The sequence below is a fragment of the Peromyscus maniculatus genome, chromosome 8 (genome assembly GCF_049852395.1).
Source record: "Peromyscus maniculatus bairdii isolate BWxNUB_F1_BW_parent chromosome 8, HU_Pman_BW_mat_3.1, whole genome shotgun sequence".
In the NCBI taxonomy this organism is placed as follows: Eukaryota; Metazoa; Chordata; class Mammalia; order Rodentia; family Cricetidae; genus Peromyscus; species Peromyscus maniculatus.
In genome coordinates this window covers 38,006,150-38,150,328 of record NC_134859.1, presented here as the reverse complement: position 1 = coordinate 38,150,328, position 144,179 = coordinate 38,006,150, and the positions used below count along the sequence as shown (strand labels likewise).

The 144,179-nt window shown below is 45.5% G+C and overlaps 2 protein-coding genes, 1 non-coding gene and 1 pseudogene across 11 annotated transcripts; all 4 read left to right on the top strand.

The window, feature by feature from the left end:
- The first annotated feature begins 27,496 nt into the window (after positions 1-27,496).
- On the top strand, positions 27,497-82,361 carry Slc22a4 (solute carrier family 22 member 4). Of its 7 annotated transcripts, none has more exons than XM_006995902.4 (10): positions 27,497-28,890; positions 51,820-51,923; positions 54,222-54,376; positions 61,681-61,852; positions 66,491-66,617; positions 73,336-73,436; positions 74,621-74,835; positions 76,705-76,887; positions 79,293-79,428; positions 81,807-82,361. In XM_006995902.4, exons 1-10 carry the CDS (start codon positions 28,498-28,500, stop codon positions 81,880-81,882), a joined length of 1,662 nt encoding a protein of 553 aa, XP_006995964.1. In that variant the 5' UTR covers positions 27,497-28,497; the 3' UTR covers positions 81,883-82,361. The 7 variants fall into 7 exon arrangements, with proteins under 7 accessions (XP_006995964.1, XP_015844784.1, XP_076434491.1 ...); XM_015989298.3 differs by having other exon boundaries at positions 27,550-28,890; positions 66,491-66,629; positions 81,807-82,358; XM_076578376.1 differs by having other exon boundaries at positions 27,615-28,890; positions 51,881-51,923; positions 81,807-82,358.
- LOC121831866 (U6 spliceosomal RNA) lies at positions 38,810-38,921 on the top strand. Its single transcript, XR_006075468.1, has one exon. It is a non-coding gene; the product is annotated as a U6 spliceosomal RNA (small nuclear RNA).
- Positions 82,362-85,602: 3,241 nt separating the features above from the next.
- Positions 85,603-112,019, top strand: LOC102917726 (solute carrier family 22 member 21). 3 transcript variants are annotated; one of them, XM_006995901.4, is made up of 10 exons: positions 85,603-86,402; positions 87,529-87,632; positions 101,901-102,055; positions 102,908-103,079; positions 104,177-104,303; positions 106,599-106,699; positions 107,175-107,389; positions 109,256-109,438; positions 110,978-111,113; positions 111,467-112,019. In XM_006995901.4, the coding sequence occupies exons 1-10, from the start codon at positions 86,010-86,012 to the stop codon at positions 111,552-111,554; spliced, it is 1,674 nt and encodes a 557-aa protein (XP_006995963.3). In that variant the 5' UTR covers positions 85,603-86,009; the 3' UTR covers positions 111,555-112,019. The 3 variants fall into 3 exon arrangements, with proteins under 3 accessions (XP_006995963.3, XP_042139932.2, XP_076434489.1); XM_042283998.2 differs by lacking the exons at positions 101,901-102,055; positions 102,908-103,079 and having other exon boundaries at positions 85,907-86,402; XM_076578374.1 differs by lacking the exons at positions 85,603-86,402; positions 87,529-87,632; positions 102,908-103,079.
- On the top strand, positions 88,705-89,866 carry LOC102917408 (eukaryotic translation initiation factor 2 subunit 3 pseudogene; annotated as a pseudogene).
- Positions 112,020-144,179: the final 32,160 nt, after the last annotated feature.

The following is a 144,179-nucleotide window of genomic DNA, read 5'->3' as shown; positions in this document are numbered from 1 at the left end:
GAGCTTCCCTAGTATTGGGATTACAGGTGTGTGCCACCACACAGAGCATCTTACATGGGTGCTGGGGTTCAGGTCCCCTTCACCAAATGAATCATCTCTCCAAGCCCCTACCGTCCTCTCATAAGAAGCCTTGCAGCTAGATTTTATTCCTCTGATCTATTTGCTGTTCCTGTGACATCATGTGGCTTTAATTATGACTGTGTAAGAGTTTAACAGTTAATCTTTCCACCTCATTCCTCCTGTACAAACATGTCAGAGGTATTCTTGTTCATGTCCAGTAGTCAATGACCAGGTGCATTGTGCCCTGGGAAAAACCAAACATCTCTGAACCATGACTGGGGAGCTCCCTGGATCTAGAGAGAGAGCTGGCATAGAGGCATTTCCTCCAGAGACTCCCCCCCCCCCTGCACCCAGATAGTCAGTAGTTTATCCCCATGGCCCACACCACATTCCTTTTATTCTTGTGCCTCTGGCACTACTGATTTTCTCCTTGAGCCCAGCCTAGAGCTACCTCTGTCCTGCCCAGACCCCGGAGGGTGTGGGAGCTCTGGGGTCAGCATCTACTCCTGCACTTACATGTGTGCTTTTACATTCATACGCACAGGTGCACGCACACACATACACATACACCCACGTCCACAACCCCACCACACACCTTTCCTCTCTGCTTCCTTCGTCCTCACTCCCACTCTCACAAGCTTTCAGTGGGAAGCAGGTCCTGGAGAACAGCTGCCCAACCCCTGCATCCCCAACCTCAGGTCACGCATTCAATCAAATAGTGACCGAGAACCTCCTGTGTGCCAGGCGTATTAGAAAAACATTTTGAACCAACAGAACACAGACAGAAACTGAGACTGGACATGCAGCTCCATTGGTAGGGTTGCTTGCCTAGCATGTACCAAGTCCCAGGTTCGGTTACCAGCATTGCATACAATGGGGCGGGGGTGCACACCTGTAATCCCAGGACTGGGGAGGCAGTGGCAAAAGACTCAGAAGCTCAAGGCCACCCTTGACTATGTCGCAAGTTCTAGGCCAACCTGGGCTATGTGAGATCCTTTTCACACACACAAGAGCACACACTGTAAACAGCAGTGTGGAGGAAATGAGGATGTCGAATGAAAATGTATATAATTAGCTTTATATGAGGGGTCTGGGAAGCCCTCACAGAGCAGGGACCTGAGGGGGTGATGAGCACCTGCTGGCTAGCCCAGGACAGGCAGAAGGGGCCGTTCTAAGAACAGTGGGAGGTGTCTGGAGAGGTGTGAGGGCGGGGGGGGGGGGGGGGGGGGGGGCGGACTAGCAGGTGAGTCAGGCCGATGTGGGGGTGGATAGGATACGGACTAGCAGGTGAGTCAGGCCGATGTGGGGGTGGATAGGATACCTGTGTCGATCTCGTAGACCTTGGCAAGGATTTTGGCGTGGACCCTGAGACAGGGAGCCAAGAGCTGGCATAATCTGGACTTGGGTTTAACCAGGATGGCTCTGGCTGCAGTGGGGAGACTCTTCTGTAAGGGGTAAAGGTAGAAGCAGGAAGCATGACCGCCTCCATGCCTACTAATTCCTAACTAGGCCGCCTCCCTCCACCTCTGAAGCTGCGCTTGTCCAAGTCCTCTCCATGTCCTGCCCAGGCTTTGTGACAGCCTGGCCTCCCTGTCTGCAGGCCCGTCCCCAGTCATTTCCCCATGTAAGAGGAAAGGGACATTTGAAAGTGACCGTGCTGTGTTACTTCTCTGTTCAATCTTTCTCGGCTCCCCACCGCTCACAGACAAAGCCTAAAACCCCAACCCCTGCTCACAAAGCCGGGTGAGGTCAGCCCTCCTACCCCCTGCTCACACCCTTAGAACTCCAGTGATGCCAATCTGTGCTCAGCATCAAGCCCCACTACAGACTCGCCCATGCTTCCTTGATCTTGGGAATTTGAAACACAACCTTGCCTTCTGCTTCTCCGAATGACAAAAGCTTTCTTACCCCTCCCCTGACTCCCTGAGAACCAAAGGGCCAGCGCAGGAAGGGCCCAGATTCTTCTGTGTGCTAGCATCCTGCAACAAGGACCCTGCCAGGCTGGCCTTCACAAGACCTGCTGTGTAGTCAAGGCTGACCTTGAACTTCTGATCCTCCCGAGTCCAGTGCTGGGGTCACAGTCATGTACCACCACACCCAGCTCCCTCCAACTTACTTCATGGAAGCAGAGCCTGTAAACATGTTGGAGGGTAGTCAAGAGGCCTCTGTATTAAGGGAGGGTTGTCCTAGGTCCTATTGCCACTGTGGAGAGCTGTGTCTGGATCTCCAACAAAATTAGACTCCATCCGCACTGGTGTCTGACCTGGACCCATTTGGGGCTGTAAGGCTGAGGCCTCTCTGGTTCCTACAGGGACCAGGATTGTCCTCAGCCACATACACTCAAAAACCCCACTCACTAGCCAGGTCTGCGTATGTCTGTCGCCCCAGGCACTCAGAGACGGAGGCTCAGAGGGACTCAGTCCAAGCACCAGCTTCTTTAGGACAGAAGCAGCAGTATATGGGCAGACACTCTGCTGCTTTCTGGGGTGTGCCTCACCTGTAGGCACATGGGAAGCCAGCACCCAGCCACAGACCCAGAGGAAGGAATTACACTGAATGATAACTATAATGAGGCTGATGTGTGCCAGGTCTTCCTGCCAGCTAGCTCTGTTTAAATGTTCTTATCTGTCTTTATTCCCTGCATCAACCTGAAAGGAAGTGCAATGATCCCTGCCTTGTGGATGAGCTCAGAAGGGCTGATGGACTTGCCAGGTCCCACACTCCCTAGCTAATCTCAGCAGCAAGGAAAACCAGGGTGGCTGCACGGTTCCTCCCTGAAGAGTGCTGCTTGTTCCACCAACAGCCGAGTGGCTGACCAGGCTGCTTCAAGATCTGTCTCTGATTGGCAAGATCCCCAGAACAGCCCAGAGTACAGCCTCGCTTGCTCACTCAACACAGACCTGTACCCCCAACCAACCTGGAATATACAACAGTGGAAGCTAGGCCTGAGTCAAAGTGAACGTTTGTAGCAGTCAGCATTCACTTGCCATGACAAAACACTGGAGATAGGAACATAAAAGTAGGAAAGGTTTCTTTTGGTTCATCGTTTCCATCCATGGTTGGTTGGCTCTACAGTGCTGGGCCTGTGGCAGCATCACAGATCACGGAAATGATGCAGGATGTCTGTTCACCTTATGATGTCCAGGACAAAAAAGAAAACAGAGAGACAGGACCAGCGGCAGAGACAAGCAGACGCAGGTAGGCCCATGGCGGCAGCCTGCAGAGGTAGACGGGCCCGGCAGCGGCGGCGGCCAACAGGGACATTCAGGCCCAGCAGTAGCCGGCAGAGTCATACAGGCCCAGCGGGCGGCCCACAGAGGTAGACAGGCCCGGCGGCAGTGACAAGAAGAGGTAGGTAGGCCCGCAGCGGCAGCCGGCAGAGACATACAGGCCCGGCGGCGGCCCGCAGAGGCCCGCAGAGGCAGACAGGCCTGGCCACAGAGACAAGCAGACACAGCTTGGAACAGGGATGCCTCTAAGCCCAACACCCGGGGAAGAAGCTATCTCCGTGGGACGGAACCAAAACGAATCTGAACACTCCGTATGAGGACAACCCAGGGCCCAGCTGCTGATCCTGCGAAACCCAACAACTTGGAGGTGAACTCAGCTGAAACCCATCTGGGAGAGGATTCAGATGCCTACAGTTTGAAGTCTGAAGAAACAAGATCAGCTGAGGAGTCGACGAATGAACAAAACGTGACCTGGGAACACAGAGGAAGGCGCTGCCCAGCCACCAAACCAGATCACCAGAATCATAAGTATATATACTTCACCGACTGAGATCAGCTGCCCCTGAAGAAATAGCCCAATAGCACCAATTTAACCAAGAATTCCTACTAAACCAAGACTAAAAATTAGAACAAGAGAGGCACTCTCAGACACAGACACCACCTGCACCGCACAGAGGAAGAGATGAGTAGACGCCAGTGCAAAAATACAGGCAACAACATAAAGACCTATATGGCAACATCAGAACCTAGTGATTCTACACCTGCAAGACCTGAACATACCAAGAAAGAAGAAACAGAAGAAATCAACCCTAAAAATGACTTTAAGAAGATGATAGAGGCCCTTAAAGAAGAAATAAAACATTCCCTCAAAGAGGAAATAAAAACTTTCCTTAAAGAGGAAATGAAAAACTCCCTTAAAGAGGAAATAAAAACTTCCCTTAAAGAGGAAATAAAAAACTCCATTAAAGAGGAAATAAAAACTTCCCTTAAAGAGGAAATGAAAAACTCCATTAAAGAGGAAATAAAAAACTCCCTTAAAGAAATGGAAGGAAAAACGAACAAAAAATGGGAAGAAATCAAAGAAAGCCAAGAAAAAGCAATTAAACAGATGAAAGAAACATTCCAAAATCTGAAAAATGAATTTGAGACAATAAAGAAAACACATGCTGAGGGAATGCTGGAAATAGAAATCCTGACTAAACGAACAGGAACTACAGAAACAAGCATAACCAACCGATTGCAAGAGATGGAACAGAGAATCTCTGACACTGAAGACACAATACAGAAAATAGATTCGTCAGTCAAAGAAAACACTAAAGACAAAATAGTTGTAACACAAAACATCCAGGAAATTTGGGACACCATGAAAAGGCCAAACCTAAGAATAATAGGGATAGAAGAAGGAGAAGAATACCAACTCAAAGGCATAGAAAATATATTCAACAAAATCATAGAAGAAAACTTTCCTAACCTAAAGAAAGAAATACCTATGAAGACACAAGAAGCTTACAGAACACCAAATAGGCTGGATCCAAAAAAAAAGTCACCTCGCCACATAATAATCAAAACACTAAACACACAGAACAAAGAAAAAATATTAAGAACCGCAAAGGAAAAAGACCAAGTAACATATAAAGGCAAACCCATCAGAATAACACCAGACTACTCAATAGAGACTATGAAAGCCAGAAGATCATGGACAAATCTCATGCAGACACTAAGAGACCACAGATGCCAACCCAGACTATTATACCCAGCAAAATTCTCAATCACTATAGGCGGAGTAAACAAAATATTCCAGGATAAAATCAGATTTAATCAATACCTGTCCACAAACCCAGCCCTACAGAAAGCACTAGAAGGGAAAATCCAACCCAAAGAAGCTAAACACATCCATGAAAAAATCAAGCAATAGATAATCCCACACCAACATACACCAAAGAAGGACAACACAACACAACCACAAAAAAATAACAGGAATTAACAATCACTGGTCATTAATATCCATCAATATCAATGGTCTCAACTCACCTATAAAAAGACACAGGCTAACAGAATGGATAAGAAAACAAGACCCATCCATCTGCTGCATACAAGAAACACACCTTAACTTCAAAGACAGAAACTACCTCAGAGTAAAGGACTGGGAAAAGGCTTTCCAAGCAAATGGACCTAAGAAACAAGCTGGTGTAGCTATCCTAATATCTAATAAAATAGACTTCAAACTAAAATCAATCAAAAGAGATCAGGATGGACATTACATATTTATCACAGGAAAAATCCACCAAGATGAAGTCTCGATTCTAAACATTTATGCTCCAAATACAAAAGTACCCACATTCATAAAAGAAACACTACTAAAGTTTAAAATGCACATCAAACCCCACACATTAGTAGTAGGAAATTTTAACACACCACTCTCACCAAAAGACAGATCTACCAGACTGAAACTTGACAAAGAAATAAAGGACCTAACAGATGTTATGACTCAAATGGACCTAATAGATATCTACAGAATATTCCATCCTAACACAAAAGAATATACCTTCTTCTCAGCACCCCAGGGAACCTTCTCAAAAATTAACCACATGCTTGGCCACAAAACAAATCTCAACAAATACAAAAAAATTAAAATAACCTCCTGTATCTTATCAGACCACCATGCCTTAAAGTTAGACCTCAACAACAACAAAAATTATAGAAAACCCACAAACTCATGGAAACTGAATAATGCCCACCTGAAACATCAATGAGTCAAGGAAGAAATGAAGAAAGAAATGAAAGATTTCCTAGAATTCAATGAAAATGAAAGTACAACATACCCAAACTTATGGGACACTATGAAAGCAGTGCTAAGAGGAAAATTCATAGCTCTAAATGCACACATAAAGAAGATGGAGCAATCCAATACCAATGAGTTAACAGCACAACTGAAAGCTCTAGAACAAAAAGAAACAAACTCACCCAGGAGAAATAGACGCCAGGAAATAATCAAATTGAGGGCTGAAATCAACAAAATAGAAAACAAGAGAACAATACAAAAAATCAATGAAACAAAGAGTTGGTTCTTTGAAAAAATCAACAAGACAGACAAACCCCTAGGCAAATTAATCAAAAGGCAAAGAGAGAGCACCCAAATTCACAAAATCAGAAATGAAAAGGGAGACATAACATCAGACAACGAGGAAATCCAGAGAATCATCAGATCATACTTCAAAAACCTGTACTACACAAAAATGGAAAACCAGGAAGGAATGGACAATTTTCTGGATAAATACCACATACCAAAATTAAATCAAGACCAGATAAACCATTTAAATAGACCAATAACCCCTAAAGAAATAGAAACAGTCATCAAAAGTCTCCCAACCAAAAAAAGCCCAGGACCAGATGGTTTCAGTGCAGAATTCTAACAGACTTTCAAAGAAGAACTAATACCAATACTCTTCAAAGTGTTCCACACAATAGAAACAGAAGGAACACTACCAAACTCTTTTATGAGGCTACAATTACCCTGATACCCAAACCACACAAAGATGCAACAAAGAAAGAGAACTACAGACCAATCTCCCTCATGAACATTGATGCAAAAATACTCAACAAAATATTGGCAAACCGAATCCAAGAATACATCAAAACAATCATCCATCATGACCAAGTAGGATTCATCCCAGGGATGCAAGGATGGTTCAACATACGAAAATCAGTCAATGTAATACACCATATAAACAAACTGAAAGAAAAAAACCACATGATCATCTCCTTAGATGCTGAAAAAGCCTTTGACAAAATCCAACACCCCTTCATGATAAAGGTCTTAGAAAGATCAGGAATACAAGGAACATTTCTAAACATAATAAAAGCAATTTATAGCAAGCCAACAGCAAACATCAATTAAATTGAGAGAAACTCAAAGCGATACCACTAAATTCAGGAACAAGACAAGGCTGTCCACTCTCCCCATATTTATTCAGTATAGTACTAGAAGTTCTAGCTAGAGCAATAAGACAACAAAAGGAGATCAAAGGGATACAAATTGGCAAGGAAGAAGTCAAACTTTCACTATTTGCAGATGATATGATAGTATACATAAATGACCCCAAAAACTCTACCAGGGAACTCCTACAGCTTCAGTAAAGTGGCAGGATACAAGATCAACTCAAAAAAATCAGTAGCCCTCCTAGACACAAATGATAAAAGGGCTGAGAAAGAAGTCAGAGAAACATCACCCTTTACAATAGCCACAAATAATATAAAATACCATGGGATAACACTAACTAAACAAGTGAAGGACCTTTTTGATAAGAACTTTAAATCTCTAAAGAAAGAAATTGAAGAAGATATCAGAAAATGGAAGGATCTCCCATGCTCATGGATAGGTAGGATTAGCATAGTAAAAATGGCAATCTTACCAAAAGCAATCTACAGATTCAATGCAATCCCCATCAAAATCCCAATGCAATTCTTCACAGACTTGGAAAGAAAAATACTCAACTTCATATGGAAAAACAAAAGACCCAGGATAACTAAAAGAATCCTATATGATAAAGCAACCTTTGGAGGCATCACCATCCCTGACCTCAAACTCTACTATAGAGCTATAGTAATAAAAACAGTTTGGTACTGGTATAAAAACCGACATACAGACCAATGGAATCGAATTGAAGACCCTGACATTAATCCATGCACATATGAACACCTGGTTTTTGACAAAGGAGCCAAAACTATACAATGGAAAAAAGAAAGTATCTTCAACAAATGGTGCTGGCATAACTGGATGTCAATATGTAAAAGATTACAAATAGATCCATATCTGTCACCATGCACAAAACTCAAGTCCAAGTGGATCAAAGACCTGAACATAAATCCAGTTACAATAAACTTAATAGAAAAGAAAGTAGGAAGCACTCTTGAACGCATTGGCACCGGAGACCATTTCCTAAATAAAACACCAAGAGCACAGACCCTGAGCACAACAATTAATAAATGGGATCTCTCGAAACTGAGAAGCTTTTGCAGGGCAAAAGACACAGTCAATAAGACAAAAAGACAGCCAACAGAATGGGAAAAGATCTTCACCAACCCCACATCTGACAGAAGATTGATCTCCATAGTATATAAAGAACTCAAGGAACTAGACATCAAAATACTGAACAGTCCAATTAAAAAATGGGCTAAAGAGCTAAACAGAGAATTCACAAAACAAGAATCACAAATGGCTGAAAGACATTTAAAGAAATGCTCAACATCCTTAATCATCAGAGAAATGCAAATCAAAACGACTCTGAGATACCACCTTACACCTGTCAGAATGGCTACGATCAAAAACACCAATGACAGCCAATATTGGAGAGGATGTGGAGCAAAGGGAACACTCCTCCACTGTTGGTGGGAATGTAAACTTGTACAACCACTGTGGAAATCAGTATGGCGGTTTCTCAGAAAATTAGGAATCGAACTACCTCAAGACCCAGCCATCCCACTCTTGGGCATATACCCAAGGAATGCTGATTCATACCATAAAGATACATGCTCAGCTATGTTCATAGCAGCTCTATTTGTAATAGCCAGAACCTGGAAACAACCTAGATGCCCATCAACGGAAGAATGGATGGAGAAAATGTGGTACATATACACAATGGAGTACTACTCAGCAGAGAAAAACAATGAAAGCATGAAATTTGCAGGCAAATGGATGGAACTAGAAAAAAATCATTCTGAGTGAGGTAACCCAAACCCAAAAAGACAGTCATGGTACATACTCACTCATAAGTTGATTCTAGATATAAAATAAAGAACAATCAGACCACAACCCATAGAACCATGGAGGCTATATATATAGCATGGAGGTCCCTAGGACAACTGTGGCTTATAATAAATTTCGGTTTTACTCAATTATTGAAAAAAAATAGCCAAATGAATGGAAACACATGAACTATGAACCAAAACCTGAGGGGCCCCCAGCTGGATCAGGCCCTCTGAATAGGTGAGATTGATTGGCTTGATCGGTTTGGGAGGCAACTAGGCAGTGGGACCAAGCCCTGTGCTCATTGCATGAGTTGGCTGTTTGAAACCTGGAGCTTATGCAGGGACACTTGGCTCAGTCTGGGAGGAAGGGACTGGACCTGCCTGGACTGAGTCTACCAGGTTGATCATAGTCCTCGGGGGAGGATTTGCCCTGGAGGAGGTGGGAATGGGGGGTGGCCTGGGGGTAAGGGGAGGGTGTGGGAGGGGGGAGAATGGGGAACCCGTGGCTGATATGTAGAACTGAATGGTATTGTAAAATAAAATTTAAAAAAAGAAAGAAAACAGAGAAATGGGGTCCCCTTCAAATGTATGTGCCCAGTGACCTAACTTCCTTCTGCTAGGCCCACCTCCTAAAGGTTTCACAATCTCCTAATAGAGCCGGGACTGGAGACCAAGACTTTAAGATGTAAATCTTCAGGGGATAGTTAAGATCCAAGCTATAGCACCCCATTAGTGAGGACAAGGCTGGTGCCCACAGCATCTGATCAGCATCTCTGAAATGAATGGGCCCATTTGATGAGCTGGGCTCTCAGGGCCGGGTCATGATACCCACTAAAATGGCCTCTCCTAGCTCCCCAGTGGTCCCTGGAGCTGCTGAGAGACAACTTGGCATTGCCTACTCCCAGGCTCACAGGTTCTGATTGCCAGAACCTGTTACATCTCCCATGGAGAGATTTCTGTTCAGGGACGATCTTAGCCTTGGCTCTCATACAATATCTGAGGCTGGACGGGCACAATTAATCTACAGGCGGAGTGCCAGTGGCTAAATGAGGCAGGTATACACACACACACACACACACACACACACACACACACACACGCACGCACGCACGCACGCACGCACGCACGCACGCACACACACACACACACACTGCCAATGCTCTTTTAAAACATTCTTTTCTTCAGCTACAGCTAAAATCTTTTTTGGAAAGAAGTCTCTGAGGATATGTTTTGTGTTTCACTGATGGCCTCCTCTAGGTAGGGGAGTTGTTACACAAACAGTATTGAGATGATGCTAGGAGAGATGACTGAGGCCAGGCAGCGGTGGCACACAACTTTAGTCCCAACACTCGGGAGGCAGGGGCAGGTGGATCTCTGTGAGTTCGAGGCCAGCCTGGGCTATAGAGTGAGATCCAGGACAAGCACCAAAACTACACAGAGGAACGGTGTCTCGAAGAGAGAGAGAGAGAGAGAGAGAGAGAGAGAGAGAGAGAGAGAGAGAGAGAGAGAGAGAGAGAGAGAGAGAGAACTGCCGAGGTGTCTCACAAGAGCACACTCACCACTGGCTATTGACATCATGTCCTGTGTGAGTTTTACCTGTCCACCATTTTTGTTGCAAACTAAGTACTTTTTTTTTATTATTTTTATTTTATATAATTGATGTTTTGACTGCATGTATGTCTGTATAAGGGTATTGGATCCCCTGGAACTGAAGTTATAGACAGTTGTGAGCTACCATGTGGGTGCCAGGAATTGAACCCAGGTCCTCTAGAAGAGCAGCCAGTGCTCTTAACCTATGAGCCATCTCTCCAGACCCAGTTTTTTTTTAAAAGATTTATTTATTATTTTTATGTAACTGCATGTATGTGTGTGCCTGGTGCCCATGGAGATCAGAGGAGGGTGTCAGATCCCCTGGAACTGAAGTTCTGGATGGCCATGAACCAGGCTGGAAACCAAACCTGGGTCCTCTGCAGAAGCAACAAGTGCTCTTAACTACTTAGCTATTGTAGCTGAAAGTTTTCCTGTGTCCTGCCTGGCCCACGGTCAGGACAAATCTCTCTCACCCGCCAGTCCAACAAGTCAACACACAGAGGCTTATATCAATTAAAACTGCTTGGCCATTAGCTCAGGCTAACTACTGACTAGCTCTTACATTTAAATTCAGCCTGTTTTCTGTCTATATGTCTATATGTCACCACATTTTCCATGGCTTTACCTGTGTGTTCTGACATGCTGCTCCCTGGATGGCGGGCTGGCATCTCCTGACTCAGCCTTCCTCTTCCCAGAATTCTCCTTGTCTGTTTATCCCGCCTATACTTCCTGCCTGGCAACTGGCCAATCAGTGTTTTATTAAACCAGTGTGCAAGGGCATTATCCCACAGCAGGCTATCTCACTAGCCTTGCTTTTTTTTTTTTTTTTAAGACAGAATCTTGGGCTGGAAAGATGGCTCAGTTTAGTGGTTAAGAGCACTGGCTGCTCTTCCAAAGAACCCAGGTTTGATTCTCAGCACCCACACAGCTGTTCACAATTGTCTGTAGTTCCAGGGGATTCAGTGCTTTCTTCTGGCCTTTGTGAGCACTCACATGGTAGCAGAAATATATATGCAGGTAGAACACACATACACATAAAATGATAATTTTTTATTTTTATTTTATTTTTTTAAAAAGGATCTTGGGGTTGGAGATTTAGCTCAGTGGTAGAGTGCTTGCCTAGCAAGTGCAAGGTCCTGGGTTCAGTCCTCATCTCTGGGGAAAAAAAAAGGATCTCATTACTTAGCCCAGGCTGGCCTGGAATTCACTATATATATAGCCTGGGATTATAGGAATGTGTCACCATGCCAGGCTCCTCCATCTTCCCTTCTTTGAGCATGCTTGGAAATGTCCCTGTCCCCCAGTGCTTCCCTACATGAATATGTGCAGGCTCCCTGAATAAAATGCTGGCACTCTCTTCTTCTCTCCTCTCCTCTTCTCCACGCACTGTCTCTCCCACAGGCCTGCGCACTCTCTATCCCTGTATTTCTAATAAACTCTTATAAGCGGATTCTGTCGTGTTTCATGATGTTTCCTTGCAGGGTAAGAACACAACACAGCTAAATAACTAACATTTTGGTGCCGAAACCGAGCGGGCGTTTCCGGGCACCCTGCGCTTGGCAGCCCGAGAACCAGGGAATCTGCTCCGTACGCGACAGACCGCTCTCCATTCGCCTGAATCGCATCCAAATTGCATCCAACACCGCTTTCTTGGATTGGTGAGTCCCCCCATTTTTCGGCCAGCATAAACGGTTTCCTGAATCTGTGAGAACGACCGTTGATCATCCGGCGCCTCACACGTATTCTTGAGACCGGGGGTACCCCCGACCACGGTCTTCATTGGCTACGGTCGGCCCCTATAGCAGGCCTAACTTTTCTAGCCGTCTCCCACGTCTGCAGCCTGAGATATTTCTCAAGTTAGGGCCACCACCGTTGGTGCGTCCTGGGAGCCACATGAGGCCGGCACGTCCATCTCCTTGACGAAGGGGCAAACGTTGTCTGGATTCCCGGGGAATCCTTTCCTCGCCGTGGAGGGGGCCCCTGCTTCTGTGGCTGACGAGTCAAGGAGCAGCCTGCGCCCGGTATCCACCCTTGGCCTTGGGGATGCCTGGGGCCTTGGCTCCGGATCACGTTTATTTTTCTGCCACCGCTGCAGACATGGGAAACAAGGCTTCCAACCCTATTAGTCCTTCCTCTCCGTTAGGCTGTCTTGTTGAAGCTTTAAAACCTCTCAGTTTAATGCCTTACATAAAGATTTCTAAGCTAACTTGTTTATGTTCAAAAAGTGGCCAAAGTATGCTTTAAAGAATAATAAAAAGGGCTACCAAGCGGCTCCTTGGATCCCGATATTTCACGGGAGTTATCCAATCACTGTCAGCGTTCAGGCAAATGGAAAGAGTTGTTTTCTTCTTTCTCAATGCTAAACTATCTCTTCTCGTTTCCTTCTCTCCTGCTTATATGCTCCTAGCTATACATAAACCAAAGAATTCTCTGACTCCGGAATCTCTGACTCTAGATCTTGCTAAGGAACCAATAATTAAAATTCATGTTCCATCCACTCTCTCAGATACAAAGTAAGCTGGGTTCTTATACGTCTAATTCTGCTTCCTTTATTAAACAGTTTCAATATATAACTCAATCTTATAGTCTCACCTTTCATGACTTCCTGAGGAGCTCAGGTGTGTATGGGAGCAGGCTAGGACTCATACAGACGAAATTCATCAAACTAACCTTTCACATCCCCCAGGAGCTGAAGCGGTTCCTGACCGAGAGCCACACTGGGACTACAACACCCAGAGTGGCTGTCTAGCCAGAGATAGGTTTATTACCTGTCTCCTGACAGGCCTCCGTAAGGCTGCCCTAAAACCAGTAAATAGTTCAGGATAAATACGAAAATCTGTCTCTTGTTCCCCAGACCTACCTGACTAAAACTTAAGCATCTGGAGAGCAAGTCTCCTGAGCCCACAGGCAAAAGAGTCACCTGTGGCATTTAAGGTATGCCAGGGAAGAGATAAAAGCCCGAAAACAAAATTGCCAAGTGCTGGCACTCGCTGACTTCCAAAAGCTGTTGGGTCCCTGTTTTAAATGAGGAAAAGGCCACGGGCTACCGAATGCCCTGCCAGGCCATCAACAGCCTTGTTAAAAGTGCCGCCTAGAAAGACAGAGTCAGCTGACTGCCTCCAGGCACCAAGATGCATGGGTACATCAAGCTAAGACCTCCAACAGACCTGGGCTTGGCTACAGACATGACAGGGAACCCAGAACGCAGCAGGGAAGCGATCGTTTCTTTCCTTCTGGACACCAGAGCCATTGACTCAGTCCTGGGAGTTTTGGGATGCCACCTCTCCTTTATTGTTGGGTACAGGGGACAGCCTTATCTACCTCAGCAGACACCACCACTTAATTGTATTTTCAGAGGCATCCCTCTCACACATACATTCTTAGTGGTGCCAAGTTGCCCTGTACCTTTAATGGGGAGGGATCTCCTAGCTAAGGCAGGAGCGTCCATTTCTTTTAGCTCCACACATTTGCCTCCTCCCAGACACGCCAGCAGCTCTCCGACTTCTCCTCCTAGCCACTAACTCTACAGACTCCAAATATGCTTTTCATATCCTCCTGTCCCACGCTGCTATTTGGAGGGAGCGTGGCCTTCTCACAGCAAAAGGAGAATCCATATCTAACTCAGGCCATATAATGGCCATGCTGGAGGCTTCCCACCTCCCCAGGGCTACAGCTCGATTTTACCCATATGCTCACCGTCAGGAAAAGTTAAATATCTCCTCAGACCAGTTCTAACACCAGGTCTTTTTTCCAAGCCTCCAACTGTTCCAGATAACCTGTTAACTCCTCTTTTATGTCACCTAAGGTCTATTCTATGGAGCTATGTGGACTGCTCACTGCCTCAGCCGTGTGACAATCCTTGCCCATCTCCAATACACATTGGGGATCAGGTTCTTCTCTTTCCTCCAGGCCAGCGCCCTTTACCCCTTTCCCCTAAGTGGCAGGGACCCTTCAAGGTAATTCTTGTAACCCCCACAGCTGCTAAACTCGAGGGCTTTCCTCACTGGGTCCACCTGTCTCACCTAAAACCTTTTATCTCACCTCCATCCCAGAAAAATCTCTCTTCATATACAGTGAAACAAACAGGGCCTCTCACTCTCAAGCTCCAGAGGACATCAGGATCCACTGCCTTGTCACCAATTCCAGAGGAATAAGGTATCACCCCTCCCTTTCCCAACCAGGGCCACACAGAGCCAGAGGCAAAAAGGGCCATCAAAAATATCCAGGTGGTAAGGAATAATGTAATACAACAATTTATCATTGTTCAATACTCAGCAACTGATCACCTGTGTTTCCTAAGTGCTAGCCTAATAAGGGAAACAGGTGCCTTAAATAAACTACTTCCAGCAAGGCTTGCCTAAGGAAAACAGGTGCCTTAAATGAACCACCTCTAATGAGGCTTGTCTCAGATAGAAATTAAGCAGAGTACTAAGACCAGATCTATCTGGGCAGGTCAAATCTACCTCAGACAAATGCCAACTCCAAAATAAAATAATAATGATTCTTTCTCTCTAAGCTCTCTCTATGTCAACAGTATCTTGTTAAACGGGAGGTCTCCAGCTACAGCATGGATGGACAGCCGCAGAACCAGGAGACGGCAGAACGTCATTCCAGGACCTCCACCATCATTCCCGGACTTTACAAGATACCCCTCACCCCCCCCCAAGAGCCAATCAACGCCCACTATTCAGCTGGAAGCAGTCTTTGAGAGAAACGTCACCCCCGTACCCAGTCAACCACAATTTTTTCTTTTTTAAAAAAATAAAAGAGTCAGGAATGAAAAAAAAAAATGCTGGCAACCCCCAGAGCTCAGCAGGGCATCCCTGAGGAATTAACTTCTGCCTGCTGCAGGTGATAAACCCTTCCATGGTTGACTCCTAACCATGCTTACTCTACTTCAGAGTCAACAGAGTGTGAACAAATTGGCCAGATGTGACATTACCTCTTCAAGGCTCATAGACTCGTTTTTCCTGCTCCCAACTAAAGATGTCATGAGCAAAGGGGGCTTCTCCGAGAAGAGCCCTTCTACACTGCTGGAAATGAGTCCCAAGCCAGGGAGGACAACATGAGGCCCTGACTCAGTGCTCCTGCATGGCCATGGTGTTTCTCCATGAATTTGGTGGCTTCTCAGAGCATTCACTCAGGTGTCCTTGAGCCAGAAAGTGACACCTGAGTCACATAGCAGCATCTTGATGGAGGGATAGAGAAGAGGCAGAGTGGTCAGAACAGCACTCTGAGCCTGCCTCTCCACCGGGGCACTGGACTGCCTGCAGGCTCATGCCTATGGTTCAGGAGAGTAAAAAGTGTCCTAGTCCTGATTAGAGGCCGATCAGGGAACCCTGAATAAAGAAAGCCTCGGGAGAGGTCAAAAACAATGAAGAAAGATTTTTCTTTGTTCTAGCAAACCTTCTGAGCCAAGGTTGGACTATTCAGGAAGTATTTTTATCTGTTAAAGGAGGATCCACGGGAAGTGTGAGGTTTGTGGATTCTATTTTTTGGTTTTATGGGTTATATTTTTCAAGAAAAATACACACAGCTGTATTGTATTAGTTGCTTTTCTATTGCTATGAAAAAAAAATACCATGACCAAAGCAACTTAGAAGGTAGTGTTTAATTGGGCTTATGGTTTCAGAGGGCCAGAGTCCATGTCGGTGGAGCAAAGGCGTGGTGGCAGGAACAGCTGAGAGCTCCCATCTCAAAATTCAGGCAGGAGGCAGAGGGTGTGCTAGGGATGGTGGGTGACTTTTGAAGCCTCAGAGACCCACTCCATGATACAGATCTTCCAACAAGGCCACACCTCCTAATCCTTCCCAAAAAGTTCCACCAACTGAGGACCAAGTGTTCAAGCATATGAGCCTTTTGGGACCATTCTCATTCAAACCACTATACATATTTTTTTTAAAGAAAAGCCCAATTATGAGTATATGATTTCATAGTTCTAAAATATTAATGAAAATGTTGTAGCTATGCAAAGAACTGTGGCATTTGTTCTCTCTCTCTCTCTCTCTCTCTCTCTCTCTCTCTCTCTCTCTCTCTCTCTCTGTGTGTGTGTGTGTGTGTGTGTGTGTGTGTGTGTGTGATTTTTTTCTATCAGTTTCTCTTTTTTTCCATTAAGTAGCTGAGATGGCAGCAGGTATCCACCCAGAGGGGAGTCCACTTTGGTGGGTTCCATTGTTGGTTAGGCTACTAAAAATAGATGTTCAGGACTGAAGGTTTGAAAATAGGTTTTCAAATAATAGTACTATCTTGCAAATAAAATTAATGTTCAAGAAAAATGGGGTGAAATTTCCTATGTGTATTTATGGTCTCATATCAAAATAAATATCTTCAACAGAGATGAAAATTAAGCAAAATGAAGGACAAACCTTTGATTAAAAAGGGAAACACCCTCCCAGTGTTTGAAGGCCCTCTTGAGTATGACTCACTCTACCTCCATGGGTCAGGAGAGATGTGACCTCCACTGTTCCTTGGGTGTCTGCTGAGTAAAGGATCAGCCTCTGCCTCTGCCACCCCAAGCTCTTTTCTCTCTTTTACCAAAGGCATCTCCCAGAGAAGCTGTACTAAGATTCTCCCCTAAACCTATGGAACCCCTGTCCCTGACAACATCACTAACTACAGGACCAATTCCAAGGCAAGAAAGGGAATATTTACCCATTGCCAAGTTCCATCCAGATCACAGCCCATCATTTAGGGAAGCCAAGGCAATAACTGAAGCAGGGCAGGAACTAAATAAAGCAGGACCATGGAGGAACGCTGCTTACTGGCTTGCCCTCCATGGTGTGCTCAGTCTGCTTTCTTATATGACCCAGGACCACCTGCCCAGGGGTGGCACTGATCACAGCAATCTGGACCTTCACACATCAATCATTAATGCACAACACACACACACACACACACACACACACACACACACACGCACGCACGCACACACGCACGCACGCACGCATGCGTCTGCAAACCAATCTGATGGAGGCATTTTCTCAACTGAAGCTCCCTCTTCCCTGATGATTCTAGCTTGTGTCAAGTCAACATAAATAAATAAATAAATAAATAAATAAATAAATAAATAAATAAATAAAATAAACAAACAACACAAGAGGGGTATGAACCAAAACCAGGGCAACTCACCATCTTCCCCTGGAGTTGTGCCACGGAGCTCGTGGTGTTGCTCCATGAAACACCACCAGACCCTGAAGCTTACCTCTGAAAATGTCTTAACTCAATTACATGATGCCTGAGAACAAGGGTGAGCGAGACAAACGATCAGCATAGAAGTTATGCTGTGGGATGTTCTGTATGTCCTGTGGGAGCCCATTCTTGGGTTCTTTGTGGCGTTACCCAGCAGGTCCGTATAGAGGATGATTAGGACCATGGGCCTGAGTGCAGGTGTTTGAGATGGTCTGCACTTGGCTGTGCTGGGGGATGGTCTGTATGTCAAGTTGCTCTGATTGGTTAATAAATAAAACCTGATCGGCCGTGGCTAGGCAGGAAAGATTAGCGGGACTAACAGAGAGGAGATATAAAAGGACAGAAAGGCAGAAGGAGACGCTGCAGCCGCCGCCATGACCAGAGAGGCTGCAGCCGCCGCAATGACCAGAGACGCTGCAGCCGCCGCCATGACCAGAGAGGCTGCAGCCGCCGCAATGACCAGAGACACTGCAGTCGCTGCCATGACCAGCAGCATGTGAAGACGCTAGTAAGCCACCAGCCACATGGCAAGGTATAGATGTATGGAAATGGATCAATTTAAGATAAAAGCACAGTTAGCAAGATAAGGACAGTTAGCAGGAAGCCTGCCACGGCCATGCGGTTTGAAAGCAATATAAGTGTCTGTGTTTACTTGGTTGGGTCTGAGCGGCTGTGGGACTGGTGGGTGACAGAGGTTTGTCCTGACTGTGGGCGAGGCGGAAAAATCAAGCTACAAAGTTACCTTGGAACAAGCTAACAGCTAAACGCTTCTTAAAACGTTAAACCACACCTGACAGTGGTTGTGCACGACTTTAATTCCAGCACTCAGGAGGCAGAAGTAGGCGGATCTCTGTGAGTTTGAGGCCAGCCTGGTCTACAAAGTGAGTTCCAGGACAGCCAGGGGTGTTACACAGGGAAACCCTGTCTCAACAAAAAGCAAAGCAAAACAAACAAACAAAACAAACAAACAAAAATCTGGCTGCTCTTGCAGAGGACCAGGTTCTGTTCCCAGCACCCACATGGCAGCTCAGAACATCTGTAACTCCAGTTCTAGAGAGTCTGATGCCTTCTTCTGGTCACCATGGGCACCAGACATGCACATGGTGCGCAGGCATGCACGCAAGCAAAACATTCACACACAAAAAAAATACAAGTAAATAAACCTTTAAAGTAAGGCTCAACATGCTTCATCAGGTTTTCCAATACTAGTTCCATCTTACTGGTTAAGAAACCAGGGATGGGAAGATATAGGGTCTGTGGTTGATAAATGAAATTATATAAAATATTCATCCTATTTTTTCTAATCTCTGTGCTTTATTGGCAAATCTTCCTGGGGTTAAGTACAGCACTGTCCTGGATTTAAAGGGCTCCTGTGTCCCACAGGACTCTGAGTTATTTGCCTTCAAGTGGGAGGATCTGAGCCACTGCAGGACTGCATTCCCGAAGGATTCAAATTCTCCCCATAAAGAACACATCACACTCTCTCCGATCGAGCTCAGGGGACACGGAGGAGAAGAGGGCAGAAAGGTTGTAAGAACCAGATGTTGAAGGAGGACAGTTGCCAAACAGTGTCTTCTGGAAATGAAAAGGTCGCTGCACTCACACACTGTGGGTGCCTCCATACTAGATCAAGCCAGTTGACAGTCCAGCACAGATGGAGGCGAGGCCACAAAGCCCTCCCCCTAGGTGGGGAGCTACTGGCATTGGATGGCTCCTGGGGGCGGGGGGGGGGGGTGAGTTTTCTTCGGGGATGTGACTGCTGGTAGGTTACCTAGGCTTCCAATGGATGGCTCTATGTCCAGGAGCATAGGGAGAGCACTACCTGGACTCAGTGAATTGTTAAAAAGATAAAAGGAAGACATAAGGTTGGGGGGAATATGGTGAGGGGTCTGGGAGGAATTGGAAGAGGGTAGGGGAGTGGATATGGTTAAAATACATTGTATAAATGTATGAAATTCTCAAAAAATAAATTAAAAATACATTTCAAAAAGAATTCTCCCTACACATTTCAGAGAAATCTTGAGCAAGAACTGAAGACAATTCAGTCTGAAAGATGGACCTGTTATCTATCATATGTAGACAAAATACAGAATGAAAGCCAGTCTAAGGAGACCTCGGACAGAGACATAGACACAGTTTTAAACTTGTTGCTGACAAGGGCTCAAAGACCTCCAAGGAGAAGGCAGAAGCATCTCAATAAACGGTGAAATACCCGTTCCAGTCTGGCTTCTGTTACTGCGATAAGCACCAATACCCAAAAAACAACTTGGGGAGGAAAGTGTTTATTTCAGCTTACAGACTGATGGAAGCCAAGGGCAGGAGCTTACACATTGATGGGAGCCATGTAATCAAGCCGTTAATAAACTCAAGAGGTCACCACTGAGTGACCCTGCATTCAGTCGGCCAGACAAAAATAAGCCACTTGATGGATATGTTCACGAACAAGAGACGGCAGGCAACTGGTGTGTTGGTGCAGTTGCTGGACCCCTGAAAAGGATAATGGCTTATTTCTCCAAAGCGTTAGTTCCTGTGTGGTGGGGTTGGCCACCTTGTTTGAGGACAATTGCTATGACTTGCCTTTTCATTAAAGAGGCAGAAAACTGCGGAGCACTGAGATGCGGTGTCAGGTCTCTGTTCTGGAAGAACTAGTCATCGAAGCCAAGAGTGTACACAACAGTGATTTTTCCAAGTCACTTCCCATAAGGGATCTGTGGCTTTTCACCACAGCAACTTTGGTGGGGGTGGGTACGGGGGTTGGGGTAGGGAGTGGGAGAGAACTAGCCCTCTTGAGTAATGTGGTTGAGGAGTAGGGGCCGGTGTCCACGATAGAGCAGGAAACATGTCATGTTCTCTGTTATTATTTGCATGAGAACTGTCCCCTCACATGCTTGAACATATGGAGTCCTGGTGGTGCTGCCTGGGAAGGTTTTGAAAACCTTGAGGCAAGAGTCATAGTGGAGGTGGGTCCCTGGGAGAGTTCCTCTGAGGTCTCTAGCCTAATCTCATATCCATCTGGCTTTCTGCTTCCCACTGCTCACACTCCTCCTATCGTGGCTCCCCAGTGCTCACACTCCTGCCAGCATGGCTTCCCAGTGCTCACACTCCTGCCAGCATGGCTCCCCACTGCTCACATTCCTGACAGCATGGCTCTCCACTGCTCACACTCCTGCCAGCATGGCTTCCCACTGCTCACACTCCTGCCAGCATGACTTCCCACAGCTCACACTCCTGTCAGCATGGCTTCCCACTGCTCACACTCCTGACAGCATGGCTCCCCACTGCTCACACTCCTGACAGCATGGCATCCTGCCACAATAGATTGTTTGTGGCATTTTCCTGTGCCCACAGCCACTCTCAAATAACCACTCAGAGTCTTAATATTACTTATAAATGCTCTGGCAATAGCTCAGGCTTGTTACTAGCTAACTCTTAGATTTAAATTAACCCATATTTCTTTTTTTTATGGCTATGTGACCTCTGATCTCCAGGCAAACTTTATTTATTAACATACAAATCACATTTCAGCACAATTAAAATATCACCACAGAATACCTTTTCTAATTGTAATTATGCTTAACAAAAATGTGCTCAGCACTTCGCTGATTAAGAGTAGGATATATAACACATTCATATTTCCAAACAACAAAGGCAAATAATTGCAAGGTATATACTGTAAGAGTTCTTGTGCAGGACTGGGGTGTAGCTCAGTGGCAGAGTGGCCCTGGATTCAATTCTCAGAACTACAAGGCAAGCAACAGCCAAAACAAACACAAAAGCTGTAAAGTATTACAGCTCCATTTTTATTATATTTTTTATTAAAAACTAAATATTAGCTGGGAGGTGGTGGAGGTGGCGGTGGTGGCAGCGGCGGCACATACCTTTCATCCCAGCACTCAGGAGGCAGAGCCAGGTGGATCTCTGTGAATTTGAGGCCAGCCTGGTCTACAGAGTGAGTTCCAGGACAGGCGCCAAAGCTACACAGAGAAACCCCGTCTCAAAAAATCTAAATAAATAAATAAATCTTGCCAGGCAGTAGTGGTGCACACTTTTTGTTTGTTTGTTTTTGTTTCTGTTTTTTTTTTTAAATTACACTCATGATATTCATTACTTACACTCATGATAGTAATCACATTTGTGGTATTCATAGATTACATTTGAAGTATTCATTCAATTTTACATATATATATATATATAAAATTTTAAATGTCAAATGTCATTTCTTGAAGGGGTTAGAAGGTCTTAAATACAGTTAAATACAGGCTTACAGCACAATGGGAGGACCCTGGAGGGCAGAAGTTCCCTACTGATGTTTTACAATCTTGCATCTAAGCTGTTAACGTCCATTATTCAGGATACACAGACAAGGAACTTCCCTTAAGCATTCAGGAGGGTGGAATCTGGCAGGGAACTAGCATAGGGAGGATATCAAGGTCAAGGTCCACAAGCAAGTTACCCAAAATGGGGGCCAGGGCCCTGCAGGTCCCCCTTTTATTAAAAAATGAGCTTCTGACTTGGGTTGTGTGGGACGTCAGCAGGTCACCTTACCCATCATGGAGACGCCTGCCCAGGCCACACAGGTGCTCTGTCTTAGGTTGGTGAGTGCCCCCCAAGGTATTACCCGTCTCTGAATATCCATTACCATACTGGCTCAATCGTGTGTGAGCTGCATAGTTAATTGCTGCCAAAGATCTCAAAGTGGCACTGGGCTTGCAATCTGTGTAACACAGAAAAGACCAACAGAGGTCCTATCTCGCCCATAGCCAGTAGGCTAAGGGTAACTGAGCCATTTCCTTCCTTAACAAGCCATACTGTACATTGGAGTCCTTGTAAGATAGTATCCCAAAAGCAACTGGAACTTGAGTTTATAAATTTATAATTTTCAAAGCCAATCAAGATGTATATAACTACTGAATTAAATTTATCATGCCCAATAGAATGAAAGATTAACTAACTGTAGTAGCTACTGTTGTTGCCAGGGTCTCCACTGTGCTAGCTGTAGTAAGCAATTATGAAATGGTAATCCCAGAAACAGTAGCAGCGGTGTGCGCCATTGCTATAACAGCAACAACGGCAGCAGCAATGTCAAATTCTCTTCTGGAGTGTGTGGACATTCACTAGCATGGATACAACTCCAGTAACACAAATCGCCAAGGCCCGTTTTTCTTCATCCTAGCACGACTTTAGCTGGCAACTCTTCTGGAGAATCCAATCTCATGGCTACAGTTCCTAGGCTTATATTAATGCTTGCCAAAGCTGGCCATATTGGGCTCTCAATCTCCATTGGCATCTGAAGGGTAGATTTTTTTTCATGAAGACCCATTAGTTCTCTGTCATGTTTGGCTTCAGGGTTAATTTAAATTAACCCATATTTCTTATCTATGCTCTGCCACATGGCTTGGTACCTTTTCTCAGTACAGCATGCTCATCTTGCTTCTCCCTGTGTCTGCTTGAGGCTCCTCTAACTCTGTTCTCCTTCTTCCCAGCCTCCTCTGTGTCTAGCTGTCCTGCCTATACTTTCTGCTGTCTAGCTACTGGCCAGTCATCTTTTTATTAATCCAATCTGAGTGACAAATCTTCATAGTATACAAAATGATCATTCCACAGCAACTGTATGCCCTGACTCCTGAACTCCTGAATGAAAATCTCTCTCTCTCTCTCTCTCTCTCTCTCTCTCTCTCTCTCTCTCTCTCTCTCTCTCTCTGTGTGTGTGTGTGTGTGTGTGTGTGTGTGTGTGTGTGTGTGTGTGTGTTTCTAAAGACAAGGTATCTCTATTTAGCCTTGGCTGTCCTGGAACTTACTCTGCAAATCAGGGTGCCCTTGAACTCAGAGATCTGCCTGCCTCTTAAAGGCATGCACCACCACTGCTCAGAAAAAATAAACCTCTCTTAAGCTACTTCAGAGAGGCATTTGGTCACGGTGGCATAAAGTAACTAATAAGCTCCAATTAAACAGGAGAACTAGGTGATAAATGAAGTTCTTAGACAAACAGTTGCAATGACTCCCAATAAAAAAGTTTCTAAGGTATTCTAAATGTGATTGCAAAGTCTAGGGAATAGAGAGATGTGACAGACAGCTTTCCATCACTGTAGCAAAACATCTGAGATGATTTGCTCATAGTTTGCAGGATCCAGTCCATATTGATTGGCCTACTGTTTTGGGCCTGTAGCAAAGAAGTACCTCATTGCGTGGGTGTGTGGCAGAACAAGCACATTACACAGCCAGCGGTGTAATGATCCACGGGAGGCAAGGAGGTAGCCCAGTTCAACATGACTAAGTAGCTGGTGCTGATGTATTTAAGCACGGCACAATTTGATGAAAATTTTCCTGGTGGTAATTAATTCAATCTATGTGCACAATAAAGCCTAAGACACAGCTATATCAAAACTCTTTGAAAAGTTCATGTGACATCTTCCATAAAGATAGGTTTTATAGATTGACAAGCTCATGATAAGGGTCTGGGGAAGATCTGGTGCAAAGGTCACCGGGCTATTAACTATGTCCACTCCAAGCCTTCTTTTGACTTTATTACTTTATCTCCATCCTGTCCATTCTGCTTGCTCTGCATTTCTGCCCTTCTTCCCAGTGTCCTCTCTGCCCCCAAATCCTGCCTAGCTATCAGCTGTTCAGCTTTTTATTAAACCAATCAGAGTGACACACCTTCACAGTACACAAACAGAAGAGTGGGAAAATTGAGCTGAGCCCAAGTGAGTATGCATGCATTCATTTCTCTCTGGTCTTGACTGTGGCTATGATTAGTTGTTTGAAGTTTCTGCCTTGACTTCTCCACAATGAGAGACTTTAACCTGAAGCTGTGAGCTGAAATAAATGCCTTTCTCTCCTACGTTGATTTTTGTTGGAGTATTGTAGCACAGCAACAGATATGAAAGCAGAAAAGGTCTATGATATATTGCTCTGGAAACCTTTTCTATGACAGATCCCTTGGTCTCAAGAATATTAGTTTGAGGACCAAATGAAACCCCAAAACTTATTCCAACATTTCTGGCCAATTTATTAAATCAGAAGTGAAGCCATGTTAGGTAGAATTAATACCAACATGAAAGCCATTCTTCTCAGTGTCCTTTATTAACTATGGCTATGGTTGAATACCTGATCTCCAAAAGAACAATCATGCTGGAATTCAATTGCATCAGGACGATCATGGGAGGCAGAGCTTTAAGGGGACAACAGGTCACTGAGTTTTGTTTTAGCATTCCCATCACTCTAACAGAACGCCTGATATAATAAAGAGGGAAGGGTTTATTTTTGACTCACTCCTTCAGAAGGGTCAGTCCATCCTGGTGAGAAGATATCATGTGGTTTTCCTGAGAAAATATCAAAAATTATCTATTCACCAGAGAGGGCACTGCCAACAGACCAGAGAAATGATTCCATCCAAGTCCACCTTGATGCACCAATGAGTACTGGGAACCAGGCAATGTGCTCCCGAAGGTGTGTGTAGTTCAGACAGGAGCTGGACATTGTCAGATTCTAAGTTGTATTAGCAGGCTGATCAGCCGTCCATCATAGATCAGAAGTGGTAGGTTCCAGGTCACGTCTCAGCAGGTCAGACGGGCATGTGCATGTATGCCAGCCATGGCATACACCACCTCAGCCATGCCAGCATTTCTCCCTCAGCTCACACCTGTAGCCCCATGAGGTAGCTCTCTGCAACCAGCTGATGGGGGCAAAATACTCAGCCCTGACTCCCACGTGTAAGCGTCCTGTGTTGATACTAGCCAAAAGTCACTGCCACACATCTTAGGGGTGACCCTGAAAAATGGTGAAGGGAATCCTTCTAACACGCTAAACTATACTCAGTTTTGATCATTTTGATTAGAGGGAAAACAGGCTGATTTACAGACCCTGTCAACAACTGGCAAAAAGCTGAGTTGATTGACACCTGTTCGGGCTCTCGCATCCAGCCTGGAAGTGTGGAGGAGTGGCCTGATGGAGGCGGAACTACAATAGAATGCCTGCTTCTTCCCTCAGAGGGACCAAACTCCATTCTCCATTAGCAAGGAGGGTGATATGAAACCGAGACGACTAAAAAGGGCGAGGCACTTGCTGCCTGCTGGTGAAATACATAAGGGACACTAAGAAATGCAGTAAGCAACGAGTTGACTCAGTGCAAGGCTGGAGCGCGAAGATCCCTCAGGCCCAGAGGAGTTTAAGAACTGCCTGGACATCTTAGCAAGATCTGTGTCTGCTCAGTTGGTGGAGTGCTTGCCCAGCACCCACAAAACCCTAGCCAACGTCTGATGCCTAGCATTGCATCAGTCAGGCATGGGGGTACATGTTAATAATGTTTTATAGTATTACTATTTTAATGTCAACCAACTAATATTTAATATGTAGCTGGTTAATATTAGTATTAATTTTTAATGATATATTTCATGTTATAAAATAAAAATAATATCAAAATGTCTTTTTGACACGGCGTCTTACCACAGCTCAGGTTGGCCTGGAACTCACAATCTTCCCGCTCTAGTCTACCCAGTGCTAGGACTGTAGGTCTATACTACCATGCTTGACCATCGTATCAAAACTTTGAGATGGACGGGCCTGCTAATTCATCAACCTCAGGCTTCAAGAGGGCTCCTCTCCACAGCTGGCCACTGACCCTGCACACTGTCAAGGATCAGCTCAACTTCATGGTCTTGTGGGGACTTCATTTTCTTCATTGCTTATTTTCCTCAGTCCTTTGCTTTTATTCTTAGGGATCATTACTCAAAAATAATGCTTCATGTAAGTGCTTGTCTCTGCTTGTGTTTTTTAGTAGTTTGAGGTAAAAGAATAAACCTAAGTAAGATTCTAACAATAACATTCCACTCAAAAGATATTTCAAAAGTACAGAAAACCTATGAGTAATTTCGCTGGGTTAAAAAGCACAAACCAGGGCTGGAGAGATGGCTCAGAGGTTAAGAGCACTGCTTGCTCTTCCAAAGGTCCTGAGTTCAATTCCCAGCAACCACATGGTGGCTCACAACCATCTGTAATGAGATCTGGTGCCCTCTTTTGGCCTGTGGGGATATGTACAGACAGAACAATGTATACATAATAAATAAATAAATCTTTAAAAAAAAAAAAAAAAAAAAAAGCACAAACCAAGCCAGGCATAGAGTCACACACCTGTAATCCTAGCACTTGGGAGGCAGAGGCAGGCAGATCTCTGTGAGTTGAGGCCAGCCTGGTTCTACATAGGGAGTTCTAGGACAGCCATGGCTACATACAGAGATCCTGTCTCAAACAAACAAATAAATAAAAATAAAAGGCATAAACCAGAGTTGTCCTGGCACATTAGGCACATGGTCTTAAAGGACAGGAAAGGAAACTGAGGTTGTAAGGGGTGGGAAGCCAGCCTAATCGTAGGGCTCAGACTGGGGGAGGCTACCAAAACCAAACAAGAGGAACAAACAGAAATCCCCCGGAGTTTCTCGCAGAGGGTCTGGAGAAACAAGCCGGTTTGTGCGAAGAGATGGGTTCCTCAGCCTGTCAGTATCACCAGCCCCATGGATCCCAGGACACAGGCTCCAGCGTAGGCTAGGACATGGTGTTCCCAGGGCCTTAGCTGCGGATACTGAGCAGAGGGAAAAAGGCAGTCTCGGCCCTCCTTTGCCAGATCTGAGAGCCAAATCTCACTAGTTTGTCCTCTCTCTGTTCCTCCCTCCCTCGGTTCCTGGACAGGGAATGGGCCTTTCTGCAAATAGAAGGCCTTTCTGTCCAAGAAGGCTTTGGCGCCTTGCCGCAATAAAGAGCCCTGGGCGCCTGAAGGGTGCAAAAGGACAAACACCAGAGCCCAGACGTGGTGAGAATGTGACTCCATTGCTATGCTCCCGCAGTGGGCCAGCGGCGTCTCTCTGGTGTCTCCTGTAGAGGCCCCAGGGAATCTTCAAGAGGACACAGGGACAACTCAGAGGCCCGTGACCCAGCCTTTTTAGTTCAGGGCGCGTCTCTGACTCAGCATGACCTCGCACATCCCTCGCAGGCTCCCGAGCCACTGTTGCCGCTTTTCAAGGTGAGGATCCTGCTGTTCCAATGACGCTTCTCTGCCCCCCGCTGTCTGGTGACGGACTAGAGCCATGCTAAGGCACATAAGTGAGCTCCCACGCTGTCGTGTGTCACCCACAGAGGTCTCTTGCGAACGCTGACTTGAATTAACTGTCGGGTCCGCCCGCCTGAGCTCAGACTCCAGACTGGGAGAGTGGAACAACGGACTCCTGCCCCGGGCTAGGCCTGGCAGGACGCGGACATTGAAGCCAGGGTCAACCCCCTAGAGACCTTGCTCTCCGGACGCAGCTCCTCCCTGTCGCTCACCCTCCCACGTGTGGCTGAGAAATCTGGAGCTCCGGGCTCGCTGCACGCGCGTTACACAGCAGCGGATCCCAAGCGGGAGGCCCAGCTTGGAAGGCCGCTGGGCGCCGGGAACCGAGCAGGAGGCGGAGCCGACCCGGGAGCACCGCCCCGATCGCTGGAGCGCACTAGCCTCCAGGTGCCTCTCTCGCACGGGGGGTGTGGTTCCGAGGACTGGGCTTCCCCGAGCTCGGCACCAGCCCCTGGGAGCTTTGCGGCACCCGAAGCGCATTTGCACGCAGCCATCCCGGGAAGGCCCCCCGCCGGGCTCCTCAATCGCCAGATTTTCCTATTACCCCCTCGTGCAAGTTGTGAAGGAGAGGCAGGAAGCATGCGGGACTACGACGAGGTGACCGCCTTCCTGGGCGAGTGGGGACCCTTCCAGCGCCTCATCTTCTTCCTACTCAGCGCCAGCATCATCCCCAATGGCTTCAATGGTATGTCAGTCGTGTTCCTGGCGGGGACCCCGGAGCACCGTTGCCTTGTGCCTGACACCGTGAACCTGAGCAGCGCGTGGCGCAACCACAGTATCCCGTTGGAGACGAAGGACGGGCGACAGGTGCCCCAGAAATGCCGCCGCTACCGACTGGCCGCCATCGCCAACTTCTCTGCGCTGGGGCTGGAGCCTGGAGTGGACGTGGACCTGGAGCAGCTGGAGCAGGAAAACTGCCTGGATGGCTGGGAGTACAGCAAGGATGTCTTCCTGTCCACCATCGTGACCGAGGTAGGTGACAGCGCCGTGCTAAAGATAGTCACTGGGAATGGAGACTCCACCGCATCGGTGCCCCCAACAATTGTGCCTGGGTCAATGTCACACTCCATCTCAAATGTGCCAGGCACAGAATGGGGTTCTGAGTGCATTCTCGGCACAGGCTCAGAGCTGATGAATTTCTGTGTGCCGTGGAGGGGATGGAAAAGAGTGTTGTCATCAACTGCCTTTTCCTTTCCGTGTTTCACAACACTTAGAGTTTCCCAAGAGCCTCAGTGCTTCCCTGGGCAGGCCAAGCCCGGTACTGTCTTGGTATGCAGTCAGATGTTTCCTTGCCACCGAGGAGAAAAGGGATGTGGTGGTCTGTTGAGTTCAAGTATGACACACGAAGGATCTTGAGACAGAGAAGGGCCTCTGTGTGGAGGCCCCAATTTCTCCAAAAGGGGGCGGCTGTCCCTTGGCATCGGTTGGATGCAAGTAGCCAAAAGTAGAACTGGCATTTGGGTACTGGTGGAGGAGCAGTTCTCCTGTGGGAAGTGTCAGCTGGTGGGCAGGAGCTCCAGCGGGGACCTCTAAGTAGTCTGGGAAGGGATTCCCTAAGTCACAGAATCTGGATGTGGACCTATCCCCTCTCTGTGTTTCCTGCTGCACATTTGCTAAGGGCCAGGCGAAGTTATTAGGTCAAGACACACAGTCTTTCTGAAAAGAGCATCCCTAAGAACCGATTTCCTGCTATTGATCAGACTGGTAGGATGTCCTGTTTTCCCACCTTCCAATGCTGCCTCTGTTCCCTCTTTCTCCCAGGGGGGTTAAAAACAACAACAAGAAGAAAACTATGTTCCTCCCAAGGGGATGGGGGGTGGACAACTGACAGGAGCCTCGCTCGCTTCTTTATCTCTTTCCCTCAGCACCACGTAGCAGTCATCAAAAAATGTGTCTGGGTGTGGGTCCCACCTGCAGAGCTCAGATGCCTGTGGGCCATACCAGCTGTGTTGTTGGGAAAGTTCACTTCAATCCTACTTAGCGTTGGACTTCAGACGCCAAAATTCAAATCATGGCTTGTTTTATGTGTGACGTTGGGTAAATAAACTCCCTTCTCTTCGTGGAATAGATCTGGAGATACTGCGGGAAGGAGATGGAAACGGGAGGCAAATCTGGAGATAAGGGATGGTCCTGTTCAGCAAAGACGTGGCCAGTTCTGGGAATGGGAGCCCTGTAGATTGGGTAAATGGAGCTCCGAGGAGGATAAGAGGCTAGAGCTGCCTCTAGGGCCAGCTTGTGAGTATTCTGAAGAGCTGACTATATTTTGAGGACCATAAAAATAGCAAGCCTAAGATTTGTGCTTTCATTTTCTTCTTTTGAGACAATGTCACAGGATATGGGCTTCTCTAGTCTGTAACTCACTGCATAACCCCAGCTGGCTTTGAACTCACAGTGATCCTCTTGCCTCTGCCTCCTAGATACAGAGACTTATAGATATATACCAACTCTCCCAACACTGTCTGTGTTCTTAGAGTCTAATCTAGCTGCTATGGAAAGCAAGATTGGGAGAAAACTGTGGAAGTCACTTCTGCAAGAGAATACTCAGTCAAGAGTGGCGGCTGTGGAGGATGCAGGGCTCATGGGGAGTGGATGAGCCTGCGGCCCCCCTCTGGGTCCCTCACATTAACACCCTGCCTATCTTTGATCCTTGTGTGGCCTGCCATGCCTCTCCAGCTGTGCCTGGCCCTGGGGTATCTAAGACTGAGAGCCAGCTCATCCTTCAGTTCTGGGATTATTCCCTGCATCTAAGTTAGAGGTTGGAGCCACTAGCTGCAACCTTCACAGACAACTGGTCTACCCCGGCTCCTGTCCTCCTCCTGGATGGTTTTGTTTGCCTAAGGATATGGGGGGGCGGGGGGGGGGCGGGGCTGGAGAACTACCAGCTCCTGAGTCCATAGGTGCCCCACCACGCTGTCCCCAGGGGCCTCTGGGCACAAGTCGCGCACACTTGCTTTGCTTCGCAGCCTCTCTCTCTTGCTTGCTTTTTTTTTTTTTGGATGGTGAGAGTCGAAAGGCAAAGGGCACTGGTGGCTGGAAAGAGAAGGAAAGGAGGCAAGAAGCAGGGTGAGTAGTGTGGGGTGGGTCTGTCTCTCCAGAGGGCGCAGGAGCTCAGAGTCTGGGTGACAGCTAACCACAACAGAAACAAAGTATTGCAGAGAATGTGGATGGAATGCCCATGTGTTACTGGGGAGAATGTCACTCAGTTACAGTTTCTGCAACAAATGCCCGACACAAGCAGTTTGCAAAGAGACAAGGTTCAAGCCCAGGATCAATTGGCCCTGTTACTTTTGGAGCCTGTAGAGAGGCAGCACATCCCGGTGGAGAGCGTGTGCCAGAGGGAAGCAACTTTCCTCGTGGAGAAGACACCAGGGTCCCCAAGTCCCCTTCCAAAGACCTAGCTTCCTCCCAGTGGGCCTCACCCCTTCAAGAGCCCACCAACCCACAGCAGCTTCAGGCTGGGAGCCAAGCCTTCAACAAATATCTTTAGAGAAGCATTTAAGATCCAGCCTCTATCCCAGCACCCAAGCAGTCGAGGCAGAAGGATTGCTATGAGTTCCAAGCCGATGTGGGACACAGCACGAAACCTTGTCCCCAAACAAAACCAAACCTGAACCGTGGCAGAAGGTACAATGACACAGTTGTTGTGAGAAGAGTGTTAGTGTCCTTCAAAAAAAAAAAAAAAACAAAAAAACAAAAATAGAATAAACTGGGTGTGGTGCATGCCTGTAATCCCAGCACGTAGGAAATGGAAACGAAACCCAAAGTCCTCCTTGGTTACATAATGAGTCCCAGAGCAGACTGTGATACCTGAGACCCTGTGCCAAATAATAAGAATAAGAATAAGAATAAGAATAAGAATAAGAATAAGAATAAGAATAAGAATAAGAATAAGAATAAGAATAAGAATAATAGAATTCCCATACAATCAACCCTTTGCACTTCCAGGTAAATGATAAGTTTTTGCACCCCAATAGGCCTCTCCGCCGACTGAGCAATCCAAATCAGACTGAATCAGACTGAAAAAGCCTGATTTAGAAAAATCAGATTTAGAAAAAGCCCAGGTTAAATGGGTAAAGTATTCCTGGGTGATTCTCTGGCCCTTCAGAGAGGAGACAGGGACAAGAGACTGGAAAACCACATGTCTGTTTTCTGGAATACAGCTTAAATACCCTGTGGAAGTGGTCTTGAACCTCTTTGGGGGAAGGAGCTGTGTTTGGCAGGTTTGGGAAAAGAGATGGGGGAGGGGAGTTGAGGTGGACATTCCACCAGAACATTCCAGACTCTTTGGGTATATGGATGCCAGGGTACCAGGGGTTGAGGTGGAGCTCCCACCCAAACAGTAAACACCAACAGAATTGAAACAGGGCCTCAAAGAGTTACTTGTTAGGCTGGGAGATGGCTCAGTGTAAGAACACATACTGCTCTTGCAGAGGACCACCGTTCAGATGCCAGCATCCAAGTCAGGGGGCTTACAACTGCATGTAACTCCAGCTCAGACACCTGCGCTCTCCCGTGTGCACATTCACAATGAATAGATATTACAAATTACCTACACATCCATGTTCATAGCAACATTGTTCTCAAGAAGCCAAAAGATGAATGCACCCTGATTTCCATCAACGGCTTGAATGGATACATAAAATGTTGTATATATGAACATCAGAGTTTGATCTCACTCGAAGAGAAAGCAAGTTGTGGGCACAGGCTCTATGAATGACTGGGGACAACACCATGCTTAATGGAACGGGCTGGTCACACAAACGCATCACTTCACTTACAAGACTTAGGTAAAGCACAGGCGGACGTGATCACACAGGCCTGGAATAGCACTGGGGGGGAGGGGGAGGCAGGAGGATCGAGGTCAGCCTGGAATGCAAAGACTCTGTCTCAAAACCTGAGAGAGACAGAGATGGGAGGAGGCAGAAAGAAAGAGGGGAGTGGGATATGAGATGATTGTGGGTTATTGTTGCTTAATGGGTTTCCGGGCACACACAGCCATTCCCAGCATTTTTTAAAACATGGGTGCTGGGGTCTTCAATCAGATCCTCATGCTTACACAGCCAGTGTTCTTTCACACTAAGCTATCTCTCCGGCCCTCTTTATACAATTTCTTAAAGAGTAGATGAACGGTGTCCACCTACAGAGAGGTGGCCCCCTGTGGATGGACTCTATACTTGTGGTACCAGCAAAATGGCATCACAGGTGAGCAGTGAATAGCACTAAGACAGACCTCGGCCCCCCTCTTGCCTGCACCTCTGGCTGGGCATTGTGGGCATTTGGGGAGCTTTCTCCAAGGCTTGGGTTGTGGCAGATAGAAAAGGTGACAGCTGTACCCTGGTCGCCAAAGATGCAGGGCCAGGCCTCTGAGAACAAGCCTGTGCCAGAGCCCATGCAGACTTAGTGACAGGGGAACAAAATGACCTCATCCTTACAGGCTGAGCCAGGACCTCTGACAGGTCCCTACATCCTGGCTGGCAAGTTTAGAAGGACTGTCCTCGGAATGTGCCTCAGCCTTGTACTCCAGCACCCTGATGTCCTCCACAAGAGAAAGGGCCATCCAAACTGTCCCTGGACCCCTCCACAGAAGGACAGGGTCAGCCAAGAGTCCAGAGAAATGCCTTCCACAGATGCCAGGAGATAGGACTCTCATGTCTGGACTGTGACTCCCATGTATACGACTATCTCGGGGTGCATCCACAGATAAGGTGATTTCCTCCCTTAGGGGCTGTGTGTGAGGTACCAGCCATTCAGCCTGTGGAGTTACTAAGAATCAAATTTCTTACCCTCATTTTGAAATAACTTCTGATTCAAAGAAAAGTTATTAAAATAGTATAGAACATTTACATAGACCCTTCAGCTAGCTTCCTCTGGCCTTAGCAATGTATTTATTGTTTTTCTCAGACAAGGTATTACTCTATAGCTCAGCCTGGCCTGGAACTCACTGTATCATCCAGGTTGGGCTCTTCTTGACTCTGGTCCCCCATGCTGGGATTGCAGACATATGCCACCACACCCAGACCTTCTGTTATCCATTTAAATTACCCATAATGCATTTATCAAAATCAGGAAATTAACACTGGTCAAAGTACCACTAGTGTACTGTGTTCTGATCCAGTCCACCATTCCATTACATTTAGCTGCCATGTCTCAGTCTCCAGTGTGAGACAATTTTTCTACTTTTCCTGATCTTTTGTGACCATGATGTGTTTTAGGTGTTGTTTTAATGAATGCCCCTCAACTTGGGTTTGTGTAATTTTTCTCACGATCAGATTGCACTATGCAGTTTGGGGTAAGAATACAACAGAAGTGATATATTTTCCCAGCCTCAAACTAGGTATATGACCAGGCACATGCTGACGCTGTCTGAATTACCAGTGATATGAACATCAATCATTTGGTTAAGTTGGTGTCTGCTGGATTTTTCCACTATTATTTTAGTATTTTTCTCTTTCAGAGTTAATATACATTTGAAGGGAGATGCTTGAAGATAATACAAATTTTTACCCACTGAGTTTAGCACAGATCTCCAGACCTTGACTGAGATGACTAATACTGTAGTCTTTGCCTAGTGGTGATTTGAGATGATTCTAGAAATAAAGGTTCCCCTCCATAGCCATTTATTTCTGTGTGTGTTTATTCATGTATGCATGGGCTCATACTTATTTATTTCATTCAATCAGTTATGTCTAATACTGTCCTTAATATTCTGTAGCTCCAGCTTTTCACCTTAATTATTTAAATATTTTTCACTTTAAGGAAAAGACTGTAAAAATACAAAGTGAGAGTTTTCTGTCTCTGGACTCTGGACTAGAAGGGTATCTGATCACCCTGGGAAAGGGGTATCTATCCTATCTAGTAGATAAGTTACCCACAGGGTGGTATTAGTGCAAGAACAGAGAGGCACAGGGATGTGTGGGACTTGGGATAAGGGGCTTCTGTTGGGGAAGGAGAGGCCCTGAGCACCCTAAACAATCGTGTGATGATGGGTGATTTTCACTGAGACCTACCATGGTGGTCATACCTTTATCTCTAGGGTCATGACTTAGTCCTTCAGTGCCTATGCCTGAGTAAACTCAGATGCCTCCTGCCCTGAGGCTGAAGGAGCAGGGAGGGCAGGCAAGAGCAGGGTCTGGGCATGAGCTGGCTCTTGCATGGCTTCTTTCTTCACAGAACACCATTAGGTATCCTTGACCTTAGTCCACAAACCGGAAACACCTGGAAAGCTTCATGTGAACCAGACCCAGATCTTCCTAGGCTTTGTGCTTCAGAGGCCTCGAAGGAGGCCTGGGTCCTGAGGGCCAGCCTGCTCAAAAGGCCCTTCAGTAGACCAAGAAGGGGCTGCTGTCCCACCCTAACCTCATCTGTCCTCTTCTGCAGCTGGCTATATCCCTGGGAGTCTGGGGATGAGGTAGCTGAGGGTGTGACCATTCCCTCAAAACCTGCTGCAAACGGCCTGTGCCCCGAGAGGCACCAGCTTTGTGTCACCCTTCCTGGGATCCAGACACTGGTTTCACTCATAGCCCCAAGGTGGGCCAAGTTCTCAGAGGAACGTGGGGCCCCATTCCAAACTCACAGGGAGGTTCTGAGGGTGGGAAGGGAATAGGGACACTGACTAAGGGCCACTCCAACAGCAGAACTAAACACAGACTATTTCCGCTGGGGTCTATGTGGGCCTGGCCAAGGGACAGACCTGGAGGAACGGGCAGTTTGCTTCACTCCACCCTGGTTACTGGAGTTGTACAGGTCGGCCTGGGCCCTGGCAGTCCTAACAAGCTGTGCTCAGCCGCTCATCCCAATAAGCAAGTATACAAACCAGTACTGATGAAAAGCAGGAAAAGGGGATTATTCAGTGCAGCCACATTAGAAAGAGGAACCAGAAGTCCTGTGACAGCTCAAAAGTCCACCACCGGGGTCCTGACATGAGGCTCAGGTTTAAATGGAGGGCAAGAGTTCTGCTCAGCTAAGGAGTCCTGGTCGAGGTGTGGTCCTGCCCATCTTCACTGTCTGGACTCCAGTCCCTCCTGCAAAGTGAAATGTATTTATTTCCAGAAGACAAATAGGCCCTCTGGCTGGCACCAGCATCCCAGCCTTTTCCTTCTCCCAGGAACTCCTAGGAAAATTACAATTTCTTCAAGTCCACTGTTTCAGTAGTCTGCTGGACAAAGAGGAGGGGACAGGTGTCCCTTTAGATTATTTTCATTCCTGCCAGGATGGCTCACCCTGGGATACTGCTTGTGTCCAGGGTGAGACACTGTGCCCTCTCTTGAGTAATTAGACTAAAAAAGTGGGCCCCATGGCATCGGGTTGGCAGCTTGGCTGTCAAGATGGCTTGAATATTAACTAAACCCCTCGGCACTCAGATGTGCCCTCACGGTTCCAAAGACAGCGTGCCAGCCAGCACCACCAACCCCCCCCCCCCCCCCCGCCCCCAGGCAAACTTGATTTTCAGTCCGCCTTCAGAAAGCATGCCGGGAAACAAACGGAGGAAGACTGGGGACTGCCCCTGGCTCTGGCTTGTGTGCGCTTCCCTGTTTATCAGCTACTTGGTCGCCTTGTGGCTGTGTTCCTCTGACAACTGGCTCTGGGATGTCAGAATGCACCTTTGTTCTCAGGCTGTTTCACCTGCCCCTGCTGCCAAGCCTCCGGATACACAGACTTTGTTCACCCCTCCCCGTGGGTAGCAGAACCCATAGACAGAGTCCAAGGTGGCATGGCGACAGAAATCAGGCAAGCTGGGCGAGAGGCCCTGGCAAGTGCCATGGGTCTCGGGCAGCACTGTCCTTCCCTGTTGCTGGCTGTTTTCCTACATGTAAGGCCTGTGTTGGTACCTGATGCATGTCTTCAGAGCTCCAAAAAAGACAAGAATCTGTCTCTATTTGTGACCTAGTCAGTGTAGAGGGAATTGGGGGACGAGGAGGCATGTGAAGAAAGGATGGGTTTACTCCTATTATACCACAGGTTCCCAACCCACTTCACTCTTATAGGAAGTATGGGTAGCCCAGGCTGGCGATTCCTGCTCAATGCTTGCAAGATAAGAGGGCAGGCAAGATGTAGCAGCCCATGCCCACAATCCCAGAACTCAGGAAGCAGAAGCAAGAGGGTCCCAAATTTGAGGCCAGCCTGGGCTACACAAAGAGATCTTTTCTCAGAAATAAATAACTAAATAAATCACTGTGTCTGGGGCCAGCCTCATACTGACACCTTTGAGGGTTTTTTCCTCTGAGCAGCTGCAGGTACAGATCCAGTCTATTTGTTCATAGCCCCAGAGTAGGGCCTGGATGGGCCATGGTAGACCCTGTCCCCAAATACAGGGACAGAGTCAGGTCCCCTAGAGCCTCTTCTCCTCTCCACAGCTCCCTCTCCCAACCCCACCTTGCTCCTCAGACTTTCAGCTCACAGCTGTTACCCGGGCCCCATCCCCCGTGCCCATTGCTCTAACCCCAAATGGAAGACCTGAATCAGGAAAAGAATGGTTTTTCTTTACATTTTTGGACCCAACAGGGGAAAAGTCTCAGCTTATGCCCACCTTGTCTGTAGCAATATTGTAATTTACAGAAAGGATTAAGCAAAAGCCTGCCCAGGAGGCTGGGGCGTAGCTGGCACGTTAGAGAGCTTACTCTGGCTTTGATCCCCGACATTGCCTGAACTGGGTCTGTCGGCCACACCTGTAACCCCAGTATTTGGCGGGTAGAGGCAGGACGGTGAGGAGTTCAAGGAGTTCTGTGGCATTGACTAGTTGGAGGCGAGCCTGGGATACATGAGCGCTTGCCTCAGAGGAGAAAACAAAAGCTTGCGTATGAGTTATTCGTCTGCACAGGCAGATGTGATGGTGAGATAAGTTAACCAGAACTGTGAAATTAATCTTTTCCTCTAAGACAGCTCCTCTCCAGGCCAGGGCTTTCCAGTCTGCTCTTCACTGTGGCATAGAAGAGCCTGGATACAAGTTAATCTCATAGATTGCGTTACACTGTTACACGGGCAGTTTTGGGTGGTGGTGGTGGTGGAGGTGGTGGAGGTGGTGGAGGTGGTGGAGGTGGTGGTGGTGGTGGTGGTGGTGGTGGTGGTGGTGGTGGAACCCCAGGCCTCTTGTGTACTAGGTGAGTGCTCTCACACTGAGTTACAGCTCCAGCCCCAAACATGATTTTAGTTGTGACCCAGCCTCGGGGAACCGCATAACTCCCCGCTGGCTCCTCTCCACCTATGGCAGCTTTTCCTGTAACCCAATTTAAGGAAGGAAGACTCTGAGAACATTATTCGTTCCAGCAGTCTCTTGTCTCAGTTGTTTATAAAGAAACATAGGAACAGGGTGGCGGCGCACGCCTTCAATCCCAGCTCTTGGGAGGCAGAGGCAGGCGATCTCTGAGTTCAAGACTAGTCTGGTCTATGAAGTGAGTTCCAGGATGGCCAGAACTACACAGAGAAGCCCTGTCCCTAAAAACCAGGGAAGAGGAGGAGGAGGAGGGAGAGGAGGAGGAGGAGAAAGAGGAGGAGGAGGAGGAAAGAAAAAATATGAGTAGAATAAGTAAATAGCCAAGAAGGCAAAAAACAAAAAACAAAAAAACCTGAAGCAAAGTGTTTGCAAATCAAGTATGAGACAAAGGGGGATGGGGACAGGGCTGATTCATTAAAACTAAATACTGCTCTTACAGAGGACCTGAGTTTGCTTCCCAGAATCCATGTCAGGCAGTCACAACCATCTGTAACTCCAGCTCCTGGAGATCTGATGCCCTCTTCCAGGCACACACACACACACACACACACACACACACACACACACACACACACCTCACTCTCACTCTCTTTAAAATAAACATTTATGTAAAAACATATGTGACAAAGGACTTGTATTCAGAATGTGAAAAGAACTCTTACAATTTAAGAAGACGAAGACACGCTCACTTTGGCAGCACACTTACTAAATTTGGAATGATACGGAGAAGATTAGTGTGGCCCCTGAACAGAACAAGGATGACATGCAAATTCATGAAGTGTTCCATATTTTAAAACAGAAAAAAAGACAAACCAACTTTCATAAAGGAAAAAAATCATTTGGTCATTTTGGAAAAGAGGTATTTCTCCGTTCCAAAGAAAATTTACAAATCAGTAAGCAAATGAAAAGATTCTCAGACTTTCCAACAGCAGTGTGATATATACCACAGGTCTGCTTCCTGATGAAACTGTTGCTAACTAACTAACTAACTAACCAACTAACTAACTAACTCTCTCTCTCTCAAAACAAAAAAGAAAAGCTAAGTCACAGCCATCTTCTCCCCCACACCCTGACACAGAGATGATACAGCCAAGAAAACAGGGTTCTTACTCCCTGTGACTCATAGTGTTCTGTCAGGAAAGGCCACCAATGCCTGCCCCACCTCATCCCTGCATCCCCTGAGCTCTGGGTCGCAGAGGCTAAAATCCCGGTGAATGCATCCAGGAAGTCAGAGGCTGCCATCCTTTCTCCACCCAGCCCCTCTGCAAACAGGGCCAGCTCTGTCCACCAGCCATTAGGTCCAGAATCCCAGGGCCTTGATTGCTGTTTGCCCTGCTTATTTCTGGGCCACAGGTTCTATGCAAGAAGAGGAAGTCAAGCCGGAAAGCAAGCCAAGCAAGGAGAGAGAGACAGAGATACAGAAAGAGAGGGAGGGAGAGACAGAGAGAGACAAAAATACAGAGACAGAGAGGGAGGGAGATACAGAGAGAGACAGAGACAGAGACAGAGACACACAGAAACAGAGACACAGAGAGAGAGGGAGGGAGAGACAGAGACACAGAGACACACACACAGATAGAGAGGGAGAGACAGAGACAGACAGAGAAAGAGAGGCCAAAACCACACAAAGGCCTGCCCACACTCGACAAGTTCCTCATGAAGAGGTGCCACCCTGAGAGAAACGGGCCGCTTTCCCTGCCCGCCAGTCTTAGGGTTTCACCCGGGATAAAGTGTCCCAAAGAATGCAGCATTGAAACATCTCCACATGGTGGAAGAGAAAAGGGTGGAGATTTTGTGGGAACTCAGGGGTATCTGGAATAGAGCAAGCAGCTAACCACAGGTCACCTCATCACCAGAAAAGAAAAAGAAAATGAAAGGAGTCAAAGCAAACCTCAAAATGACTCCACCCAGTGTCTCACCAGAGGTGACCCGGCTTGGTGGTAAACATGGGCAAAACCCAATTCTATTCCATCGGGAAGTGACGCAACCTTGTAAACGTGAAGGAGAGAAACCGCCCAGACTTCTGCTTCTTCGATTTTTAACTTTTATTTACAATTCTCGATTTATTTAGTACATGTGTGTATGTGCACATATGCATGTGTGTGGCTTGAATGTGTAGACGTCAGAAGACAACTTGTGGGAGTCAGTCCTCCCTTCCACTATGTGGGTAACATGGATCAGTCTCGGGTTGCCCAGAATTGACAAGTGTCTTTACCCACTGAGCCACCTTGCCAGCCCCTGCTTCTTCAATTTTAAATGAATGACTTGAATGCTAAAATATTTATCTATTTTACATTATTGCATTTTTAAATTTTGTTGTTTTATGCTCATTGGTGTTTTGCCTGTGTGTATGTCTGTGTGAAGGTGTCAGATGCCCTAGAACTGGAGTTACAGACAGTTGTGAGCTGTTATGTGGGTGCTGGGAATTGAACCCAGATCCTCTGGATGAGCAGCCGGTGCTCTTAACCACTGAGCCATCTGTCCAGCCCCCATTATTTCATTTTTTAATAATGTCTTAAATGCTACTTTATACTTCTTCTGCATTTTTGTCTGTGTGTAAACACCTGATGCCTATGCATGAGATGCAAAGCCAAGGTTACCCACCCAGTGGGGAGTGGGGAAGGGGGGAGAGGAGCTGTGCAGAAGGCCTGCTTGTCAGACTTAACAAAGACTGCTCTTGCAGTATGTTCAAAGAACTAAAGGAGGCATGGAGACCCTCCTCATCAAATACAGAACACTGATAAAGGGACAGACGTGTGTGTGTGTGTGTGTGTGTGTGTGTGTGTGTGTGTGTGTGTGTGTGTGTGTGTGTTTACAAAGGAAATAGAAACTCTGGGGCGAATAAAAAAATCCCAAGAAGGTGTTGGTGAAGATTTGGACTGGCAGAAGAAAGAACCAACAAACTTCCAGATAGAAGACTGGAAATTCTGTACTTCAAAGAACAAAAGGGGGAAAGGGATAACAAATGCACAGAGCCTCAGGGAAATGGGGGATGCCACTAACATCAATATGCGCACTGGAATACTAGAGGAAGACGAGAAAAGACCGGGAAAAAATGCTCCAAGAAGAAATGACTAAAAATCTTACAAATTAGACGAAAAACATTAAGCTCCACATCTCAGAAGCTCAACAAACTCTTAAGTAGAATAGGACAAAGAGATCTGCATTCTGATATGTTATAATAAAAATACTGAAAGATAAACACAAAGGGAGAAATTTGAAAGCAGCAAAAATATGACTTGTCACATACAAAAGAACTCAATTAGCTCCCAATACAATTAGCTTTTCATGCCCATAAATAATAGGAGACAGAAGGTGGTGCTGGTGATGGGGTAACATTCTAATTGCTGCAAGAAAACTTTCACTCCCACCAGCACCTGTTGGCATGTACCTCTTTAATTTTGACCATCCACTGCTGCTGGGGTTGAAAAATGGGATTGTAACTTTGGAAAACAGAATGAGAACTCCCCTAAGGGCTAAACACACACCTACCATATAACCTAACTGTTACACTACTATGCATATACCTAAGGGAAATAAATATACCCACACAAAATCTTGTACATAAATACTTATGATGGCATTATACACTTAGCCAAAAACAGTGAAATGTCTATACATTTAAATAAGTAACACATGCTATATCAATATTATGAGTATTATCCACCAATAAAGAGGGATGAAGTACTGACCCAGGCTTCCACAGCATGATGAACTTTGAAAGCATCATCCTAAGTGAAAAAGGCCTATAATAAAAGACAGCATATCAAGGCAAAGATGTGGCTCAGCATCCATGTGCTTGCCTAGCATGGACAAGGCCCTCTGTTCAGCCCTTAGTACTACGAAACAAAACAAAAATCGAATAAATTAAAAACTATACGGTATGAAACATCCCAAGTAAAGAAATGCACACGGTCAGAAAATAGATACGAGCGTGTCATAGGCTGGGAAGAGAAGCAAACAGGATTGCCTGCTAATGGGCTTGAGAGCTAGTCCAAGAGCGATGAAATATCCCAAGAGCAGAAGATGTTGGACAGGAGAGCTGGCTCAGTGAGTGCAGTGCTTGACGCACAAGCATGAGGCCCTGAGTTCAGATCCCCAGAACCCATGTAAAGCCAGATGTGGTACTGTGTGTCCATGACACCAGTGCTCCTATGGCCAGATGGGAAGTGGAAACAAGAGGACCCCCAGAAAGCTCATGAGCCATTTAACCTGGCATACACAATAACAACCAAAAAGAAACCCTACCTCAAACAAGACGAGATGCCCCAGCTTCTCCTCTGACCTCCACACAAGGATCATAGCAATCAAGCACCAGCATTATCACACAGAAACACACAAACACACACACACATGCGTGCACACCCGTGCATGAAGACACAAGGACCGTGGCAGTCAGGTACTAGCATTATCACACAGGAACACACAAACACACATACAAGCACACAAAGCCTAGGAGACACTGCTGCACTCAACTCTATGGCTATGTTAAGAATCACAGAACTGCACATTTTACAAGTATGACTTCGGTTACATAAGTTATATCTCAACAAGGCTGTCATTAACAAAAGGAATTAAACACGTCGGGGGCGGGGTGTTTGTTTCTGGTTTGGTTTGGTTTTGTTGTAGCTGGTCAAGAATTTTCACAGTCAAGTTATAAAGGAGCTGGGGTGGACATGTGCTTTGTTGTTAACTATTACCTCTTCCTTTCTTCCTGAGAGGAGGATAACCTGAGCGGACACTGTAGAGACCCATTGCTAATTCATAAGTGGACCGATGCTAATTTCTTACACACACAGTCATCTCTGAATTAAGTCTGCTTATAGAAGGATTTTATATCCTATGGTAAGAGCTTTCTAGCTTTCATCATACTTGAATGGAGGAAGTTTTATTTCTAAGATCTCTTTCCTCAAGCCTGGTTCAAGAGTAAACACTCTGCTTGTTATCCGGGCCACTTTAAGTCACGGCTTTCCTTAGCAGAGAGGCACCGGTCATTTGAGAGGGAAACTTATCTTAAAGCAGTTTGCTTGCATTTACACTTCCTGTCTCAGGAGGGACTATGGTCTCTTATTTAAAGATGAAGGAGAAGGAGGACTGGGGAGATGGCTCCATCAGTTAAGGTGCCTGCCTCAAAAGCTTGAAAACTGTCTCTGGATCCCTAATACCCACATAAAAACCTGACTTGATGCTGTGTGCCTGTAACCCCAGTGCTGGCAGGGCATGGAGACAAGCAGATTCCACTGGTTTTCTGGCCAGCAACTCTAGACGAGCTCCCGGTTCAGTGAGAGACCTTGTCTCAAAATACACACAGTGGAGGATGACCTCCATGTGTACATACACAGGCATGCTGACCTGTGGCATGCACAAATGCACGCATACGCACAGTCATGCATACCTGTGTACATACATACACTTCACATACATACATTTTTTTTTTTTTTTTTTTTTTTTGGTTTTTCGAGACAGGGTTTCTCTGTGTAGCTTTGTGCCTTTCCTGGAACTCACTTGGTAGCCCAGGCTGGCTTCGAACTCACAGAGATCCACCTGCCTCTGCCTCCCGAGTGCTGGGATTAAAGGCGTGCGCCGCCGCCGCCGCCGCCGCCGCCGCCGCCGCCGCCGCCGCCGCCGCCGCCGCCACCACCACCACCACCACCACCACTGCCCGGCCAATTTTTTTTTTTTTTTTAATGAAGAAGCAAGGCTGATGGAGATGAATGTGTGGGCAAAGTCACATATCAGAATTGCTAGAATCTAAGAAAACCTGTGTTCTTTGACTGCTTTCCAGGGCTTTCAGTTTTGTGCAGGACTTATCTTTATGGTCCTTCACAGCTTTGGTGAAAGCTGAAACTGCCAGGCTTGAACTACTCGGAGAGTTAAAAATCAAAGGTGCCTTTCAAGTATAGTGCATGGTTCTCCTAGCCCCAGAACCACGTTTTTCTGTTACTTCTAACCGGTTAGATTCATTCATTAACAGTTTAGGTATGTACCAAGTGCCCAGCCCTGTGTTGTTCTAGGTCATCTAAAACACAATTGTACTGATTATTTAGGTATGGGAGCATTACCTTTCTGATGGAGGATAAGAGCGAAGGCTGACTTTTTTCTTTCCCTCTACTAGAGAGCAAGAATAAAGTAGCCCATAATAGAACCTGTTCACAAGAATGCTGGGTACATGCAGACACATGAACAGAGCTGGTCTCTCTTGCTTGACCTTGAGACTTATGAAGGAAAAAACTATGTCCTGTGCCCAACACAGACCCTGGCCTGGGGCAGGTATTCAAGTCAGCTGAACAAGTGATTAATTAATTCCTTTGACCAGTCCACTAAAAAAAGAATTTGAATGAGTCACTTCATTGCTCCCATGCTTTCATTTATTCACTTACGAAACAAGAAAAAAGAGAGTACCCATCCCATGGGACAATGGTGAGTGCTCTTGAAGCAACACAGCATATACACAAAGCATCTGGTATGGTCACTGTGTATGGTGGCACACGTCTGTAATCTTCGCACTTGGGAAGATCAGAAGTTCAAGGTCATCCAGAAATACATAGCAAGTTCAAGGCCAGCCTGGGATGTCTGAGACCTTGACTCAAAAAAAAATACACTATGGTTGTTATTCTTATTATAATTTATGTTGAGAGATGTAAAAAGCAAGAGTGACCTTCCATCTCTCCTTTGCTTTTTGTTTTCATCTCAACAGTAATAAGATTGATCCAGAGCTTGTGTATGCTGGGCAAGCACTCTGCCTTTGACCTACGACGCCAGTCTCTTCCTCATGGCCTTTGTGAGCTGGTTTTAGCTATTGAAACAACTGAAAGACACATGGTGCAGCTAGGTAGATTGCACTCTGCTCTGTTGTAGAAACCTCTGATAAGAATGATAAGTGGTGATGGTTACCAGCACTGGTTACCATGCAGAAAGGTCATGAGCCACGAAAGAACCCAGTATCAGAGCTTTATTAGGAGGAGGGGAGCAGAAGAACCAGACCTGGGAAAGGAGCATGTGCAGAGAGGAGAGAGAGAGAGAGAGAGAGAGAGAGAGAGAGAGAGAGAGAGAGAGAGAGAGAGAGAGAGCAAAAGAGAACAGGTAAGGGAAGAGGAGGGGGGTCTGTGTCCAGCTTTTTAAGGAGCAGGTAGGCTTACGGAGCTACACCAGGCATGCGCTGATTGCGTGACCAGGCCTCAGGCACATAGTCACCAGTGCACACTGATGACATAAGATGAAAGACCCTTTGCTTAGCATGTGCATGTGCGGCATGCAGCTGGAGTGAGAGCAGAATTCTAACATTCCAGACTTTTTGCTTATTACAAAAAAGCGAGTGAACAGGAATAGGGGTGTCTTTCTACCAGAAAAACTGCTTCCAGCTGACTTGGTGGGCATCAGTTGACTCTTGAGGGGGCTTCTGAGGTAGACAGTCATCCTGGGATGGTGGGCTGTCATCTGCTGCCTCGCAACTGTTCATCTTTCTTGGCTTGGCACTCTGGCTGCTTTTGTGTCTGACAGGATGCTGGTGAGACAGAGAAAGGCTTAGAAGAATGAATTATTATTATTATTATTATTATTATTATTATTATTATTATTATTATTATTTTCCTTTGGGGGTTCCCAGGATGATAGAGGGGGTCCCAAGACCAGGAAAGTTTGGGTTTGGCACTTATCTTGAAGTAGATCCAACCTCTCAGGTGGGTTTAAGCTGGTTTCTGGAGCTTAGGAAAAATTTTAAACATATTTAGAAGCAGCCATGATAAAATTAAAGTCTTGGGCTGGTGACCATTGTAGTGTTTAGTACTCTGCTGGTTAATGTTAATGAGAGAGACAGAGACAGAGACAGAGAGATTGGAACATGTTCTTAATTTTTACATGAGATAAGCTTTATCAGAGACAGATTATTTTAAGGCAACTGTTTCCTTTTAGTTTAGCATCCAGGAGACACAGGTGATCAATTGCTGAGAGCATTTAACAGTAACAGATGGTTATATTAATGTCTGTTTTTTGCAAAGCCCAGACCTTTTTGGTCTTGGGGTGTAAATACCCTTTAACTGTTACTGTTCCTTTACCACCTGGGTATATATTTGAGGGTCCTTGGATTCTGGCTCTATGGTGATCCTGTAACAATTAGCTGAGTAGTTAATTAGAAGAGGGAACCAGGAAAGGGAAAGCTTGTGGGGTGAGACCTCATTCTTCTGGAATTGGGGACAAGGCGGAGATCAGGGCCCTGTCTGTGTCACTGTGCATGGGAAGCCCTGCTGACAGGTCTGGTGTGAGGCACACGGAGGGAGCAAATGAAATGAAAGCTCCTACCTTAGCTGGAAATCTTTTCCCATTAAGTAACCCTGAAAGTACAATTAAGTCTGGTGAGGTGGTAAGGCTGTCTCCCTACCCCAACAATGGGGAAATAAGAAGGAGAGGTGGTACCCCAAAACTCCCTCAGGATTGATTAAGTAGCTTGGTATCCAACAGGAAGGAAATGGATCACCATGCTGCATCCTGGGTTCCCTGAGAGCTTGAGGTCAAGCCTATGAGGTCTGCTGGAAGTCTTTGTCCCCATGCCCCGAGGTGCCAGGGGCAGTCAGCTGACCAGTTGTCTCTCTAGGTGGCACTTGGAACAAGGCTCAGTTTATGGCCCAGCAGGGCATATACTAGCCCACGTGGCCTTCTTTCCTGCACTTAAAACAGGGACCCAGTGGCTTTTGGGAGATGGTCGGATAGCGTGTACCAGCATTTGGCAATTCTGTTCTCGGCTTTCTCGTTTCTCCCATGGTACACCTTAAAATGCCACAGCTGAAACTGTGAGAGACAGTGGGGGCAAAAGAGAACAGAGAAGGGGAGGGGGGTCTGTGTCCAGCTTTTTAAGGAGCAGGTGGGCTTACGGAGCTACGCCAGGCATGCGCTGATTGCGTGACCATAGTCACCAGTGCACACTGACGACTTAAGACGCAAGACCCTTTGCTTAGCTCCTGAACTGCGCATGTGCGGTCATGCTGCTGGAGTGAGGGCAGAATTCTAACCTCAGTCTTAGACCCGGAGACTGGGTCTGGGGGGAAGGGGCACACATCCAGTACTCCTCCCCCTACGTAGCTTGAGCCAGCTGGTTGCTACATTTCACTCTCACCAGAAAGGAAAGGGGGAGCCTGTTTTGAAAACATTAATGTTTGGCTTAAAAGGACATTCCCCAGAACAAGGCCAGCCAGCTGGCTAGTGGGACATCCACTTTTAGGCTCTGATCCTCTAGCTAGTAGTGTGTTTGTGTGTTCATGTGTGTTCACCTGGGTAGGATTTCCATCCCATCAAGAGAAACAGGTCTTTCAACAGATTGACTATGGCACCTGTTATCACTGGGTCCTGACTAGTGGGGTTTCCAAGACACATCCCTCAAATCCCAAGGGGTTAAAAGTAGTCAGGGCCTTGCTTCCCCAACAGCAGACCTTTGGATGGAAAGGCTTCTCTTTGCACTACTGCTCGGTTGACTGGATTCTAGTCCCACAAGCCCCAGCTAGGACTCTGTCTGTAAACCAGAGCTCCTCACAGCTTTCCAGAGAGACTCCTTGGGCACAAAAACCCTCAGAAGGGAACTGGAGCCCGGAGCAAACCGTGGACAGCAGTGTTATCTAACACATTTACCAGGGTTCCCAAAGGCATGCAGTACCCGATACAGGACTGGGGCAAATGGCTACTGTGTGCTCATGGCTGGTCAGGACACCTTGTTGGGCACCTCTTCCTCTTCGTGGAGGGAAAGAGACCCACAGCCATGGTCTCCAGGAAAGAGTTGCAGGGCACTGAACCAATCTCACCCTCCCCAGCATCCATGCTTCTGTACAAAGAAAACAGGTTTGATTACTGTCCCCAACAGGCTACCTTCATGGTGTCCAACCTGTGTAGTCACACAGGGCCCCCACACTTGATCACAATGTTCTTTGGGTGTTTTGAAATTCTTTTTTTTTTTCCCTTTTTTCCAGAACTTTTTTTTTTTTGAAACAAGGACTTGCTGTATAGCACAGGCTATCCTCAAAACTCCCGATCCTCTAGGCTTCCACCACCATACCTGTCTGGAAACCCTTAATTCCAGGCCCAGGAAGATGGCTCAGTCAATAAAGTGTTTGCCATGTAAGCAGGATGACCTGAGTCTGATCCCCAGAGCCCATGTGAAAAAGCTCAGCGTGGTGAAGTACATTTGTTATCCCAACACTGGGGAAGGTAGACAGAGAGACCCCTGAGGCTTTGCTGACCAACAGGCCTTGCCTAATTAGTGAGCCCTGTCTCAAAAAATAAGGTGCAGGGCCCCTTCAATGGTCAACGTTGGCATTCACACACACACACACACACACACACACACACACACACACACACACGCGCGCGCGCACACACACACGAAAGAAAGGAAAAGAGAGGGAGAGAGAGAGACAACTAAAGAGAGAAAAAGGGAGAAATGAAGGTCATCTAAATTTTGTACTTGCTATTTTTGAACCAGGGGTTCAGCCAGTTCGGTTTGCTCTGGGCCTACACATTAGTAGAATTCCCACCCATTTTTTTTTCTCATGCTGGGTCTGACTCCATCTCCATCAACCTTTCTCTTTCCTTTCTGTCTCTAAGTCCATTTATTTATTTATATATTTTGTTTGTTTTTGGTGTTTTGAGGCAGGGTTTCTCTGTGTAGCCCTGGCTGTCCTGGAACTCACTATGTAGACCAGGCTGCCCTTGAACTCAGGATCCACCCAGCTCCACCTCCCCCAAGTGCTGGGATTAAAAGCGTGCTCCACTGTGCCGGCCACTAAGCCCTTTCTTTGCCTCTCTGTTTCAAAGTCCTGACAGTGAAACAATTTTTAAAACCACAAAGCAGAGAACATTCCACTTGGAAGCTCTTTGCTGTCGAGATGCAGCTGAATAGGGATGGCTAATGACTGGCATGTAACTAACACCACTGCTGGCGTAAGATGTGTTGTGTTCTGCACAAGGCTGGATGCGGTGACGGAGGCCTTGTACCCCCAGTCCTAAGCAATTACGTTCTAATGTCACGGGCTGGAAGAAGTATAGGATCTCTTTGTCCTGCCCTTGGACATGCGATGATGTGCCTCTGTGTGTCAGGGTTCGATCTCAAGCTGCTCTCTAAGCATTAGCCAGCTACTTTTGGAGGAAGGTAGCCATTTACTCAGATATATCTTGACTCTCCCCTCTGGTCTATAGACTGGCAAAGCACAGGAAGCTGGCTGGACAGCAGTAGAAGGCTTGTTGTCTGTCTTGTCTCTCAGAGCCCATTCAGGGACCTCAGGTCCATTTTCATTTCTGAGTAATTTACTTTTTAACCTCATTTCATTTATTAATATTAGTATGGATGGGTGGGTAATGTGTAGGGGGAGAGTGCACGTACCACAGCGTGCACGTGGAGGTCAGAGGACAGCTTTGTGAAGTCGGTCCTCCTCTTCCACCTTCATGTGAGCGCCAGGAATTGAACTCAGGTGGCCAGGCTCACTCAGCAAGCACCTTAACCCTCCAAGCCTTGTTGGCCCCATTTCTGGGTAATTTATAAAGAATGAAGGCTTGGACTCGGTGAGCAAGAACACTTGCTAGGTGGGTGCCCATAGACCTGAGTTCAAATCCCTAGGACTCACGTAAAAAAGTCAGGCATGGCCGCACATGTCTATAACCCCAGCATTAAAGGCTGGAGAAAGGTAGATCCTGGGAACACACTGGCCAGCATAGTCTAATTGGGAGCTTCCAGTTCAATGAGAGGCCCTATTTCAGGGAATAAGACAGGAAGTGATGTAGAAAGACACCTGGTGTCTTCCTCTACCCTCCATATGTGTGGATGCACACTCACATGTATGTAGCACACACACACACACACACACACACACACACACACATATAGAAAACCATACACACATACCAACACACACGTAGAATAAAGGCTTGTTCAAATCACGGTTATGAGTGTTGAGGAGTTCAAGGCCAGGGGCTGTGTCTAGTGTGGACCTTCTTACACGGGGCATCTCGTAGTGAAACAGAAAGCTCACTTAGATCTGTCCTCTTACAAAGCTGCTGTCCCTTTGGGTTAAGCCTCACCCTGTCATCTCATTTCACTTAATCACCACCCAAAATTCCTATCTTCACCACCCAAAATTCCTATCTCCAAACACCATTGTTGAATTAAGTATGTTTACTTCCTTAATCCCTTACTATAGGGATTAAATTTCACCATGAGTTTTAGTGGGAACAGTCACACTATAGTACCAGGTGGGGTGACGTCATTCCAGTTAGCCTGAGATTGAGCCTTGGTTGCTTCTGAAGGCTGAAGAACTGACTTCCTGGTCCATGTTTTCCTTCTGCCGAGCCATGCTTGGACACCCTACTGGCAGCATGAGCCTGGAGTGACCCTTTATGGAAGAAAACCTATAAGGGGAAATCCTTAGGTCTCAGGACTTAGGCAAGCTGTTGCTCTCAGATCACTGTGAGTTCCTGAGGCCCTTCTAAAGCTGAGCTGCTGTGATAGCCAAAGCCAGCTCTGGAAACCCACTGCCACAGGTAGACCCTTGGACAGGACAGTCTGCTGTGACTCCTGACCTGAGTTTTTATAAGCCCCCTGACCTTTTTGCCCTGATTGCCTTAGCATTTTGGTTTCTGCTTTTCGTTTGTCAGTGTTTCTAGACACACCTCTCTGCACTACAGAATGCGATATGGCATGATGCATATGCACGAATTAATTTAAATCAACTACACTTTGACGGCAGCTATGGGGAATACAAACAGAGCTGCTCCACAAATGCCGTGGATGTAGGATGCCCACACAGTAGAGCAAGGGGTGGGCTGGAGGGTCCTTCTCCTCTGCTGGCTTACCTTGTGGCACACTGCTCCCACACACACCTCAAGCCCAAAATATATAAAACAGAGGTCTCCAAGCACACTTGGAAACCTCTGCACCTCCCTTGAGACTGGGCTGCGTTGACTTCAGTGGAAATCTGGGAAGAGAAACTCTGGCAGAAACTGGTTTTATGGATCCACCAGCAGGAACTTGTTAGTGTTTAGCAGGAGCCATAGGGCCTGGGGACTGGGAGGGCCCACACTGCCAGGAAAGCTGGGTGGGAGGGAGGGCAGAGGAGTGGAGGAAGGAGGCTTAGACGAGCCTTGAAAAGGGTGGGTCGGCCTGGCAGTGCGGGTACAGTGGTCCCTGGAGTGGGTCAGATGCTCCGCGTCTAGGTTTGAGGGGACCAGGAAGCCAATGCTTTGCTGAGAAGTCCTCTTAAAAAAATAAACTCACGCAGCGCTGCAGCTCTTTTCACTGTTCAACTCTTCACTCCTGGACCAACCAGCTAGGTCTTCTGCCCTACTCTTCCGGCTTTTCCAATCTCTCCCTTCTGCGCTGCCTCAGAGGGACAGGGGCTCCTTTGCTTCCTACTGCTCTGTGGTTGAGGGCTCACCAGCCCTCTCCACAGACAATGCAAGCAGGTTGAAGCCATCTCCTCCCTCCTGAAGAGGTAGCTAGTGTCTCAGTGGGAGACGGTGGCATGCCCCAGGCTACCTGTCACACTGACTGGCAGAGTCAAACCCAAAGCTGCAAGGCCTGTGCCCTTTGCACAGAGCCAGCAGGCTGGCACAAGGGAGGACAGTGCCCCTGGCATCCATCTGGCGCTCCTTGGAGTTGGGCACGGGTGGGTCCTGCTGGAGGACTGGGCTCACGTTGCATGCTGTCTTGTTGGCAGTGGAATCTGGTGTGTGAGGATGACTGGAAGACACCCCTCACCACCTCCCTGTTCTTCGTAGGCGTTCTCTGTGGTTCCTTCGTGTCTGGGCAGCTGTCGGACAGGTAAGCACTCTGGATGGGGAACACTGAGGTGGAGCCACTTATCAGTCCACAGCCCATCCTGACATAAGGCCAAGGTTTTCTACACAGAGAAGAATCCTCGAGGCACTGAGTGGCTAGTAGGAAGAGGCTAGCACTTGGAAGGCTGGGGTCTGAGAAGAGGATTAAAGGTTCAATGTCAGCCTGGACTCTCTATCAAGACCTTGTCTGACTAACTAAATCAATCTTTCCCAGAAAAATCTAGGACACAACCTTGACAGGAGCACCCCTACATAATAAGACCCGGCCTATCTAACTAACTGAGTGACTGACTAGCTAAGTAAATAAATAAGTCTTTCCCAGATGACACTCATATGCAGCCCTAGCCTCAGCATCCTGCCAAGACCCACTCTGTCACACTCCAGTCTGAACTCGAAGGCTTTGACCCAAGAGATAGAAATATTGACCCCACTAGAAAGTGGGGCCCTTTGGCCACAAGCCCCTTTCACAGAACAGGGTGCTGGTATCATCATTGCCCCTGACTCTGCCCTCAGTTCTTGACAGGGCAGGGGACAGACGACATGTTGTTGCTGTACAAACAGCCAGCAGCTAGAGTAAAGCCGAGTCGAATCAGCTCTGCCCTCTCTGAGCCTGGGAGCAGAGCCACGGCTGGGCCTGCAGCCATAGAACTGACCCAGGCTGGCTGTTGGCCACCAGAGCTTGCAGGCTTCGTAGGGACAAGATTGCAGTTTCCCAAGTTGTGTTCTACCCGCCCTATATGTTCTCTTGTGGCCACAGCAGGTGAGAGTGCTGAATAGTTAGACAAGGCTTCGGGGGATCTGCCCCTCCCGAGAGCTTTAAAGCCCAGTGGGAACGGGACAAGAATGCTCCACCCTGTCCACTGGTCACGGTCAGCATTTAGGCATCTGTACTGGCCTGCCCTTAGGGTCCTGACAGGATAGACCTCAGCTGCAGCCACTAAGAGCATCCCCTCTGCACATTCACTACATTTCCTTATAAAAGGTGGGCCTTGCCCATCTCCTGTCTCCTCTTTCTCTTTCTTCACTCTTGTCCCCAGGGACTGGTCTCTGCCCATTCTCTTCCCCTTCTCTCCCCTCCCCTCAACAAAACTCCCACGTGGGCCCCTCCTTCCCACCATTTTTACAACACGACAGTCACTGCCAGAATGAAAAAATAAACTGACCAGTGGCACACACCAGACAGAGCTGAGCATGACATCTTCCCCTAGAGCAGTGGTTTGCAGTTTTAGAGACACAGAGACACACCTGGGCAGCTGCGTGCGGGTGCTCCTTGACCTTCCCTGAGCCCTGGCCTGATAAACCCACCCGAGACTGAAAAGACGAGATTGAAAGAAACTCTTCACACACCTAATATGACATGCTAGCCCAGCAAACGGCCAAATGTAGAGGGCCAATTGTTTCCCCTCACTGTCTGTCAGCATGGATAGAGAGGCCCACGGGCCACACCCCTGTCCAGCAGGGAGCGTGGGGAAACAGGAGAACAGGATCCAAAGCAGGGATTCCAACGGAGTACAGAGCACTTTCTAACCACTGTAAAGTCAGGAAGGCCTAAGCTGACCCATTGCAAATCAAGGACTGTCTGCCGTTTTCAAAGCTCTCTGGGTGGTTCCAAGTGCAGCCAAGGTTAAGAAGCAACAGCCCTTGAGAGTGTTTCTAAACTTACAGAATTCCCATGCGGGTGACATGAGAAGTATCTGCCATCTGCACTTTGTGTTTTGCCCACTTTTCCTAAACGGTGTGGCAGTTTTTACCCGTGGCTCCTCTTCCCCCTACCCCACCCCGAGACAGGCCCAGGACGGTCAAGAATGGCCTCGAAATCACTATGTAGCCAACGGTGGCCTTGAGCTTCTGATCCTCCTGCCTCAGCCTCTCAAGTGCTGGAATTACAGCTATGCACCATTCTGGGGCTCCACGCCAGAGCTTCGTTCGTGCTAAGCAAGCACTCTCTCCACTGAGCCCCACCCCTGGCCCTCCTTGGCTCCTTCTAAAGATCAGGCGTGTCCACGTGGTCCTCACAGGAGTTGCCCGTTTTCTCCAGAAGCAAGGCTTGGCACCTGGGAAGGTAGTTCCTGGACAGGGGGATTGTGGAGGCCTCTCTGGGGAGGAGACTAACAGGATACTACAGGGAAGAAAAAAAATCTGAATCCTGAGACAAGACAGACCCTACAGTGAAGCTAGGCTTGGTGTGACAACACACCCTGAGTGATGTTAGGTTACGTTACGGTATGCTATGCTATGTTATGTTATGTTATGTTATGTTATGTTATGTTATATTCTATAGGTTTGGCAGGAAGAAAGTCCTCTTTGCAACCATGGCCGTGCAGACTGGATTCAGCTTCGTGCAGATTTTCTCCACCAACTGGGAGATGTTTACCGTGTTATTTGTCATTGTGGGCATGGGCCAGATCTCCAACTATGTGGTGGCCTTCATACTAGGTAGGAATGACTTTTGAGACTTGGGACCCTTTCTTTCAATCCTGTAAAATGCCAGGCAGGAGGGAGCCACTGAGGGTGTGTGAGCCCAGAGTGTCTTCAACTTTGGAAACATGTGGGATTTTTTTTGGGTGGAGGGGTGCTGCAGCTATGGGCACCTTCAGCCAGTCACAGCAGGACAGGGCTCACGGGGGGCCATCTGTACTGGCCAAAAACAAGAGCTGGAGCTGGGAAGAAGTAGCCACACAACAGCTAAGACATCCTCAGGAGCAAGGGGCTTGGGACAGGAGGTTCTCAGAGATAGATATCAGGGATATGAAGTTCTTGTCTGGGCTATGGAGGCACAGGGCTGCTGGCCTACAAGGGACTTAAGGGTGGAGGGATTGATAGGGCATATATACAGAGGGAGAGGCGCTTGCTCTGTGGCAAGAATTTGTCCCATCTGGGTAGATCTGCTCTGGCCTGAGTCTGAGTCCACACCCAGAGCACATGAGCTGTGCACAGGACAGCTGTGCCTCTGTGATAACAGTCCTGCTGTGGAAGGCCAGGCTGAGGGAGGGCAAGGCATCAGTTACTAAGCCTTGAGGAGGCCCTGGACCCTCTCCAGCTTTTCTGGGAAGGAAATGAGGTGAGCTTCATGGAAATCATTCAGGACTGTTCGCAAACATGTGAGCCCCACCACCAATATACTCTGTGATCCCCCCACCATGACGAGAGGAGATGAGACACACCCCAAGCACAGTGAACACTGAGTCCTACAATCTTCAGTACAACCATTCTAGTTGACCCCAAAGTATCCCAGTTTGTCCCCACTGTCCCAGCATAATTACTGGTTGTGCCTCTTTAACAGAACTCTAATTAACGCCTTTCTTGCACCTGGCTCTGTGGCTCTGACTGCTCTCAGGAGCCTGTGACTCACTGGCCTTGGCAATGGTGTGTTCTGTTAGCCAAAGACATGCACACCCTCTGTCAGGTTGCCAAGGTGGAATTGTCCAAATTCCACTCCTTTAATTATTGGTGAAGGGCTTCTTGCCACAGGCCCAGTCTCGTGTCTGAGGAGGGAGGACACACAGGAGGAGACAGAGCAAGCAGGAGCCACATGGTCCCAGCAGGTAGCTAGCATGAAGAGAGCAGTTGTCCTCTGTAGGGATGAGGAGTGGAACAGGAATTTCACTGAGGTCATCTGTGAGGCTGCACACATGCTGTCAGGAAGCAGAGACAGGTGAATGCCAAGTTTTAGGACAGCCTGGGCCATGTAGCAAGACCATGCACGGTTCAAAAAAGCAAAACAAACAAAACTCACCGTAAGAGAAATTGCCGTTTCTGTAGAGGGCAGAGAGGTTTGTGCAGAAGCAAAGAGCTGCAGACAGTGAGTGGTGTGACCTTGGGGGGAGGACCTGAAGGTCATCCTGGATGGGAGGACAAATCCAGAGCAGCCCAGGCTAGCAGCAAGACCCCCAAGCAAGCAAGGAGGTCTATGTCACAACCTCTGGTGCATTTTACTTACTTATTTAGAGTGTGTGTGTGTGTGTGTGTGTGTGTGCGCGCGCGCGCGCGCGCGCGCGCGCGCACGCATAAGCGTGAGCACAGGAGTGCAGGCAGGTGGAAGGCAGAGGAAAACACCAGGTATCTTTCACCATCACTGTCCACCTATTTTTTTTAATTGAATGTCATTTTGTGTGTGGAAACGGTGCACCCGTGCCGTACATAGCACGTGTGTGCAGGGCAGAGAACAACTTGCTGAAGTTCATTTTCTCCTTCCTCTGTCTGGGTCCCTGGGCTTCACCTCAGATTATCAGAGGCCAACAGCCTGGCTAGTCACCTTATCTTTTGACATAAGATCTTACACTGAACCTGGAGCTCCCAGGCTAAACTGGCTGCTCAGCCCACCCCGGGGATCCTCCTGTCTCTGCCTCTCCAGCACTGGGATTACAGTCACGTGCTACAGTGCCCAGCTCTTTTAGGTGAGTATTAGGGATTTGAACTCACTTTCTCATTCCTTCTTGGCAAGCACTTTATCTGCTGGCTCAGCCTCCCAGGACCCCAACCCCAGCTGTTCAAGTCACATAGAACAGGACCTGTTTCTCCAGGGACACAGGGACTCCAGCTCTGAGAGCCTCTTCTGTGAGAGTGGAGCAATGCCACAGCTCTGGAACTACTTCCCACAGCCCCGCCTCCTGCCCACGTGGCCTCACCTTCAAGTGCAGGGTAGAGAGGAAGAGGGCCAGGTCAAGGGTAGGTTGAGCTGAGGTGTGTCAAGTCAACAGCCAATAGAGGGCTCCCTGTCTGTTGGGTCCACACCCCTCATCCTAGCGGGCTCTACAGGAAACCGCTGACATTAGATCCTGGGATAACACTTGTGTTAAGACCTTAGGTCTGAAGACCTAAGAGTGTCACTGAAAACTGATCTGTCCCAGAACAGGCAAAGTTCCTGCAAAAGGGAGGACTTGGGGAAGGACAGACATGGTGGTTGCTGGTTTTCCTGCAGCCCAGCAGCGCCCTCTGGTGTGTCAGGATAAAATAGCTACATTCCGGGGGCGTTGGTTGGGGTTTTTCCTTGAAGCCAGATTTGAGAAGGTCTGTCTGTCCCTGCACTTCTATCCTCCGGGCTCTGGGAAAGAATCTGGAAGCTTGGGATGGTAAAAAGCTCAGCTTGGAAATCAATCTTTGCACTGATTGCAGAAGCTGAATTCTTCCCAAAGCAGTACAGAGTCTTGTAGGCTGCTCTTAAAACCTCACCAGGCTTGCCAGAGCCTTAGGGTTATACAAAAGGCAAGCCAAACCTATCCCCAAAGCAACACAGATGGAGGAAGTGGGACTCGAGGTCAGGGTCAATGACCCTCTGGAACCCCAGCTTTCCCCGATTGCCATGTCATTCTCAGGCACAGTGCCCTGAACCCGCCTGCAGACTTCTGGGTAAAATGGCAGCAGCGTCCTCCTTCATCCCCTATAATGAGCTGCTTCTCAGCTTTCCACAGGAAAACCTAACTACCTCCCGTCTTGACTGATTCATTAATTCAGTGTTTTCCAGAACTTCTAACATCAACACCCAACCGCTATCCCACACCCACCCCTGCCATCCCGTGCTATAACAGTTCTCTAGACATGTTTAAAGCTTGCTTCTTCTGGTCCATATGTTTCCCTTTCAGTAAGTGTACAGCTGATGGTACCTTCTATAACCTTGGCTACCAGGAATCTCAGGTTTCTTTGAAATTGAACTACATCACTGGTTATGCAGCTTTTATCAGCCACATATTTATTTTTTTTATTATTTTTCACTTATCTGCTAAAGTATTTGTCTTTGTGATATTGAAGATGAAACCATGGGTCTCCTGCATGCATTGTATAGTGGATGTACATGCCAGCCCTTAAATGATTTGAACTGGAAATGTACCTTTGCCCTTGTCTATTTGAATGCAATGGCATAGCAAAATACCACAGACTGGTATCATATTTCCTGTGTCATGGCAGCAGGACCTGAGGCTCCTGGTCACACTGTGTCATCAGTCAGGAAGCTGACACAGATGAACACCTGTGTCAAACTTTCTCTCTCCCTTTTATTCAGCCCTGTACCCTATCCCATACCCTGACACCATCCACATTTAGGAGGATCTTTCCTCCACAGTTAACCCAATCTAGAAACTCCCTCACATGAATACCCAGAGATTTGTCTCCTAGGTGATTCTAGACCCCATCAAGTTGACAAGCAATACTAACCATCATTGGAGACTTAGCATAGAGGAGCCCACACCCTCCCCACTGCGATGTAGGACACGCCCCCTCAGCCCATCCTGGAAGATGCTCATTTCCCAGGCTTGTTCCCTGAGCTAGAATCAGCTGCAGACCCTGTTGCATTGAGGTGCATGCCCTGCTGCCCCCTCATGGTGTGTGCCTAGTGGTTCCTGGGACTGACTGACAAAGTTTTGATGTCAAAGGACAGGAGCCTACTGGGTGGAGGAGGCATGATCTCCTAGGGCTGCTCATGGTCTCACTAGAGCCAGGACATGGCTTTGACTTGGATGTGAGAGTTTTGCTCTCAGGAAACACAGAGAAGCCAGGCTTTGCCTGGGAACGTGAGCCTATGGTGCGGAGGAAGAGGAGGAGAAGGAGGAGGAAGGGGATCTGGTGAGCAGAGCTGGATGTCATCTCTGCCATGGCTCTTTTTTCTGGGTGAGCACGGAGAGCTTATTGAATCTGCCAGACTTGGGGCCCTCTCCTGGTGTTCCATAGAGAGAACTGCTTGGCTCTTAGCCAGTTTAATGATCAGCCCAGGAAGGACTAAAAGACATTCAAAACCTCACTCATCTCCTCTTGTGTCTCCACTAGCATCCCAGCTGAAGGACTGGTCCATAAGACCATGGGTTTGGCCAGGCAATTTTCTTCTTGAAGGCTAGACACACATCAGTCGACTAATATAACTTATATTCTAGCTACATCACTGTGTTGGGTTTTATTGTTTGCTCTGGGTTTAAGGATTTTTATTTATTTGAATTTTGTTCATGTGTGTATATGCATGTGTGATGTGCTTGTATGATGTTCATGTGTGTATATGTGCATGTGTGGTACTCTTGTACGTGCATGTGTGGAAACCAGAAGTTAATGTTCTAAGTCTTCTGCCGTACTCTCTCACTGGATCTGACTTACCCATTTCAGCTAGACTGACTGGCCAGGAAGCTCTCAGAGTTACAGATGTGTGCAGATCCTCATGCTTGATCAACCACCACTTTACCCACTGAGCCCCCAGCCCATTTGTGTGTGTGTGTGTGTGTGTGTGTGTGTGTGTGTGTGTGTGTGTGTGTGTGTGTGTGTGAATGTTGAGACACGGTCTCATGTAGCTCAAGTGGACATTGAACTCACAGCGTATGCAACCAAAGAACTCCTGATCACCCTCCCTCCACTTCCTGGGTTCTGGGATTCTAAGTGTGAGGTGCCACATCCAGTCTGTGTCACTGTTACTGATACATGAATGTAGAGAAGTGGCTTTAACTCCTTATGTCTCAGATGAATATCTGTAAGAGTCAAAGAGGTTGTTCATGTAAGCATTTGGCCTAGCATGGAGCTTAAAGAACTGCTCAGAAAAGTGATGGCTGTGAAGGTGATGGCTGTGAAGGTGATGGCTGTGACAGTCACAATGTCTGTGGCGATGATGGTGACAGTCACAATGTCTGTGGCGATGATGGTGACAATGGTGACAGTCACAATGTCTGTGGTGATGATGGTGACAATCACAATGTCTGTGGCGATGATGGTGACAATGGTGACAATCACAATGTCTGTGGCGATGATGGTGACAATGGTGACAGTCACAATGTCTGTGGTGATGATGGTGACAATGGTGACAATCACAATGTCTATGGTGATGATGGTGACAATGGTGACAGTCATAATGACTGTGGCGATGATGGCGATCGGGTACCCTGACAAAAAGCTGCTTCGGGAAGAAAGGGTCCGCTTTGGCTTACAGTTCCCAAGGGGCTACGGTCTATGGAGGTGGAGTCTATGGCAGCAGGGGCAGGGGCCGACCTGGCAGTCAGGAAATAGGGTGAGAACACTTTCTCCCCACATAAGAGGCATAGAGAGAAAAAGAAGTGGAGTCAGCCTCGCAAAGCCCAAAGCCTACCCTTAGATAGACTTCCTCCAGCAAGGCTCCATCACCTTCCCCATAGTGCCCTCAGCTAAGGCTAAGTGTTCGAACACACAAGCCTGTTAGGGACATTTCTCACTCAATGACAGCAGTGTATAAGGAAGGGAGAGACCCTAAAAGTTATAGAGCATTAGGACTAACAAGGAGTTGTACAGTTGTACAGTCCACCTTGACCCACAGGCTGGCAGATCTCTGGCTTTGCCTGGTACCTGGTGCACAGTCAACTCATCCTGAGTCTGTTAGCATCTGCTCTATCTAAACCCTGTCCCAGTGCTACAGTTTATCTACTGGCCTCACACAGAAACAAGTCTCACTTAGTCCTCTGTGCTTTTAATTTCCATGATCAGATTCTCTGCTTCTAGATTTCTGCTTAGGAAGCACACACACACACACACACACACACACACACACACACACACACACTCACTCACACCCCACATACCCATTCATTATCATATCATAATCTCAGACCAAGACAGCCAGACCATTGTAAAGTGTAGTCATTCATAAAGTAAGGAAATTGTACTCATGAAACTAAGGTAATCAGACACCACCCTAGGAAAGCCTACAGGCAGAGAGGTGGCCCTGGGGTTAGAAGTCTGGTCCACACTGGACATCCAGCAGAAGACTATGAAGTTCAAGCCCAGCCTCAGCTTTCTCCAGAAACTGGAAGAAAAAAATCAGAAGGAAACCACAGAGGAGTATGACTCCCTTTCTCCTTTTCATTCACTCTCGATGGCATCCCATGCACTGGTGCTGCCCACATTCAGGACGGGTGTTCCTAGCTCAGTCAGCTCAATCCAGAAACTCACTGACATGCTCAAAGTGTTGTCTTCAGGGTGATTCTAGATCCTTCAATTTGGTAATCAATATTACTAGTGTGGGCAGGCCCTACACCAAAGGTGAAGCTCGTGCCCTTGGCCATACCTCTGTCCTTAGGTCAGTGGGCCCGGAGTGGATAGACTTCTAGTGTGCTAGAATCCGGACCTAAGTGACACCACCATCCCTGAAGACCTGCTGCTAGTGACCTGCTGTGCCGCTTGCTGCATGGGACAGAACCAGCTGCCAGCATATCCTTCCCCAAACACCGCCAACTGCACGTGGCCTTGAGCCTCTGCACTGGTCACTGGGTGTGTGTCTGGTGTCTGGGCTGCCACTACAGGGACAGCAGAACAGCGCTCCTTCCTTGCTGTCCCATCAGAGAGCAGTCTGCCTGGGGAACAACAGCTCCAGTGCTGGTTGCCAGCTCTGGGAAGTTCCAGAGGCAGCTGGCTTCCGGGTATCATGTCCGAGGGTTCAAGGACAGGAGTGTGTCCCGACAGCTGGCAGCACCACTGTTGTCTCATAGACCAGTGTCTATTTGCACACAGATGAGAGTTGTGGACAAGCATCCCACACCCTGACTCCCACACAGCGTCTCAAAGAGCCATGCTTGTCTCCTGGCCCAGACAGCCTGTGTCTCCCACTGGCCCCTTATTCTGAAAATGCAGCATTCTCAGAAGGCAGGTGTCTCATTCTCAGAAGGCAGGTGTTTCATTCTCAGAAGGCAGGTGCTTCAGTTTCATTGGTGAGGCCTTGGTGAGCACACACGGCTTCAATCCTATCTGGAAAAGCAAATGTTGAAGGGGTGGAAATGCTAATTCTGCCCCCTTATTTTGGACAGGAACTGAAATTCTGAGCAAGTCAGTTCGAATTATCTTCTCCACATTAGGAGTCTGTACATTTTTTGCAATCGGCTATATGGTACTGCCGCTGTTTGCATACTTCATCCGAGACTGGAGGATGCTGCTGCTGGCCCTGACACTTCCTGGGGTGCTGTGTGTCCCCCTGTGGTGGTGAGTACAACTGCCATTCCTGGTCAGCCCTCTGCTGCGGCAGGCAGGCTCCCCCAGAGATGAGCTCACTGCTCACCCAGCTGCATCTGCATGCTCTCTACTGCAGCTTGCCCTGGTGCCTCCAAGCTCGCAGCACGCTCTGCATCTCTGGGCACATGCACTGTGCAAAAGCCTGGTTCCCAGGAACTCTAGCCTTCTTCCAGATGATTCCCACTCCAGCCTCATGCCCGTTTCCATGTTGTCTGTGGAGCTGGTACTGTTGGGCAATGTTTTTAACTCTGTCCTCAGTTTCAGGCACTTTCTTTAGAAATCCTTTCTCTATTCAACCACGGTTCAGTCCGCCCCAACTGCCCATGAGCTCCACATGCGTGATGCAAAGTACAGAACCAGAAAGTAGTGCCCTGAGCATGTTTAAACTGTTTTCCTTCTTTTTCACAGAACAGTAGACACCGGCCACTCTTATACTGTGTTTGCATTTCATTAGACATTGAGGGGCTGATGGTAGATAGCTCAAAGGCAGCATACCCAAGGCCTGTCTCCAGCAAACTCCCTACAAATGGGGTGTTATACATTGTGTTGGATATTGTAAGTAATCCAGAGATTACTTGTATACATGTACACAAGATGTGCACAGGTTATATACAAATCTTACACCTATTTTATTGAAGTTGTTTTGTTTTGCTGTGCTGGGGGTGGAACTGAAGGCCTGTGCATGCTATCAAGCACTCTACCACAGAGCTACACACTAGTCCCAATTTTGTTTTAGACACGGCCCTGCTATGTTACATAAATTGGTCTTGAGCTCCTTGGTCCAAATGGTCCTCCCACCTCAGCTTCTTGAGTAGCTACAGGCACACAAACCACTATGCAATTTGATGTAAGAGGGTTGAACATGAGAGAATTTTGGCATCTGCCAGGGGTCCTGGGACCAATTCTATAGAGACCAAGGAACATGTAACTGTTCTTCATAATTAGCATCTAAGGTGTACTTGATATATACATATGCTTTGTCCTGAAAATGATCATTATTTTTCAGCAGAGTCTCCTGTATTCTAGGCTTGCCCTGGACTCCTCAGTATGAGCCAAGGGTGGCCTGTCCTTATCCTTCTGCTTCTGCCTCCCAAATGCTAGGATAACAGGTGTTAGCTACCGCAAACCGTTTATGCGGTGCTGGAGACAGAGCCCTGAACTTCACGCATGCTAGGCAAGTACGCTCACCCTGAGTCATATTCCCAGCTCCCCAAATTAGTTGAGTTCGAACAGTCTTAGAGAAGGCATTATTTCTCCTATGGCAGCCCCCCTCCCCTAATGGAAACATTCGTTTTAAGATGGAGATTGAACCTAGAGTCCTATGCATACTGGGCAAGTGGTGTACCACCAAACTGATGCCCTCAAATGCTTCCCCAACCCAGTTTTGAAGCAGCACTTGTGGGAATAGCCTGGTTTGGAGATTCCTGACTGAGTCTTACCATGTAGGGATAACTGGAGGCTTTGGGAAGAGACCAGATTTCTTGTTTGTTTTTGTTTTTTGAGACAGGTTTCTTTGTGTAGGCATAGCTGTCCTGGAACTCGCTTTGTGACCAGGCTGGCCTCTAAGTCAGAGATCCGCCTGCCTCTGCCTCCCAAGTGCTGGGATTAAAGGCCCGCATCTCCACCTGACAAGAACAGATTTTTTTTTTAATGGAAATAAAGTACTAGCCACAACCCCCTCTTCAGAATGTCCCTTCTTTACTTTCTCATATTTAAACAAGACAAAAGGAGACCGTTTGCTCTGATATTCACTTCCTCTCTCACCTCTCTCTAATTCATCTCCGTTTTATTGTGTTCCATCAAAATCCAGTCTTCTAGAAATGGCCCACTTTACTAATTGCCACTGGCTTACATGACTAAGGTAATACAGGTTTCTTTGGTCACTTTGTGGAATTCACAGTTTGATTCTCTTGGTGCCCTGTGACACCTGCCTGGGAGATGGCTGAAAGGACCTCCATCATTCTGCAGCTGTCACACAGCCACAGGAGTTGGCAAGTGGACCCTCGGCCTGAGCTGAGGGGATGGCTCAGCTGGCCTCCTCTGCTGCAGGCCACAGGAATATATCATAAGAACTCAGCTGGTTATGGCAAAGCCACTACCTGAAGGGATCAAGGAATTCCTTCAGAGGAAGCCAAATTCCAGGGAGCTTTTGGTGTTACTTGGCTTGTTATATATCATCTGTCTTCTGTTATGAAAATCATGTGTGCCTTCATAGTTTTCCCAATTGACTTTTCCCTAAAAAGGGCTAATAGTGTGTGGACTGATCATTCTCTGGACAAATTCAAGGTATTTGGAGAACAGCCTCAGGAAAGGCTTCCTCTGGAATCAGATATCTCCCTTTGCCACTTTCAAGGACTAACAGTAACAACAGTCCACATGCTAGTCTCCTGATTTAAGGTAAATTCCACAAGGAGACACTGCCTGGGTCAGGTGGACATTAAGTAATATCTTTACACAATTTAGCTCAGACCCTCCTTTCTTACAGCCTTACTAACTTTATAGACCTCTAACTCCTTATCTAACCACTTCTAGGAATATTTAGATAACCTTCTGCACTGACAGCTATGCTCAGCCAGAACCCCAGTTCAAGCCTCCCTGTAATTATCATCATTGGCAGCATCCGGCCAGGTCCATCCCCAGATGGAGGAAAGTACCTTATCAGAGATACCTCTGTACTCTCTAAGAACAGACTTAAGCATCCAGACTACCTGTTTGAGAAGGCCTGGCGGATGTGCCAATTAAGCTTAACTTCCTCCTTTCCCAAATCTTACCTCCAGTTCCAGATCTCCCTTTAACTATCACCAGAGGCATCTACCTGTACACAGGTTGCCTAGTGACCAAGCACACCTTCCCCCACCCTGCAGAAAAACAGCAGATAGCTTGGACAGGTAGGAGCCATAGGAAAAAAGAAGACAGTTTTATTTTCTCCTACTGACCTAGCAACTTATAGATTCTTAACATTTTCTACCAATCATGTTTAAGATGATAGTTAAGCACTTAAGATCCCTCTTCTTAGATATTAGCCAAATTTAGCCTTTAGTTAATTCATTAGTCACTTCCCTGTTGGGTTGCAAATGATAATTAACAATTACTGCTCCTCTATGTGATTCTTATCACCCCTCCGTTTGACCCTGGAAGCCTGGTGGTCACTGCCTGAGGAAAATTCTTACCTGCCTTTATGACCCCATAGAATTCAAGCCTGGTGACCTTGCTCAACCAGGGGATTGCTATTGCTTGGGTTTATAACTGGATTCCTGGGAGACTTAAGAGAGGCGTGGAGGACAGAGAGACAGAGAACAGAGAGGGATAAGGAGGATTCTGTCAGAGAGAACATGTGGACGAGATAGAAGATGAAGAAGAGTCAGATGGGGAAGTACTAGCTGGGTAAGAACGAGATGAAAAGGACCTAGATGAGGCAGAATTAAGATGAGAGAATTAAGATAGAACTTAGAGGGAGCTGTAGATGAATATAGAGAGAAATCAGGCAAGAAAGGAGCTAGGCACGAGAACAGAACTGAAGCTGTGTAAATAGGATGTTATCCCAGAGAATTAAAGTGAATGGACTAAAGAGCTCGCTGTGCTGAGATTCTACTTCCCAAAAATAGTCCTCGCGGTTAGTAGTTCTCTCTCCTGAGCCCCTGGGATGTATAATATTAAGGCTGGTCCCTTGAATATTATACAAGACTCCTCCAAGCTCTGCTTCCTTTTATGCCCAGGCTGCTGTGGTTTTACAGCAGTAACATTTCAGAGTGAGGCGTGTATGAGGGTTCAGGTGGACTTAGTACTGGGAAAAAAATAACCTTTTCTGGTTTGCTTTGCTTGGTTTCTTGTTTCACTGGAGTCTGAAAGATCAGTTAACTTTTTTTAATTTTATGCATATGGGTGTTTTGTCTGCATGTGTGTCTGTGCACCAATGCTGGCGGTGCCTGGGACAGCCACAAGAGGGCTCAGATCCCCTGGAAGTGGAGTTACAACAGTTGTTGGCAACCATGTGGGTACTAGGAATTGAACTTAGGTCTTCTGCAGGAGTAACCAGTGCTCTTAATCTATTAATCCTTGAAAGACATCTTTTTAAGAGCTAGGTAATATGCTAATTTATCTGGAAGTTTCCTCTGGAACCCAGGCTGAGGGTTAGTTAGTAAGGAAGGGCAGGCCATGCTCCATACAACTCCTTGCCCAAAATGTTGCAGTCACAAAATACCTGACAAGGAAGGGAGAGTTTACCCTGGCTCACGGTTTAGGGGTACAGTCCATCACTGCAGGGAAGCCATGGCAGCAAGAGCCTGAGGCTGCTGGTCACACTGTGTCCACAGACAGGAAGCAGGAAGCACTGAGTGCTGGTGCTCAGATCACTTTTTCCTTCTATTCAGTCCAGCCGTATCAGGGTGTGTCTTCCTCCTCAGTTAACTCAGCCTAGAAAGCTTGCCCAGAGGGTGATATAGATCCATTGAAATGTCATACTGTACCCTAGAAATAGCATCTACATGTTGATTAAAACTAGAGTATTTGCAACATTAAAATGACCTAGGACCATTTTGCTATGTGTATTTGCTAACATCAAATCTTGTGGTTATAAAAAGGTTAGGAACTCTTGCAAATGAATTCTAGGTTTATTCCCGAATCTCCCCGGTGGCTCATATCCCAGAGGAGATTTGAAGAGGCAGAACAGATCATCCAGAAAGCTGCAAAGATGAACAGCATCGTGGCGCCAGCAGTGATATTCGATCCTCGGGAGGTGAGTGAGCAGGTGTGTGCAGATGCCTCCTTTTGAGATCGGCTCTGCAGCCTTTCTTTTATGGAAATTTAATGTAACTCACCATTTGTTAAGTGCCCACAGTGCACCAGCCACTGCACTAGGCATCAGGGATGCAATCATGATTACATTATCAAATAAAATCACTCTTGAGAGGTATGATGCTGCACATCTGTTGTCCAGCCTTCTCAGGAGATGGAGGCCTGAGACTTAAGTCCAGGCACTTAGGGCCTGCTTGAATAACATAGTAAGATGTCATCTCTCTTTCAGAAAAATATACCCAAAGGATTATTTGTAAATTAAAAATGTTAGGCATTTGTGATGTTTTGTTTTGGTTTTGGTTTTTTTGTTTTTTCAAGACAGGGTTTCTCTGTGTGGTCCTGGCTGTCCTGGAACTCGCTCTGTAGCCCAGGATGGCCTCTGAACTCACAGAGATCTGTCTGCCTCTTCCTCCTGAGTGCTGGGATTTAAGGCATGCACCACCACTGCCTAGCTTGTGGTTTGTTGCTGTTGTTTGTTTTTTGTTTGTCTTTCAATTCATAAGCCCAGTTGTTGATTGGCAGTTTTATTTCATTAGTCCGTAATTTGTGTGATTCTTTGTGAATTCTGGATATTAGCCCCTTGTCTGCACTGTAGCTGGCAAAGAATGTCTCCCATTCTATGAGGTATTTGCTCTGTGATCATTTCCTTTGCTGTGCATTTCCTTTCCTTTAATTGCATATCATTCTATCTGCTGGTATTTGGGGATTTTCCTGCACTGGGAAGGCTCTGTTCAGAAATTTTTCTTTACCCCAATGTCTTGAAGAGTATTTTCTTCCAGAAGTTTAGCATTTCCAGTTTTAAATTAAGACCTTTTATCCATTTTGAGTTGATTTTGGACAGGTGAAAGATAGGAATCTAATTTCATTCTTTGCAGGTAACAATCCGGTTTGCCAGCATCATTTGTTGAATGGGCTATCCTTTTGCAAGTTTCCAACTTGGTGTTGGCATTTGCACCTAACCATTGCAAAGTTACATCCTGATGATATTTACAACGTATTTTTGATTCTTTGGGAACTTCACATCATGCACTCGAGTTCCATTCATCTCCCAGTCCTTCCATGTCTGCCCTTCACCCTATATCCTTCTCCCAATAGAAGAAAAACAGATCCACGTCACTCCTCCATTATTCCCGCCTCTCTATCACATAATCCTTTATTGTGGTGGCATTGGGAGCTGTGATGTGTCACACAGTGTACCCTTTTGCTCAAGTAGCTTTTCCTGCACATGTTCATTGCAATGAGATATTGGTCTGGTTCAAGGCCTCTGGCTTCTTCTGGTACATCATCAGTACTGGACCCTCACTGACACTCCTCTTGGATGTCCTGTTATTGCCCTGAGTCACAGAGGTCCTACAGCTCTGGTTCTGCAGGATCAGTTCCTTCCCATGCAGCTCGTAGATGGGGTATATGTATGTGGAGGGGGAGGGGGAACTCAAAGCCCTGGATGTGGGCCTGGGTGGTAGCTGAGTTGGTCAGTCTGGGCCTCCACAGGGCTGCCCCTTCAAGGAAAGGGGGGAGAGCTAGCTCTCCCATACTCACCATAGGGGCCAGTTCTCCTGCTGAGGCTGCCTTGAGGAGCAGGCCCAGTTCTCCTGTGCTCAGGTTACTGGGGTCGCTCCCCCATGAGGGTGGTGCCAGCTTTCCCCTGGGGTGGCTGGTGAGGGTTGGGGCCAGTTCTCCCAGAGCCATCAAGGAGCAGGGCTGGCTCAGCACAGCTCTCAGACCTCAACAGGGCCCCAGGTGGCAGACCAGACCCCAGGCATCTGCATGGCCATGGCCCTCAGCCACAGCTCAGGCCTGGACAACCTTGGCCTTGGACTGGCAGTGCAAGCTACCCAGATCAGTATGGTCCCAGTGGCAGCACAGCCCTCAGATATCAACATGGCCTCAGTGGTGGCCCAGACCACAGACATCCATATGGTCCTTGGTGGTAACACTGGTCATGGACATCAACACAGACTCCAGCTGCAGTTGGACCACAGACCCAGACATGGTCCTCAGGTGGCAGCACAGGCCCCTCTGGTCAGTATGGCCTCAGCAGCAGCACTGCCCTTGGGTATTAACATGGTCTCAAGTGGTGGCCCAGACCATAGGCTTCCACACACCCTGGCCTTCAGTGGTAACACCAGCTACAGACATCAACACCGGCCATGGTGGCAGCAAGGCCATGGACCCAGACATGTCACTCAGTGGCAGCCTGGACATCACGTGGCCTCAGGTGGCCACGCAGGTCACTCACACCAGCCTTTCCTTCACTGCCTTCCCATCTTCAGTTTCCCCTCTCTTCACAGCACATGGACCATTCTGTAAGACGAATTGCTAAATGGTCTTATAATAAAAAAAAAACAAAAAAAAAACCCGGAGCCAGATATTGGGATGAAAACTGAAAGATCAGAGAAATAGAACGAGCCACAGCCAACTTCACCTCGCCAACTCCTCAGCTGATCCTGTTTCCATGAATCCTCAGACTGAAAGCCTCTGAGTCCTCACCCAAATGGATCTCAGCTGAACTGCTGCTAAAAAGCCTCTAGTTCCTGGTCCTCACACCTTCTATACCTTTCTGCTTCTTGCCATCACTTCCTGGGATTAAAGACGAGTGTGCTTCCCAAACAAAGGCATGAGATCTCAAGTCCTGAGATTAAAGGTGTGTGCCACCACACCTGGCTCTGTTCCCAGTGTGGCCTTGAACTCACAGAGATCCAGAGGGATCTCTACCTCCCAAGTGATAGGATTAAAGATAATGTGCCACCATTGTCTGGTCTCTATGTCTAATCTAGTGGCTGGCTCTGTCCTCTGATCCCCAGATAAGTTTATTAAGGTACCCAATATATTGGGGTACACAAACAATATATCACCACACCATTCTGCTTATCTTTCTCTCCGATTTCTCCACCATTTGCTCAAGGTAGTGACATTCACTGCATGGCACCCAAGGCAGGCCTCTTATATTAATGACTTTTAAAATACTTGCCATACCTGGAAAAAGTACATCTGAGGGCTGAAGTCAACCCTCGGTTCCCACTGTATCCTGGATTACACTTAAAGCCTGAGAGTGGAGCAGTACACGTCTTCAGCTGGTGTGTCTGGCATGCCCAAGGCCTCAAATACCTGAGAGCACAGACTTGAGGCTCCATGCCTGAAGGCAGGCGGCCATGAGGAAAAGCTGATATATCACGGGGTTTACGTACATTGTGATAGTGAGGACTTTGGGGGTATCATATTGTGCTGGCTCCTAGAGACAAGAAAACTGAGGCACAGCCCCCACACTAAAAGGATCAGAGAAGGTACTGAAGGAGGCAAGGAATTGATGCAAAGGGAAATGATGACAGAGGAGAGATGCTAAGAACCCCAAGGAACAGACACTACCCGCTAGCATACACAGGAAGACAGCAGGGGAGCCAAGGCCTGAAGAGGCAGGTTCACACTGGGAGGACAGTGAGACTAACACAGGCGAGTAGAGAGCTTAGGGTACTGCTGGCCAGGATGAGGAGAGAGCCCTCGAGACACCTGAGGAAGACTCTGCATCAGTGGTTGGCATGCTGTGTGGTGGGGCTTGTACATCTGGCTGGACCAGCAAGCAGGACTCTGTGGGGAATGGTGGACATGTCAGTGATACACCCCCAGGATTTCAACTATCCTTGGCTATCAGGACCCTTTCCAGAAGCAGCTACCTAGGTCACAGCTGGAATCTTCATTCCAGTGGCCATGAACCCAAGCTCTCAGAGGGCTGCCTGGACAAAGCATCTTTAATCCTTTGCTGTCTGAATTCGAAAGTTCATCCCAGTCCTAGTAAACTTAACTGGATACAAGAAGGACATTGGTCATAAACAGTGCTTCTGCCTTTCAAGGCTATGTGTGTATTTGTATTTATCAGATAGAAAGCTTCATTCCTATATTCAAGAAATGTAGTGTGACCGTATGGTTATGAAGATAATATCCACACAGAGGGAAGCATCATAAAATTGACATGAGCGAAAAGGAACAAAGTCCAGAAACATAAACCCCTGATGAGACCTTTTTTCTGCCTGTTGTGATGTGTATCTCTCTTGAACTGGGCACACCCACTAAGGGAAATGGAGCCCTTGATTTCCTAGCCCGGCCATCTCCCCTGCTCACCACCCACTTGGACCCTGTGTAGGAGGATCTGCACCAGCCAATGCAGCCTATTCAGAATACCAGTGAGGAGACTACGGGGTACAAAGAAGTCTGTCTGACTCGGGTGTTGCGCATGTTAGTCACTGCTAGAAGGTCTAGCTATGAGCTTCACTTTTCAGAAAAGGAGATGGAAGCACAGAGAAATGACTTACCAGCGATCACACTGCTACTGAGCTATGATTTTCCTGGGTTTCTCCAGGATCAAGTACATGCTCTAATGAATGGCGATTTTCAGTTTATGTCAGGGGCTCTGATGTTAACTTGGACAGGAAGCCATATAGAGTCACATCATCTTGAAGAGTAACCTTAATCGTCCCTGGCTTTGGAAGAAGCCCCTTCAACCTTCTCATGTACCTTATCCAGAGACATTTGGGTGGCTCTCCCCAGACCAGGGACAATCACTGGATCCAAGAATATACTTGTCCTGATGTTTCTGCACCTTGTTGCTAATCATAGTCACCTATGAAGCTTTAAGTAAACAGGTTTCCAGGTCTCCAGTCCCAATGTAAGATTCAGAGGAAGCTCGCCTGGCCATCTGCATTTCAACAGAGGCCCTATGGAAGTGGGATGTGTTGATTCAACCTGGCCCTTAGGTCCTGTGTTGTATGTGGAATCCCTAAAGCTCTGCATGGAGCCTTCCAATTCCCATTTTCATGAAAAGGGGGTAAGCATCATAGCTGAGAGCTATGCAAACGCATGTCTAATTACCTAGAAGAAAGAAGCTGACACCTAAGGACAATCTGCTACAAAGGGCCATCTTACTTCCTCACAACTAAAATGCTTCCTCAGTCTCTAACAGCACACATGCCATATGGTCACAAGACTCCTTCCTACCTTACCCCCAGGAGATCCCCTGCCTCACAGCCATACATCTTTTTCAGCCTCAACTCTAGTCAGCTTGGCTATCTAAATTCATAGCTCATGGTAAATGGGTACCAGTGAATGAGAAGTGAGGAAATGAAGACTGGCATTGGGAACGAGAGAATCGCCACTAACCACAGATGGATAGTCTCCTTCTTCAACAGGGAAGTGATAACAATAATAGTTAAGATGTAGTGGGCATTTATGATGCTGGGTTTTAGATATTATTTAATTTCTTCAACCCCCAATTACATCTTATAAGAGAAGTAAACTGAGGCTCTGAGAAGATAAACAGTAGTTTGCCCAGGGCCTTAACTACCCTGAGTCTGGTCTGTTTTAAGACAGGGTCTCATGTAGCTCAAGCTAGCCCTGAACTCCCTATGTAGCCAAGGCTGGTCTTGAACTCCCAGTCCTGCTTCACCTGGCTCACAGGCAGGTGCCACCAAGCCTGATTCCAGAATCTCCTCTGATGTTAGCAGACAACAACTGGGAATATAGCTTAGTGGATGGGGGAGGTTGCCTAGCGTGCACAAGGCCCGTTACACTTACACACACACACACACACACACACACACACACACACACACACACACACACACACACACACTGCCCTCTAAGCATTTTGGAGCTTCACGGCTCTGTCAACTCAATAGGCTTTACAGATCCCATCCCAGTGTGGTAAAGGCTACTCACATGTTAAAGTTAAGTGGAGGAAAAGCAGGTCAGCACTTATCAATGAGCCTGATGTCATTTACTTTGAAGGCTTCTATCTAAAACAGATACATTAAAGATTTTAAAGCATTAGAAACTCAGGAAACTATATGGAAGACAGGGCGGAAGGAGCAAGAGTCAGATGAGGAGGAGAAGTTATGTGAAATGCTAGCTTCTGGACACGACACAGCCATTGCACTAAGGAACCCTTAGTGCAGCTGAGGTCACCTGCAAGACCCAGGCCTTCAACATCCCAGCATGGGAGTGGGAGATCCCATCAACCCTTGCTCCTAGCTGAGGAGCTATTGGTAGGTAATGGCTGCTGGCGGGGAAGACGGAGTCATTTTCTTCATGGGTGTAACCAGATGTGAAAGGAGGAGACGCTGGGAAGAAGGAAGATTCCAGAGGGAGCAGGGGGGCAGGGCGGGGGAAATCCGATCAAAATCCATTAGAGGCATGCATGAAATTATCCAAGCCTGAATTTAGAATTATGTTTTAAATAAAGAGTTAGAATGAGTACCATATTTGGGGATGTCCTTGTTTGCCCTCCATTTCTGGATCTGAAGGCATATCAGAGGTTCTATAAGTTGTGTGAATGGGCTAGGGTGTAGTTCAGTGGGTAGAGAGTCACCTAGCACACGCAAAGCTTCAATCCCCAGCATCAAACCTGGCATGGTAACACACACCAGTAATCCCAGCACTGTGGAGGTGGAGGAAGGAAGAGCCGAAGTTCAAGACCATGTTCATCTGAGTAGTGAGTTAAAAGCCAGCCTGGGATACGTGAGACCCTGTCCTAAAATAATAGTAACAGTAATAATGATAATGATAATAATTTTAAATTAAATTAATAAAAATGAGGTGTATGCCCAAGTTTTTCTCATAGTTACTTCCTGCCTACCTCTTTGTCTTATGGTTTATTTATGTTACTTTAGCTACAGGAGCTAAATTCCTTGAAGCAGCCAAAAGCCTTCATTCTGGACCTGTTCAAGACTCGGAACATTGCTACAATAACAGTGATGTCTGTGATGCTGTGGTAAGCAATGAGTGCTCTGGGAATACAGGCATGTGACAGCCAAATATGCAACTGATTTTCCTTAGTTTGAAGGAATGTGATAAAACCTAGGCTTCCCCTGCAGCAAAATAAGAATTGTGAAATTCTAAGGTCTTTAGACATGTCACACTGATTGATTGGACCGAATAATGGGACAGGTATAGGTAACATCAAGTCTGCAGTATGGGAACTCCACCATGGAAAGTGATGGGCTTGAGGCTGCAGATGCCCCTGGGGACCAAAGCAGAAGTGTTAAGTCTCCACCTGCTTTCTGGAACTAAGCAGTGGAGTTAGTGTAACCTGCCTCTCCAGTAGCACACTAACACGTGACTTTAAGGCACAGAAGTAATGACCTGACTTTATTAACTAGATTTAGTAACAAATCTTCAAAGAAATAAGGAAGGAAAAATAATAACAATCTATCTGCCCCAGAGATAGCAACACACACACACACACACACACATACACACACACACACACACACACAGCTGAGTACTAGAACTGGCAGGCTCTCTATTTTAGAACCATGCTGTTTCGAAATTAGAAAAAATGTCAGTATGAAATATCCTGGACCATGGCCTCTGTGAGCTGCCTTCATTGTTAGCTATCTGCACACATCACTCATGCAATGTATCCAGCTGATGGCACCAGGGAGCCAGTATCACCAAGACCTAGCCCCATCCAAGCTGCTCTTACACCACAAGTGAGCGTCACTGAACACCTGCACAGTAAAGTTCACTGTTTCATGTGGCTTTGGATTAGTCCTATGTCCCCACCTGCTCTAATAGATAGAGACCCCAACATGTTCCTGGAAGTCTTCTTTAGAGATGTCTGCTCTCCAGTCATGCTCAGATGTCCTAGCAGGAGCATCTGCACTGTTGACTAGTGGTTTATTCAGAATGGCACTGTTCTACAACACTTCTGCAGACACAGAAATATTTGGGATCTGTGTTGTCCATCATAGTAGTCACCAGACTCATGTGACTACTAAGCACATAAAGTGTCATTTCAACTGAGAAATTTATAATCTCACTTTAGTGTATTTCCATTCAAACAGTCCCACATGACTAGCACTTGCTTAGAGGACACAGGACCAACTCATGACCATCACAAAAGTTTAGATAGCCATGGGCCATATTTTTGTGATTGTATCATTTGTCTTTCAGGATGCTAACCTCAGTGGGTTACTTTGCTCTGTCTCTCAATGTTCCTAATTTACATGGAGATATCTACCTGAACTGCTTCCTCTCTGGCCTGATTGAAGTTCCAGCTTATTTCACAGCCTGGCTGCTGCTGAGAACCCTGCCACGGAGATACATTATAGCTGGGGTGCTGTTCTGGGGAGGAGGTGTGCTTCTCTTGGTCCAAGTGGTACCTGAAGGTAAGAAGTTAGCCCAGTCTAACAGCATACCAGAAACCTGGATACATTAATAGTCTAGAATATCAGAACTGGTGACTCTCAGGAGTCACCACCACTCCCCCATAACACAGCTCTGACATCACCAAATGTTCATCAGTCCGATAGGCAGGTGACAGCTGACTGTGATACTTTCTATGTTCCCAACAACTGTCCCAGTAGGGTGTGGTGGCCCACCCCTAAAATCTCAGCACTTGGGGGGTAAAGGCAGGAGGACCAATTCAAAGCCAGCCTCAGTTGCATAGCTAATCTGAGGCCAGCTCAGGCTGCATGAGACACTGTCCAAGTTTTTCCCATAGGTGTTTCCTGCCTACCTCAAACAAATATAAACAAAAACAGCCAGACAGTGCAAGGAGAATGGTTCAGTGGGTAAAAGCGTTTTCTGCCAAGCCTAAGACCTGACTTCCTTCCATCTTTAGAACCCTCATGGCGGAAGGAGAGAACTGACTCCAGCATCGCTTCCTCTCATTACATACATGTACTGACACACACTTGCCCATAGAAATAACTAATAAATGTGGGGGTGCTGCAGTAAGACTAAACAATAACAAAAAACTCCAAAGGCAAAAATAACACAGATTTCTCCAGTGCCGCCAGGGGCCCTGCAGCCACTCAGACCCACATAAACATACAGATGCTTATATTTATTAAAACTGTTTGGCCTAGTGGCTAAGCCTTCTCACTAGCTAGATCTTACACTTAAATTAAGCCATAATTTTTATTTATGTTTATCCACGTGGTTTGGTACCTTTTTTAGTTCTGTCTTTACATTTTGTTTTCTCTATGTCTGGCTGGCAATTCTTGACTCAGCCTTTTTGTTCTCAGCCTTTTCCTCTCTCTTTGTCCCGCCTATACTTCCTGTCTGGCTACTGGCCAATCAACACTTTATTTATTAACCAATCAGAGCAACACATTCATAGCATACAGAGCAATACCTACAGCACAGAGGGGGATAGATTTCCTTTTCCTAGTGTGTCTAACTTTTTTTTAAAAAAGGCTAATATATTATTGATACATTGTAATATGCAAAGAACAGTGTTTCTTTTTGTCATTAAGTTTTTAACCCCTACAGTACTAAGGTTTAAATCCAGTGTCTTGCACAGCCATGAACTCTACCATGGAGCCATATCCCCAGCCCTTTGCTTATTTTTATATAGAGTCAAGACCTTGAACTCATTACACAGCCTAGGCTAGCCTTGAATTTGTGGTCCTCCTGCTTCAGCCAGTGAAGTATTAGTAGTTGGGATTATTAGTGTGCACCAGGAGCTGGGAGGATAGCTCAGTGGTTAAAGTGCATGAGGATCAGAGTTCAGATCCCAGAACCCACATAAATGCTGGGCAGGCATGATGGTTCACCTGTAACTCTAGCCTTGCATGACTACACACATACAAAATCATGTAAACAGCACATACATGTGCACACCACATAAAAAAAATGGAAAAAGAATTTTTTTAAGCATGCACCACTGAGCCCTACTAGACCTAGATTTCTTAAAAATTAAAAACAGAAAAGGAAGAACTGTCCCCTCTCTTTAAAGATTAAGCTTAACTGTATTAACATCTAACAATTCACCATGAAACTGTTGTAGCAAATAAGACAAGTGGACAGAGGTCACAGTATGCATTAATAATCCCAAATAAGAGTAGCTCGAAGTCCAAGGCCACCCATCACCTTCCATCTTCAGCCACCTGGTGATTAGGATATTTGAAGACAGTCTTGTCTAGCAGTACTTTATGAGGGGACCACCACATTGCAGCAAAAAAGGACAATAAAGTAACTGAATTCAGTATTGAGTCTAGAAACACCCTGTCTGAAATAAAGCTCTTTTCCAGATTATAACTTGGTGTCCATCGGCCTGGTGATGCTAGGGAAATTTGGGGTCACCTCTGCCTTCTCCATGCTGTATGTCTTCACTGCAGAGCTCTACCCGACCCTGGTCAGGAACATGGCTGTGGGCATCACCTCCATGGCCTCTCGGGTGGGCAGCATCATCGCTCCCTATTTTGTTTACCTGGGTAAGATGCATCTTGTTCTATCTTTAAATAAGTGGGTTTTTTTTTAAATCTATGTGCATGTTGCATGTGGGTGTTATGTGTATTGTGTGTATGAACAAGGACCTTCTTTGGCCAGTCCCCTTACAGGAGAAGTTGGTTGGGTCCAGTGCTGGTCACACTATAGCTGAATCACTTCTCCATACTCTGACTGCTCAGTTTTACAGCTCCGTTGCAGGCACATCTCATCTTAAAGCCCTCGAAGTTTCTTTTCATGACTCTCAGTGACCCCTTGGACGTAGTAGTAAGGATCCTCCTGCTATGACTGTTAGATCCCTCTCCCCCGCCCTGTCTCTCGGTTTAACAAATTTTGTATTTCATGTGTACAACTGTTTAAGCTGAATATAAGTACTTTTGTACCTGGTGTCTAGGGTGGTCAGAAGAGAGTGTCTGATCTCCTGGAATTGGATTTATGGAAGGCATGAGCCACCATGTGGGTGCTGTAAGTGAAACTTGGACCCTCTTCAAGAGCAACAAGTGGTCTTAACCACTGAACCATCTCTTCAGGCCTGAATTCTTTTTTTTTTTTTAAGTTTATTTATTTATTGTGTATACAGTGTTCTGTATGCATGTGTTTTTTATTTTATTTTATTTTATTTTATTTTATTTATTTATTATGTATACAGTGTTCTGGCTGCACATATCCCTGCAGGCCAGAAGGGGGCACCAGAATTCATTACAGGTGGTTGTGAGCCACCATGTGGTTGTTGGGAATTGAACTTAGGACCTTTGGAAGACCAAGCAGTGCTCTTAACCTCTGAGCCATCTCTCCAGCCCCTGAATTCTTATATGGATAACCTCCTCAGTGTGAGCAGGAAGCAGGCAAAGGGATTGAAAGAGCAGAGGTTCTAACCAGAGGACACAAGTTAGGATTCCTTGTTCTTGGTGGAACCAGCCTTCAGGAGGGCTGGGAGAGCATCAGCAGACAGACACACAGTATAAGAATGAGTGGTACTCAGAGGGTGCTGTGGAGTCCTCTGCAGTGGTTCAGTGGCTAGGCTCAAATTTTCTTTGTGGTGTGTATGAGTTCTTTATAGTATAGAGAAGTTAGCCTTCTGTATACATTTTATATATGTTTTATAAATATTTTCCTAGGTAATCACTTACAGTTTATGTTTTTCTTTGGGTTTTTGTTTTGTTTTGTTTTGTTTTGTTTTTTCAAGAAAGGGTTTCTCTGTATAGCTTTTGAGCCTTTCCTAAGACTCACTCTGTAGACCAGTCTGGCCTTGAACTCACAGTGATATGCCTGCCTCTGCCTTTTGAATGCTTGGATTGAAGGCATAAGCCACCACCGCCCTGCCCAAGACAGAAATTTTTAGCTCCTATCTAATCAAATATAGCAGTCTTAAATAATATTAAAAGGGACGTTAGTGGGATGTTGTTCAGTGTTCTCAGCCTGGTCTTCATTAGGAATTGACTGATATAAACAGACTTCTTTATTTTTCTTGCTCATATGTTGGTTATCTACTGGATCCAACACACACCAGAGATGAATTCTCAGAAAAGGCACACTCTAAATCCATACAGAGAAAGAAACACATTTTCCTAACTTTAACACATCTGCACAGCTGCCCTGAGCACAGCTGCACTGAGCATACTGTGACAGCATACTGTATCGGGTGATGACACTTCTCACTATACTTCTCAACTCCACTTAAATGATCCCGTGCTGGGCCACTGGCTGATAAGAAGCAGGGTCCTGAAAGAGCCTTTAGCATAAGAAGCTATTTCTGTAGCAATACAAGGCCACAGAAAAGCCTCAAGAGCAGTGTTTACCTTATTGGCCAAAAACCCACTGCATGCATGGGTGTGTTGTTTTTCCATTCTGTGTGCAGAGGAGCAGCAAGATGGCATCTCTTGTCCTCCTGTCTCAGTCGCTCCATACAGAGAAGTGGAGTAGGGCTGGCGTGGAACTCAGTCAGTGCAATCCTTGCCTACTAAGCAAGCCCAGAGTCCTGAGTTTGCCCCCCAGTACTCAATCCATGGATGGAGTCACAGAGGTGAGGGCAAGAGAATCACATGTTCAAAGTCATCCTCTGCTACACAGCTCCATCCCCTCACCAACCATCTCACCTTACCTCCACCTAAGGAAGCTTTGATAGTGAAGACATCTATCCAAGGAACATCTGTCATGCACGGTTGGACAATCTTAGACCCTAACAGTGTGCTAATGTACAACCACGGGGTAAATAATTGTAGGAGTGCAGGCCATGGCATTCCGCTGGAACAACCTCTGGTATTTTGCTGACTTTCCTTCTTCTGAAAATGTTTAGCTTCAATCAACTCTCACAGCCTGTCTGCACCTGAACAAAATGACTCCCAGGAGCAAGCCTGCATGTAGTTGATGTTCTGTGTTTGGTGTTTTGCAGGAGCCTATAACAGACTCCTGCCCTACATTCTCATGGGCAGTCTGACTGTCCTGATTGGAATCGTCACCCTTTTTTTCCCTGAAAGTTTTGGAGGGACTCTCCCAGAGACCTTAGAGGAGATGCAGAAAGTGAGAGGGTAAGTGGTAAAGGGACTGGGAGGATAAACATGGGGGACATCTACCATGCTCTGACAAAGAGGAGCATGAGCAGGGATCGGTGGAGGCACTCAAGACTGTTGTTGAGCAGGTTAATTAGAGTGGCATGTCCCAACGCTGTAGGGACAGAAACAGTGGAGCAGGACAGAGTTTGGGACGAAGCCCAAGAAAATAAGAGAATTCAGAATATGACTTCACACAAACAAACAAACCACATATCAACTTAAAATCCACTGGGAACAGCAGGGCACACACCTGTAGTCCAAGCTTCAAGGGAAGGTAAGGTTGAGGGTCACATGAGTACATGAGTACAGGAGTTTGAGACCAGCCTGAATTCAATAATGAAGCCCCTCAATGTCCTTTCATCCATATATACATGCATGTATACATATGTAAATAAATTAGATATTTTTAATGAATGAAAATTGAGTCCTCCCAAATACACCAAGATAAACTCTAGAAAAAAAAACATATTTAGGACTAAAAATCCAAAATCATGAATCTACAAGAACAGAACAATTTGTGTAAATGTAAACTGAACAGAGAGCGAGAGACAAGATCAAGAGTTAAAGGTCAACCTACATAGTGAGACAAAATCAAAGTCGGTGAGCAAGGGGAAAATATGTGAAGCACAAATGTAGACAGAGGCTGAAATCCCAAGTCCTGCAGTCTGTGAGGAAAAGGTTATCCACAGCAAAGGACAGGAATTGACGGCTCAGAGAAGGTAAGTATGCAGCACACATGAAAAACAAGCCCCTCATCATATGTATAAAGAAACAGAGAGCCAGTGAGGTGGGGCAGAGGGTGAGGGTGCTTACCGCCAAGACTGACTGCCTGTGTCCGATCCCTGAACCGAGAGTGGAAGGAGAGAACTGATTTCCCTAAGTTATCTCTGGAGTAGATGCTGTTCTGTCGCTGTGATAGAATACCATGACCAAGAACGGCTTATGCAGAAAGGGATTATTTTGGCTTACACTTCATTTGCATCCATGTAAACCAGGCATTACTTCTAAAAGCCCAGTACCCAAAGCAGTTGGCAGGGCTGACCCCGAGATTTGCTGGCCAGCCAATCCAGTCAAATCATTGAGCTCCAGGTTCAGAGGGAGACATTGCCTCAAAAACTAAGGTGCAGATACCCAACATGCATCTACACACACATTCGTGCACCCACACACACATACAGGAACACAAATCAGGGTGTTCCTACAATCTGCCCCAATTCTGACACTGCAGTCAGCATCAGACCCCACACCTTTCTCAAACTACTGGTACCAGCCACAGGTCACTCTCACTAATGTCTCACTTGGCTACAAAACCCTGGGGTCCCACAGCTCCAATCTTTGTGTTCAGTCATTTGATAGAAAGGCTCACGGAGCTTAGAGAAACACTTCCCTTGCCGTCACTGTCTTAGGAAGAATACAGACAGGTGTGTGCTGGAAGACCCTGAGTGTGGGGCTCCTGCTCTTGTGGGTTGGGGTGCACTACTGTCCTGATAGCAGAGGCAGTCAGTGATCCAGAAGCTCCCCAAAACCCACTGTTTGCAGATTCTCCATCCTGTGGGCTTAACTGGTTATTAATCCTATACCCACCCTGCTCTTCTCTGCAGAGGCTGAGAGAACAAAGCCAAAAAGGTCTGTGCTCTTAAGTCAAAGTTTCTTCCTTCAGGCAGATGGCCCCTATGCTGGGCTAGCTAAGAGCCCCTCAAAGAACCAAAACAACCTATCACCCAGATCACACGGAAAACCACAAGAGACTTAGGAGCTCTGTGCCAGGAAAAAGAGGCAAAGACTAAACATCCCGAATAACACAGCTTGACAGGTGTAAAGCTCAGTGGCTTGGTGAAGAAATTGAGATTCTGAATTGTAATGGGCTGGCTTCAAATACCCAACTTATGACATAAAGTTGAGGAAATTATGTTTTCTCAACCCTCGGTCTTCCCACTTACTACATGGGAATATTTCACACAGGTACCCGGGAGTTCTGTGAGATAAGTGTTAGCCATGGCTGGCCATAATAAAGCTAAGTCTGTGTGTATAGATACTGGTCTGTTACAAATTTGTACAGGTACCTGGGTTTGATAATCATCTAACCATTCTAATTCCTCATTATTACCATGAGCTTCCTCTACCCTCTATCCTTTCTTTGGGGAAACTGAAGACCTTAGATTCCAGGCTTTGTGTTTAATCAAGAAAGTATCTCCAAATCATAAAACAGGAGGCCTGCACCTGCCAGCTTCTTTAATTAGAGTTCTCATGTTTTTCATTGGTCAAATGGGGAAATGTTTTCTGGTGTCAGTCTGGTGTTTTAAGAAGAAGAGTCCTGACTGTTTCATTTTCTTCAGCCATTATTTCATTTTCAGGTTCCGATGTGGGAAAAAATCAACAGCCTCAATGGACAGAGAAGAAAACCCCAAGGTTCTAATTACTGCATTCTAATAAGGTTCCTCGGCACCTGCCAAACTGGAAAATAGATGTGTAAGATGAGCTGGGTGTGATGGAACTCACCTGTGATCCCAGCACTGTAGAGGGGGAGCCAGGAGAATCAGGAATTCAAGGTCAGCCGTGGCTATATCAGGAGTGCAAAACCAGCCTGGACTACAAGCAATCCTGTCTTAAGAAAACAAAATTAAAGCCTTTCCTGCTGAAAGGGACTAACAGAAACAATGAACATTAAGCTGGACTTGGGGAGAAATACATGTTGTCTCCTAAACTCTCAGCTACTCTTCCAGATAATCTTCTTGTTTTTTAAGAACAAACATTTCTAAACTGTCTTTACCACTAACTAGTCAAAGAAAGAGGTTTGTAAGATTTTTCTTGAAAATGTGTTAGTCAAGGATTGACAAAATCCATATTAAGATTAACACACATTTCCAAAATGCTATCTGAATAAAATTGACTGTATTATCACAACTATTAGATGGTAACAGTGCATGCGCATGTGTGCAGACGTGTGTGTGTGTGTGTGTGTGTGTGTGTGTGTGTGTGTGTGTGTGTGTAAGGGTAGAGATGATGTAGCACATTCAAAATGAGAGTAGTTTTTTAATTGAACTCACATGGGGCTGTAGGCAAATGATTACTTGGACTGCAGGTCCTGAGTCTTTGGTGTGTAATTGCCACCCTGTGCTAAAGAGTCTGAGAGTCACGTCAACAGATGTCCAGTTCACCCACTGATGGTCTGCAGACTCTGCTCAACACTGTGTCTTCATGCTGTGTCACCCGATCATAACACTGACACAGACAAAGTAGTCTTTCCAGATCTGAGAAGATGGCTCAGTTAGCAAAGTGATGATGGAGCAGGAATGTGATGCCAAAACCTAAGAAGGCTGATACAGCCTTTATATATAAAAAACAAACAAATAAACAAACAAAAAACAAAAACCAAAAAAAAAACCACGATGAGGTTGTTTGGTTTTTTTTTTTTTTAAGGACAAACTAGCATGCATAGACCCTGAGTTAAATCCCCAGAACCAAAAAAAAAAAAAAAAAAAACCACAGGAGAAAGCAACAAAAAAACATTGAAATGCATTTTCATACAATAGGAACATCACTGGGCAGTGGTGGCACAGCCGGGAAGTGGTAGCGCACAGCTTTCATCCCAGCACTCGGGAGGCAGAGCCAGGTGGATCTCTGTGAGTTCGAGGCTAGCCTGGTCTAGAAAGTGAGTTCCAGGACAGCTAGAACTGTTACACAGAGAAACCCTGTCAAGAAAAATTTAAAATATATATATATTGGAGGATTCCCTCCTAAAAAATAAAAATTTAAAAAACCTAAAGGAGCAAGAGCTACAGTGAAGATCCAAACGAAGTAGAATTGATGTGGTGGCACAAACCTTTAATCCCAGCACTCGGGAGGCAGAGCCAGGCAGATCTCTGTGAGTTCGAGGCCAACCTGGGCTACAAAGTGAGTTCCAGGAAAGGCGCCAAAGCTACACAGAGAAACCCTGTCTCAAAAAATAAAGGAGGAGGAGGAAGAGGAGGAGGAGGAGGAGGAGAAAAGAAAAAGTCTCGTCAATACCCAGTAACAGAAAAAATAAAATAGGAACATCTTGTAATGTTCAAATTATTAGTAACAACACAAAATTTTAAAGGCCTTAAAATAATGCCATCCAAAAAGGTAGGCACTAACAAGAAGTAGCTGCTAAGTATTTAAATGTGCACTTCACTAGATTCAACTGAAATGTCCTGTAAAATACACACTGAAAGCCTGAGACTTAGTGTGAGAAATAGGGATTAATGATTTTTTAATAAGAATCAAATGTATTTCAATACTTTCCATGCCAATTTTATGATGAAATGATAACATTCCAGATATACGGGGTTAAATATATTATTACAATTATTTCATACTTTTTAAAGAATAGTTTTTCTTACAGTGGTGGGATCAAACTCAGGGCAGGTAAGCACTCTCTCTCTCTGTAGGCCAGGCTGGCCGCAAACTTACAAAGATTCGCCTGCCTCTGCCTCCCCAGTGCTGGGATTAAAGGTGTGCGCCACCACTGCCCAGCTCTCTAAAAGCTTTTAATATGCAGCACTGCCAGGTAGAACCCAGGACACCCGATTACAACTCAATTTCACATATCCCTGCAGGGGACATAATTATAATTAAAATTCTTTCTTCTTTATCTAAAGTTTCAGTTTAACCAGGTATACTTTTCATTTACTGAATCGGGAAATTCTATTCATATGGTTAATTTTAATTGTGATGGTCAATGTTGTCAGCCTTAAGGCATCTAGAGTCATCTTAGAGAGAAGCCTCTAGGCATCTCTGTGAGGGAGTTTCTAGATTGGGTTAGTTGAAACGGGAAGACTAACCTTAACAGTGGGCAGCATCAGTTCCATGGCCTGGGGTCCAGGACAAATGAAAAGGAGAAGGCAAGCTGAGCACCAGTAGTTATCACTCCTGGCTTCCTGGCTGAGGACAGATGACAAACAGCCTCATCCTCCTGCCACCAAGCCTTCCCAGAGTGACTGACACCCCAACCGGGAGTCCAAACAAACCGTTCTCCCCTAAGATGCTCTCGTCTTTGCAACAAGAAACATTACTAATACAACAGCTACCAAAACACTTTGAATGATTATGTACACTGCTGTGCACACCTGATGTCCCTGCTACTTGAAGTGGTGAGACAGGTGGTCATTTGGGGTCAAAATTGCAGAAAAGGCCAGGGCAAGATACCAGGATCCATTTCAAAAAATAAACATAAATAAAACTATACATGTAACTTCTTCATTTGACAATACTACTTTAGAATCACACTTGCTATTTTTATACTTCATCTTTTTTTTTAATTTTACAATATATTATTTGCACAAAATAATGGGTTTCATTGTGAGGTTGTGTGTTTGTTTTGAGACTGGGTTTCATTGTGTATCCCTGGCTAGCCTGGAACTATGTAGCCCAGGCTGGTCTCAAATTCACAGAGATCCACCTGCCTCTGTCTTCCTAGCAATGGAATTAAAGACCTCTGCCACCAAGCCTGGCAGGCTTTTTTCTTTGTTTGATATTTTTACCAGTCAGCTCCTGAGTTAACTATAAAAATAACTAATTTGAGGGTTTAATCCTAGACTTAGATCCTTAAAGTTTGAAACTAAATTTTTACATTTGCTTAAATCAATTCGATGAAAAGATAGAATGATTTCATAAGAACATAAAGCTCAGAACGGAGTCTGAAAATTAAAATTCACTGTTTGCAGCCTCATGACTTAGTCTCAAAAGCTGTCTCGATTATTTTTTTAATAACTATCATAATTTTATTTTATGTGAATGGACATTTTGCCTACATGTATGTCTGTGCACCACGTGTGTGCCTGGTGCCCAGTAGGCCAGAAAAGGGCTTTAGTTCCCCCGGAAGTGGAGTTACAGAAGGTGGTAAGCCACTGATGTGTGCTGGGAATCGAACTCAGGTCCTCTGATGGAGCAGACTCTCAGCGGGATGCAATCCCTTTCTGACCCATAACAAAAACCTGAGAGGGTAGGCTATTTAAATACTTAAATTCTAAGCCTTCGCGCATCCGACTTGGGCACGACTTCCTTAAAAGAGCCCGGCTAGTGGGTGTGGCCTGGGGAGACCCGCCCCCTCCCCAGCTGCCACTGCTTCCTCAGGGCGGGAGTTAGAGGCCCCGCCCCCAGCCAAGCGCCTGCTCTCGAGGACGCCTCACCTCAGGGCCGTGCTCCACGAACAGCAGGGTCGGTGGTCAAGGGGCTCCGAGCCCCCCTCACCAGCCGACTAAATCTGAAGCCAGGCTCCAACCCGCCAACTTCAGCACCGCCCGGGCAGTTCTGAGTCCTGGGCCAGGTCCGCCTCAGGCATCCGCGGGTCCAGCGCCCAGCATGGCCTCACGCCCTTCGTATTGTTGGCGCTGGCGGGTCTGAGGCGGCGGGAGGAACTCCAGAGCTTTGCGAAAGTCTGCGGATGCCGTCCTCGCGCCTCTCAGACAGGTGACTGGCGCTCTGCGCACTGCGCACGCGCACAGGTCCGCCCCGCCCCGCCCCGCCCCGCCCCGCCCCCGGCGCCCAGATGTCTTCAGGTTCTAGGCCAGGCGCCTTGAGCGGCTAAGGGCTGTATGTCACTCTACGACGACGTGACCGCCTTCCTGGGCGAGTGGGGACCCTTCCAGCGCCTCATCTTCTTCCTCCTCAGCGCCAGCATCATCCCCAATGGCTTCACTGGTTTGTCATCCGTGTTCCTGACAGCGATCCCGGAGCACCGTTGCCGGGTACCGGACACCGTGAACCTGAGCAGCGCGTGGCGCAACCACAGTATCCCGTTGGAGACGAAGGACGGGCGACAGGTGCCCCAGAAATGCCGCCGCTACCGACTGGCCGCCATCGCCAACTTCTCTGCGCTGGGGCTGGAGCCTGGAGTGGACGTGGACCTGGAGCAGCTGGAGCAGGAAAACTGCCTGGATGGCTGGGAGTACAGCAAGGATGTCTTCCTGTCCACCATCGTGACCGAGGTAGGTGGCAGGCCCCTGTCAGTGTCTGGTGACAACCGGGCATCCTCCAGGCAGGACTCCCGGGAACATAAATTTATGAGATGACTTCTAGCCACAGTATGTCCCTCAGAGTTCAAGTGTCAGGCTGGCAATCATTCTTAGAGCCACACTGAAGAAGACCCTGCCCCTAGGAGATGCCCTGAGACCCTGAGTGATGCGACTTTGTCTAGTGATGTGATCCAGAGGAGCGGAGTTAGGGCTTGATCCAGAGAAGTGCCACCGTCTTAGCATTTATGTTCAGAAAGGAAATACTCTTTGCAGAACTTTTCTAAGTTAAGGAAACACATGTCCCAAACGTTCTTCCATTTCTCTAGTTACTCTTTCCTCCTTCACCTGTCCTCACCCCAAATGAAGTCTTGTCCTGCCCCATGAGAAATTGTTTTCTGTTTACCCTCGATGGATTGTTATTTCTCAAGGACCCCTGGGTCTGAAGATCTATCTATTCGGGATGACTTTATATGGAGTCTTTTCCACAGTATTCTGAGACAAGATCACTGGCGAGGTTTAATTATGGCACATAACCTTCATGTAGAGAGTGATGGAAACCTAATTCCTCATCCCTTTGCACTTTCCTCTTGGGTGACTGATCCCTTGCAGTCTCTCAGCTGGAGATGTGACATGCTGTTTAATTGGCCATGTGGAAGTGTTTTGGGGGACTCAGGCACCAATAGTAATTTCCTGGAGTCTCTGCAATACTGATTATGCAGAACAATGAAAAAAGTCTTCTGTGGTGGTGTGGTTTGAATGAGAATGGCCCTGATATGCTCATAAATTTGAATGCTTGGTCCCCATTGGTGGAACTGTTTGGAAAGTGTTGGGAGGTGTGGCTTTGTTGGCGGACCTACAGCCTTGTTGGAGAAGGTGTGTCACTGAGGGTGGGCTTTGAAGTTTCAAAAACCCATTCCATTCCCAGTCACCTGCACTATGAAAGACAAGAGGGAGAGGCCACCTGCTTTCTCTGCATTGCTTGTGTTAGTGAGCTCATATACTCAGGACATTCAGGGATGCAGGGATGCCAATTCATTGAACAAGAAGCCTTAACTTTCAGAAAAGGAGTGAGTAATGCATCCCTTTCCTCTTCCTACAGTGGGACCTGGTGTGTAAGGATAATTGGAAAGGCCCGTTCACCACCTCCTTGTTTTATGTGGGTGTGTTGCTGGGCTCCTTCTTCTCAGGACAGCTCTCAGACAGGTAAGATGCCCAGTACTAATCAAGGAGTATATACCTGACTTTGACTTCAACCGATGGTATTCTCTTAGACCAGAGCCATTCATTTCAGAAGCAGCAGCAGCATCTATGTCTAGCTTAGACTATACATATCAAGTAAAATGGGCCAACAACCTCCCACATCATTTCCTAATCCTTGCTGAGCAGAGAAACCATTGCCAGCCAAGCCATGTGTACCCATGGTCCAATGACCAGTTGATTTGCCATGATTCACTTCTGCACAAGTGTGGCCCCCTTTCCCTGGGAGATATAGTACTCTCCCGATTCCTGAGAAAGAGAGAGAGAGGTTGACACTATACATGTGGATGCACTATATTGTAGAGCATGGCAGTACCATGGTGGCCACCCTTGTATTTGGAAGATAGGGTTCTCTCTCTGAGCAAAGTGATAGAAGATAAAGACCTCACTAGTCAGTTTGTGGTATGAGAAGCAGAACCCTGGTGTCCCTTAGGTAAGTGGCCTGTGATTATGGTACTTACTGTATGGCCAGGAGAGAATGAATGTTATTTGTTATAAGCATGGTAGTTGTACAATTTTAAAGTTTTTAATCTAAGGTCCATTAATGGTTCAGAGAACTAAAAAAAAAAAAAAAAAAAAAAAAAAAACCTTGAAATTAAAGCAGCTCTCTGAGCAAGATGGCTGGGAGTGAGGTTGGAGTGACACTCGGGCAGCCACATCTTTCCCGACAGGATCTCGCCGCATTGGATGTCACCAAGTTGACACCACTTTCACATGAAGTTATTAGCAGACAAGCTACAATTAATATTGGTATAATTGGTCATGTAGCTCATTGGAAGTCCATTGTGGTGAAGGCTGTTTCTGGAGTTCACACTGTCAGATTCAAAAATGAACTAGAAAGAAATATTACCATCAAGCTTGGATGTGCTAGTGCTAAGATTTATAAACTTGATGACCCAAGTTGTCCTAGACTAGAATGTTACAGGTCATGTGCAAGTAGTACACCAGATGAGTTTCCTACAGACATTCCAAGGACCAAAGGGAACTTCAAATTAGTCAGGCATGTTTCCTTTGTTGACTGTCCTGGCCATGGTATCTTGATGGCTGAGATACTGAACGGCGCAGCAGTGGTGGATACAGCTCTTCTGTTGATAACTGGTCATGAATCATGTCCTCAGCCTCAGACTTCTGAATAGCTGGCTGTCATAGAAATCATGAAACTCAAGCATATTTTGATCTTACAGAATAAAATTGAGCTGGTAAAAGAAAGTCAGGCCAAGGAACAATATGAGCAGATTCTCACATTTATACAAGGAACAGTAGCAGAAGGAGCACCAATTATTCCAAGTTCTGCCCATCTTCTGCTCATCTGAAATACAATATTGAAGTCGTCTGTGAGTACATAGTGAAGAAAATACCAGTGCCCCCAAGAAACCTTACTTCAGAACCCCCTCTCATTATTACCAGGTCATTTGATGTCAACAAACCTAGCTGTGAAGTTGATGACTTTAAGGAGGTGTAGCTGGTGGTAGTATTCCAAAAGGAGTGTGAAAGGTGGGCCAGGAGATAGAAGTGAGACCTGGTATTGTTTCCAAAGATAGTGAAGGAAAACTCATGTGTAAAACAATCTTTTCCAAAATTGTATCACTTTTTGTGGAACATAATGATCTTCAGTATGCTGCACTGGGTAGTCTCATTGGAGTTGGAACAAAGATTGACCCCACTTTGTACAGAGCTCACAGAATGGTAGGGACAAGTGCTTGGTGCAGTTGGAGCTTTACCTGAAATATTCACAGAACTGGAAATTTTCTATTTACTGCTTAAACGTCTTCTGGGTGTATGAACTCAATGAGACAAGAAAGAGCAAAGGTCCAAAAGCTAAGAATGAAGTGCTAATGGTCAACATAGGATCCCTGTCAACAGGAGAAAGAGTTAGTGCTGTCAAGGCTTATTTGGGTAAGATTGTTTTGACTAATCCTATGTACATATAAATAGGAGAAAAAATTTCTCAAAAAGTTGAGAAACATTGGCGTTTAATTGGTTGGGGTCAGATAAGAAGAAGAGTGACCATTAAGCCAACTGTAGATGATGACTGAAGAATCCAAGTTAAACAATGCCTTGGGATGGAATTGGGATTTCTTTTAATATCTAGGGGTGTATTTTCAAAGCAATACTAGGGAATTAATTTCATAGCTCATTACCTTAGTAGTAGCTGTAAGTATATTCTCATATTTTGGTGATGAATTTAACCTCGACTTCTAATATAGGGCTGTAGTAGACGTTTTCCTGGTCCTGCCCAGCTCCTGCAGTCTGAGGCTGCTTGGACCCAAGTAAACACACAGAGGCTTATATTAATTAAAACTGTTCAGCCATTAGCTCAGGCTAACTATTGACTAGCTCTTAAATTTAAATTAACCCATAATTCTTTTTTTTTTGGGGGGGGGGGTTTCGAGACAGGGTTTCTCTGTGTAGCTTTGCGCCTTTCCTAGGACTCACTTGGTAGTCCAGGCTGGCCTCGAACTCATAGAGATCCGCCTGCCTCTGCCTCCCGAGTGCTGGGATTAAAGGCGTGCGCCACCACCGCCCGGCCAACCCATAATTCTTATATATGTTTAGCCACATGGCTTGGTACCTTTTCTCAGTTTTCTCTTTACATCTTGTTTCCTCTGTGTCTAGCTGGTGACTCATGATTCTTCTCAGAATCCTCTTTTCTGCTTGTCCCACCTATACTTCCTGCCTGGCTACTGGCCAATCAGCACTTTATTTATTAACCAATCAGAGCAACACATTCACAGCATACAGAGCAATATCCACAGCATAGGGCCTACAAGTAAATGTCAAAAGTGGTATACGATATACTATATTGGATTAAATCTACATTTTAGCAAAAGTTACACATTCCAAAATAATGTCTGATTCATCAATGAGTGAAAGTTTGAAGTGAAACTTCACTACAACCAGCCTTTGCTATAGCACACGTATCATTAACCTATCTAAAATGAAAATGGTCTCTTTTTTCATGTTTTCATCTGTGAGTGGCTCCATGGTGAAGGACAGTTGTTGCTGTCAAAACCAAGGGCCCACACTTTCCATGACCCACTCCCTTTATTTGGTCTTCTGTTATCTGAAATTTGAAGGGAAGACCAGTGAGCTCAAATGAGCAAGGCTCTTAAAAATTGAGTGCTTATTCCCTTGCCACAGATGACCCTTTGCTCATAGCTTTTTCCTGGATTGGACCAGGGGAATCCAGCACCAGAAGGTCTCACCCTCTTCCAGTGCCCTGAGACTATGTCTTGTTTATGCCTAAAAATCTCAGTCTTCCCTCCCCGACAAATAGTATTATAACGATGGATGATAAATGATAGTTGACAAGGTTCTGTCCAGGTTGTGTTTTCTGGGGTCTTTGTTTTAGTAACAGAGTCTCCTGCATGATGAACAAGCACCTTACTGCTGACTACTGCTCCTAGCTGTAGTAGTTGGTAGGATTATGGTGTAAATTATGCTATTAGTAATCTTTGAGCCTTAGAAGAGATAAAGATTGTTCAAAAGCAGAGTGTGTTGGTTCTAATTCTATCCCCCACATGTCTGCAATTTTCCTGTGCTATGCTTTTGAATTAATCATGATTTTGCTTAATTAGATGTTCTGTTAGAGCAGTGATTTCCAACTCTAGCTGACATGAGAATTGCTGGGGAATTAAAAAAAAGAAAGGCCAGGCAGTGGTACTGCATACCTTTAATCCCAGCACTATGGAGGCAGAGGCAGGAGGATCTCTGAGTTCCAGGCCAGCCTTGTCTACAGAGTGAGTTCCAGGACGGCCAGGGCAACACAGAGAAACCCTGTCTCAAAAATCTGGGGTTGGGGGGAAGCAACTCCCCAGTGTTGAGAAAGAAGTTTAGGGAGTTAAGAAATATACATACTGAATAATGATGTCACTGGCTCTGGGTAGTTTTGTATTTGATACTCTTGTTTGCTTTTCTTTTGATTTCATAAAAATGGGATTTAATTCCACAATTACTGTGTTGTGATCTTTTAGATACTGAAGCTGCCTTATAGAGGTTTAGAACTGTGGCTCTGAGTCTTTAAGAGTTTTGAGAAAACTATTGACATTACATATTTGATTGACTCTGAAGGATTGTATTGTAACATGAACACATTTAAATAAAACAAGGTTCTGATTGAAAGAAAGAAAGAAGGAAGGAAGGAAGGAAGGAAGGAAGGAAGGAAGGAAGGAAGGAAGAAAGAAAGAAAGAAAGAAAGAAAGAAAGAAAGAAAGAAAGAAAGAAAGAAAGAAAGAAAGAAAGAAAGAAAGAAAGGAAGGAAGGAAAGAATTGAAGCAGTAGGAAGTGGAACTCCCCTGTAATCCCAGTATTCAGGTGACTGAGACCACAGGATTCCAGTAATTCAAGTCCATCTTGGGCTACTCAATGAGAACTTGCCTCAGAAACCAAAAGTAACAACTCATGAAATTATATACACAAGGTTACAGATTATATATGAGGATTTGTTGTTGTTGTTGTTGTTGTTGTTGTTGGACCAAGGTCAGTAGCTTTTGGGAAGTTCTCAGAAGGATCTGTTATGCTGTGTCCCTTAAGTTGGAGCTTTGGAATCTATCACGGACACCTAAGGTCAAAAGATAGGCTTTCCACAGATCTTTGGCCATGGTGGCTCTGATAGAATACTTCTAGACCCAATAGAGGTTGCTGCAGCATCCTCCTGGATAGCTAGGGGCTCAGAGAAAAGTTCAGGCTGAGACAGAATGTCATTCTGTCTGGGGAGCAAAGCTGCATTGCTCTGTCACATGCACTCAAGGTGATATGATGACACATTTATATCTATGGATCACTACCACATCATTATTCATAATTTTTGAGTTTTGCGTGTTGTTTTCTACATTTTTATTATTTTGTGTATGTGTAATGGAAGAGAGGTGTGTATACCAGCATGCCAAAACATGCATTTGGAGGTCAGGAGAAAACTGTGGAAACCCATTTTAGTTCCAGGGATCCAACTGAATTCATGAGGCTAGCACAGCAAGCACTTTACCTGCTGAGCCAGCCATCTTGTTGGCCCTTGGTTTTGTGGGTGCTTTTTTTTTTTTTTTTTTTTTTTTTTTTTTGAGACAAAGGCTTTTTTGCCCTAGCTGACCTGGTACTTTCTATGTAGGGCAGCTTGAAACTTGTGGCAGTCCTCCTACATCACCTTGCTGGGGCTAGAACTAAGGGATGTGCCACCATTCTCAGCACATGAAAACTTACATAAGTATATATTCCATGAGATTTATTTTCAGGAGTCATATAGTGATTAAAAACAAAAATGTTCAGCTGCTGCCAGAGTGCATTAAAGAGGTCAGTAGGCTGCCAGTTATAGTGGCACAGCCCTTTAGTACTTGGGAGGCAGAGGCAGGTGGTTGTCTGAGGTTGAAGCCAACCTGGTCTACAAAATGGGTTCTAGGACAGCCATTGCACAGAGAAACACACACCAAAAATTATTAATAAAATAAAATAAATAAAGAGGTCTATATGCTGTGACCATAGATTTTCAACTCTGGTTGAGTCTGAAGTACCTCCCTGTTGGGGAATGATATTTTTCTTAATCTAGTATCGTGCATCAATCTATTGCTTTCGTTGGTTTAGCAAATATGTAGTATGTAATGTGTGCAAAATGCTGTTCTAAGTACAGCATACCTTAAACACCAAACAGATAACCATGTCCTCACAACCCTCTGAAGCAGGAACTGTTATTCCCATTTTATAAATGAGGAAAATAAAACACAATGGTTAAGTTCTGTGCCCAGGGTTAAGTTCTGTGCCCCGGGTTACAGAGCTGGCAAGTGGCTGGTTATATTGAGGCCCAGAGATCCTTGACCACTGGTTTATGGACTACCACTAAAGACCTCTGCTCACCTGGAACTTGTCCTTGGCAAGACAGATAGATGATTCAACTTAATGAGGGAGTGATTGTTTTCCTTGGCCATGGGAAACAATACCAGAGAAGGACAGAGTGCTGTGGGAGTGTCTGACAGGGCCAGGGGAGGCTTTACTGAGAAGCAAAGCATGAGCTGAAGCTGGAAGATGAGTAGAAATTTGTTGTCAAAAGCGGTAGAGAGATGAAAAGATTCTGGGCAGGAAGAAGAGCTGTGTGTTAAGTAATAGACAGAGGCTTGGAAATAGAAAAAAGTCCACTGTGGTTGAGGTCTGGAGAATGGGGCAAAGACAAGGGCCATGAGGCAGGCAGAGGCCTGAACAGATGGACAAACTGGACTTTGCTGAGACCAAAGTGAGGCATTTGGGTTCAGACACAGAGCAGTGAGGACTCTTGAGAGTTGTTTGTTGTTGTTGTTTTTAACTTGAGTGTGACTATCAAACAGACATTTAAAAAAAGAATTTGACAGTCTTGTATTGATGGAAGGAAAATAAGAGACACCTCTGTGTGTGTGTGTGTGTGTGTGTGTGTGTGTGTGTGTGTGTGTGTGTGTGTGTGTCTGTCTGTCTGTCTGTCTGTCTCTCTGTCTCTCTGTCTCTTTAGTTTTTGATGTTTTTGCTCTGGTTTTGTTTTGTTTGTTTGTTTGTTTGTTTGTTTCAGACAAGGTTTCTCTGTGTGACAGCACTGGCTGTCCTGGAACTCCCTTTGTAGATCAGGCTGGCCTCGAACTCACAGAACTCCATCTGCCTCTGTCTCCTGAGTCCTGGGATTAAAGGAGTGAATCACCACACCCAGTTTACAAGAGAGCCCTTAAGGGGACTGGTTAAAAGATCTCCAGTGGTCCATGCAAAAGATGATAGGTGCTGAGCATAGGACCAAGGCTGGAGAGATGAGGTAGTGAAGTCAGGAGGACTTGCTAACTGGTCAGATGTGGAGAGTGAGGAAGGAAAGGTCTCTGGCCTTCATAACAAAGTGAGGGAGATTATACCCTTTTCTAAACAGAGAACCACATTTGCAGAGGACACATTGAATTCAGTTGGAAGGTATTGAATTTGGGGTGATTATAAGACCCCTAATTGGAGAGATTCAGTGTGGTTTTGGATGTATAGCTACTCTATGATTGGTTCCCATAATGGCAGAGGAGGGGCAGGACCAGGCTGAGAGGTCCTTCATGTAGAAGTGAGGAATTCAAGGGTGCAATGGCCACTGAATCTCAGAGAAATTGAGCTGATGTCAAAATCAAGGAGGAAGTGCCCCAAGCTGGGTGTAGAAACCACACCAGTTGTGTCCTAGATTAACTGGATCTTTATGAGCCATCTTAAGAACCTGTGAACTGTGCATGGAACACCATGATGAGCTGAGGAAAAGTGTTTAAGTTCCACACTAAAGGGTTTACTCCCAAAGAAACAATGGAAACAAAATTCCTGAGCATACTAGGGATTACCTTCCCTACAGAAGGGTGATGGAGTGTGTTGAAAGACCTCTTCTGAAATTTTTGAGGCAGGGAGCTGGGGATGTATCCCAGTTGGTGAAGTGTTTGGCTAGAATGCATGAAATCCTAGGTTTGATCTACACACCAAATAAACCAGGTGTGGTGATGCACCCCTGCAGTCCCAGTACTTAGAAGATGGAGGCAGGAGGATTAGGAGTTTAAGGTCCTATTCAGTTACATAGTGACTTAGAGACCAGCCTGGGATACATGACACCCGTGTGTGTGTGTGTGTGTGTGTGTGTGTGTGTGTGTGTGTGTGTGTGTGTGTGTGTGTGTGTGTGTGCTGGCTTTTGCACCTGAAATTTCTTTTAAGTTAGCTTACTGAGACTGTAGTTGGCAGTTTTCCTGTGTCTCTGATCCTACCCAGCCGTGGTCAGGGCGAATCTCTCCTACCAGCTTCCCAAAGCTGCTTGGTCCTAAGTAAACACACAGAGGCTTATATTACTTATAAATGTATGGCCTATGGGTCAGGCTTCTTGCTAGCTAGGTCCTATAACTTAACTCAACCCATTTCTATTAGTCTATATGTTGCCACGTGGCCGTGGCATTACCGGTCTGTGGGCATCTTGTTGCTCCTTGGGCAGCGAGCTGGCGTCTCTCTGACTCCACCCTTCTTCCTCTAATCTTCAGTTGAGTGTACCGCCTAACCTTATCCTGCCCTGCCACAGGCCAATGCAGCTTTATTCATCAACCATCAGAGCAGCACATATTCACAGTGTATAGAAAGGCATCCCACAGCATCAGCCTGAAAATGAAAGCACTGAAGTGCTGTGTTCTGACTGCACTCCTTGCCTGCAGCTCCCAGCACCACCCTCAAGCCTGTCTGCACAGCCAGAGAAGTGCTAGGGCTTGTGAGGTGGGCAGCTCTACTACTTCTGAGTGCCAGGCTGATAATTGAACCAAATTATGGCCTCACTTGGTTGTTCAGAGTACCAACAGTAACTTTTTAATATGGGAGAAATGTTGAGTTTTCTTCCTGGCATAAACCTAAATCTAAATTCAAATGAAATTGAAGTAATTTTATATTGTCATGCCTTCCCTCCCCGGCAAGATGGGGTTTCTCTTGTAGCCCTAGCTGTCTTGAAACTCACTCTGAAGACCAGGCTAGCCTCAAAGAGATCTGACTGCCTGGGATTAAAGGCATGCATCACCACTGCAGGGCCCATTGTCATGACTTTTATGTGACATTTTAAGCTAACTTTTTGGATTATGAGCGACTCAACACTAGAAAGAAGTAGGTTAATGTTTCCTGGCTTTGTAAATATATGTTTGCCATTTCATTGACAGCCTTTAAACGTGAGGTCTGTGGGTGGGAGAGATGCTCAGAGTAAAGATACTTGCCAAGCTCAAGCCCCTGGATTCTGTCATAGGGATGCGCATGGTCGAAGGAAGGAACCAACTCCAGCAAGTTGTCCTCTGACCTCCGCATGTACCTCTGTAGTTCACATGCACCCCATCCCATCCAAAACTGTAAGAAATTAAAAATGAAGTTCACATGAGGTTTTCTGGTCTGAGCATGGTTGTGCATGCCTGTAATCCAGGCACTAGAGGCTAAGCAGGAGGATAGACTTAGAGGTTAGCCCAAGCTATATGGTAAGACATGGTTTAAAAACAAACAACAAGCAAAACCCAAAGAACACAAACAAGTTTTTTTTCTTCACACCCTCCAGCTGCCCAAGAGTAGTGGTATGAAAGGGTTCCCTAGCTCTCTGTCATCCTGCTGAGCAGCCTTTGGGAGGAAAGGGGGAGAGTTTGCACTGGTCTGCCTTGTCTCTGTAGCATGCCCTCCTTACAGAACAGTGCAGCGAAACGGGAGTGTCCTTCTTCACTATCTAGTAGCCAGAGTGCACTTTGCAGTTTTGGGTTTCTTACTTCCTTCAAAGGCTTCTGCTGGGCAGCTAATGCCTGTCACTCAAGTCCTGTGTTCTTCACATACACACACATTCCCCCAAGCCATAGTGTGTGTGTTCAGAATCTGGCTTCTCTCTCCACTTAGTGCTATTTCTTGGCCACACAGAGCTCCTGGAGTCAGTTTCCATTACCTTAATTCCTGTACTTCCTTCATAGCCCCGAAGAAAACTGAATGGAAATTGATGTCATAGGATTTGTGATGGTCACTCGTTCTAGACAGAATGCCTCCCCACTGCCAGCAGTTACTTTTCCTTTGGACCTTATCAAGGAGATCATCCCTGGATGCCCAATCCCTACCTGTTGTTGATGGGTGTGGGTTCACTCAGGTCCCTGCTTAGAAGACACAGTACACTTTAAGGATGTCTTAGCCTTTCCAGCTGCAGGGGGGCCCAGCCTCTCATGGACTGAGACACCCTCCCTTAGTTCTGGGAGTTTTTATTTTTTTCCCAAATTTACACTTTTACGAAGTTGATTTCCATATCCCCAAAGCATCCTGACTAAGCTTGCAAAGGGACAGTGCCAAATGCAGATTCTCAATTACGGAGTATCACAGTGTGCCAGATTTTTTTCCCAGCTGAGTTTTGCATAGGCTTTGTACCCTTGGGAAATTCTTGGCAAGATTCACACAGAGGAGGGCATCAAGAGAAACAACAGGTAACCAAGAAACAAAAGGTGGATTAAGGCTAGGTGCTAGCACTCTGGAGCCAGACCAGGTGGAGCCCAGTACAAATTCTTCCATCACCTACCCTTAGAGTCTGAGTCCCTTTGCTGTGTCTCTGGGGACCTGGGGACCATTTCTTTTATGCACTTGTCTCAGTGTGTATTGGTGTGTCCGGTAGCATGTTAATTAAAGTGTGATTGATATTGTCTCACCAGACAGTAGCTTCTGGAGGGCAGAGGTGACACTCTTTGAAAGCAGAAGCATTGCCGGTGTCTAATGTATGCACATGGCATGAGCCAGCTCAGACCAGTCTCAAGCAGAATCCGCCACTTTCCCCCAGACTGCGCTGCCCCTCGTGGCTGGTCTCTGCCCGCAGCGGCCATGCCAGTGGAGGAGCGTCCTGATTAAAAGAATCATAGCCATGGTTACCTTTTTAGAACTTTATTGGGAGAGGGGGAGAGAGAGAAAGAGACAGAGTGAGACACAGGGCCGAAGGGGGGCAGGGGGCGGGGGGAGGGTGCGCCGGGAGGAAGGAGAAGAAAGGAGAGGGGACAGAGGGCCTACCCGCTTTTTAGGCTGGGAAGGCTAAGGCTAATCGGTGAAGGCTGATGATGTAATTAAAGACCAAATCCTTACACTTGTTCCTTCCTTTTGTGGCACCCACTTTAACAACAACAAGCCAACAAACACATTGGCTGGCTGGCTGGCTGGTTGGTTGGTTGGTTGGTTGGTTTCAGGTTTTTGTTTTATTTTGGTTTGGTTTGGTTTTTTTTTTTTTGTTTGTTTGTTTGTTTTTGTTTTTTTGTTTTCAAAAGAGGGTTTATCTATGTATCCCTGGCTGTCCTGGAACTTGATTTTGTAGACCAGGCTGGCCTCAACTCAAAGAGATCTGCCTACCTCTGCCTCCCAGTTGCCAGGATTGAAGGTGTGTGCCACCACCGCATGGCTACAAATTTGTTTTTGTTTGTTTGTTTGTTTTGGTTTTTTGAGACAGGGTTTCTCAGTGTATCTTTGTGCCTTTCATGAATCTCGCTCTGTAGACCAGGCTGGCCTCAAACTCACAAAGATCCACCTGCCTCTGCCTCCCGTGTGCTGGGATTAAATGCGTGCGCCAACACTGCCTGGCCAAATTTGTTTTTTAAAGTGAGTAAAGATACAGAAAATGTCATAGAATGAATGTGTGGTTTCATGAATTATTCAAGGAAATAAGCTGAAACCACTCCCTTCTCCACTTTTCATAGCAAGGGCTCTGGGAAGGAGATAAAAAGGAAGGATAAAAAGTTTCCTTTTTAGCCCAGGTTGGCTGTTGCTGGGAGTGATCAGGGAGCAAGAAGGTCAAGAATGCAGGTGATGGCTAAACATCTCCCTTGACGGCTCATGACTGGGGGATTCTTTAGGATGGGGAGGGTAAGAATCTAGAGAAACAAGTTTACTTTAGTTCTGGAAACCCAGTTACTTTAGATTCTCTCACTGTCACAGTTCGACCAAACTGGAAGTGGCCTGACCACAGCCAGCACGGCACGCAGTAGAGCTTTGTTCCCTCAGAAGCACATCCAGTGTCTGCCCCACCCAAGTTAGCACCCGTGAGTAACCACTTCCAGGTCTGGAGAGACACTCAGCAGTGAGTGCTCACTGCTCTTGCAGAGGCCCTGAGTTCTAGTCCCAGTTCCCACATTAGGCGGCTCCCAATTGTCTCTAGCTCCAGCTGCAGCTGCAGGGGATCTCATGCCATTTTCTGGTCTCTGGGAGCACCTGTACTCACACATGTACATGTTCCCTACCCCACAAACACAAAGATGCACATTATTCAAAACAAAAGTCTTTACAAAAAAAAAAAAAAACATTCATTGACTAAGGTAATCAGTGAACCACTTCCATGTCAGTGCGATCATAATCACTAGAGGGGCAATCCCAGAGCAACAGACCCTAGACCCCAAAACTGCCCCAAATCAACAAGAATTTAAAATTCTGAATTCTGAGCTGGGGAGATAGCACAGTCAGTAAAGGGCCTGCCCCACAACCATGAAGTTCTGAGTTCAGGCCCTGCCCCCTTGTGAACAGCTGGGTGCCTTGGCTTTGTAATCCCAGGGATGGAAGGGCAGGGGCAGGAGGCTCCCTGGAGCTTTTGACCAGCCACCCTAACCTAATGGGTGAGTTCCAGTTGTCAGTGAGAAACCCTGTCTTAAAATGAGGTGGACAGCTTCTGATTAATGACACTGAGATTGACCTCTGGTCTCCACATGCATATATATACACACATGTGCACATGAGAACACACACACACACCAAAGAAAACCTCCAAACTGAGCTTCGTGTTGTAAAGAAGGATATGTAAAGAGAGTAGAAAGCTTACATCCAGGGAAGGGATTGATGCAGTTTTTGATGGTACTCAGGAAAACTGCAACACAGTAGGCAAATGGACACCTAGAGCCCTGAGAAAGCATTATTCCCAGTGTATCAGAGGGTGCTTCCCAAAGAAACTAGTGTGTGAGCCTGCATGGTCTGAGGAGAAGCTCCTCCATGTAAACAGTGCAGATGAATGCATTCTCCAGAAAGAATCCTGACCAGAAGGAAACAGAAAGAAGCGCTAATCTAAGCAAAGACAACAGTCTGCACTATAGGTGATGATGCACGTCCCCTGCTCCTCTGGCTGCCTTCATGCAGTTGCCATAATCTATCCCTGTAATTTGTATGTAATTTGTATGTTGGATTTTTTTGTAGTTTTGTTTTCATTTCGTTTGTCCTTGTGGGTACTAAGCATGAGCTCTGCCACTGAGCTCTGCCCATCTCCTCCAGCTATTTTAAATTGTCAGTATTGTTTTCTGTAATTCATTATGCTATATATTTCATATTTGCATAATCTCCAATTCTAGGGCATATAGATGGTATACAAACATTTTCATATTATGCGTTCCATGAAAATCTGGTTCCATGAAGGTACTTTATCCCAACATTGATTTTGTGTGTAACTATTATGCTGATACATTGAGACTTCCTCAATAAATGAAAAGAAGGACTCTTTATACATCTGCATTAGTAAAAGATAAAAATTTCTCCAAATTACACCTCCTTCAGTGACCCATGGAGGAGTTTTGTTGTTGTTGTTTGGGGGTGTTGTTTGCTTATTTGTTTTCCCAAGAGTTGTATCAGGAGCTGGAAAGACAGTTCAGACCTTGAGAGCACTGACTGCTTTTGCAGGACTTAGGTTCAATTTCTAGCACCTACATAGAGGCTCACAGCCATCTGTAACTCTGGTTCTAGGGGCTCTAATGCTCTCTTGGCCTCTGAGAGCACCAGACATGCATATAGTGCCCAGACATATATGCAGACCAAACATCTATACACATAAACTAAAATTAAAATTAAAAATTTTTAACTCAAGGAGGGGAAGTTAGGTTGGTTGCCTGGCGACCTTTTACCTTCTCAGCTGGTAAATGTGCTTGCTGTCAAACAGAATGACTTGAGTTCAGCCCCCCAGGATTCATAGGATGGCTGGAGAGATCAACTCTACAAGTTGTCCTCTGATCTCCACATGGCTATATCCCAATAACTAAAAATGGAAGGAAACTTTCAAACAAAAAAGTTAGAAGTCTGAACTAGGGTGGACCTCAGTAGTAGAACACTGGCCTAGAACTAGGTTTCTATCCCTGGTACCACAGAAGAAAGACTCGGGTTGTCCGTCATGGCTGTTTCATCTGCCTGCAATATTAAAACGGAGGGCACACAATTACCAGGCATGTCTGTTACCACACTGCAGTTTTACCTGTTTCTTTGTAAGTATACTTTCTTCCTGAATGTTATATACAATTGACTATTTTATGTTTATCAAAATATATCTGTGCTTGTCTATTGTGTGAAGTATACAAAATTTCTGTCATGTTTTTATTTCTCAAACCCCTCTTTAAAATGTAAACAAATACAGTTGAAATGTTTTAACTTGTGAAGGAGTATACTCTATATGTTATAAAAATCAAATTGTAATGCAATTATATATTTGAGTTTTTACATGTCTTTTCTGTCTTTAAAAATTATTATAAGTACGTGGATTTAAACAAAACAAATGCCTTTTCATCCCCTGCAGTCATTAGCATCACTGTGGCACTGCCTTTGGAGCAGCCTGAGTGTCCAGGCTATACTTCCTAGAAAGTGTGGAATTCAGTGACAGCGTGGAGACTGGGAGAGTGGGACTACCCTGATGCCAGTCCTTGGGACAGGAGAAAGCACCTCTCAGTGGAGCCAGCTGCTGCCTCTCCCAGCTGCTTCTCTGTGATCCTCTTTCCTCCCCAGGTTTGGACGGAAGAATGTGTTGTTTTTGACCATGGCCATGCACACAGGCTTCAGCTTCCTGCAGGTCTTCTCTGTGAACTTCGAGATGTTTACTGTGCTCTTTCTCATTGTTGGCATGGGTCATATCTCCAACTACCTGGCAGCATTTGTCCTAGGTATGGACATGAGTTGGAGTTTACTTCTAGATACTATGTTTCATTTTTCTGGAGACAAGTCATGGGGAAATTTTTCCCTAGTACATAAACCTAGCTTCCCAGCTGGGAGATTAAACCAGAGATGTCCAGCTCTCTTCTGGCCTCTGACTTGTGACCCTTTGGCCTTATTAGCACTTACGCCATTAACTGAGCAAGGGCTTAGGTAGCTGAGGAAAGAAGGAAGCACACCAAGGGTAGGAGGGCTGTGGAGGGCAGGCCCCCCAGGACAGGGAGCTGCTGCATAGCATTGGTGGCTATCAGTGTCTGCCAAGGAGAGTGAATGGCCCAGGTCAGGTTCTGGTCAGAGTTCATTCATCCTTTGAGGCTCTGACTCAAACAAGCCACCTTGTTCCCACTGGAAAGCTTCCAGTCTCCCTGTTTGGAAGAGCCTTGCTTAACTAATCAGATCACTGGGTTCCTTTGGGTTGTATTGTGAAAAGGATTATTATTCTCTTTTCACATTTACTAGAACATTTTTTCCTTGAAGGATAATAGCATGTGTGACCTTAGTAATGACTTTTCTTTGGTGAATTCTTCCTCATGGAAGGACTTACAGGGGCCTAACACTGTTTAGCATGTGACTGAGGATGATGATGATGTTTTCATGAGAGCACTGTTGCCTAGGGACCTCAGAGGAACACCCCAGGAGCAAATCAAAGCAGACTTAGTTCAGATACAACCCCTCCCAGGGCCTCAGAACACAGCTAATTCTGGCTCCCTCCTTGTCTCTATGTTGAAAATGATACCACAGAAGATTCCTAAGGAAATAGCCCTAATTAATGATTAACTTGCCTCCTTCCTTGTTTTGAACAGGAACAGAAATTCTTTCTAAGTCAGTCCGAATTATATTCGCCACCTTAGGAGTATGCATATTTTTTGCATTTGGCTTCATGGTTCTGCCTCTGTTTGCATACTTCATCAGGGACTGGCGGAAGGTGCTGCTGGCAATCACTTTGCCAGGGGTGCTGTGTGGGGCTCTCTGGTGGTGAGTGTGGCCCTGCCTGTGGGGTGGCTTCTATCTCATGTCCAGTAGAGGGCAGCAATAGCCCCCAAACCCCAATTATAGATCACAGAAAAGGGTGGTGAAATTTATTTATAAATCATGTCACAAAGTCTCTCCATACTCAGTAATGCCTGCTTGTCCTCTGCCCTGTTCAAAGTTGAACTAACAATTTACTGCAGGCAGATAGGGGCCAATCTAACCTTTGGGAAAGTCTCAGATCCCAGGCTGGGCTGTAGCTGCTTGATGCTGAGGCCCCAGGCCATGGGTTTGGGGAGGTAAAGAGAGGGAAGCTCCAAAAGTGAGCTTCCCTGAGTGGCTTTGCAGAGGAAAGCAGGTTCCAGCCTCACCTCCAACAGAGGGGCATTAGGCAGGCAGAACACGGGCCATTCTAAGACATGGAACTTGACAGAGGAACCAGGCAAGAATCACCCTTACAATAGACTAGACTAAAGTGAGTTCCTCATCCATGTACATTGGCAGGCCCCCTGGAGAACAGTGGGAGAGGAAGAAATAATGCATCATGGCCCCTGATGAGAGGAGAGAGGGCTGCCTGGTCACAAGGATAAGGAACATATCCTCTAAGACTCCACACACCAAGTCTCCAGCCTTGATAACCATGCTGGTTTGTGTAAAGAGGCTGACGGGTCTGTTGACTAAATCAGAGGTAGAATGAGGAAGAAAGGACGTTAAGTGATCACTGCAGAAGTTCCTGTAGATCTCAGGGATAGAGTAGAAAATAGCAGAGTCTGGGTGTGCCTAATGCTCAGCAGAAGCCGGGCATCAGCTGCCCATCTTGTGCTTGTCTCCTTAAAGCCCAGAAGGGCAGCACTACTACAGACAGGCAGGTACCAGCCAGAGTAGGGATCCCCTTGAGATGTACAGGATGCTTCAGGTTTTGCTCAGCAGAACTCATACCTCAGGTACCTACCTGGCCATCTGTTTCTGGCTTATGAAGACCTGACACTCCACACACCCAGCTCTGCATCTGAAACCTCATTTCCCTTCTGTAGTTAAGCATGGCCAGCCCCTGGGAGAGCAAGTGAACAGGAGGCCTCACTAGATTACACTTGTACTTCCAGGTTTATTCCTGAGTCTCCCCGATGGCTCATCTCTCAAGGCCGAATTAAAGAGGCAGAGGTGATCATCCGCAGAGCGGCCAAAATCAATGGGATTGTTGCACCTTCCACTATCTTTGATCCAGATGAGGTAAATACCTTGTGGAAGCTGGTGGGGAGGCTCACACTGGTCATTTTAGGTCAGCAGAATACAGCACAGCTCACAGGAGCTCAGCCCTTACTCTACCCAAACCCCAGCCATCCCTAAGGCAAGGTCTGCTAAAATGCAGAAGTTACAGGAATGGAGAGATGATTCCGTCTGTAAAGTGTTTGCCATACAAAATGAGGACCTCAGTTCAGATCCCAACAACGACCAAAAGGCCAGGCATGGCAGTGTGCCTGTAATCCCAGCACTGGGGAAGCAGGGACAGAAGGATCCCGGGGGCTTAGCAGGGTTAGCTGGTCCAGCCAGCGAACCAGCCAGTGAGAGATCCTGTCTCAAGTAGAAGGTAGAAAAGTGACTGAAGATGACACTAGGTCAACCTCTAGCCTACATACACGCGCACTCACATTCCTGTGGTGCGTACACATATACACCCATGCACATGTATACACACAAACCTCAGAGGATGAGGAATGGGTCCCAACTACCTAATTCTCTCCCATGGATTTTTTTCCCCATGCTTCCTTTACTTCCTATTCAAGTAATGATGTTTTTTAACCATTCCTCTTTTTTTTCTTTTACTTTTCTTTCTTTCTTTCTTTCTTTCTTTTTTTTTTTTTTTTAACATAGGTTCTTCCTATGTAGCCCTGACTGGTCTGGAAATCTGTCTAGACCAGATTGGCCTAAAACTCCCAACGATTTGACTGCCTATGCCTCCCAAGAGCTGGGTTTGAAGAGATATGCCACCATGTCTGGCTTAACCATTCCTTTTAACATTAAAATACCTTTCATTAGAAAGAGGCGTCCATCAGCTTTAGCATTCTGAGAAGTCACTGTTTCTTATGCCTGAGATTGTAGATGGACTTTCTTTGGGCCACGAGCTCACAAATAACGACATAGAGACTTATTATTAATTATGAAAGCTCAGCCTTAGCTCAGGTTTGTTCCTAACTAGTTCTTATGACTTAAATTAACCCCTATTTTTTAATCTACATTCTATAATGTAACTTGATAACATCTCTCTGTACTGCTCATCCTGCGTCTTCTGCTCTGGCTCAACTCCGTCTTCCTCTTCCAGGATATCTTTCTCTGTTTGCAAGTCCCACCTATCTCTTCTGTCTAGTTGTTGGCCATTCAGCTTTTTATTACACCAATCATAGCAACACATCCTCACACAGTGCACAGATGTCCCACAACATCAGCAGTTGTCATCCCAAGAGAATCTCAACTCCCATACATTTGCACTGTTCTGTCTCTGGCAGTTGTTTTTTCCCATCATGCTGGATCCAAGTCTTTTCTGATGATCACCTCTTCCCTGTTCTCATGTCATGAGTAATTTCTTGTAGTATAAGCACTAAGCATGCTAGAGATGTTCTGTTCTCATGAGGACTTGGGGCTTGTGAGACAGAGGAAGCAGTTGTTATAGGCAGCCAAGATGCTGAGAGCCACCAAGAGTCCTTAAGTGGTTGCCTGGCAGCAGCACTCACTCAGGATGATCTAGAAGGGCTCTGAAGCACAGAAGTCAGGACTGGAATGTGACTAAGGGCATTTGAAGTGAGGTGGCTTTGGTAGCATTTAAGTAAGGGGTCAGTCTGGGTGAACCCTTAAGCCTCATTGGCATCTCTGATAAAATCAGGCTGTTTGGGGATTTCTCTGAGTCCCAAGTTGACCTTTTGCTGAACTACTGTGTGGGTAAAAACAAGCTCCGAAGGTGTATTAGCTCAGAAAGAGCATTGGTGAGTTTAGACATGTGGTTTAGTGATGGCGTTGGCTCTGCTGAATCTCACAGGAAGTTACTCTGGATGAAGTGTGGGTCAGTTTTTCTATTGTCAATTTCATTTTTTTTTTCTGGAAGAAGACCAATAACTACATGGTATGAGGAATCAAAATATTCATTCCATTTAAAAATCAGTTCAATAAAATACACAGCATTATTTGTCTCTGACTGAGATTGCAGGGAGTCAGCCTTACATAGGAAACCTCAAAGGCCTCCCTGAGAGGTGGCAGTGGGAATGGGCAGGGTAATGCAATGAGGTGGCTGTCACCTTGGGCCTCCACAATTGCTGGATTCCTCTCCCTATCCCTCCAGGTCCTTCCTTGCCTTTTGTCATTGACTAAGCCTGCAGGGGGCCTCGGACTGCTCCCTTGAGTCACTACTGCTGTCTTTTCAAGGAAGAACCTTAAAATGCTCCCTAACTCTTGAGAAGTAGATAGTGAAAATGATGGGTTCCAGGTCTCCAACTTTTTCTCCTTCCTATACTATTAACTCTGTTCTTCCTGCAGTTACAAGACTCAGATTCCAAGACACCTCAGTCACACCACATTTATGATCTGATCCGAACCCGGAATATCAGGATCCTCACCATCATGTCCATAATCCTGTGGTGCGTAAGTGAGACCTGCCTGAGCCTTACCTACTCTGGGGCCTCTGTGCTATAGACATGCCTCAGAGCAGAGCTGAAAACCTCTGTCATCACGTGATGATGCAAGGGTTGTTGTGATGGGTGGCAGCCACAAGGACATGACAGTTCTTATGTCATGGAAACCCAGAAAAGGAGAGATGGTCATGGAAGCTGTTAGGATCCAGGGATCCCACAAGGGAATCCCACAGGTCCTTGCTTAGTTGTCCTGTCCCTTGTCCCCTCCCTCAGGAGATTATCTGTGGAAAATAGCCAAGAAGAGACTGACAGCACCTCTCCTGTGCTCATGGAGACAGAGGGCGCTCCCTCTACAGTGGGGCCACATTGTCTCTCATTTGCGCACACATCCTGTACACGCCTCCCCCATGCCTGGCTGTTTCCTCTTCAGAGTGTTCTCTGTTGAGCCGCTTCTCCAGCTCTCTCCTCTACCCTGTTGCAGGCTGACCATATCAGTGGGCTATTTCGGACTTTCTCTCGACACTCCTAACTTGCATGGGAACATCTATATGAACAGCTTCCTCTTGGCGGCGGTTGAAGTCCCAGCCTATGTGTTGGCCTGGTTGCTGCTGCAGCATGTAAGCCGGCGCTATTCCATGGCTGGTGCCCTCTTCCTGGGCGGCAGTGTCCTTCTCTTAATGCAGCTGGTGCCCTCAGGTATGGACCCTGTGTATTTGCAAGTGACTCTTCTGTGTTCCACTTTCCTTCAGCCAGGAAGTAAATACAGTCAGGACATTAGATCTCTGCTACATGTGCACAATGCTCACTTAAAAATCAAGAGATGGTGTCACAAAGTCAGAGCCTTCAGTGTGAAGAAAGCATTGGGCTGCTGGTTAATTGCCCTAGACCCAAGTTAATACGTTCATACCTATTTTCCTCTCTAGAATTAAGAGGAAAAGTCATCACACTAGGTCTGTTCTATTTATTTATTCAAGAAATACCTGGAATGGGTCTTGATGGAGTCTCTTTCTAGTAGAGCAGAAACAAGTTAATAAATGCTTGTTACTCTTCAGATGTTGTTAACTTCTATGAGTAGAAAGAAAGGAAACTGGAGCTCATCTAAAGAGCAGTCATGGTAACATCCTAAACAAGAGATATTCAGCAGAATTTAAGTGATGTAACAGAACACCATAACAAAGTCAGGAAGAGCCTGGCAGTGGTGGCTCACGCCTTTAATCCCAGCACTCTCAAGACAGAGGTAGACAGATCTCGGTAAGTTCAAGGCCAGCCTGGTCTAAAAAGTGAGTTCCAGGAGAGCCAGGGTTATTAAACAGAGAAGTCCTGTCTCAAGAAAAAAAAAAAAAAAAAAGGAAGGAAGGAAGAAAAGAAAAGAAGAACATTTCAGAAGATTTGATAGAAAAGGGAAAGCTAGGCATGGGGAGTCACACCTGTAATCCCAGCACTTGGGAGGAGGATGCAGGAGAATGAAATGATCAAGGTCATCCTTACTTATATGGGGACTCTGACATCGCCTGGCCTACTTCAGAGCTCTGAGAGGGAATGAGCCCAGTATGCTTCTGAGTGAAAAAGGAACTAGTAAGTGATGAAGGAGAGAGATAAAAGAGAGCTCAGGCTATGGGTAAGACTGTGCTGGTAACACTGCCTTGGTGTCCACTAATAGACAGGTGGAACCCTTTCTGACAAGCTGTGGAACACATGGCAAGCCTTATTGTCCAGTACTTACCAGAATCTTCCATGCCCCTGAGGCTGCTGGAACCTCTGGTGGTTACTTTGAGGCCTGAGGTACTGGACCCTCTGTACAGGAGCAGCCCCTGTGTAGAGAAGGAACCTGGGAGTGCCTAGTGGCTCTCAGCTGAGCTCAGAGCGACCTGTGGGTCATAGTTACACTCATTAGACAGTGAAGCCGATTGGAGGTCATCCCGAAGGTCAGATGGTTTAGAGACTTTTTCCAGTGACTTTATTACTCTTGTTTTTGGGGAGCAGGGAGACATGTTTCCCACATGTAGAGGTCAGAGGACAACTTGCAGGAAGTGGGAAGAGCCAGTTCTCCCCTTCTACTCTGTGGGTCCTGGGAATCAAACTCAAGTTCTCAGGCTTGACTGAAGGACCCCTACCCACTGAGCCACCTCAAAAGCCCAGATCCCTGACCTTCTTGAGCAGACTGTAAGCATGAAGTGGGCTAGAGCTGAACTCCGCCATTCATGTTCAAGTCCTTGGTTAATTCCACAGTGCCCTCAGTGTGAGGTTCTGGGGAAGCAGCTCATCCCTAACACAGGATCACTTCTGGAAGGCAGGCAGATTGGGCGGAGGGGCACATTGTCTGGGCTTTTAGGTAGAGGAACACATTTACCCTCACTGAGTGCTCAGTCTCCTTTTAATAATCCCCTTAGAAAGAAATCTAAGCCATGGTGTTTTTCTCCAATAGAAAAGTATAGAAACTGACCAACTCTGTCTACTCCAAATCAGAAAGTGGGTTCATTTTAGGCTAAAAGGGAAGAGAACTCCTCCTGGACAGTCTTTACACTGGTTCTTACCTTTGCGATCTTTCTTTTATCTCTCCAGACTTACTTTTTTTGTCTACTACCCTGGTGATGGTGGGCAAGTTTGGAATCACCTCAGCCTATTCCATGGTCTATGTGTATACAGCTGAGCTGTACCCCACTGTGGTCAGAAACATGGGTGTGGGGGTCAGCTCCACAGCAGCCCGCCTTGGCAGCATTCTGTCTCCCTACTTTGTCTACCTTGGTAAGTACCATAGCACACTGGAATGATGGATGGAACAGAAGCTCTGAGTAGCTTTAATGTGAGCTGGACACGCATGCCTGTAGTTAGCAGGATGCATCCGTTACTGGGACCCTGGCTGGAGGAGGTCCTTTCCAAGTGTAATATGGAGAAGGCACCCATTCCAAATGGAAAATAACTCATAGACCATCTAGATGGGGATGAGAAAGTGTGTGTGTGTTGGGGGGGGGGTTCTATTTCAGTCTCCCAGACCCTCAACCACAAACTACAATTTCTTTATCCCAAGAAATTTTTAGGGAGCCAGTATACTTTACTAGAGGAATTTCTTCTTGGAGTTAGGAACATAAAGAGAAACCTGTCTATTCAAGAGGTCTACCTGAGGGACTGACAGTAGCCATAACTTAGAACACTTCTTTGGGGGACCCACCCCCACATTTTTCTCAGGGTACTCTTAAAGAATGAGGGATAAGAAATATAGAGGGGAGAGAGACAGATAGAAACACAGGATAGCCTCGGGAAGGCCTGGATCCTTATCCACCGGCCCCTCCTGTCTCTCCTAAAGGGCTTTTTAAAGAGATGCCAAGGGGTGGAGCAAAGGACCTCCCCCAGCACAGCCAAGTGCAGACCCTTCCAAACACCTGGTAACCACACACATGGGCAGTCCTCCCCCTATGCAGCCCTGCTGTAAAGCAAGCTCCGATCTCACTAGGAAACCTCTGTGGGCTCCCACACACTTCATTTATTCAGTGTATATGTGGAGGTCAGAGGACAATTTAGGGGAGTCATTTCTTTCTTTGCAACATGTGGATCCTGGGAATCGAACTCAGGCCGTCAGGCTTAGCAGCAAGTACTTTTACAAGCTGAGCCATCACCCTGGCCCCCATTTTACTTTTCAAGACAGGGACTCACTAAGTTGTATGAGCTGGGCTTGAACTTGCTCTGTAGCCCCAGCAGCCCTTGATCCTTTGCTCCTCTTGCCTCAGCACCACCCCCCAGTAGGTGGCATACAGGCCTTCATTGCCACTCATGACAGGGTGTTTATGCCCTGTAAAGATCTGCCTTTTGACACTTTATATAGCAGGACACCCTCCTGGAAACTCCTCCTCCTCTGCATGTCCCTAGCTCTGGAGAGGACCTGCCAGTGTCCTGAGAGTAGTGGGTACTCTGAAAGCCTAGTACATGGCTAATGGGCTGCAGCATCTTGTCTGACCTGAATGTAGACCACACTGTGACACTCTGCAGAGGTAGAAAGTTGCTTTGTCCTGGACAAGTACCTTGTGTTCATTGGTAACCCTGTAGCTTGGTGACTCTGCTCCCCTATACCTCTCCCTTGTCCATTGTGGACACTGCTGGATCTCTGGGCACATCTGTGCCAGGTCTGGGTTCTGAGACCCTCTAGATGCCAGAGTTCACTCTAGCAGCCCAGGTTTTGGGAAGCACTGAGACCAACAGGAAGGTAAGCCCTATATAGACTCCTGAGAGATTAAAGGACCAGAATAAGACCAAGTGTCACTGTAACCTGGATCCTCTGCTTGACCACAGGTACCTACAACCGCTTCTTGCCTTATGTCATCATGGGAAGTCTGACCATATTGACAGCTATCATCACCTTGTTCTTCCCAGAGAGCTCTGGTGCTTCTCTCCCAGACCAAATAGACCAGATGCAAAAGGTCAAAAAGTAAGATATCTCCCTCCTCACACTGTAGATCTATTTGGTCAGGTTCTGGCCATGTCTTAAAGCCTCAACCCCTTGAAGTAGTGCTCCCTGCCCAGTGTCTCATGATAACTGGACTACTTTAACCATGGTGCTATGAGGGCAATGGCCTGATCCTGTGTGAACAGGTGTCCATGTGCATGCCCATGAAAGCAGCAGCTCTATTTAGTGCAAAGACTACAGGAAACTTGAGAATCTGCCATGTCTTCTTGTTTTTCTTTCACTTTGTTTTTCTCCAGACCTGGCTTATTTGTTTTGAAACTGGTAGGTATCTTTATAAGATTTGTAAGTAACATTTGTTTTGCTTGTTTTAATAGAATAAAACGACGGCAAACCAAAAACCATAAAAGGATGCTAAAAGATGGTAAGGAAAGCCCAACAGTCCAAAAAAGCACAACCTCATAACACCCCTTCAGAAGGTGAAAAACGAAACAGACAACCTGCCTTTCGTCAGAAACACTGTCAGTGACTGAGAGTTTTTCTGTTCTGTTGACCTTGTGTCTAATGTGCTCTGTCCTGGATGGGTGAATCTGTCCTGGAGAGCCAACCACAGACAGCTTGCACATCCCATTCCAGTGGTGGCCTTGGCCCTTCCAAAGAAGTTAATGAGTCTCTTGAGCCAGTAGGACTTGCAAGACTGTGCGAAACACCTGCTAGACTCGCTTTGCTGTCTTAGAAGACTGTGAAGGCTGCACAGATAGAACTGCAGGTCTGTTCCCCTCCTCTCCCTAACTGACAGACTCACAGGAAAAGGAATAGACGTCTCTCAGTGGCCGTGCTCTTGGCTAGGATGCACAGGGCCCTGAGTTCCATACGAAGGACCAGGTGGAAACAAACAAAACTTCTTCGGAAATAAAGGATTCCATGTGAGTTTGATTTCTCATCTTTTCTAAGTTACAAAAGTCCTTCCTGTGGTTGTTTAACTCACAACAGAAGAACACAAGACCTGGGGAACCTAGAGGAAATGAAGGTGTGAGCAGGTACATAACGTCAGCAGTGTGTGGATTGTGACTGCACAGTCCCACGGCCTGGTGTGCTTCGTGTGTCTGGTCAGAGTCCTGGGTTTGTCCAGGCCGTGAGAAATCCACTGTTGAGGCCAAGGCTTGTCTTCCTCTGCTGTGTAAATCAGCATCCCTGGCCACCCCAGACACTTCCCTGTGTCTTGCAGGGAATGTGTGGGTGACAGAGTGTCCTTCCTCTCTCAGCACTGAGGGTTGTTTTGCTTGTCATCTGCTGTCATATCTCGAGTAATTCACCCTTCAGCAGAGACTTGGGAACAGTGCTCCTCAGCCCCGAGTTACCCTGGCTGGTGTCCAGCTGCCACCATGGAAGCCTTAGCCACTGTCACTGCTCTGAGTGCCCAAAACAACAGCACTCTGCTTGTTCCTTTTACAATGTATAATCATGGGGAAAATTACAAGGAAGAAACGTAAACTGAGTTCACGGTCTCTCAGAGTTGCTGGCTGCAGGCCTGTCACATCAGCAGGTGTTTGTGTTCAGTGTGATTGTCTCCTCTTCTGATTATGTTGCCATGCTGCTCCTAAAGCACACGCGTCCCCTACTTTAAAAGAGAATGTATTTTGTGGAAACTACTGAAGTGCCTTGGGCAATGAGACAGTCTTAATAAACAATGATACTTTTAAATAATACCAACTTCCTAAAATCTTTATTTCTAGAATTGCTTAGGTTTTGTGTGAGGCTAATCTTGGTTGTAAACTTCACTACATCTGGAATTAACTAAAACCCAGAAGATAACTATAACCCAAGCAACTAGAAGAGCATTTTCTTAATTGGATTATTTGATATTGAAGACCTACACTAACTCTAACCCACTCTAACCCTGGGCTACACCTTCTGGTGACAGCTCACATAAAAGGACATGGAAAAAGGAAAGTTTTTACCTCCTGCCTGCTTGCCCTTGCTCTCACTGGCTAGTTCATCTATGCTGTTCCTAAACCATTCCCTCACTGGGGTTAGCAGCCACTTCTAAATTCCAACACGAACTGAACTGACAGTTCTCTAGGATATCCTTTGGACTGCAGTACCAGATGGGGCTGCTGAGACAACCAGTCATGTGGAATGAACATCTTCCAGATCATTAGCCTTTCAATCAGGAGACAGCCACTGTTGAACTACCCAGACCACATCATCAAGCCACTCTAATAATTTCCTTTTAATATCTATTAGTTTATTCTGTCATTTCTGTTCCTTCAGAGAACCCTGACTAATCCACCTGGACATACCAGCATGCAGTTCTTCTGTAGCTAACTGTAGCAGTGGTTTGGGGTTAAGAATTAACTAGTACTATATAGTAGGCATCTACCCCATATTGACCATTAATTGTACCAGCCTGGTGCACTTAGCCTGGTCTTCCTGAGAACATCCTGAGCTTGGAGCTTCTGGACAGTTCCGGACTCTACCTGGGAATAAGACACTGAGGAGCAGGAATACAGAACAGGGAATGAGGGAGGCCAGGTCCTAGGATGCCTTACTGTGTTGGACCGCACCAAGAAAAGAGTACTGCAGTGAGCTGACTCTGAGGAAGCCCAGGAGACGCATCTCAAAACCATCTGCACCATGAGAAAAGGGGAGCATTTGCCTATCATCACCCATTCAAAAGGACAATACAGGGGTGTCTGTTCCCCACACTCCAGTTCACACAGATCCTGTCCCTTGGATGGAACGCAGGAAGCTATACACTGCAGGCCCAAGTGAGGCCCTGCAGGCTGTACCTCATCAAAGCTGGCCAGAGCCTGCTTGAACCAGTCTTTGGAGCTACTGAGTAAGTGGTAGGGTAGAGAGCAGTGGGCTGAGGCTTTGTATAAGACACACATGTTGTTGATGAACAGTGTTTCACAGGGTAATCTGTGCTGGAAAGTACGAATGGACCTAAGTCCAAAGCTCAGCTGTTGCTTGGACAACTGAAGGCCATGTCACATGACAAGCAGGAGGCCTCTGGCTCAGGAGTAATACAGAGCAGCACATCTGGAAGATTCAGTTGGTTTCCCTCCCCTCAAGCCAGGTCCTGAGCTGGGGTCCTGATGACGTGCTTCTCAGGAGCCCCCGATTATAACTGCAGTTCTCCCCACCATTCCGCTGTGAGTGAACAGTTTCTGTTCTTGGTGTCTGGTTCCAGACATTCATGGCCTCCTGAAGCAAACACTGCACTGCCTGAATGCCTTGAGCTCTCTCTGGGCAGGGGGAACAGCCCAAGTCCCTCCTCCTCCAAGCCCTCACCCTCTGCACAAGCCCACTGTACTTCCAGAGCCTGTTTCCTTTGGAGCGATGACGTCAGGAGGACTGTCTTCAGGAGAGGACATGGGAGCCATGAGGCTCTGCACGCCTGTGCTCATTAGGAGCTGGTATACACATGGACATGATGAGAAAGAAATCTTAAAATAACCAAAATCTCTCCACAGTTCAAGGTGAAGGCAAGGGTCCCAGTATGGTTGTACACATCTGCTATCCCAGAATTTAGGATGCTGAGACAGGACCATAGTTTTAAGGTCAGCCTGGGCTAAATTACGGTACCCTGGTTTCAAAGTCAAGGTAAAGGTTTGGCCTCTCACTATTACCTTCCTATTTTGGGCAGCTAGCTTCTTTTCCCCCCTGTTCTCATGAATTGCTCATCAGCTGTTATTTGGGGCTTGAGAGATGGCACAGCGGATAAGAGCATTGGCTGCTCTTCCAAAGGTCCTGAGTTCAATTCCCAGCAACCACCTGATGGCTCACAACCATCTATAATGAGATCTGGTGCCCTCTTCTGGTGTGCAGACATACATGTAGACAGAACATTGTATACATAATAAATAAATAAATCTTTAAAAAAAAACAAGATAATTGTTAAAATAAAAAAACAGCCGGGTGGTGGCGGCGGCGGCGGCGGCGGCGGCGGCGGCGGCGGCGGCGGCGGCGGCGGCGGCGGCGCACGCCTTTAATCCCAGCACTCGGGAGGCAGAGCCAGGCGGATCTCTGTGAGTTCGAAGCCAGCCTGGGCTACCAAGTGAGTTCCAGGAAAGGTGCAATGCTACACAGAGAAACCCTGTCTTGAAAAACAAAAAAAAAAAAATGTTATTATTTGACAAAGAATTATTCTACTTAACACTTCTCTAAATCATGGTACACAAGATGAGCAGAGAGCCCTGTTCTCTTCCAGGTAGTAAGAAATGTAAAAAATATGCTTTTGAGGGCTGGAGAGATGGCTCAGCCGTTAAGAGCACTGTCTGTTCTTCCAGAGGTCCTGAGTTCAATTCCCAGCAACCACATGGAGGTTCACAACTACCTGTAATGAGTGCCCTCTTCTGGCCTGTAAGCATGCATGTAGAACACTGTATACACAATAAATAAATAAATCTTTTTTAAAAATATGCTTTTGAGTGTTTTTCTTTTTAATTTATGTTTAGAGAAGAGATCTCCAATATGCTGTCCAGGCTGGTCTCAAAATCATGAACTCAAGTGATTCTGCCATATCAGCTTACTGTGGACAGGGTTTATGTGCATACGCCACTGTACCCAGCTTAGACTTCTGTCTGTGGTTGCTTTTCCTAATGAGCCTTGAGCTGATAAAAATTCGGAGGCAATACATCATCAACCTTGCTATGGTTTGAATCTGACACTTCCTCCCCAGGCTTGGGGTTTGAACACTTGTACCGCAGCTGGTGTTGGTATTTTGAGGGACTGTGAAACTTTTTAAGAGGAGGGGCTAAGCTAGTGAACTTTGGTTACTAGGGTTAGGCCTTTAAAGATTATACCTGGGCCCTGAATTACAGCCTGCTGTGATGTGACAAGCCTCTTCCAAATGTTCCCACCAACCCCCTAAAGCATCTATCTTAATGCATTCTTATTGAATAATTAAGTTTAGGCTGGAGAGATGGTTCACTGGCTAAAAACACTAGCTGCTCTCACAGAGGACCTGGATTCAGGTCCCAGCATCCATATGGCTGCTCACTACCTTCCATGACTGCAGATCCAGAACATCCAATGTCTTCTTCTGGCCTCTATGGACAACAGGCATATATATGTTGCATATACCACAAACATACATGCAGACAAATATTCATATACATCAAATATGTGTGTATGTATGTATATATATATATATATATACATATATATCTTTTTTGGGTTCTTTGTTTTTGAGACAGAATTTCTCTGTGTAGTTTTGGAACCTGTCCTGGATCTTGCTCTGTAGACCAGACTGGTCTATAACTCACAGAGATCTGCCTGGCTCTGCCACCCCAGTGCTGGGATTAAAGGCATGCGCCACCATCGCCCGGCTCTTTTTTTTAAAAAAACGGGGTCACTCTATATAGTTGTGGCTATCCTGGAACTCATTATGTAGATCAGGATAGCCTTGACCTCACAGAGATCTACCTCTCTCTGCCTCCCTATTGCTGAGATTAAAGGTGTGAGCCACCATGACCAACCCAAAAATAAAATTTGACAATACAACATTTAAAAGATAATAATTCTAAACATAAAAATAAAATAAGAAAGGATAAATAATTCATCTAATATATAGGTCCTAGGAATCAATTTCAGGTACCCACGCTTGCACAAGCAAAAGTCTTTACCCACTCAGCTGTCTCATTGCCTTGGCAAATATTTTAGTGATTTATCCCTTAATAAGAAAGCTGTCAGAAAAATGCTTCTGTGTGTCTCTGTGTTCTTGAGATTGAAGCCAGGGCCTCGAGCATGATTTTCAAGTGCCTTCCCACTTTAGGGTCTCTGCCCTAAAAAACAATAGATACATACATACATATTTTGTATTAAATTAAAATATATATTAAATCAATTAATTAAACATTTTTAAAAATTCTCCATGTAGCTCAAATGTATTCTTTTCAGTCCAAGCTTCCTAGTGAGACCTAGAGTCCCTAAACCTGTGACATCCCAGAGAGCTCGGTGTCCCAGTAGTCAAGGCTCATGCGTGCTCAAGCCTGCTTCTGTAGGAACAGCCTGTGGAGGTCTGAGGAGCCCTGTCTGCACAGGTGATTCTGTCACTCAGTGAAGCTGACAGAACTCAGTGGCAGGGCCACCCTGCGCCTCTCCAAGGGCACCTTGCTCAGAGAGGCTGATCTTGGGGTGAGAATGCCTTTGATGAGCAGGTACTTTTCACTCCAAATGACAATGATTCCCATCTTTGGGACTGAAGCAAAGGCAAGACCTTTCACCAGGGAACACTTTAAGAGTGACGTCATTCACCTGCTGTGGGATGTTCTGTTTGTCCTGTGGGAGCCCTTCTTGGGTTCTTTGTGGCGTTACCCAGCAGGTCCTCATAGAGGATGATTAGGACCATGGGCCTGAGTGCAGGTGTCTGAGATGGTCTGCACTTGGCTGTGCTGGGGGATGGTCTGTATGTCAAGTTGTTCTGATTGATCAATAAATAAAACCTGATCGGCTGTGGCTAGGCAGGAAAGATAGGCGGGACTAACAGAGAGGAGAAATAAAAGGACAGGAAGGCAGAAGGACGGACTGCCAGATGCCGCCATGACCAGCAGCATGTGAAGACGCCAGTAAGCCACCAGCCACGTGGCAAGGTATAGATTTATGGAAATGGACTAATTTAAGCTATAAGCACAGTTAGCAAGAAGCCTGCCACGGCCATACAGTTTGTAAGCAATAGAAGTCTCTGTGTTTACTTGGTTGGGTCTGAGCGGCTGTGGGACTGGCGGGTGACAAAGATTTGTCCTGACTGTGGGCAAGGCGGAAAACTCTAGCAACATTCACCCTTGAGGGTTCAGGTGCAAATTACTTCTATTTTTGCTATCTTTAAGGGATGGGAGCTTCTTTTTTCTCTAGAGGGAAAGAGCTCCAACACTGAACTTTAATCAGAGAGAGGATGGTGGCGGAGCAAAGCTTTTTAGATGAGACAGCCCCTGCCCTCAGGGAATCCACCATCCCCGGCTAGAAAAATTGTACAGATGTGCTTCGGTGGAGAACACCTTCAAACCCAGCACTCTGTAGGCAGAGGCAGAGGAGATCGATGAGTTCCAGGCCAGCCTGGTCTACACAGCAAGTTCCAGGTCTCAGCCAAGGCCACACAGTGAGACTGTTTTACGGTAGAGAGGGAATAGATGGCAGAGGTGCCACGAGCTGAGAGTAAAGGGACCAAGTCCTCAGACACTTGCTTATGCTTGAGTGGCAGCTTTTTGTCTGGCCCGTGGGCGCAAGAAGCCCCTTGTAACCAGCTTTTGTCTCCGTAGAAGTTCATTCCAGCCGGTCTCAGGTCTGACCCAAGGTCCACGGCCGGAACAAAACTTGATCTGATCTTTAAGAAAGAGGTCTGGATTTGAGAAAGGTGACCAGATGTCCTAATTTTATAAAACATGGGTCTCCCCTGTGCTTCATCCTAATGAGCATTGCTTTTAGCACATTCATTTACTAAGCCATAATAATTGGGTTTTCATACCTCATTTTGTGGCTTGCTTTCATAAGCTATTCCTCTTTCCAGGACACCTTTCTCATTTTAAGCCAAAATGAAGCAGCAACTATGGCTTCCTTCTCTTCTCTGTGAGTGAGGATGGAAGAGAGAGGTGGTGTCCAGAGCCACAGGCACCACCCTCCATTGGTTCCATTTGATGGTGGGCGTTTGGGCTGTGATTGTGATGGTCTCATGCAGCCCAGGCTGACTGAAACTCATGAATTCCTGACTTTCCTGTCTTTCTGCCTCTCAATTGCTGGGTGATTGTCCCAAGTGTGACCTACTGCACCTTTACTTTCTGTCTCTATGGTTTTACATATTTCAGGCAATAGCATATAAATAGGATTATATGATACAGAACCGATTGCTACTGGCTTCTGTCTCTCAGTCATAATCGCTTTGAGGGTTATTTGCATATGACATGTGTCAGTAGCTGTGATGCTATTCTTGGTTATCAACTTAAATATCTGGAATTAACTAAAACCCAAATGACTGGGCACACTTATGAGGGTTTTTTTTCTTAATTAAATAATTTGAAATAGGAAGACCCACTTATGGTCTGGATCTTTGAGGCAGGAAGATCCACATTTAATGTGGACCACACCTTCTGCTGACAGCCTGTATGGAGGACATGGAAGAAGGAAGTTCTCTCTCTGCCTGCTTGTTCTCACTCTCACTAGCAAGTCCATTCCTTTATTGACATTAGAGCCTACTTCAGAATTCTGGCATATACTGAAGACCAGCTGAGACAACCAGCCTCGTGGACTAAATAATTACTGGGTTCTCGGACCTTCTGTTCATAGGCAACCATCATTGGATTAGCTGGACCACAGCATGTAAGTCATTATAGTAAATCCCCTTTCTATATATAGATTTATTCTGTAAATTCTTTTGCTCTAGGGGACCATGACTAATACAGGAGTTTATTTTTTATGTTCCCTAGTAGCACTCCATATTGTACACTGCATTTTACTCATCCATTTGTCAATCAGTGGACATGTAAGTTGTCTCTGCTTTCTGCCTGTTGTGAATAATGCCACTATGGCATTCACATACAAGTGTAACCGGAGTTCCTGCAGAGCACTGGAGCTGCCTGATCCTGGAGGGTTAGCACCTGGGGTTTGACATGCCTTTTGTGTCCATTACCTTCTGTCTGAAGTGTGTAAACCTTATCTGAATGCTTCCTAAAAGGTTCAAAGCCTATGCAAAACTTGCTTGTGGGAGAACTCAGAAAACTAAGATGTCTTGTGACTGGGAACTGCTTTGGCATTTTTCTCTTTGGGGAGCTTCAGATAAGAGGTTTTGGTATGCAGAAAATTGACCTGCTATGGTGTAAATTGTATAACAATTTTTTAAAAAGCCTTTTGAAAGCTACAGTCAGTCAGTTCACCAAGAAGCTGATTCCCCTGCAACGGCAAAGGCTAAAACTCATCCTAGAGTGACCTCGTTTCTTCCATGGACCTGAGTGAAACCAAACACCTGACAACATACAAGTACTTTCCTGAACATATATCTTCTTTGACAATCTGTAGTTGTTTTACTCTGCTGTGCCATGAACTCATAGGGAATGGGATCCACAGCTCAGCTGCTTTCCTGCGTTAGCACATTGTGCTGCTCTAGACAGAGCCATCTGGCACTGAGATGGAACCCAGGAACCTTTCTCTTTGGCTCCCTTCTTTTTCTAATAATTTTCCTTCATGCATTTCCTAGAAAACTTAATGTGCTCAGCATGCTGTTTATTCTCTTGGCAAAAATCTGCCCTTAGCTGTTCATTTACAAGGCCAGCAGCATGCAGGGTAGCACAGGAGACTCCTCCAACTCTGCTGGGGAAACGTTAGTGGGGTATCCTTTCTTGATAATACCTGTTCCGTTGTACCTGCTGAATCATCCTTCAAGTAGATTCACGCATAGGCTGCCGAAGGAGCAACTCTGTTCTTCAGAAGGCAGCTACCTGGGCTGAGCTTCTCGCTCCTCAGGGCCCAGCATTTTAGCAGATCACTGGAAGATGGTGGTTCTTTGTAGAAAACCCACCCTTTTCTCCAGGATATGTTCTTAGAAGTGGAATTCATGGATCACATGTAACTCTGTTAGAATGTTCAGGAACCTCCAAGCTGTTTTTCTAGAGTGGCTCTACCACTGTGTAACAATTTCTGTTTCTATATTTTCTTCTGACTTTAATTTTCCTTCTTAGCTTGTTGTGCAGATTTACTTATCTATTTATTTATTTACTTACTTACTTATTGAGACAGGATGTCACATAACTCAGCCTGGCTTCCAATTCCCTATGTAATAGAATCTGACTTTGAATTCCTAATCCTCCTGCCTCTACCTCCTAAATTGCTGGGGTTACTGGGCATGTGCCACCACAGCCAGCTTGGATTTTTGTTTTAAAATCTATTTGGCTATTTTACTGGATGTCCTCCTGAAATATTGACTGGAGTTGAACTGAAAGCCTAGCTCAGTGGTTCTCAACCTTCCCAATGCTACAACACTTTAATAGTTTCTCATGTCGTGGTGACCCCCAACCATAAAATTATTTTGTTGCTACTTCATAACTGTAATTTTGCCACTCTTATGAATCATAATGTAAATATCTGATATGCAGGATATCTGATATGTGACCCCAAAGGCATCTCAACCCACAGGTTGAGAACCACTGCCCTAGGTGGATCTGGGAAGAAGTAAAACCTTTCAGTATTAAGTATCCATGGTTTCTCTTTGTTTTTTTTATGCTATCTTTTGGGGTAATGAGTTTATTGTTTTACTTTTACATGTGTTTATTTATTGTGTATATAGGTGGAAATGTGTGCATGGAGGCCAAAGCACAACCTCCAAGAGACTGTTCTCTCCTTCTCGTGTATGTGTCCTAGGAATTGAACTCAGTTCTTAAGGCTAACTAGCACCTTTATCACCAAGCCATATTGTTGGCCCCACTCACGCATTCTTTTATACAGTCTTTCCATAGAGTTTTCAATTTTTCTCCTCAAGACTCTTATCCACTCTTTACTAAGAGAATTCTTTGATTCTGTGATATTACTATGGCAAATGATACCTTATTTTAACACATTATTGTTGTACAGGACTGCACTCCAAATCAAACAAACTCCAGCTGTGCTCCATTACAAAAGATCACCCTGTCTGGGGTTGTTAACTGTTTGTGTCCCCTCACAGAAGGCCGGAGAGGCTCCCTGCGTATCCACCTACTCTCTGCCACCTGTTGAATGCAACCCATCCCTAACTGCATGTGGCCTCAGAGGGACTAGAGTGTACAGATCAGAAGACTAGACGAAGGGGCCACTCTGTCTATGTGGCAATGGGAAATTCTTCATTCCTAATGCATAGTTTCCAATGTGGCTTTTTGTGTGGGTAAGAGAGCACCCACACTCCAGTAGTAACCCCCTCATCTATGCTCTGTAAGCCCAGTAAACTCATAGTTCCCCAGAGAATGGTGGCAGAATCATACCTAGCTTTGTCATTGGGACCTTAGGATTAGGGCTAGACTTTGATTATGTTTTCCCCAGGGAAGGAATTTAGCATCAATTGTTTACTATGCATTTTCTCTTACTTACTTAGTTGCTGGCTTGTGGTGAGAACAAAGGCCATCAATTGCTTTTAGTTTGGTCTCACATCTTTCTACCTTTCTGGGCTCGCATTCATTCTGACAGTTTTTCAGTTGATTATCTTGAGATTCCTGTGTAAATGGTCATGCCACTTGTGAATAGTGATAGTTTTTGCCTCTTCCTATATCTTATTTGTTTCCATTTCAATCTCCTCACGGTCTCTCCTGCCTCTGTAATTCCATGACATGATAGGGAGAGCAGATGCCTCATCTGGTTCCACTTCTTAAGAGCTACAAAAATGGCTCAGCAGTTAAGAGCTGCTAAGACTGCTCTTCCAGAATATCCAGGTTCAATGCCCAGCACCCACATGGCAGCTCACAACTGTGGAACTCCAAGATCTGACACCCTCACTCAGACAGACAGACATGCAGGCAAAACACTAATGCACATAAAATAAGAAGAAATAAATTATTTTTTAAGAAAGAACATAGTTTCTTTGTTAAGTAAAATGTTAGCTGTGGATTTGTAGAAGATAGCCTTTATCAACCCAAAGAAGTCCCTTTCTTTGGGCCCTGAAATCCCACTGAGAACAGGCAAAAAACAACAGCTTCCTTCTTCCATGTCCTTTGATATGGGCTGCCACCAGAAGGTGTGGCCCAGAGTTACAGTGGGTCTTCCCACCTCAAATCATCCAACCCAGAAAAGCCATTGTAGCTCTTAGGTTTTAGTTGATTCCAGATGTAGTCAAATCAACAACCAAGATTGGCCATCATAAGTAGCAAGTGCTCTTAACTGCTGAACCATCGGTCATTTATGTGACAGTTTTATAACTTTTAAAATATCAGTTGTGTTTTTTCATTTCCTCCTTTTTCTATATAGACTTTTATTTTTAATTTTGTATGTGTATTTGGGGGGTGCATTCATATGACTCAGCATGTATATGACAGAGGACAACTTAAGAAGTTCATTTTCTCCTTCTACTATGTGAGTCCCTATGACTGAACTCAGGTTGGCAGGCTTGGCAGCAAGTACCTTTGCCCTCTGAACCATCTCATCAACCCATTATCATCATCATCATCATCATCATCATCATCATCATCATCATTATTTGCAGCTTGGGAACTGTCTTAGTTAGGGTTTCTATTGCTGTGATGAAATACCATGACAAAAAAGCAAGTTAGGGAAGAAAGGGTTCATTTGGCTTACACTTCCGCATCACCATTCATCATTGAAGGAAGTCAGGACAGGGACTCAAACAGAGCAGGGACCTGAAGGCAGGAGCTATGTAGAGGCCATGGAGGAGCACTGCTTATTGGCTTGCTCCCCGTGGCTTGCTCAGCCTGCTTTCTTATAGAACCCAGGACCACCTGCCCAGAGGTGACAATTGCCCATAGCCACAATGGGCTGGGCTCTCCTGCCTCATTCACTAATTAAGGAAATACCCTACAGGCTTGCCTATATCCTGATCTTAGGGAGACATTTTCTCAATTGAGGCTCCTTCCTCTCCAGTGACTCCAGCTTGTGTCGAGTTGACATAAAACTAGCAAGCACAGGAACTAAGCCCAGAACCTCATGGATGTTAAGAAATGCTCTGCACCAAGCTGTAGCCAGACCCATACATGGTATTTTAGATACCTAAGAGAAAGGACAGTTGCCCCCGAGGATCTTACATTGCTCCTGAAGCTGGAGTTCTACCATGATTGGTAGACCACTTACCCAGCATGCACCAGGCCCTGGGTTCCATCCCTAACTGTGTAAAAGTCAGTGTGGTGGTGCTCACTGTGTACAGCGCTGGGGAGGTGGAGGCAGGAGGATCAGGACTTCAGGACATGTGCAGCTACATACTGAGTTTGGGGCCAGCCTGAGACAGATGAGACCCTGTCTCCAAGAAATAATAATTTTTTTTAAAAAAAGAAATAATAATTAAAAGCAACAACAAAGTTTGTTCTTGCCTCTTAGTAACACAAAACACTCCCCCCTACACTGAAAATACCAAGCTTTGTAAGACCTACCCTGGGGGCTCTTGTAAGTTCCAACTGGAGGAAAGGAGATAGGTGTCTGTCCTAAAGACACTAGTGTGAAGAGAAGGGATGAATATCCAGCCATCACACTGGATAGATTGGTTGGACAGATTTGGAAGAGGTGTGAGTTTAACTTTGATGCCACAAAAAGAGAGGAAAGACACATGCCTGTTGTGGAGAGGGCTGCAGCTATGGGCACCTTCAGCCAGCCACCGCAGGACAGGGCTCACAGGGGGTCATCTGTACTGGCCCAGAATGCGGCCAAAAACAAGAACTGGAGCTGGGAAGAAGTAGCCACACAACAGCTAAGACATCCTCAGGAGCAAAGGGCTTGGGACATGAGGTCCTGAGAAGAGACAACAGGAATATGAAGTCCTTGTCTGGGCTATGGAGGCACAAGGCTGCTGGCCTACAAAGGGAGATGGAGCAACAGGGAGCCAGAGCAGGCCAGGTTAGGAGCAGCGAGGGGATCTGTGCCAGGCAGTCAACCGTCGGATATTTGTTTATTTATTTCTTCCTTCCTTCCTTCCTTCTTTTCTTCCTTCCTTTCTTTCTTATTAATGTAGTGTGTATGTGTGTGTATGCATATGTGTGTGCATGTGTGTAAGTATGAGCACAGGAATGTGGGCATGTGCAGGCCAGAGGGAATCACTGAATATCTTTTACAATTGTTCCCCAAACTATTTTTTTTTATATTTTAAATGCTTATTTTGTGTGTGTGAAAAGGGGTGCACACATGCCGTAGCACGTGTGAAGAGTAGAGGACAACTTAATGAAGTTCATATTCTTCTTCCACTGTGTGTGTCCCTGGCTTCATCTCAGATTATCAGGATTGGCACTGAGCCAGCCAGCTAGCCATCTGCCTTATCTAGCAACATATGCTCTTACACTGAACCTGGAGCTCTCAGGCTAAACTAACTAGTCAGCCCATCCCAGGGATCCTCCTGTCTCTGTCTCCCCAGCACTGAGTTTACAGGAATGTTCCACAGTGCCTGGATCTTTCAGGTGGGTGCTAGTAAGGTTTTTTTTTTTTTTTTTTTTTTTCTGTCAGCTTAGAAGCTACAAATGAATCGACAGATATTTTAATTATCATCTGAGGCCCCAGGACCCCATAGTCAGTGCCCCTTGGGCCACTCAAGTCTTGGCCAGGCAGGGCTTCCTGTCCAACAGTCCTGGCTCTGCTATGGTCATTATAAGTAGGTTTAAATTAAGTCTATATCATTCTATTTATCAATAAGACTTGGGTGGAAATTTGCTAGCTCAGAGAGATTGAGTAGCAACTAGCTGACCTTGCTTTTTGGCTGTTTTTCCTACTATCCAATGTCTCTCCACAGCTGTTGTTCCTTTCTCACTAGCATTTTAAAAATTTAAAGTTAATAAAGCACTATGTAGTCTATCTCTAGGGGGTCTATATTACTCCTTTCTGCTTATTAAGCACATCTTTTAAAGTGCAATTAGATCTTTCTATAACTGTTTGTCCTGTAGGATTGTGTGATATACCTGTAATATGCTTTATGTTGTAATATGCAAAAAAAAAACTGTTTCATTTTACTAGAGATGTATGCTGGAACATTGTCAGTCTTAATTTGTACAGGCATCTCCATAATGGTCATGACTTCTAATAGATGTGTAATTACAGAATTGGCCTTTTCAGAATTTAAAGCAGTTGCCCATTGAAATCCTGGATATGTATCTATGGTATGGTACATATATTTTAATTTTCAAAACTCTGCAAAATGAAACACATCCATTTGACAAATGTCATTTCTTTGAGTACCTTTTGTGTTACTTCCTGCAGGTAATGGAGTTTTATTATACAAAGAACAAGTAGGACATTTTCTTGTAATTTCCTTGGCTTGTTGCTAAGTGATAGAAAAATCTTTCTTCAAAGTCTTGCTGTTAACATGGTGTTTCTTATGAAATTCTGAGGCTCCTGTACATTTCTTACCAATAGTTGATCAATTTCATTATTACCTTGTGATAGAGGGCCAGGTAGATCCATATGGGATGTATGTGTTATATGAATGGGATAATTTCTATTTCTGATTACTTGTTGTAGTTGAATAAATAACAAATTTAATTCTAAATCATCTGTAATAAGTTCAGCAGTTTCAATATGTAAAACAACTCTTTCTACATATTTAGAATCAGTAACTATATTAAGAGGTTCTGGAAAATCTAATAGTACCATGAGAATAGTATATAATTCTGATTTTTAAACTGAACAATAAGGTCTTTGAGCCACTTTACTTAATTTTCCTGACTTATAACCTGGCTTATTTGCATTAATATAGAATTTAGGGGCTCCAGAAATTGGTGTTCCCTTTATTATTTGAGGGAGAATCCAATTAGTTCATTTTATAAACTGAACTCTCTTGCTTTGGGGATATTTGCTGCTAATCTCTCCCAAGAAATTACTGCAAGCACTCTGCCAATGTTCATTTTCTGCCCAAAATGAGGCAATCTCAGCATTAGTAAAAGGTATCACAATTTCTGCTGGGTCTGATATAATTCCTGATAATTGATGAAGTCTCAATTTCCCTTTCAGAATCAATTCAGAAACCTTTTCTACATAGGTTTTTTATTTTTTTTTTTTACTCCATTTGTGTGGTAAAAATATCCATTCTAAGATATTATCTTCTCTCTGCATAAGAATTCCTGTAGGAGAATGCATAGAAGGTAATCTGACCAGGATATAATCAAGCTCTGAATCTAAAAGACCCACATGTTCATCTTGTAATTTCTTTTCTACCAAAGTCAATTCTCTCTCAGCCTCAGCTGATAGTTTTCTTGGACTATTTAAGTCCTTATCACCTCATAAGGTTTGAAATAAATTACTTAGTTCTTGAGAATTGTGGGCCATAGCCAGTTAATATCTCCCAGCAATTTTTGAAAATCATTAAGAGTTCGCAATTGATCTTTCTTCATTTGTGCTTTCTGTGGTTGAATTTTCTGCAAACCTATCTTATGTTCTAAATAATTAATAGAATCTCCTCTGTGTATTTTTTCAGGAGCAATTTGAAATCCTCAACAAGGCAAAATACTCTTTACTTCTTCAAACATGTTTTCTAAGATATCTGCATCTGAATCAGCTAGTAAGATATCATCCATACAATGGTATATTATAGATTGAGGAACTGTTTACAAATTAGTTCTAATGACTACTGTACAAAATAGTGACATACGATGGAACTGTTTAACATTCCTTGTGGAAGCATTTTTCATTGATAGCTTTTAACAGGATGGAAATTATTATAAGTTGAAGGCAAATTTTTCTATCCTGTTCTTGGAAAGGTATGGTTTTTAAAAAAAAAAAAAAGCAGTCTTTTAAAGCATACACTATAATAGACCATCCCTTAGGTAATAAAGAAGGCAAGGGAATTCCAGGCTGTAAAGAGCCCATTGGCTGAATCAGCTTGTTTATGATTATTAAACAAGCTGTTATCATTCTTCATTTTCCAGATTTCTTTTTAATGACAAATATAGGAGAATTCCAAGGACTGGTCAATTCTTCAATATGTTGAACATTAGTTCCTCCTGTACCAGCTGTTCTAATGCCTGTAATTTTTCTGATGTCAAAGGCCATTGTTCCACCCAGACAGGTTTTTCAGTTAACCATTTTAAAAGTAAAGCTGTTGGTATCTTTAAAAAACCAACAGCTGTTATGCTCTGCTTATGTACAACCTGAATGCTCTGTAACTGTTCTTGATAATACCTTTTAATACTTTTCTCAGACATTTTTATTTTATGGTTTGTTTCTGAGATTGGAGGAATGTTAATTGGTGTTTTCCATTGCTGCAACAAATCACATCCCCATAAATTCATTGCTATATGAGCCACATATGGCTCTCTGTCCTCTGGCCCTATACAACTCACTCTTGCACTTTGTTTACCTGAGATAATGTTCCAATCACCAGAAGCTGAATATTTACCTCCTTAAGAGGCCAGTTTTGATGCCAAGACTTTGGTGAAATTATTGTTACATCTGCACCTGTGTGTATCTAATCCTCAATTTCAATGCTATTTAATTGTATTTTTAGCTTTAGTCTCTGATCATTTACAGCAGTTTGCCAAAATAATTGTTTTCTGGACTTTCCTGAACTTTTTGTTGTATCTATTGAAGCTGTTCACATTCAGAAGAGTGTGGTTTTTTTAACAATAGGTATTAAGTCTTTTAATTGCTCTGTGGATGAGTTTCTCTGATGCTGACAGGGAATGATTGAACAAAGTTTGATATTGGGGCCTGGAGGAAGCCCCTCACAGTGTTTCCCCAATAGCAAAGGTTTACCTTGCCTGTCCCTTGTTGATCTGCATTCATTAGCCCAATGGCGACAGCCTTTGCCACACCTTCTGTATACTCCAGAAGGCTGGGGCCTTCTGTTTCGATTATCCCTAGAAAAAACATTGTTTCTAGAAATGCCTTGCCTACAATTCCTTTTCAAATGACCTTGTTTACCACAATTAAAATGACAGACATTTTGATTTTTTTGAAATTTTTAGAAATCACCTTTCCTATCCAAATATCATTGTAAGTGTGAGATCCATTATCAGCTACATTTCAGATACACTGATCTATCGGTGCTGATCTTGCCTTTAAGGACCTAATTACCCTTTTGCATTATTAATTAGCATTTTCAAAAGCCAAAGATTCAATTAATATTTGTCTGACTTCTGGATCTGATATTCTATTTACAGCTGAAGTCAATCTTTGTAAAAAAAAAAAAATCAATGTAGGCTTCTTTTGGGCCTTGTATAATTTTAGTAAATGACTCAATCCTCTTTCCTGATTCTTCAACCCTGTCCCGAGCATTCAAAGCTGCTATATGGCATAGAGCCAAGATGTTATTATCAAATATAATCTGTCTTTGCATATGAGCATACTGTCCTTCACCGAGAAGTTGGTCTTGGGAAATTTCCATTCCTCTAGCCCTATCTCTCTCCACCATGTTCTCCATTGTAACTGAGGACCAGCTTCCAATATTGCTGTAGCTAAATCTTTCCAGTCTTTTGGTTTGTTTTGTTTTATTTTGTTTTGTTTTTGTTTTTCAAGACAGGGTTTCTCTGTGTAGCTTTGCACCTTTCCTGGATCTCGCTCTGTAGACCAGGCTGGCCTCAAACTCACAAAGATCCTCCTGCCTCTGCCTCCCAAGTGCTGGGATTAAAGGCATGTGCCACCACCACCCGGCATCTTTCCAGTCTTGTAGAATAATTCTGTTCTGAGTTACCCATGAATTTAACATCTGCTTCACAAAAAGTGAATGCATACCATATGAAATTACTTCCTTAAATCTCTTCAAATCTAACATTTCTCTAGGATTCCAGTTAACTTCTGCATAGCCTTGGGAGTACCTATCATCTGGTGGTCATTCTTGTATGGTAACTTGATAAATTAAGGTAGGTTTTCTAATAACCTTAAGGCTCTTTTCTTCAGTTTCATAATGCAATGGTGTGATAGGTTCTGCTCTAAATTCCTCAGTCAGTGCCTGAGTATTTTTCTTATTTTTATTAGTAGATCTTTCTAAGGCTTGTGTCTTATCAGTAGTAAGTCTTTCTAAATTTTTTATCTTAACAGTCAAATTTTCATATTTGGCACAGTTATCAAACTGCTTTTTAAGGATAAAATATGAATTACCAAACTGATAGTAATTACAATCCCCATTATGTCAATCCCAGCTAAGCAGTTTATCCCCTCATTTATTTCTTCCATTTGCAACCCATCCATGGTAGCACTATACAGAGTCTTAACTCTCTGCATTGTGAGATTTCCAATTCTTAACATGGGAAAGATTTTTCTTTTTAATATTATTTAACTCTTTCCTTAAGGACTTCCCAAGTGTCTCACCAAATCTACTGACTTCTCAGTTTGTCCATAGCAACAACACCATCAGCAGCAGGCTCAAGCCCCTCCCACAATTTCCAAGCCAGCCCTCTTTCTGGAGTCTCACAAGCAGTTTCAGAAAGGCCTAGGTGGTGACTATGGATGTGCCACCTGGTGTGACTTCTCTGTCTGTGTAGTGGTGCCATGAGTTAGAGTGCCAAATGATGTTTTTCAGTTGGCTTAGTGGCTGCACATGCACCTACTACTATTTTAATTATCATCTGTGGCCCCAGAGCCCTGCAGTCAGTGCCCTGCTGGCCACTCAGGCTAACGCCTGGCAGAGCTTCAGGTCCTGTGGTCATGGCTCTGCTGCAGCTGTGATATGTAGGTTTAAATTAAGTCTATATCATTCTATTTATCAGTAAGACTCAGGAGTCAAAGGCTGGGGTGAAAACATGCTAGCTCAGATGCAATGGGATGTCTTTCTGAATATGTTTTATTACCATTGGTTAGTAAAGAAGCTTCTTTGGCCTATAGCAAGGCAGGATATAGTCACATGGGAAATCCAAGCAAAGATTCAGAGAGAAGAGGGCCGAATTGGGGAGATACCAGGGAGCCACCCAAGAAGCAAGATATGAAAGTAGCAGTAAGCCACCAACTATGTGGCAATACACAGTTAATAGAAATGGGTTAATTTAGGATGTAAGAGCTAGTTAGTAATACGCCTGAGCCATAGGCCAAACAGTGTATAATTAATATTAAGTCTCTAAGTGATTATTTTATAAGCTGCTACAGGACCAAGCAGGACAGAGAAAAGGCTATGGCGACATTTGGTGCCCAGATGTTTGGCAAGAATTTCCACATAAAACCTCAGAAAGCTTAAAAAAAAAAAAAAAAAAAAAAGTTCTAAAACAGCCAAGAGCAGCTTCCTAGTTCATGTCTCTCATTGCAGCTGCAATACAGAATCATATCCCCTGGCCATGGCAGGCCTCAGCTGAACATGGCAGACTCCTGTGGTCTCTCATGGGCTATGTTCCAGAAAGGCCTTTCTGTGGGCTTGAGAGCACAGCTGCACAATGCTTAATACTGCTTCCCAGAATCGGGGCAATAAACATGGCACTGGTACCTCCACCATGAAGCTAGACACTCAGGGAACAAAAGAATAGGCCAGAGCTAGTCACCAAAGCCACCACTTTGGTGCTGGCCCTTAACAGTTTAAAGCAATGGTCAGAAAAGAATTATAGATATGCATTAAAGACAAATTCAGACAGAAAAAAAAAACCCTCTAAATGGGTCATGGTATGTTTTAAAAATGTACATAGGCTTGGAAAAAAAAAAGAGAAAGGGTATATATAGATAGTCATAAAAATAAAATAAGTTCTAAAAAGTAAAGTAATAAAAAAAATAGCCACATCACCACAGCAGTGGTGATGCCTTTAATCCCAGCACTCAGGAGGCAGAGGCAGGTGAATCTCTTTGAGTTCGAGGCCAGCCTAGTCTACAGAGTGAGATCCAGGACAGGCACCAAAACTACACAGAGAAACCCTGTCTCAAAAAAAAAAAAATAGCCACAGAAAGATAGAAAATATACAAAAAGTCTGGATTATGTATAATATATTTTCTTTGAATTTTATGACTGTTCATGAGCTAACTGCAGAGAGACATTTGATTATGGGGGCTACTAAGTTAAACCAACATATATATTTTAAGGCTATCTTGACTTCAAAATTTTGGTCCCAGGATATGTTGCTTTGGAAAAGAGGCTCTGCTTTTGTTTCCACAGGAAGCAAGAGGCCAAGGTTTCATTTCAGGTTAAGATGGATCAGATTTGATCAAGCGAAACCTCCCGAACCTTGACAGATGGTATCGATCAACAAAGGTTATAGCTAGTCTTCCCAGGACTTGACCATTATCTCAAATTTTCTCAAGATCCCCATAAGATTACCAGTGCCCCCAATCAGCAAGAAGTAATATAGAAAACTGTACCCAAATTCCCAAAATATTGTTTATGAATGTTTGTTTTCATTTAAAGGGATTGATTATAAATGGTTAATGGTCATAGTCAATCTCTTTCTAAAGAAAAAAGGGGGTATTATTGGTGAAATTATTAAGGCCACTCCACGTAGTTAAAAGGGAGGTTTATTTTGTGGGGTAACTTACAAGTGGAGGGATAGGTTACAGGGTCTGGGAAAGGTGTAGCGCAATCCAGTGGTGTTCTCTGGAGAACTCTGGTTGGTCTACCTCCAGCGTCCAGGGTCCAGGAACCAAGAGAGCCAGCACATCTGGATCTTGGGTCTTCAGGGTCCTCTCTTGGCCCCACCTTGTAGGTGTGACAGTTACCGAAGCATCAATGGGGGTTGGAACTTCCAGATCAAAGCTGGAATGGCTACCCACTACAGGGTATGATATAGAAATTATAAAAAAAGGTAGATTATTAAATCTACTTTAATCCAAAAAAAGCAACTGTTAATTTCAAAATACTTTACATTGGTATGGATTTTGGTTTATTAATATAAATTTAAGGTCAATTTTGTTATAGTATATTCCTACTCTTGTTTAAGAAATTATATTTATACAACTCATTTAAAAATGTAATGTATAGTTAAAAATGCAAATTAATAGTCATCTATAATAGTCAAACTTATAGTCATGTTAGTTAAGTTTTCTAGATATGCAGAGGTATATTTTAGATAGGAAGGTAATCTTCAAACACTTCAAAGACCTATAGAATATGGCATTTAAAATATTTTAAGAACTTAGACTTTTCTGGATAGTGAGACACATCTGCTCCTGGCAGCTCCAATTATTTCAAAGAGGATGATGGGCATCAAAGAAACTCCTTATGGAATTTGCTTTCAATGTGGCAAAGGCTAGCCATTTGGGCAAGAAACTGCTCTTGACTGGACTGCTTGACAGTATGTTATATAAACGGGACATACAGGACCCATAAGAAAGTGACCACTGAACTTTGCCAAAACAAGACAGGATGGTCCTTCAAGTTCCTGTGTCACAGAAGAAACTGCCAGAGATTCTGCAGGACAGAGGAAAGTGACCAACGAGCTTTGCCAAAATAGGCTGGACAGTTCTTCAAATTTCCTGCTTCACTGAAAAGTCTGCCAGATACTCTAGGTCTATAGGCTAAGGATAGATGCCCCAACATTGCAAAAGAACTTTGGGTGACTGTCCAGCCAGATGTCTCTTGTTGTTTCTAGAGTTTTGGAAGTTACTTGCAATGCACTTCCTGTTTACTCAGGTAATATTATATCCTTCTGGGGTCTTTGATGGAGTTGAAGACTAGATATTTATGATTATAGTTTTCCTTAGTTATGATAAAAGATAAATTAAATATGAAACTTTAGATTCACAAAAATAGATGATAGAATATTTTCTTTAATTTTGCCAAATACCAATAGACTAGATATTGTAACTATAATTCTTGCCTGATACCTGTTTTATTATATGTGCTTTTACTATGTTAAAGTTAAAACCTTCCTTTTTGATTAGACAGAAAAGGGGAAATGCTGTGGGATAGCTTTCTGTATGCTATGAATATGTTTTATTATCATTGGTTAATAAAGAAGCTTCTTTGGCCTATAGCACGGCAGGATATAGACAGGCGGGAAATCCAAGCAGAGTTACAGAGGGAAGAGGGCCAAGTCCTGGATGTGGCAGGGAGATGCCCGAGAAGCAAGATATGAAAGTACCAGTAAGCCACCAACCATGTGACAGTAAATAGATTAATAGAAATGAGTTAATTTAGGATGTAAGAGCTAGCTAGTAATAAGCCTGAGCCATAGGCCCAACAGTGTGTAATTAATATTAAGTCTCTGAGTGATTATTTTATAAGCTGCTGCCAGGCCAAGCGGGACAGAGAAAAGGCCCAGCTATACTCAGAGAGATTGAGTAGCAACTACCTGTTCTTGCTTTTTGACTGGAGACATCACAAGAGACACATCTCTTCCCTCCTCCCAGAACCCAAAAAGGAAGTTCAAGATCTAGTCCCTGCCCTTTCCTTCCTGTGCATCTCTCTGAATTGCTGTCTTGTCTATGGCCAATTCCAGTCAGCTGTTGGCTCCGCCCCCTGATTCAAAGTTTAACTTTATTGGCAAGTGTCAGACTGTAATCAAAATATCCCACAACATGCTAGGGATTTAAACTCACTTTCTCATTCCTTCTTGGCAAGCACTTTATCCGCTGGCTCAGCCTCCCAGGACCCCAACCCCAGCTGTTCAAGTCACATAGAACAAGACTTGCTTCTCCAGAGACACAGGGACTCCAGCTCTGAGAGCCTCTTCTGTGAGAGTGGAGCAATGCCACAGCTCTGGAACTGCTTCCCACAGCCCCGCCTCCTCCCCACATGGCCTCACCTTCATGTGCAGGGTAGAGAGGAAGAGAGCCAGGTCAAGGGTAGGTTGAGCTGAGGTGTGTCAAGTCAACAGCCAATAGAGGGCTCCCTGTCTGTTGGGTTCACACCCCTCATCCTAGCGGGCTCTACAGGAAACTGCTGACATTAGGTCCTGGGATAACACTGTGTTAAGACCTTAGGTCTGAAGACCTAAGAGTGTCACTGAAAACTGATCTGTCCCAGAACAGGCCGAGTTCCTGCAAGGGAGGACTTGGGAAGGACAGACATGGTGGCTGCTGGTTTTCCTGCAGCCCAGCAGCGCCCTCTGGTGTGTCAGGATAAAATAGCTACATTCAAGGGGGCGTTGGTTGGGGTTTTTCCTTGAAGCCAGATTTGAGAAGGTCTGTCTGTCCCTGCACTTCTATCCTCCGGGCTCTGGGAAAAAATCTGGAAGCTTGTGCTGTGGATATTGTTCTATATAAATAAAACACTGGTGGCCAGTGACGAGGCAGGAAGTAGGTGGGACAAGGAGAGAGGAGAATTCTGGGAAGCGGAAGGCTGAGGGGAGAGACTGCAGCCACCGCCAGGAGAAGCAGCATGTGAAGATGCCGGGAAGCCACCAGCCACGTGGCAAGGTATAGATTTATAGAAATGGGTTAATTTAAGATATAAGAACAGTTAGCAAGAAGCCTGCCACGGCCATACAGTTTATAAGTGATATAAGCGTCTGAGTGATTATTTTATATGTGGATTGTGGGACTGCGGGGCTTGGGGAACCTGGTGAGAAGCCCTCCAGCAACAAATGGTGCCCAACGGCTCGAGTTTCCACCTTAAACCTGAGAATATTTAATAACCAATTCTGAACAGAGCCAAAACCAGGTTCCTGCTTCTTGTCTCATACGGGCAGCTAGACAGCGCAAAACGCAGGTTTGAACACTGGCGGGTTCCTGGCGTGTGCGTTTGACCGACAGTATGGCGGAAATGAGACATCTGCCAGCGGCACATTACGCTGTGTGGTAGATTTAGTCTTTACTAGTATTTAAAAAAAAAAGGTTTCTGGGCTACACGCTGCTTTGATAAGAGCGTAGACCTACTATTTCTGAGACTTAATGATTCCCAGAGCTGGCGTAAAACGTACCACCGCCATGTTGAAAAGCTTAAGTGGGCGGAGCCAGCAGTCAGCGCCGTTTCAGTCTTAGAATGGTACAGTTTAAAGCAATAGGCTAAGGTAATATAAAATATAAGCCACGTAAAGATGGCTACCACACAGAGAATCTGGATTATGTTCTCTTTGATATTCGTAACTAAAGAAAAACATTTGATTGCAAAAGCTGTTCAGTTATGCCAAAATGTATATTTTAAAGGTACCTTGACTTCAAAATTTGGATTTAAGGATATGTTGCTTTGGAAAAGAGGTTCTGCTTTTGTTTCCACAGAAAGCCAGAGGCTGTGGATTTGTTCCAGATTAAGATACATCAGGTTTCACCAGCCAAGACCCCCTGAAAGGTCTCCGATGACACCATGGCCCAGATGATCCAACATCCAGAGCGGTTTCAAGGCAACTGGTTCACACAATACAGCCTCACGGACTACCCCATAGGCCTAAAGTTTTCTTTGCATCCCCATAAGATGCAGCGCCCCCCTCCAGCAGGAAGTAGTAAGAAATGCTACGCCCAAATTCCCAAATATACCAAGCTGGCTTTAGAGGTGGAATTGGCTCACTCCCCCTCTAAACCCAGACATATTACTTTAAAAAAAATGGTTAAGAGATTCTTGTGTCCCAAATCAGAAGAGCCCTCTGGTGTGGGACAGAGAAAAACCAATATTTTTATTTAAAACAGATTGATTTTAAATGTGATCTCTTTCTAAAAAAGAAAAGGGGATATGATATAGATATATAGAAGGATATGGAGATAATAAGATAAAAGGGTAGATTACTGAACCTACTTTTAAAGAACAACTTGTTTAAAATGTTTTACATTGGTATAGATTTTAGTTTATGTTTAAAATGTTTTACATTGGTATAAATTTTAGTTTATTGATACAAACTTGAAGTTAATTTTGTTATACTGTATATATATATTTCTATTCTTGTTTGAGGTATTATGTTTATGTAACTCATTTAAAATTGTAATGGATAATTAAAAAATAGATTAATAATTAGTCATCTATGATAATCATATCTGTAGCCATGTTAGTTAAGTTTTCTAGGTATACATAGATATATTTCAGATAGATAGGAAATCTTCAAACACTTCATAGACCTAGAGAATATGGCATTTAAATAACTTAAAATTCTGTTGATGTGAGACACAATTGCTCCTGGCTGCACCAATTGATCCCGAGAGAATGTTGGGCTTTAAGACATTTCCATTTGGAAGTTTGTCTTTTTGGCACAAAATGGCCTACTGGGCAAAGAACTGCCCTTGCCTTGATGGCTAACAGTACAAATGCAATGCTGTCCTTTCTGGACAAGCGGGACACAAGGAAAGCGACCACTGTACTCTGCCAAGACAGGGTAAGATGGTCTTTCAGAAATCCTGCTTCTGAAAATGGTCTGTCAGATATTCTAGGCCTGTAGCCAATCTGAATGCACCAACAATGCTGAGAAACATTAGGTGACTGTCCAGGCTGCCAGCTGTCTTGGTCTACTTTTGCAAGATTCCCGAAAGTTGCTTGCATCCATCTACCATTTCTCAGGTACCATTATGTTCCTTCTCAGGTCTTTGATGTGGTTGAAAACTAGATAGTTGTAATTTCCTCAGTTATGATAAAAGATAAGTTAGATATAAAACCTTAAACTCACAAATATAAGATAGATAGGACATCTTCTTTAATTTTGTAACTATAATTCTTCCTCGGTAATTGTTTTGTTATATATAATTTTACCATGTTAAAGTTAAAACCTTCCTTTTTTAAAAAAAAGAAAAAAGGGGAAGTGCTGTGGATATTGTTCTATATAAATAAAACACTGGTGGCCAGTGACGAGGCAGGAAGTAGGTGGGACAAGGAGAATTCTGGGAAGCGGAAGGCTGAGGGGAGAGACCGCAGCCACCGCCAGGAGAAGCAGCATGTGAAGACGCCGGGAAGCCACCAGCCACGTGGCAAGGTATAGATTTATAGAAATGGGTTAATTTAAGATATAAGAACAGTTAGCAAGAAGCCTGCCACGGCCATACAGTTTGTAAGTGATATAAGTGTCTGAGTGATTATTTTATATGTGGATTGTGGGACTGCGGGGCTTGGGGAACCTGGTGAGAAGCCCTCCAGCTACAGCTTGGGATGGTAAAAAGCTCAGCTTGGAAATCAATCTTTGCACTGATTGCAGAAGCTGAATTCTTCCCAAAGCAGTACAGAGTCTTCTAGGCTGCTCTTAAAACCTCACCAGGCTTGCCAGAGCCTTAGGGTTATACAAAAGGCAAGCCAAACCTATCCCCAAAGCAACACACAGATGGAGGAAATGGGACTCGAGGTCAGGGTCAATGACCCTCTCGAACCCCAGCTTTCCCCGATTGCCATGTCATTCTCAGGCACAGTGCCCTGAACCCGCCTACAGACTTCCAGGTAAAATGGCAGCAGCATCCTCCTTCATCCCCTATAATGAGCTGCTTCTCTGTTTTCCACAGGAAAACCTAACTACCTCCTGTCTTGACTGATTCATTAATTCAGTGTTTTCCAGAACTTCTAACATCAACACCCAACCGCTATCCCACACCCACCCCTGCCATCCCGTGCTATAACAGTTCTCTAGACATGTTTAAAGCTTGCTTCTTCTGGTCCATATGTTTCCCTTTCTGTAAGTGTACCACTGATGGTACCTTCTATAACCTTGGCTACCGGGAGTCTCAGGTTTCTTTGAAATTGGACTACATCATTGGTTATGCAGCTTTTATCAGCCACATATTTATTTTTCACTTATCTGTTAATGTATTTCTCTTTTTGATATTGAGGATCAAACCACAGGTCTCCTGCATGCACTGTATACTGAACGTACACCCCAGCCTTTAATGCTTCTTACTTGACAGGTAACTTGGTCCTTGTCTATTGGGACGGAATGGCATAGCCAAAGCTCAGAACAAAACTTTCATTTTCTGTGTCACGGCAGCAGCACTGTGCTGCCCCTGGGCACACTGTGTCACCAGTCAGGAAGCAGAGAGATGAAGGAGTGTCTGTGCCCAGTCCTCTTCCTCCTTTTCTTTCTTTCTTTTTCTTTGCCATCAATTTTCCATGCAGTGGTGGTGCACACCTTTAATCCCAGCACTCAAGTGTTAGAGGCAGGTGGAGCTCTGTGAGTTCGAGGCCAGCCTGGTCTACCGAGCAAGTTCCAGGACAGCCAGGACTACACCGAGAAAACCTGTCTCAAAAACATGAAAAAGAAAGAGAGAAAAGAAAGTTTATTTTTTAAAAATCCAATGCTGGTATTATCCAGAAAATTTTTAACAGCTTTATTTATAATTATTACAAAGTTGAACTGTTGAAATGTGTTCACTGAAACATTTTGCTTACATTAATGCTTTACATCTTACATTTATATTAAAAATTCACGCACAAATGAAAATGGAAAAACTACCAGTATCTGGATTTCTGCCCCTTATTTTTCCACTCACCATCATATACTTAGATACCTTTTGACACCATGGAAAAATATCTCTAACATTCAGAACTGCTAATAACAGGAAGAGGAGGAAAAATTTACTTTTGAGAATGAAATGTTTCTTCTCATAGTGGACTCTTAAGCACGTTCCCTGCGTATGCGGCCTGCTAGCTGGATATCTTTTGGCATAATTGTTACATGTTTGGCACGGATAGCACACAGGTGGGCAGCTGCCAAAGGACCAATCAGACAGGCCTCACCTGCCTCCTGCAAAGCCCCCAGAGCCCCACTGCGTAGGCACAGACGTCATGAAGTCCCGGGCCATTTCTCGCACCTGACACTGGAAGGGGGAGCGTGCAAATCAGAAGTTCAGTGGATAACGTCTGATTTCACGGAGTGCCACAGCACCAGGCCGGTAACCATGAGGTTTCCTCACCCGTCCAGTAGAGGGCGCACTCTTGCGAGCGGCTTTTGTAGCCAGTTTCCTGGGTGCTTCACCATCTATGGATTTGCAGGCTGTCTGCTTTGTACAAGCCATGGTATGGGCACCTCCTTCCTTATCCCCTTCTCCTTCAGCTGGAGCTCTGCTAGTGAGAGGTGGTGCTGGCATTAGAGTGGCGTTAGTGGCTGCAATCCCCTTTATTCAGCCCTGTACCCTATCCCATACCCTGACACCATCCACATTTAGGGGGATCTTTCCTGCTCAGTTAACCCAATCTAGAAACTCCCTCACATGAATACCCAGAGATTTGTCTCCTAGGTGATTCTAGACCCCATCAAGTTGACAAGCAATATTAACCATCAATGGAGACTTAGCATAGAGGAGCCCACACCCTCCCCACTGCGATGTAGGACACGCCCCCTCAGCCCATCCTGGAAGATGCTCATTTCCCAGGCTTGTTCCCTGAGCTAGAATCAGCTGCAGACCCTGTTGCATTGAGGTGCATGCCCTGCTGCCCCCTCATGGTGTGTGCCTAGTGGTTCCTGGGACTGACTGACAAAGTTTTGATGTCAAAGGACAGGAGCCTACTGGGTGGAGGAGGCAGTTAGTGGGCATGATCTCCTAGGGCTGCTCATGGTCTCACCAGAGCCAGGACATGGCTTTGACTTGGATGTGAGATTTTTTGCTCTCAGGAAACACAGAGAAGCCAGGCTTTGCCTGGGAACATGAGCCTATGGTGAGGAGGAGGAGGAGGAGGAGGAGGAGGAGGAGGGAGATCTGGTGAGCAGAGCTGGATGTCATCTCTGCCATGGCTCTTTTTTCTGGGTGAGCATAGAGAGCCCTTTTGGGGGGCCCTGCTGCAAGCCACAGGAAAATGTAATAGAATTCAGCTGCTATCACAAAAGCTGCCACTTAGAAAGGTCAAAGACTTCTCTGAAGGTCAAGCCACGGCTTAAAAAGTCTTGGTGATATTTTAGCTTTTGTATATAAATTAATCTATTCCTACAATGATTTTCTTGTATGCTATGTATGCTTCCAAAAACTCCTAACAGTGTATTTTATCTGAAATACCTATCAAGCATCCAAGGCCAAACGATCTCCTGAATTAAGGTAAATTAAGCTCAGACCCTCCTTTTTTATACAGCCTTAGTGGTATTTATACTATAGACTCCTAACATTTACCTCACCACCTCTAGGAATGTAGTTTGAGCACATAAATTCCCTTTTTCTGATATATTAACTGATTTTAGGTCTTACTTGACCTCCTCCTTTACCACTCCCCTTTTGGGTTGTTTAAAAAAAAAAAAAAAAAAAAAAAAGCCTGACGGTCACTGCCTGAGGAAAACTCTTGTCTGCCTTTAAGGCCTTGTGAGAATTCAAGCCTGGTGACCTTGCTTTAGCTAGAGCATTGCTATTGCATGGGTATATAACTGTAAACCTCAGAGACTGAGAGAGGATTTTGACTGGAGAACTAGAAGAATGAGATGGAAGACGAGGAAGAGCCAGATGGATAAGAATGAGATGAGAAAGACCAAGATGGGGCAGAACTAAGATGAGAGAATTAAGATAGAACTTAGAGGGGACAGCAGATAAATGTAGAGAGAAATCAGGCAAGAAAGGAACTAGGCATGAGAACAGAACTGAAGCTGTGTAGATAGGATGTTATCCCAGAGGAATAAAGTGGAAGGATGAAGGAGCTCAGTGTACTTAGATTCATTACCTGCAGGCTATCCCTGCCATTTGTAGCTTCTCTTCTGTGCCCCTGGGGAAAAGATTATTAAGCCTGGACCATAATAATATTTGAAAGGGCTCACCACCCAACTCCCAAATAAATCATACATGGAGTCTTATTCTTTCTTATAAATGCCCAGCCTTATCTTGGCTTGTCTCTTGCCAGCTTTTTTTAACTTTAAATTTCCCATCTATCTTTGCCTCTGGGCTTTTTCCTTTTCTTATTTCTATATATCTTTTTCTTTTTTATTTCTTTGTTGGCTGTATAGTTCGGTGGCTGGCCTCTTTCGTCCTCCTCCTCTTGCTCCTTGATCTCTCTTCTTGTTCTTCCCAGATTTCCCCTTCTATTTATTCTCTCTGCCTGCCAGCCCCACCTAGCCTTTCTCCTGCCTTGCTATTGGCTGTTCAGCTCTTTATTAGACCATTGGGTGTTTTAGACAGGCACAGTAACACAGCTTCACAGAGTTAAACAAATGCAACACAAAAGAATGCAACATATCTTTGCATCATTAAACGAATGTTTCACAGCATAAATGAATGTAACAAATCTTAAACTAATATTGTATAACAAGCCCAGAATGGATCCTAGAAAGAGTTAGGGTCCCATGACAAGAGGATGCTGTGCTAGAATCCGGACCTAAGTGACACCACCATCTCTGGAGACCTGCTGCTAGTGACCTGCTGTGCCACTTGCTGCATGGGACAGAACCAGCTGCCAGCATATCCTTCCCCAAACACTGCCAACTGCACGTGGCCTTGAGCCTCTGCACTGGTCACTGGGTTTGTGCCTGGTGTCTGGGCTGCCACTACAGGGACAGCAAAACAGCGCTCCTTCCTTGCTGTCCCACCAGAGAGCAGTCTGCCTGGGGAACATCAGCTCCAGTGCTGGTTGCCAGCTGTGGGAAGTTCCAGAGGCAGCTGGCTTCCGGGTATCATGTCCGAGGGTTCAAGTACAGGAGTGTGTCCCGACAGCTGGCAGCACCACTGTTGTCTCATAGACCAGTGTCTATTTGCACACAGATGAGAGTTGTGGACAAGCGTCCCACACCCTGACTCCCACACAGCGTCTCAAAAGAGCCATGCTTGTCTCCTGGACCAGACAGCCTGTGTCTCCCACTGGCCCCTTATTCTGAAAATGCAGCATTCTCAGAAGGCAGGTGTTTCAGTTTCATTGGTGAAGCCCTTATTAAGCATACGTGGTTTCAATCCCTAGTACTAAGGAGTGTATGATGGTTCAGGCAGAGTTTCTATTTGGAAAAGAACCTTTTATAAAAGTTTTGTTTTGTCGGTCGGTGGTGGCGCACGCCTTTAATCCCAGCACTCAGGAGGCAGAGCCAGGCAGATCTCAGTGAGTTCGAGGCCAGCCTGGGCTACTAGGTGAGTTCCAGGAAAGGCGCAAAGCTACACAGAGAAACCCTGTCTCAAAAAACCAAAAAATAAAAAATAATAAAAGTTTTGTTTTATTTTTATTTCACTGGAGTTTGAAAGATCACTTAATTTTTTTTTAATTTTATGCATATGGGTGTTTTGTCTGCATGTGTGTCTGTGCACCAATGCTGGCAGTGCCTGGGACAGCCACAAGAGGGCTCAGATCCTCTGGAAGTGGAGTTACAACAGTGGTTGGCAACCATGTAGGTGCTAGGAATTGAACTCAGCTCTTCTGCAGGAGCAGCCAGTGCTCTTAATCTACGAGCCCTTGAAAGACAGCTTTTTAAGAGCTAGATAAAATATGCTGATTTATCTGGAAGTTTCCTCTGGAACCCAGGCTGAGGGTTAGTAAGGAAGGGCAGGCCATGCTCCATACAACTCTGTGCCCAAGAGAAGCTCCATATTAGTTACCTTTCTTGTTGCAGTCACAAAATACCTGACAAGGAAGGAAGAGTTTACCCTGGCTCACGGTTTAGGGGTACAGTCCATCACTGCAGGGAAGCCATGGCAGCAAGAGCCTGAGGCTGATGGTCACACTGTGTGCACAGACAGGAAACAGAGAACACTGAGTGCTGGTGCTCAGATCACTTTTTCCTTCTATTCAGTCCAGTGGTATCAGGGTGTGTCTTCCACCTCGGTTAACTCAGTCTAGAAACTTGTCATAAGCTTGCCCAGAGGACAACTCCTAGGTGATCCTAGATGCTGTCAAGTTGATGATAGGATTGACCGACACAAACACCTAGGTACAGGACAGCAGAGCTGTGTTCTGAGAATCCACTGTCATTATCACAGTCATCCAACACCCTTTTCCCTTTCTACCCTAATGAGTTTATCTGAAAAGTAGTTGGTGGCGGAGAATTTTCTTAAGACACAGGCTATTTTGTGCCTCTGTAGAAGAATGATCTTTGCCGTCTTTGTTCCCAGCTCTAGTTGTCATTTTGGCCTAAGATTTCTGTATTCCTGAAAAAAATGTTGTACTCGACCTTACACCTTATGATTCTGTCAGGAGCAGAAAGAGAAACAGAAGCAGCTGTCACAGAGTCCACACACAGGTTAAGAGCTATCTGCCTGGAGACCACAGCAGGGACCTCTGATCCTTAGTGCCCAGAATTCAGCAGGAAAGGCCCCTTGCAAAGGTTCTTCTAGGAGCTGGAGAGATGGCTCAGAGGTTAGGAGCATGGGATGCTCCTCCAGAGGTCCTGAGTTTATATACCCAGCACCCACATCGTGGTGGCTCACAACCATAGTGCTGTCCGGAGGGCCAGCCTCCAACAGCACAAGGCCCAAAGGGAAATCAATCCACAGCATGGCAAAGTTACAACTTTTTCTATCTGAGGGGTTAGGGGAAAATAAACATTCTCTCTCTCTCTCTCTCTCTCTCTCTCTCTCTCTCTCTCTCTCTCTCTCTCTCTCTCTTGTTCACAGAGATCCACCTGCCTCTGCCTCCCAAGTGCTGCCCAGCCACACACACTCTCTTGGTTTCATTTCTTCATTCTCTCGTGTTCTCATCATGTTGTTCTCTCTTGTTGCTCCATCCTATTGTATCTTTTTACAGTTTATATAGCCCAACAAATTCTTATTAGTATCACAAAAAGGTCACATTGCAAAGGTAAAGCCACGACTAAAAACAGAGACATCCTGACAACTCTCATGCAATGTGTCTAAGTA

Coding starts and splice junctions, on each gene's coding strand:
- Slc22a4 (XM_015989298.3), top strand. CDS start 28,498: ATGCGGGACTACGACGAGGTGACCGCCTTCCTGGGCGAGTGGGGACCC. Junction 28,891..51,819: donor TGTCCACCATCGTGACCGAG/GTAGGTGACAGC, acceptor TCTTGTTGGCAG/TGGAATCTGGTGTGTGAGGA. Junction 74,836..76,704: donor GGTCCAAGTGGTACCTGAAG/GTAAGAAGTTAG, acceptor GCTCTTTTCCAG/ATTATAACTTGGTGTCCATC.
- LOC102917726 (XM_006995901.4), top strand. CDS start 86,010: ATGTCACTCTACGACGACGTGACCGCCTTCCTGGGCGAGTGGGGACCC. Junction 87,633..101,900: donor TCAGGACAGCTCTCAGACAG/GTAAGATGCCCA, acceptor TTTCCTCCCCAG/GTTTGGACGGAAGAATGTGT. Junction 103,080..104,176: donor CTGTGTGGGGCTCTCTGGTG/GTGAGTGTGGCC, acceptor TTGTACTTCCAG/GTTTATTCCTGAGTCTCCCC.